Source organism: Oreochromis aureus, linkage group 3 (genome assembly GCF_013358895.1).
Source record: "Oreochromis aureus strain Israel breed Guangdong linkage group 3, ZZ_aureus, whole genome shotgun sequence".
In the NCBI taxonomy this organism is placed as follows: Eukaryota; Metazoa; Chordata; class Actinopteri; order Cichliformes; family Cichlidae; genus Oreochromis; species Oreochromis aureus.
In genome coordinates this window covers 95,620,602-95,764,780 of record NC_052944.1, presented here as the reverse complement: position 1 = coordinate 95,764,780, position 144,179 = coordinate 95,620,602, and the positions used below count along the sequence as shown (strand labels likewise).

Sequence of the window (144,179 nt, the reverse complement as noted above, 5' to 3'; positions counted from 1 at the left end):
GTTTCCTTCACCAACCTCACACACAGATCCAATAAGATCAGGAAGTGGGCAGTATAGTACAATATGTGTTATTTTGTACTGTACTGCCCAAACTAAAGATCTGCTGAAGTGTTGGAAATGATTCAGATGTTTATTTTGGACGATACAGCAGAAGATCAGACATGAAAGTGGAGATAACACAGAAGACCTGCAGCAAAGGGTCAGAGGTCAGACTATTTTTTTGTTTAAAGATTAGGAACTGTTTAAGTTCCTAATCTTTGTTTTCTTTGTGAAGCCGACAACATCTGGAGCTTTTTGACTCATAGAAACATCATTTTGTTCTTTAGATGACAGCAGATTGGGACTAAATAATCAATCACTATCAAACCAATAAAGACAAAAATGCTGATTTTACAGGAACTTTGTTGGAGAAGCTGTAAAGACATGAAACTGGTGGAGATCCCAAACCAGTTGATAGTGCTGATTATTCCAAATAAAGCTGTTTTCCATTTGAGATGAAATGACTTTCTGTCCTGATATATAATAAAGATGTTAGTTGTTTTTGAGCCCCTGTATTAAAAGTAGATCCAGTTTAAAGTCAGCTTGAGTTTGATTTCTTTATGTCAAAGCTGCTCATGATGTTGAGCTGCTGATGGAATAAAGACAGTGAAAAATCTGCCTCAATATAAAAGCATGTAGTCCAGACTTAAATGTAGCCTATTGTTAGCTGAGGTCCACACACAGTGTTTGACAGTGTAAACTGTGTGAAAGGGCTGCTGGTGGAGCTCACTAGGATGAGCAGGTGACCATGTGCCACGAGGTGGAGAGCAGCTGGCCTGGGTTTGATTCTGACCACGTCCCCTTTCTCTCTCCCTCTGCTTTGCTGTCACTTATCTTCACTGCTCTGTCCAATAAAGCTGAAAAAGGCCCCAAATCAAAGAAATCTGCTGCAGCCTCTGAAATGTCTTCTGTTTCCTTCCAGAGGCCGACGGCTTTTTCACCGTCAGCCCATCAGACAGTCCAGCAGCATTTATGATGATGTCATGATGTTGAAGAGACTGCTATGGTGGCCTCCCATGACCCCCAGCCTCATCTACACTGAGATGCAGACATTTGAAAACATTCAGCAGACGACTGAATAATAGTCCAACACAACAGTCTGTGTACAGACACACACTGACCTTTCATAGAGTCAAAGGAGTCAATCAAACACAGCTAGTTGAGTCATTTCTTGTGTGAGTCTAAAGTGAATCTAGTATTTGAAAGTCCACTTCCTGTATTTGTTGTTGAAGACTTCTTCAGCTTCTTCTCAAGGACATCAGCTGCTTGTTTGGCAGCAGAGGCAGTTAAGAAGCTTCCTGAAAAACACTGAACAGTGAGTTCACTGTGGCATATGACAAATTCAGCTTTCTATGTGCAAATGTGTCTGTGTCAACCTTTCAAATGCTGTTGAATCCAAAACATCAGCGGCTCCTTGGCTGCTCACTTCATGCACTTCTGTCTTTGTGACAGTCCAATGACATCACAGCTGTTTCCACCCCAGTGTCTCAGGACTGGACACCTTTAAACATGTGGAGGATCAAACAGCCGTCCAGCTAAACATACATGAAACTATCAAAGCTGACAGTCATTCCAATAACATCTAATGGTACATATATATAGACACAGGACTACAAGGAAATGGCTCTCAGCATCTGGCTGTGGGAACAAATGAGTCCCTGTTTGTCTTCAAATTGTGTGCATGTTTTAGACGTGTGTCACATGTAGAAACACAAAATCCCACAATGACACAAAGATGTGTTTGACACAACTGTGCAGCTGTAAGTTGTTTCTAATGATTCATTGAAGCTCTTCTAACATTCTGGAGACAATCAGTCCATGAATCTGTTCAACACGACAACAATTTGACTTCAATGTGAACGTTTGCCATTAAATAACCTTCTTCATCCAGCTGACAGCATCCTTCATTCTATGATATGAACAGTTCCTCCTGTTGATGACAAACCTCTGACATGATCTGCTTGAGGAGCTTTTTCATGTGAAGCTCTCTGAGCTCAGGGCTAAGTTGCTGTGTTTCATCTTTAAGAGCTGCTGCCTCCTCACGGACTTGTTCTTCTCTTCTTCTCCTAATGACACCATTTCTGCTTCAGATCTTTCACTGGGCCTAAAACAGATGAAGAGTAGATCTACTGCTGTTCACTGTTTGTGTCAATATGGAGAAATATGAAAGACAAACACAGCACATACAGAGAAATGTAGACAGAATGTGCAGCCAGTGCAGTAAATGGTCTAAATATCAGCTCTTTAGAAAATGATCCTGATGAACATGAAACTAACATCCAATGAGAAACACAGCTTCCTTGTTTCATGTCCAATAACAATAAATGAAGAGCTAATAAAGAGCTATTCTATTGTAAAATGCTGAGATGATTATTAGACAGAACCCAGCGGCTCACCAAAAGCCTGCATTGAAAATCTATATGAAAGTAATCTATGCTCATATATGGCAAAATCCTTTAACTGTCACTGTGTTTTTCATCTGTGCTCTTGTTGGTTGGACAAGTTTGTAAATGACAAAGAGCTCAGTGGACTTTGCATCCATCAAATCCTGTTAGATGTTTGTTTTTCCTTCACAGCTTTGTGATGAAGGCTAAAGAACAGAGATATGAACTATTGCCAATATGAATCCTGATGCATGACGTGGGCACAGACCCACCAAAGCAACACTCAGCTCACCTCATTCCAGGCGCTTGTCTGCTGGAGACCATGAGCCTTGTTAGTCACACATTAGCACCGTGGTAGGAAACAGCCTCCATCATTTCATTAGATCTGAATTTGGACTGTTTCCTCTGGATGAGAACCAAGTCTGTCAAATCTATTGATCCAACACAAACTATCAAACACATTGGCTCACAGTCAGATTGGCTTTGTATGGATGGTGTAACAGGGGCTGGGAAAGGATGCTGAAAGCTGAATATAATACAGAACAATAACAGGACATATAATCATGTAGCAAACATGATCTTCAACAGGCACACTTCTATTATTCATGATCACAAACACAAAGAACTTGTGCAGCCCTGATATCAGCCCTAATATATGACTGTGTTTGCCCAAAGATTGAAACAGCATCAACATGACAGCTGTAAGAAATCTTCTCTCAGCCTTGTTTGGCAGAAGATCCCTGCAACAAAGATTGTAGCTGAAAGATGACGTGTGTAAAGTTTGTCTTTGGGAGGGTTGAGGCTGTTTTTAGACCTTTGATAGTTTCCAATCCAGTTCTGAAAGACAGAAATAAACCAAAACAACATCATTAAGATCAGATCAGCTGTTTTCTGCCTTGTTTCTAGCTTCACATTACAAGACTTTACTACAATAAAGATGCTAACATGTATCTGTAGGAACAACATCATTGAATCTATAACAACTGGAGCCAAACCAGTGGCTCTGCTGGGATCACTGGTGAGCCAACACTTGGATGCAGATTTCAGGGCTTCCTGTTGCTCCTCCGTTATAACTGTTCTCTCTTCTCAACACATGATGACACAAAGGAATCAGCAGTGATGAAGATGATGCTGAAGCACACATTTCACACATATAACAGACCAGTCCAGTTACACACACCTCTGCTTGACATTAGGCCTCAAACAAAGACACAAAACACGAACTTGACTCTAAATAGAAGAAACTGGCAGCTTTTTCTGTTCTGTGCTTATTTATATTTGACACACATTGCACTATAAGGGTAACCTAGCACACAATGATTGGACAGCACAGTGATGATGCTGGGAGATCCTATACGAAGCAACACAGAAACACTGAGAACTTTAAACATTGATTATATTGAGATAAGCAGCCGACCCAGTCTAGATAAAGGCGAGCAGCTGGGACCGCTGCTGCACCAAAAACAGGTTTCAGTGTTTCCATGTGTGTGTGTGTGATGTCTTTACTTATACTGGTCAATAGACTTTAGTCAACACATGATTGAAAGGTGTTACACATGAAATAAAAACAGTGTTTCATCTTTATTCCTCTGAAGCAGCTGCATTATAACCAATCTGCTCCTTTGTGGCCTTTAAAACAGCCTTAAATAACTGTTGTTATATTTGTTGCAGTTTCTGCTCCTCTTGGACAGACGACTCTTGAAAAGACATTTTTGAATTTCAATGTGACTTTAACTGGATAAATATGGGATATATAAACGTCCCTCTGCAACAAACTGATTCCAGCTTCGACCTCATGATAGGAATGTTTTGTGGCTCAAGATGACCTGATATCTTTCATGATGGATACATTTGACACATGTTTCACATATTATAGACCAACAAGTTATTCATAGCAGTTTAAATACGGGAGTCACTTTTGGGCCCAGCAGATAAAACAGAGCCAATATTTCCTTCTTTATTTAAGTGACGTGTGTCACAGATGTGACCTAGTAAAGTGTAGCTGAACATTAGTAACGTTATTAACACTCTCAGCTCGTCCTTGTTCCAGACCTGAAGATCCTCTTCTTTCATTCAGCAGCAGCTTCAGGTCTCTGATGGTCCAGGCTTGTTGTTGGGAAACAGCCCTGCTGGGATGATGGTGTCCTCACAGAAACAGTCAGTGATGCTGTTGATCTCCATCACAGAGCACGTCCCAGTCTGCAGTCTCAGTCCTGCAGGGCCTCGCTGGCTTCCTGACTCCACCCAGTCAACAACAGGAAGTGTTTGAAGTGCAGGAACAAACTGAGGCTGTGGTCAAACAGGAGTTTTATCTCCTGGCTCTGACTCTCACTGCGGCCCCGCTGCTGTGTCAACATGTGTTTGTGCTAAACAATGATGGAAAGTGTTATAAATGACTTGTTGGCCTCTGATCTGTCACAAACAGCTGAAACGTGTCTCTCATGAGTCACATGAAGGTTTCTGACAGAAAGGACAAAAAGTAGCTGCAGTCAGTTTGTGTCATTTTTATATTTATTCATCTGGGAGAAAAATCTGAGGGACATTAAAATGTGTTTTCACCAGAGACAAGAACATAAATATAACAGAACAGGTAAATGAACATATTTCAAGTAAACAGCTGGACTGATCAGGTCCAAACACAGAGTGATCAACAAACAGCTGTCATATCTTTATATATAAGCTCTTTATAAATCCTGTTCACTGCAGTCTGTTTACTAATAATGTCAAACTGTTAGAAACACAGAAACATCAGAATTGTCTTTGTTCACATAAACCTGTCTGGGATCCTTTGTTGTTCTTTTGATGCAGAGTTACATTATAAATATAAAGAGTTATTTCAGAGTCTCATCAGTTTTCCTGCATGTCTTTATTGAACACATCAGCAGGGCTGAAGCTCTCATGTTAAACACACACTGATCTATGGACACGTTCATGTGTTTCTAACAGCATCATAACCAGGCTGTTATCAGCCTGCACTAACATGATGTCACACACACTGAATGTAACAGTGACAGTTTACATCATCACACAATCAGCTGTGATTGTTTCACTGTCATCAAACTAGTCAACAGGAAGTAGAATCAATAGAAACCAATCATTTACTGACAGCATGTCTGATTGAAATCAGTGCAGATTATGTATGAAGTATAACTGCACACAGTAACTGTGTTACAATAAGGACTTAACAGCGCCCTCTGCTGGAGTGTTTCAGTACTGCGTTAACTAGAATACACCACCTCCTCCTCCTCCTCACACCACCTGCTACAGCTCTACTGTTACCGTGGTGACAGCTTGGATGTGTTTCAGTCCTGCCTGGTTATCACTGAAGGAATCTTTACTTTCACATTTATTACAGGTAATAACTCTGATTTTTCTGTGTATTATGAACTAAATGTATCCTGATACACACAGAGATGGATGAGCAGAGGTCACATGATGAAAGAAAAAACATGGAGTCTTTGATTTATTTAGATATTTATTGATGAATGCAAACAAACCCTGACACTGAACCATCGTCGAGCTTTCACAGAACAAACCTGATCACATGACCTGCTGACCCAAACAGTGAAAAGCTCCATGGCAACAACAACAAACAGCCTCACATATGTTAACAGAGGCTGTTAGAAGCACAGAGTCTTTACAGTCTTTCTCCTGTTTGTACACAGATCTCTGCACATCTTCATCACAGTTACTCACAGACGTGCAGAGTGTGTGGATATCAAAGCTAAGTTTCCACCATGTTTGTAGTCTGTACTGGGACTCATGGAGCATCTCTCTATGAGCACTCAGTGCTTTAAACAGTGAGTCCCAGTTTAACCAGCAGCCTTCACACCACACATCACACAGACATGGAAACTTCAAACCCTCAGGCTGAAGTCACTGGCAGTCTCTGGCACCAGCGACTGCGCTAACAAACATACAGCAAACAGTGAAGGTTTGTAGAGAAAGCTGGTTGGGTAATACCAAGTATGCAGCGGAGGAGGCGGGGTTACATTACTAGATGATTAAACATGAAACTATTTTGCTGATAATAATTGAAGCGAATAAAGAAAATAAACAAGATATTTAAACACAACATACTGATATTCACTGTGAAGCTTTGAGTGGAAAAAGACAGAAAACAACATGTGGATCCTGGAATAATGGGAGCTTCCATCTTTAAAGGACTGAAGAGGAAGAAGTTTACAAGGAATCATTTAGAAGAGTTTCAAACATCAACTGATTGAATCCATGAATCTGAAAACGTGTTTGTGAGTGAAAGAGACAGACATGTACAGACTGAACTATCTGTTCAACAGTCAGAGTGTTTCTCTAACAGGAGACACTCTTTACACTCAGCACAGGGACACTGAGGAACCAGGACAGAACATAAACCCAGGATAAAGAGTTTGAGTGAATGTGGTGTTGAAGGTGTGGAGGTGGATCAGAGTGTCAGAGGAGACTCTGTAGAAGGACAGAGTGCCAGCAGGACAGTCCACATACACTGCTGCTCTGTTAGAGACGGAGGAGGAGGAGGAGGAGGAGGAGGAGATGAATGTGTATCTCTTATTATGCCAGACATAACGAGGACCATCATCATAGCAGCTCAGACTCCAGGACTGATCATTGTATCCAAACACACAGTCTCTGCGTCCTTTCCTTCTGATGCTTCTGTAACTCACTGATATATAAACGTCTCCTCTCCACTCGACCTCCCAGTAACAGCGACCAGTCAGACTATTTCTACACAGCAGCTGATGAACATCAAATCTGTCTGGATGATCAGGATATGACTGAACCTTCCTCACATGTGTCACCTTCCTGTTGTTGTCAGACAGTTGGAGCTCTGTGTTCACTGTGTTTGTGTCGATTGTGAGTTGACAGGAATCTGATGGAGAGAACAAACACAATCCAGCTGCAGTTATTGATCCATCATCTGATCATTGATTGACACTTTGATGATGACTCCTGACATGATGAAGATGGTTGAATGTGTGCTGCTTTGTTTTCATGAATCCCATTAAAAACACACTTACACTTCCTCAGACCTGGTCTCAACCATCGGACTCCAGCAGGCTCCACCCTGAAAGGAGGAGGGGTCAGAGCAGCACAGTCAGCATGCACACATGGACATTACATGGCTCTCATACACACACTGTTACACACTGAGCTCAAAGCTCGGCTCCACTGTTTTATTCAAAGAAATCTACATTTATTTATCAGCACATTTAAAAACATGAGGGAGAGAACTGTGACAGCGCCGATACTTCGCTTGACCTCAGTCGCTCTCGTCTGCTCCCTCGTAACACTGCTCTTTATTGAGGTTACATGAATATCCATAAGTTCATTAACATATGGCGTCTTACACAGGAACAAAGAGTACCAGTCTGTGCATAGTGTAGGTATGTGTGTGTGTGTGTGTGTTCCAGATGTGACCCTGTGACCCCAAAGCTGGTGCTAAGAGTCCAGCGGTCCCCCTAACAAAGGGCGCTTATACTTAACCAGATACAGAGTAGGTGTCCTCCTATACCATAAATCAGTAAGAGAAGGTACGACCTCTCTCATGACCCCAAGTTATGTGTGCATGCCAGAGCACTCTGGAAGGCACACAGAGTCTTTACAGACTACTAAGGATGAAACCTCTATCATTATGCAATCAATTATAAAACTCCAAGCATATATGAGTAAATATTTCTAAGCATAAATGACAATCAACAATATAAAACTTACAGCTTGTTTTCATAACAGAATTCATTTGTTTCTCTTATTAACTAATGCTAATTTGATGTGAATTAGCATTATGCACTAATGCTAACACTTACTTTTTAACAATGTGAGTAGTTAATGCTAACACTATTTCCCTTAACTTTAAAACAATGTGAACGGCTAATGCTAACACTCTTTTCCCTATCATTACAACAATTTGATCTGCTAATGCTAAGTAGGCCGCCATTAGCACCTACGTCTAATTTAAGGCAAATGCGCATTACAACCTAATGCTCATATCGTTTTCCTTTGCTTTATAGCAATGTGAGCAGCTACTGCTAAATATACTGCTGTTATTAGCTAATGCTAATTTAATGTGAGTTAGCATCATTTGCATTAAACCGATGTGAGGAGTTAATGCTAAGTAGGCTGCCATTAGCGGCTAATTCTAATTAGGGGTGAATAATTATTACCAGCTAATGCTAATATCGTTTTCTCTTTCCTTATAACAATGTGAGCAGCTGAAGCTAATTTGAGGTGAATAAGCATTAGTAGCTAACGCTATTACCCTTTTCTCTTGTGTCATAATGATGAGAGAAGTTAATGGTAAATCTACAACACCTTCCTTTTCAAAAAGTTTACTGACATAGTAAAGAAGTAGCTAGGGAACTCAGTAAGTATGAGCAACAATAGCTTAAGGACACTTTCTCCAATAAAGAGGAATTCATCATGTGCAGTTCGTCAAAAAGTGCCATATTAAAAACAATTCAGCAGACCCTCAGAGTGCGGATACAAACTGTTTTCAGCTGTAGAGGTAGAGGTACAGCTTATGCACTTATCAAACATACAGTTTAGAGGCTTGCATTAGAGTGCTGTGGTGCTTGGGCATCTTTTATTTAGCATGTTTATACCATTGTGAATGTAGCTATATAAATAAATACGCTCAAGAGTCTATCGTATGTTTGTCATGCAACTAAAAATTCGAAAATATATTTTTAAATCAGTAACTTTGCAAATTTAGAGGATTTGTTTTCGGACAACATATGTGTCACATTTTAAACAGGGTTTGTATAATCAGCACTGACATACAGACATTTATGCGCTGGGTATAACAGACATGCTTACCGTGTGAAAGGCCCGCCGATGTCTTGGAGCAGAGAAACACGCTGTATTGTTGTTTTTCTCTATTGTATAAGCAAAGTCAACCGCAAATGACTAAGATGTTGGTGTTAACATGTCTTTTTATTTCATTCACACAGACAATGAATACTGAACAACATACATTAAACCAGGTGTCTCCCAGCCCAGTAGTTACCAATCATGCGAAGCATGGCTGGTTTAACACGACGGGCATAACGACTTGCTTCTAGCAGCTGTGCAATATTGTCGTTAATTGCACATACTATATGTTGTGATGATCTCAGTTCAGTCAGTACGAGTGGTGTCTGGAAAATAACTTGACTCTCAACATCAGCAAAACTAGAGAAATGATAGTGGACTACCGGAAACGACCAGTCAGGGAACACCAGCCCATCCACATCAACGGTGTCAAGGTCGAAAGGGTCAGCAGCTTCAAGTTCCTTGGAGTCAACATCACTGAGGACTTCTCCTGGACCCTTCACACAGACACTGCTATCAGGAAAGCTCGCCAGCGGCTTTACTTCCTGAGGAGGCTGAGGAGGTTTGGCATGAACGCCAGCATCATCTCAAATTTCTACAGGTGTGCAATTGAGAGCTTGCTGACGAGCTGCATCACAGTTTGGTACGGAAGCTGCTCTGCCAGCAGCCGTAAATCACTACAGAGGGTGGTGAAGGCAGCAGAGCACATCACTGGAACGAGGCTTCCTGCCATTCAGGACATTTATCTTCAGCGATGCCTCCGTAAAGCACATAGCATCATCAAGGACCACAGCCACCCAGCACATCAGCTGTTCTCCTTGTTACCATCTGGCAGACGTTACAGGAGTCTGCCTGCTCGGACTACAAGACTTAAAAACAGTTTCTACCATCAAGCCATACGACACCTCAACCACAACACTTAAACACACACAACACAGCACTCAGAAGCTACCCTGCAGCTTCACAAGTACTCTGATTAATCTGCACTGGTCACTTCACTTTATTGTTATTGTAATTTATATTTAAAAAGTGCAATACTGTAAATTTCTGCTGCTCATTCCTGTGCAATATCCCATCTGCCCTCCCGTCATATTTCTTTTCAAGATTTTCTTATTTAATCACTAGTGTACATATATTTATATTTATAGATACATATATATTTAGTCATCTTTTCTCTTTTACCATGTCTCTCTAATATTTTGTTCTTTACTATTTTTCTATTTGTTATTTTATTTTATTATTATATTATATTTTATTATATTTTTTCCTACTGTATCATGCTGCTGAGAGACCGCTGCTCGTCAAACACATTTCATTGCGATGTTGACCCTGTGCTAACTTGCATATGACAAATAAAACTGAAAACTGAAAACTGAAACATGGTGTGTTCTGCAATCCTGCTGAATTGTGTTTTAGTCCCATCGTTTGTGTATGCACGTACAAACGTATGGCAGGGATGAATCGGAATGTCTTGAGCCTCAGCATCACATCGTCGTAGTAGGTGTCAGAGTAATACTCGGGCAGTTCGAGCAAACAGCTGTGTTGCACCTGACTGGGTTGAGCTGTTCGACATCCATAGCATGTTTCCTGTAGAAAGGCGTTTAATGCCAACATCACCAGGTGATGGGTTGCAAGCTTGATGTCGATAATGGTTTCCTCACACAGACCTGATCCTGTAGGATCCTGCAGCATCTGTGGAGAAGGGGGTGGAGTTGATGGGGTCTGGATTAGCAGTGCAGGCGCTGGGGAGTCTGGCGAGTCTGAGAGGTCCCACGCTTGCATGTCTCGCTCTGAAAATGGGAATTAAATTTAATTTCCACTACTGAGCCACTTTAATGGTAACAATCATCAATTCAGTGGAGAACTAATTTAGAATTCATCCAATGTGCACAATTTTCAACAGGCTTGCGCTTACCTATCCTCTTTTAGACCGGTCTGTTGTCCACCTCATATCAGATCGTACCTTAAGGTCCAAATTAGTCCCCTCAGCCGCACAAGAATCTGGGTCACGGCACTAAGTATTAAATCCGGTTCTTTAGATTCTTTACGGCGAAAAAGACACAGGGCTCAAAGTGGTCTTATAACTTTAAAAATGATCTTTATTTTACATATCCGGATATGGAGACCTGAACACACACAGAACCCCAGGTCTAAAAAACAAACAGGAAGCCTAGTTATATTTATATATTCCATCTTGACGTTACACACGTCACCCACAGTTTCATTACAAACAAACTACTTGTACTCAGTTCCTGTTTTCTGTGTCTGGTTTCTTAATATGGCTGTGCACTAAAACTTCCTGTGCAGCTTGCAATAACTTCCCCTTTCTAAGGTCTGTTGCCAGGGCAACCTGTCTGAACTTAGTTTCACTCTGTCTGTTGCCCATACTTCTGCAAAAACCTGTATTTTCCTGTCAGCCTGTGACCTTGTCTCAAAGCTGGCCTTCTTTTATACCTAAAACAATATAATCAGCAAAATAAACATTTAAGATGATACATTTATTACCTAACACAATAAAAAGATTTTATATTTTGTTGCATAGATACACACACACACACACACACACATACATATTTATGCCACTGTATAAAAAAACATAGCCTTAAACCATGTAGTGCGCTCTTCTATGCTCAGAGGGTAAGGATTTAACCTCCAGTTTTCAACCCCTCTGGCACCAACAAGACTTTCCCTGTCATCACATACCCTGAGAAAAATAAAGTCATCGGGTCTATGGTTAAAACGATCAGCCTCGCCCTGTAAAGCTCAGGGCTTGTTGGAGTGTTCCACTGGGAAACATACAGCATCTCTGGGATGTCTACATTGTCCAAGACAGCGCAAACATGACTTGTGACTCCCCCCAAACACTCCCTCACCACAATCTACGCGAAGTATAACTGCTCCGCTGTTATATTTAATGGTATACACATACCTATTACTGCCTTGCTATTCTAACTTAAATTTAGACCCATCTACGACGTTTTTACAGCGTTGCTTTTTACGATGAGGGCATCGGGTACATACACCTGTAGACGTACCTAGAGCTTCTGTGGCTTGGCCGATGTTCTGGCTGTTCGTCATGGTTGATGCCGACGTCATCCTGCACTCCTTAGTTAGAGGTGTCTGTGTTCCTTAGATCACTCTTTTGATGTTCCAAATGATGAAAGAGTCTTTATATGTATAAAGGTTAGACCAGACCACTAGGAGGTGTCATAACTGTAACCCCCCCTCCCCCCCTCTGTCTAACAGTTGCAGAGTTAAGAATCTGAAGTATCAGAGTTTATTTCTAAAGGAATACCTGCTGTTTATGGTATTCTGTTTAAAACTATTAGCCTCTGTGTGTTTCAGAGCACTAAAGAAAAAAGCTAAATACCCCTAAACTAGTTAAATTAAATCATCTATGTCTAAATAACAAGAGATAAAGGTGTGGGGGTGTAAGCAACAGGTGAAAACCTGTTTGGAGGATCGGATGGTCAGTAGAAAGTGTAATGGAAAGATAAAAGGCGGCTCCGCTGGGTCTGGCGCCGCTGGACCTCTGACATGATAAGATCGCTTAACAAAAAGCAAAATGCTCCTAATGCAGTTAAATCATCTATGTGTGTTTGTGCCTAGTAGATAATTAGAGGGCTAGTTGCATTAAAGGAACATTGGGGGTTGTTACAGTGATAGTGTGGCTATGTGTGAATATGTGTTTTTTAGAAGGTGGAAAAACTTTCTGTTTAAAACTATTAGCCTCTGTGTGTTTCAGAGCACTAAAGAAAAAAGCAAAATACCCCTTAAATAGTTAAATTAAATAATCTATGTCTAAATAACAGAACTCTGAGACCTATACAATCCTTTAAAAAAGAGTTTAATTAAAACACATAATGGTTTCATTAAATAAAACGCTATTAAACACATGTAAACACATATGACCTCTGAACTCACAAGTCCGTTCACGCGCACACATGAACGCGGAGGGGGATAGGGGAGGGAGGGGACAATATTGTGTGGGAATGAGAACCTCAGGTGCCGTAATACCTTTTGTTCCTCCTAGAATTAAATCCCAATCACAGAAAATGCGGACATAGAATTTTAGGTGCAAGTTCTCCGACATAGAACTTAGACCGTTAGTTCATCATTTTCACTTAGAATGTGTTTTATGTTACCCAGGGCATTTATGTAGATTTAAGGAACAAGGTCTAAAACAATCTGGTTTTGAAAACAATGTCTGTGAGCGGTGTCTGTTTATGGCTCAAGGCCTCGACCGAATTGTTTGCTGTGCTTCACACAGCCTGATGAGGAGCAGTGGTAGTAATCAATGGGCTTCTTATAAAAATTATGTATTTGGATGTTTGTGTGCAGCATTTTGCGTATCAGCAGAAGCATTTGTTAGCAAAGCATTCTTCATTGCATCAGTGTGTGTGTGTGTATCACTCTTCATTGCACAAGCATGTGCATGTATATGTGTGTGGATCACTTCTCAGTGAATCAGCATTTCGATTTAGGTGTGTGTGTCATTTCTCACTCAATCAACGATTGCACAGGTGTTCAGGTGTGTATTTCACTTAATTCCGAGTCAGTGTGTGTATATTTGTGTGTGTGTGTGTGTGTGTGTGTTCATCACTTTCCTGTTCTGGTGTCCTGGGTAAACCACGGCCTGAAGCGTGCCCTGGGGTCCTGCCCTCCTCCTTTTCAGTCTGTTTGTGACCATTGCTGATGTTCAAAGTTCAGTCCGTCCTGGTTCTGACCCCAGTTGGGGCAGTCCTTTCTCCAGTGTCCATGCAGGTGAAACCTGCATCTTCTTCTGTGTTTTGTCCGTTCTGAGGTGCCTATTGACCTCAGTTGCTCCTTCTGTCTCGGTCACGCCCTTTTCTCTGCTGCCCGATCATGCGTGTTGGTCCGTCACTTTCATGCACAGTGTTAATGCAGAGTTATCAAGGTCAGCATTATGTTGCTCGGCCTCACTTTTCATTCGGGCTTAATGGGCGTCTCGTCACAACTCTGTCAGCTGAAGCTGGCGGGTAATTTTCCCCCATGTAGTGAAACAGGCCTTAGGTTTAGCGCTCTCCGTCTCTGCTGCATGAGATCCCTTTCCTGCAGCACCGTTGACATTTTCAGGTGGTTGTTTTGGGTCCAGCTGCTGCAGCATTTGGTCAGGGTCACGTCAAAGATGGTAGAGGGGAGAGCAGGAGTCCAGGTCAGCCTTGGCTTCCAGGGCCGGCAAAGCAGCCTGTAATTAAACATAAAGAGAAAAAACAAAAACAAAACAAAAACAGACGAACAGGAAAATGATGTTGTTTTGGCTGTGTTATTCAGCGAGGGGAGAAACACCGGGCCAGGCCCTGTGACAGCCTTCTCTCCCCCTTTTGTTTTTTTTTTTTCTCACGATAATCAACTCATAGCCTACCAAGTTGACAGGACAACACAGGTACATGTTGAATTTCTTAAGATCATATTTAAACTCACAAATGCGAATTTTCCTTCCTTCAGTAATCACTTGTGTTGTTCAATCAGCAGAAAGCATCTCACAATTTGACTCTTAACCTCTAAATTTGTTGTTTCCTCACTGGTTGGTCATACCAGTCTCTTAATTTTCTTTTTCTTTGAAGTTAAGTTGTTGTCCTGCAACCCAGAGAGTGTATTTATTAGTAATGGATAAACTTCACCATTTAGCAACAGGTGTATGTCAAGTTTCCCTGTTTCAACCTTGCTGAAAAATCTTCAAATATTCATGAATGTAAGCTGCTTTTTCATTGCGTGTGTGTGCATTTGTAGGCGGTAGTGATGGGTCCTGCAACACTGACGCACCGACACATGTATCAAGCTCACAGAGCGATGCCTGTATCGGTGCGTGCGTCGCTTTAAGAAAAAGTCACGTGATCGATACAGCTGCTGTATCGCTCATTGCCAACGCACCAAACTGTGTTTAAAAGGTACCGCATCCGCATCAGCCAACGGAATGAGTCGCCACCAAAAAACCCCACAAAATTACTCTCGCAAAAATAAAAAAAAAAAAAAAAAAATAAATACACATCTCTCTATAATAAAATGGAGCCTGAAAGAAAAAGAAATGTTTCTGCTGTGTGGGATCATTTTGATCTTTTAACTGCAAATAAGGTAATAGTTTGTCTGTCTTTGTTTCAGTGTAATCTATCAGAATAGGAAAAACAGCAATGTGACTTGAAGTGTAAATTTTTATTTCATTTTATGCAGGTCAAATGTCGCATCTGTTCTGCTTTCTTACACAAACAAAAGCACCTTGAAAAACATGATATAAATTCATTAATTTTTTAATTAATTCCTTAATTCATTATTCACTTGCTTACTACCCACCAGTTTACTGTTGTTTACAGTGCTGTTTAAAAAAAAAAACAGCACTGTTTAAAAAAAAAAAATCCGATAGGAAAGGCTAATTTCTGCTGTTCAACACCGAAGAAATTTAAACGTTTACAAATTATGCCACATTGCTTAAGTCTTAGCTGTGTCTCTAATCAAACCACTGTAACTTTCCTCTGCTTCACTTCAGCAGTATCAGGTAATGTTCGGATGTTGATTCATGGTGTTCTTCAGTTTTTGTTCTACTGCAGAATATTTTTTAGGTTATCTGCTATAAAAATCCAGGCCAAATCTCCTTCATGTTTTTCTGTTTTATCCTCAGTTAGTTTGACACAAAGGCATCTGCTGTGATGCTTACACCTCTGATAAAGTTTCACAAGTGTCAGCTGTCTTATCATGGATATAAAAATATGGATATTGTGATGGCAGATTTCTTTCTCATGTATTAATCACATATTTTAATCATATCACTTCAGTATAGCAAGAGCACTCCTGTCACATAGATGTATGCATGTGAGTGCCAGTGAGGCCATTGTAATGGGAGACATTAAACAGATCCTTATGTGACTGCTAAGCAGAAAACAAGGTCATAATTCTCCCTGTGAGGGAGGGTGTTTTAAGGATGGGGCTGATGAAATTTGGATGTTTTTATCAACAGTAAGTAAATGATTTTAGTGATGATGAAATGTGTTCACAGACAGAGGAAGAGGAAGAGGAGTGGTGTTTGTGAGGAGGAGCAGCTGTCCTGCTGGGCTTTGTGTCAGGACGTCCTGAAGGATCCAGTCTCTACCAGCTGTGGACACTGGTTCTGGAGACAGTGCATCTCCTCATCCTGGGACCAGTCTGCTTTATCAGGAACCAGAGCTGGACTGCAGACAGCCAGTCAGAGCAGCTGTGTGCAAAGTAAGACTGAACATCTGTCTGCTGATGGACTCATTTCTGAAAACAGGGTTCGTACGGGTGCTTGAAATCCTTGAAAATGCTTGCATTTTAATATTGCCTTTTCAAGGTTTGAAAAGTGCTTGAATTTCAGATGTGGTGCTTAAAAGTGCTTGAAAGTGTAACTGTATTTCATTCACCACTAATAACTATCTGATTGAATTGTTTTCTTATCAGATAGAAAAATAAAATGAGCCACAAAATGTAAAAGCAAAATTTCCCTCCCTGGGCTGCCTTGCATCTGTTTCAACGTGTGACCCCGCCCCTCCCTCGGTCAGTCGGGGATGAGTGCGCTAACATACCTGTAGGTTGCTGTTTTAATGAGTGTTTGATAGAAAACAACAATGGCGGAGTTTGCGTTCTCCAGTCGCATGATAGGTGAGTCCTAGTAAATAATTTAACAGTACGCGTGCTATTTTTTTAAATTGTGGTTATTATTTTGCTAGCTATCAAACTCGCTGGAGAAATGATTGAAATGCACTGAGTGTGATGCAGTATGGCAGCGCTATTACGGAATATGCTGTGAACTTAGCTAACATTACTTAGCAGTAATGTGAGTTAATTTACTCAAGTGAAAGCTTTAAACATTAGCCCGATACATAACTAGCTAACTTAAGGCTTTCTGATTAACCCTCTGGGGTCGACGGACCCAGAGTCTCCATTTCAACTTGGGTCGAACGTGCGGACTTCAAGCTATATACCAGTTTTTAAATTGTGTTGATAGGTCACGTAAAACCGATGTTTTTTTTGGGGGGGGGGGTTCTGAATAAAACAGTGGCGTTTACTCCGGGAAGAAACGGTAAAAACTGCGGTTTTTATGGAGAGCGCTAGCAAACACGCTTTGCTTGTGAGTGAAAAAAGAAAAAACACTCCTTCCCTATTGGTGGAAAAATGTACCATGTCGACCAATCAAAAAATGATACGGCAACATGTGGTATTTGGTTGTTGGGAAGAGAGAGAGAGGGAGCGAGTGAGCGAAAAAGAGAGAGAGAGTTTTGATACGTGAGAGATTTGTGATGTTTATCATGTTTGGAGTCTCAAGTTGGTGTGTTTTCTTGTGTAGTTAGATTGTAGTGTAGTTGTTTTGTTTTGTGTGTCAGTTCGACTAGTGAGCGTCACAGTTGCTGCAACTGTGTGCTGGAAAAGCTTAAAAAGGGACCTTGAAAGTGCTTAAAAAGTGCTTGAATTTGACCCTGAAAAAAGCGTACGAACCCTGTCAGAGGTTTGCAGGAATGAACTGATGACCAGAAACAGCTGCAAAGTCCAATAAAATACCAGCTGGAGTTCAGCTGCATTTGAAGAAGTCAAAGAAAAGTAAGGATGGCAAAGGGCGATGTTTTCTTCCAAAGAACTGAAAACATGGTCGACGCCTCATTAGAAGAATAATCTGCACATTTGTGAGGAACTCTAACCAAGAAAGCAACACAAGAAAGCAACGTCACACAGATCCAACAGACAGTTTCCATGACTGGAAGTGTTCAGTGTAAAAATGCTACATTGTATTATTGCATCCTCTCACCACAGGAGGTGCTGTTGGCACCACTGATTGCTGATCAGCTGTTCTCTGATGATCTGATTGATCCTGTGAATAACGGGACTCACTGAACTCTGTGACACAGTGAAGATTACAGAGTTTAACATCTGACTGACGCACACAGACAGAAGGATGAACCAGTGAGGGACAGAACACAGTTACTGGAGATACTGGATCAGCTCCATGTGAACCTCTGATGGAGAAGCTGCTGACCCAGAGAAACATCAGGACATGACAGGCAGCTGCACTGATCTAACAACATGTAGCAGAGCTGATCTATGTTAGAGGATCTATCACAGCAGCTGAAAGTCCAACACTGGATACCAGCTGAGCCTGTGCTGAGTGTTACAGGAAAAGAAACACTGACACTGGTAGACACAGTGATGCTGACTGGGGCACAGAGCTGAATGATGCAGCATCAGGACACTGTTTCAGTCTGACTGACAGAGAAACCTGTAGCTGCATCTACATGTGAGGCAGAGGCCACACAAGCAGGTTTCTATGTTTCACAGTGACTGAGATCTTCAGTGGGGTGGACATGCTCCTGTACAGACCTCTGAGGAGAACCAAGGTGCAGTCAAAGAGTCCAGTCTGTCCTCACAGATGTCAACATGTGGTTTCATCAGGTCTGCTGTCAGCTAGCAGGCTCACATCAGAATCACTGTTCCTGAAAAACACAGTCTGTGTGACATCATCAGTCAGCTGATCGTCCCAGATCTGAATGGTTTCTGTCTCTACTGAGGAAGTCAGAGAATCTCACTGAGGTGTGGATCAGGTCTGAGTGACCTGTGGAGGGACAGCTTTAAACAGTCCACAGGTCTCACGTCCTGCTCAGTCTGGTAGCAGATACCTCGTATTGTTCCAGATGTGCTGACATCACCAGCAGCAGCAGCAGCACAGCTGTGTGATACGATGAATCTCAGTTATTGATCCAACACACAGTAAATACAAAGATCAGGATTTATGAGAGTAATCATTATGAGTCTGAACACATGATCACTGAATGTTAGTCTCCACAATAATAAGCTAACACAAGCAAACACAGCTTTCAGCTCTTATTTTGAAACTTCTTTAGGGAGCTGTGATGTGAGCGTGCCTGGCTCTGAGGCACTTGGGTCAGCCTCTGTTGTTTAGAAGTGTTACAGACTGTGAATGACACAGACCTGTCAGTTTCATGTTTGTCTGTAACACAGCTCAGGGCTCCATGCTGAACGCATCCATCCAGTGTTATTGATCCAGGACTAATACCAGCATTGGGATCAATACTACACAATCACATGTGTCCACGTGATGGATTTGACCAGCTTTATTCATTAACGATCAATCAACTTATTTACTGCATCTGAGTCCAGCTTCATTTAAATGATCCAACCATGAAAATGACACCTGTGTGTAATGATCTTGACTTATATGTAAAATGTATAAAACAACTGTTTCAATCTAACACAACTACTTAAAACTTAATCAAAGATATTAATCAAAGATAAATGCATAAAAGACAATAGCATCATTCAATTCTGCTCCTCAGAATTATTGCACTGAGACTCTGCTTTCGGTTTCACTTCTGCAGAAGCATGTAACTTCAGAAACATATAACTTCCTGTCAGCCTGCAACTCAGTTTCTCACCCACTGAAGACTCCAGTGTAAGAATATAAAAACATTCAAAAGCCTTTAAAATTATTGATCCAACTCAACAGTTTAAAGTGGTTATAACTGGACCTGTAATAAAGACTAATATAATACCAATATGTTTGACCATTTGAATGCAATATCAATACCTCTTGTATCAATACTTCTTGTATACATATGTTTGCTATATGATTATGATGCAACAGTAATGACAGTAATAACAAAATAATAAAAATAGAATTAATAAAAATAAAATAATAAATGGAAATAATAAAAATGACAAAAAATAATACTTCGTTCCCAACAGGCTCCGTCTTGTTTTCTTTTTTTAGAAACTCTAAGCACAACAAGTAAGTCTGCACTCTGGGTATGGCATTAGGATATGTGCTATATGAGGGAATATGGTTGTATAAGACTATATGTTGGAAGAAGGACTTTAGGTTGATTTTCTGGAATTCACAGGGAGCCGATGAAGAGAAAGAAAATTAGATAATTTATGTTTCTCTTCCCTCTCAGTGCTGTTTCTGAGTGAGTCATTTGAATGCCTTTAAGGGAGCTTTCAGAACAAACTCATAATGAATTACAGTAGTGTAGCCTCTAACTACCAAATGCATGACATAGTTTTATGGAATAACTCAGATGTGATGTTACTAATTTTAGTAAACAACAGAGTGTTCTTTACTATGCACAATAAATGACATGTCTTAATCAAACATGACTTCTCAGAGTATTCATAGCCATTCAATATTCCACAAGAAAAATTATTTAAATGTTAGTTGTTTATGCAGTAATATTCAAATTTTAAATGATCATCATTAAAATAAAATCCTGACCTGAGATTTTCCAGTGCACAATACAGACTCTTTAGTCCAACAGACAAAAGCTTCACTCCTGCATCCTTAACTTCATTTTTACTCAGGTCCAGTTCTCTCAGACTACAGGACTGAACGCTGAGAACTGAGGACAAAGCTTCACAGCTTCTCTCCGAGAGATCACAGTCGCTCAGTCTGAAAAATTAGAAACACACATAACTATGAGGCAGCTGTTAAAGTGTATTCATGAAGAACTGAGGACTATTTAGCAATATTTATTCATGTTTATGGTGAGGTTTTCTCAGTAGACAAGAGGGTTTGTTCCCTACACCTGCGAATGACAATTTGGAGTGCGCGGCCTATGGGCTCAAATTGTGGTCATAAATATTTTGTACTTGTAAATCGGTTTTGTACTTGTAAATCAGGATTTGTATGTGTAAAAAGAATGTGTATGCGTAAAAAAGATTTGTATGTGTAAAAAGAATGTGTGGGCGTAAAAAAGATTTGTATGTGGACTTAGCCAAAAAAATACGTGTGAAACTCTGCAAGTTACAAGTACGAATTTTGACCCTATTTTTCTTGCTTTCATCTGATTGGTCAATGCCATGTCAATCACAAATTTAACTATCCAATCAGAGAACAGATGGGTTTGGCTGTCGGAGGGGGGCTTTTTTGAACTGCAGGTCCTTGAAGGGTAATACAGTTTGAAGCTGGAGGCTCTCTATATAAATATCCGATAGAAGCTAGGTCCCCTAACCTTCAGCAGCTGTTGAAAGGATAAAGTTATGTCAGTGGTTAGAAATACCTTGTCGTTTCTATCTCTGACTTTATGTCCTCTACAAGAGTTTGGGTTTTTTTGCTAGTTCTTCAAATGTTCAATAAAAACATGTATGCTAATTCATAACGAAGAAAGCTTTGTAAGTATCCCCACTAGTGAAGACTGTTATTTCCACAACACTGTTGAAAAGGCTGTGGACGTCCCTGTATTAAGCAGGTAAAGCCTGTGACACAAAAATCACCAAACTCTGACAACCACAGACTTTTTCCTTATTGGTAATGAAGGAAAACGCTGGGCTGGCATGTAAAAGGGCATTTATTCCCTTCAAGGACCTGAAGCTTCATAAAGCACCCCTCCAATAGCCAAACCAATCTGTGCTCTGATTGGATAGCTAAATTTGTGATTGACATGACATTGGCCAATCAGATGAAGGGAAGAAAAATAGGGTCAAAATTCATACTTGTAACTTGCAGAGTTTCACATGTATATTTTTTGGCTAAGTCCACACACAAATCTTTTTGACACACACACAAATTTTTTGTACACAAATCTTTTTACACACACAAACACACACAAATTCTTTTAACATACAAAACTGATTTACAAGTACAAAATATTTATGACCACAATTTGAGCCCATACGCGGCCTTCTTGGACGGTGTTCCACCTGGGGACTCTGTCATCCTACTTGGAGACTTCAATGCTCATGTCGGCAACTACATGAGACCTGGAGGGGTGTGATTGGGAGGAACGGCCTGCCACATCTGAACCCGAGTGGTATTCTGTTAATGGACACCTCTGAAAATCGCAGTTTGTCTATAACAAACACCATGTTTGAACATAATGATGTCCATAAGCCCACATGACACCAGGACACCCAGGCCACAAGTCAGTGATTGGCTTTGTAATCATATCATCAGATCTGCAACTGTATTTTCAGAGATTAAGTCTGAATGGACCATGCTCAGGACCTCCATTTAACTTAGCTGGGTGGTGTCTACCACCAGAGGTAGTCCTCCTCTCGCTTGGTTAGCCTGTGGGACTTTGGAGGTAGCCGATTTGTCCTGTGCAATGTGGCTCGGGCGGTGATTGAATCAAAAACAATGATGCCATGGAGAAAGTAACTGGTCCATCACCTGGGGTGTGGTTACTGAGGCCGTTAAGCAACTCCTTGGTGGCAGGCCCCTGGAATGTATAAGAATCACGTTGAGTTCCTAAAGGCTCTGGAAGTTGTCTTGGTCTCTACAATTTCACGTGGAGACCAGGGGCAGTACCTTTAGAATAGCAGACCGAGTTAGTGGTTTCCATCTTTAAGAAGCGGGACCGGAGGGTGTGCTCTAAGTGTAGGGGATCACACTCCTCAGCCTTTTTTGGGAAAGTCTATGTCAGGGTGCCTGAAAGGACAGTCTGTTTGTTAGTTAAACCTTGGTTACAGGAGGAACAATGCATTTTGCGGAACACTGGACTTGCATTTTACACTCTTGAAGACACTAGAGGGTGCATGAGAATTTGCCCAACCAGTCTAATAATAATAATAATAATAATAATAATAACAATGTATACTTTATTGATCCCCATGGGGAAATTACTTGTTTTTCTCTGCATTTGACCCATTCACTCAGTGAAGGAGTGGGCAGCCACTAAGCAGGCGCCCGGGGAGCAGTGTGTAGGGATGGTATCTTGCTCAGGGGTACCTCAGGGTAGCCGTTCAGTGGATTCGAACCCCCGACCTTCCGATCATGGGGCGACCACTCTACCTACTGAGCTATCCTAGACGTGTTTTGTAAACTTGGAGAAGGCATTCGACTGTGTCCCTTGGAGTATTGTGTGAGAGATGCTTTGGGAGAATGAGGTGTTTGGCCCATTTGATCCTTAATGGCCCATTTTGATCCATCAACACAAAACCCCACAGACTCAAAAACAGTTTCTTCCCCAAAGCGATAACCACCCTGAACTCAAACATGCACCGATAACACAGCCCCCCACTTCCCACTTCCTCTATGGTCCACCACTATTTATACCAATTCCATGTGCAATAACTCAACTGTACATACATAACACTATTTATTACATATTACTTACGGCTTGTAAATTGTACATTTTATATATATATACACATCTTCTTCCATATGTTAATACTGTCCATATGTATATAGCGCTGCAGAACTGTACCCCCCCCCCCCAGCATGTTTACACTGAGTAGGAGATGCTCTGTATCTCATTGTACAACTGTATAGTGACAATAAAGGCATTCTATTCTTTTCTATTCTATTCTATTCTATTATAGCCAGCAATAAGGTGGACTCGTTCCCGGTGGGTGTTGATTTCTAAAAGCAACCCCTGCTCTAATGAGGATAAGCAGAAGAAAATTGATGGATGGGTGCTAAATCAACTGTAGTTATTTCAAAGCATTACCAAAATATGGCCATTTAATGTGATGTATAAATATTTTTTTATAGTGCTACAATACAAAGGATGAAGCTGAACTTAGTTGTTGTTAAGGTTCAAAAGTTGGAGAAAAGGAGTACGGAGGGCTCACAAGCAAATAACAACTCTGGTCCGGAAGATGTGGTCAAAGTAAAGATTTATTGATAACACGCGTGGAGTCCGAAGCTGGGCAAAGTCAGCAATCGAACTGAACTCACGATGATTAAACAAAGGTTTTATATGGGTACAATAACAAAGCCCCCCTCTTTTGCAAAAATAGACAAAGTACAGCTTACATCACTTAAACCACAAAATGTTCCTGCTAACTTTAACATAGTTTACAGAACATCACGTCTCATCTCCATCCCGGTGTCGCCCCACGTACGCTTCCTTATCTTCCCGTAGATCAGGTATACTTCCTGTAAGCATCTGACAATCTGCCGGCACAATTTGCAATTGCAGCAAAAACACATCTTGACTTCTTACCTACCAAAATAGATCTGTTATGGTGTGTGTGTGTGTGTGTATGTGAGTGTGTGTATGTGTGGGTGCCTGCCGTGTAGGCTATGTATGTGTCATGACCCCGTCTGCACCTTTGCCTCACACTGCTCGTCTTAGCCAGACATCAGGCCTGTGCACCTACACAGCTGAACTCTGTGTAATTTCTAGGGTAAATGTCACACTCGAACCATGAAGGAAACTTACTCAAACTGAACTGAAACTTAAAACTTACTCAACAGATATAAGGTATAAATGATAAAAACTTAAATCTTAACTCTAAAGAATATAAGTAATAAAAGATAAAAAATCACTCCAGGCGTATGTAAGCAGGTGTGTTGCCATTCCTTTCAGAGCTCCTGTCCTCCTCACCGTGTATTGGCTGATCCTTAATGCCTGCCAAGAGTTTCTGACCTTCACTTGACCAGGAGCCACAGCTCTTTAATAAGCTCAAATGCAATCATGTGTAAAAGATTAAAATCATTTTCATAACAAAAGTTCTCTCTTCTCAGATCTACCAATATGTTTGCTCGTCTCTCTACTACAGTTCAATCATTGAAAATTACACTGATCAGCATACTTTGTGGAAATTACAGATTACATCATGGCAAAAGCACTTTTCAGACCCCTCATTCCCCCTTTTGACCTCTGACTGACCAGAGGTCACCATACTTTCAGGTGCTTCACTCCTCGTCCCACACAGCGACTCCCATGTCCATCAAGGGCATCATGGGTATGTGGGCTTCTGCTCCTGGATCCACTGCCTTCGTGATCACCTTTTCTAACAGAGCTCGGGCACAAGGAATGAGACAACAGCCACAGGTCACCAAAATACCCACCAACACAGCTAATGAAAGCATAATGGGAAGTACAAACCCTTTCCACTGTCCGAAGACCGAGGTCATCCAGCCCTCCAGCGGATTCTCAATTCCCGAATGTTCGTGCATGGTCTTAGAGAGCGCCAGCCCCTCTAAAGCTCGAGTGACTGACCCGTCTGGAGCCGTATTATTAGGAATAAAAGTACAGCATTGATCACCGAACATCGCACATACACCGCCTCGTTCTGCTAACAGCATGTCTAAAGCCATTCTATTCTGCACCCCCATCAACGAGGTCGGACCCACTTGCTCCACTAGCCCTTCCATCCCATCTCGAGTAAGGTTAGAGAGTCTCAGCAGATTATAGTGAACATAATTAATTCTATCCACATTCTTGTTAGGGGTCACAGGAAAGAGAGCAGCGATTATTGGAATATTTTCAAACCCGCAGCTATTTGATCTGCAAGCTTATACTCATTTGGAACTCCCTGGGCACTCCTATTGAGTCTATCCAGGTCGGCGAGTCCATCCTAGGATCATAAGCATGTGTTCCTCAGCCCCTCTTTTTCCCAGAACGTGTCTCTTGCGCCTAGCTGTCAGTGTGCGTGTGTCGTGCTTTGGGAATGCCTTCACCCGTTTCCTATTAACATAAGTGGCGCACCTAGCCTCACCATTGCGCACGTCCCCACGCTTCCCAGAGGAACACGAGCCAAGAGAGTTTTATGTCCGCAATAATAATAAAGCCCACTTCTAGCCCAGGTCCCAATCAAAGTGTTTGCATGACTTACATTGTTTGTGGTTCTCCCCGTTTTGGTAACCGAACACCAACTTGGGTCAATTTCTCCCACCTCATATTTCACGTGATCTGTGGAGAACTTAAAACACGTATAATTATCTTTTTTCGGCATAAATGGTCCCGCCTTCGTATGTTTATCGGTTGGGGGAAATAAACTGGACAACACCGTGCAGTTTCCAGTGCTCACCACTCCTCTAGTCAGTTGCAGCATACAGTCATAGCCCCACTGATCCTCTGGATGTAGTGGTGCTGGTTCTGTGAACAAACGTGGTCTAGCCGACGCACAAGCCACACAATTTGACACCTGCTGCTCCTCGGCATTTAATGCCATCCAGTCCAGCCACAGGTTGCTGTCACTGAACCCGTGGCGCGTTCTATCAAATCCTTTGGTTTTAACCTCAGTATAATCTACCGTGAGGACTCGCCTGGCTTTTGGTTCCCGTTCCTCTGGTGCTGCGGTGGACGACTCGTTTCCTACTGGCTTGGGTTTTGGGTTGAAAAGATTTATCCTAATTACCCCTGTCGGATCTGTTCCCACCATATCTATCCCGATTACCAGGTAAAACACACCTCCCGGACTTTCTGACCTAGGGAGAGCATTCCAAGGACCCAGGAAAAGGTGATGGGGTTCTGAGAAGTGGAAAAATCCCTCTGTATTGCTATCCCTTTTAACCCTTCAGGCACTTGCGGCTGCCACCCCACTCCGCTCCATCCTACCACATTCCCCCAACCAGGAATACACCACTGGCCTGCAGTATAAGACCACAGGACAGCGTGACTCCCCCGACTGGAGTGAGGGCTCCCTCCCTGTGTGCATATGGCAGGGTGACTACAAATCCACACATCATATCCCCTCCAGCTGCTATTTACCCCTTCGCAATCTATCACTTCACATAAGTCAAACGTATACGCACTTGTGGACCCTTTAACGTAGTCCAGCTCTAGCCCCTTATATCTGCTGAGACACCCATCCTTTATACCCGAGATTTCACGCTTTGTTCTCACCCTCGGCCCGCTTTGTGAACGATCCCTCTTGTGGTGCTGGAGTGGGCTGGCCTCCGGTCCGGACAGTTCGCTTGGGTTTTTCTGCAGAGTATAAACGAGCAAACATACGGCCATAATTAATATCATCACAGACATCAAACTCACAATAACAAGTAATATTTTAATTTGTGCCCTCTCTTCATGAGGGTCTAATTCACGGCGTGGCATTTTTCAGCGTGTATTTAATGATTAAAAATAAAAGAATACAAAGCGTGGTTTTTCTGTGTCTCTTTGCTGCTTGCTTTTTCTCTTTCTCAGCTTTTTCCGGCCACTCAGTTTGTGGTTGCTCCTTTCTGCAGGCGCGGCGACCTCCTCCTCTGCGGTTCTTCTTGCTGCAGCCTTTCGGGTAGACTACCGATCGGCCCGTTGCACGGGGGAGAGGATTTATTTTGCCTCTTAGATTTGTTGCTCCCGTGTCCGGTGGGCGCCGGGTCCTCGTCCACTAGGCTCTCGTCTGCTGCCGCACACTGCGTCCAATGGAACCAGGTGTCGCCTTTCCCTTTCAGCTGGACCGCTGTAGCCGTTCGCCCTGTCACCTCGTATGGACCTGTCCACCTGGGTTCCTTCCACTTGCGTTTGATGACCTTTAGCCACACCGCCTTGGCGTCAGGGACCTCTCCTTTCTCTCTGGGGTTCTCACACGTCACCTGTTTTGTGAAACTGGACACAAGGGCTTTCAACTCGTTAAAATATTCAGCATGAGACCTGTTCCTTTTCTGGGGCTGCTCCGCCGAGACCACTGTCCAAGGGGCTGGAAACTGTCTCCGGTCAGCAGCTCGTGACGGGTAAAGCCTGTTGACTGATTCACAGAACATCGTATGGTCATCAAAGCAATGGGGAGTGCAGCTACCCAACTTAACCCTGTTTGTGCGCATATTTTAGCCATCTTATTTTTTAAGTTCAGATTCATTCTTTCTACTTTTCCCTGAGACTGGGGATGATACACTGTCCCAAATTTATGCTGCACTCCCAACATTCTCTCTACTTCTTGCAGATCCTGGTTTTTAAAGTGTGTGCCATTATCTGATCTAATCCTTCGGGAAACCCGTGTCGCGAATGTAATGGTTAATCAAACACTTTATTACACTCTTTGCGTCTTCCTTCCGGGTGGGCCAAGCCTCGGGCCAGCCGGTCAAGGCATCAACACACACCAACAAATACCTCACACCACCGGGCCTGTCTCAATCATGTCAGTGAAATCAATAACAATCTCTTCTCCTGGTCTCTCAGGGATCAAAAACTTACCCGGCTCTGGTTTCACTGCTGGTTTGGGATTGTGTGCTCCACAGATTAGACATGTTCTGGCCTTTTCCTGTACCATGTTCCTTAATTCCGGTGCCACCATCGACACAAGTTTTTCTCCATTTGTTTTATACCCACGTGGCCCAGTCCATGAGCTTCACTTACCTTCTGCTTTGCCATTTTAGTCGTCAAAACTAGACGCCCGTCCGGGCTCCTCCACAGGCCTTCCTCCTGCCAGGCTCCTCTGGCCTGCCACACCCCTTTTCCTCTGGGGATGCTTCCTTCTGAGCCTGTCTGACCTCCTCCAAGGTGTTGGTGCTCCCTCCTCTTCTGCCGTTACCTGCACCATCTGTCTCTGTCCTTTGTAGCCTCGGCCTTTTTGCAGCTTCATCCGCTGTCCGGTTTCCTCTTGCCACCGGATTGTCTCCCTGTGAATGTCCTTTGCATTTTACAATACTCACCTCATCTGGATCCTCTAGGGCTTTCTCCAGTTCCTCCATTTCCTTCTTGTGGCAGATCGGTGCGTTGGTTGCAGTTCTGTATCCAGCTCTCTTCCACTGAGCCAGCTCCACCTGTGCGGCTCCAAACGCATATGCTGAGTCAGTGTAAATGTTCACTTTCAGGTTCTTGGCCAACCGCAGCGCTCGGATCAGGGCTATCACTTCAGCTCTCTGGGCTGACTGCTGTCCCTCAATCCTTCCTGCCTCTATTACCTGATACTCCTGTCCTACTCTGCGAACTACAGCATACCCTGCTTTAAGTCCTTCTTCATCTCTGTGGCAGCATCCATCTGTGAACCACTCCTCTGCTCCTGCTATGGGTTCCGCTTTTAGATCCTTTCTCACTTTCTCTTCAACCTGGGCTTTCTTCACGCAATCATGTGGTTCCCCTGACCCCATTAAATCTGCCATATTAATGCCTTCATGTGTGAATGTCAGGTTAGGTGCATCTAGAACTTTGCTCAACCTCTGTTGTTTCAGTGGGGTCATTGTGAACGCCTGTGAGTTCACATAAGCCACTACACTGTGTGTGGTGAGCACTTTCAGTGGGTGTTCCCTTACTATGTGTGCTGTTTTCTGGATGATTTTTGCGACCCCTGCTGCGTGTCGTGTGCATGTTGGGTGTCTTGCTTCTATTGGGCCCAGTTTTATGCTAACATACATGAGCACATCTCTACTCCCCTTTTTCTGAAACAATACACCATTTACAATGTCATTTGTTTCAGAAACATCCAGGTAGAATGGTTCATCGTAATTTGGCGTGGCCAAGTCAGTGGCCCTCGACAAATCCTGCTTCAATGAAATGAACGCGGACTCTGTGGCGGTGTCCAAGACAACTCAGCCCTCAGATTTCGAGCGCCGACTTTCTTAATCAGGTCCCTTAAAGGCGGTTTTACCTCGTAGTTCGGAATGAACTGTCTGCTGTAACCTGTCAACCCTAGAAAAGAAAGCAATTCTTTCACCGTTCGTGGTTTGGGATGTGTGAGAATTTGGTCTCTGTGTGTGCTCATTAACCCCACAGATTTGTGTGCAATCACCCGGCCCAGAAAAGTTACCTCCGGTCGGACCAGCTGCAGTTTTTCTTTACTGACCTTGAAGCCGCATTCTGCCAGTCGATTCAACACTGCGAGTGAGGCTGCCGTACACGCCGCCACGGAAGGAGCTGCAATTAGGAGGTCATCAACATACTGGATTAGTGTGCAGCCCTCAGGCAGTTGACATGGTGACAGGGCTTCTTTCAGCACCTGATTGAAAATGCCTGGGGACAGTGCAAAGCCCTGTGGCAACCGTGTATATCTGAACTGTCTGCCTCTGTATGTAAATGAAAAAATGTCTCTGAGTGACTCGTGCAGTGGAAGACAAAAGAAGGCATTAGCCAAATCAATAGAAGTGAACCATTTCTGGTCCCATGTAATTGCAGTGAGAGCTGTGTATGGGTTAGGCACAGGAACAGTTTCAGTGCGTAATATGGCATTAATAGCTCTCAAATCATGTGCCATTCTGTATTTCCCGTGCCCTGTTTTTTTCAACTGGTAAAATAGGCGTGTTCCAGTATGAGTGTGATGGTTCTAACACCCCTACCTGCAACAGCCCTTCAATGGTTTCTGCAATACCTCGTCAGCCTCTGGTTTGTGCCTGTACTGTGGTTTATTGATGGGTGCATCCGACTTCAGCTCGAAAAGAACAGGTGAACAGGAAGCTAAACCCACATCAGTTGGCCCTCTGGACCACAATGTGTCAGGCAGTTTGGGAGTTCAGCCACCGCGTCTGGATGATCTGTTTTCTCTCTGCCATGTGTTCTGGAAATTTCTTTGTGTTCTAAAATCACAGCATCGTTAGACCAACAAAGTATACGATAGATTTTACATTTAGGAGCATACCAAACATTTGGAATTTGCGTACCTTGCCACCAAGAGTTGTCCAGCGCCCACTTGACCATTGGCCCTAGTTCTCGTGCCTCATGACCAACATGGACCGCCAAAGTAATGTGAGGGGCTGAATCCTCTCCCACATTGTACCAGGGCAATTGTTCATCCGTTAATTTGACAGCCACAAGCGACACCTTCTGGTCCAATGTAAATATTGTGTGTTTTACGTTCCAAGTTTCTCCCTCTAGATCACTCTCAAATTGTTCCCTATAGGTGTCGTCTTCTTCCTTATCATAAAAAGGGTGACGTGGTAAGGATCTCTAGGCTCAGAGTAGACGGCCAAGCTCATTATCCAGGGTCTCCATTGCTGGTATGTTCTCAGAATGCCTTCCTCCACCAGCCGTCCCCAGTATATTTCTGCTGTGGACTGCTCAGGGTCTCTGACCAGATATTGAGTCTTTGAAGGCGATCCCAGGCACGGGAATTCTTTTCCTCCTGGCAGAGAGACCGTCAGGCCGTCTGCCGAACACATAATAGTTGCTCCCAGTTTCACAAGCAGATCCCTGCCCATGAGATTTACAGGCACCTGTGGTGACACCACATATTGGTGTTTCAAAGTCTGTTTTCCCAGCTGCGTCAAAGCTGGATCAGTCAGTGGCAGAGTCATCGAATCCCGGAGAAACCCACAACACTGACTGTGCTATTTGAAAGCGTTGCACAGTTAGGTGTGTCTCTCAATGTGGAATAAGTTGCTCCAGTGTCCACCAGGAAGGGTAGTTCTGTACCTTCCACGGTCATTGACAGCATGGGTTCTGCCGCACCCACACTGTTCGGTCTCTCCGGGCGGCGTCAGTATTGCTCCCGTCCCAGCCCCAGTCAGCGACTGGATACTGGGCGACAGGCGCTGCACTGGGATTCGGAGCTTGGTGCGCCCCCCTGTACGCAGCTCCTCCTCTGATGTTTCCGCGTGCCTGGGGTTGATAGCCCCGCCGTGGATAGTTACGGGTCGCCTCAGGGCACCTTTTAGCCCAGTGCCCCTCCGCTCCACATATGAAGCACCAGTTCCAACTGTCGTTGTTACGTGGAAACCCCGAATTCTGAGCTCTCAGTCCACTCCTGCCGGATCCACCACGCCCCTTTGCGAACCACCGTCCCCAATTCCCCAGCGGGTCTACGTTGCCCTGGTGCATTGACGGGCCAGCGGTCATCAGGATAGAGATTCGGATCCAAATCCGGCCAGTCAGGCTCCGGATCAGCCCCGGGCCTTGCCACCATTACCGTTTTGCTTGGTTCTTTCAGCTCCTTTTTCTTATTGTTAAGTTTGTCGCGAGCCTCCCCCAACTGCAACTTGACAAGCAGAGCCTGGGCTTCCTCGAGCTCTTTCTTTTGTTTATTCACCGAATCCTGTTCCTGCTGGAGGCGATGCGCCACATGCCTCTCCCACTGCACAGAGTCTGCTACTGCAAAGTCTGGATTCTTCTCTAAGTCTGCTGTGACCTGTTTTGGCAGTCCTGCTAGAACGGCGGAACGGAACCACGCCCGACTTTCGCCCTCCTTACCTGGATGAATGCCTGTCTCCATCAACCACTGCTCCTTAGCTTTAGCTAAGAACTCCCCTGGTGTGTCTTTAGGGTCCCAAATTATCTTAGGAATCGTGCCGGTGTTGCGTGTTGGATACTTTTCACGAACAGCATCAAACAGGGCACTTTGGACCTCAGCAAGAGGGAGGTCATTAGCATACGTAGTGGTGCAAGCTAGCCCCTCTACATCAGCTAATCCCCCACCCAAAAGGCAGCGTCCAGCGACCCCGCGGAAATCACCGAGAGCAAGCTCCTCTGCTTCGGTCAGTGTGGTCAGTTTCCTCAGCCAACTAGCCCCTCCTTCTGTAATGGGCGGAAGTTGTTTAACCAATGCTTCCAAATCTCTGATTTTATATGCTCTATACACTGGTTCACCACATGAACCAGACATCAGAGGCATATTCAGTTGTCCCTCCTGTACTCCTCTATCAAAAATTACTCTTCTATTTTTCTTCACCTGTGTCTTTCCCTTTGATGGCCCAAACATTGATCTTCTCCGACCTGCAATGACCTGCTTCTGTTTTCCGCCTTCATCCTTTTTTACTTCGCGGTTTCTCAGCCTTATGCTTGGACCTGGGTCTGACTCAACTTCTCCCTCTTCGGCTGCTTCCTCTTCATCGCCATCCTCCTCTTCATCACTCCAGGAGACCCCATCCTCTATTTTATCCTTTGACACGTCCTTAAGCATTTTCCTCTTTGCCAGTTCCAATGCTTTGAACACCTTCAGCAATGCCTCCGGCTCCTCATACATAGGACCATGCACTTCTCCTTCCCAGCGTTCCCGGTCGGGCATTTTTTCTGCTTCACCTGATCTTCTCATCTGGGCCTGTCCTTCCTTCTGCGGACCTGGCGATCCCTTGTGCTTGGGCCGGGCTCCCAGCTCCATCGTGGGCCGCCCCTCCTCTCGGATGTGTATCCCCTCCTCCTGTCTGTCCTGTCTTGGTTGTTCCAGCAGGTATTCCTCGTACGGCGTCAGCTTATCACTCCTAATCCCCCTTTGTGGCAAGGTTGGGCCTTCATCTGCAGCTGAGGCCTCCAGTCTCCCACCTTCACTACAGGGCTGACGCCCCCCTGCTCTTACTTCTTCCTCTTGTCTCCTTATGTGTCCACCAGTGTATTCAACATTCACCACTCCTCCCAGGACTGTTCCTATTTGTCCTTTAGGCCCACGCACCTGTCCTCCATCCAAAGTCATCACCGGCATGACATAGGGTGGGGGTGGGGCACTTGGCATTAAATTAGCCCATGGGTATATTTTGGGTGTTGAGGGTCTAGCAGTTTCCTCTGTTTTTGTGGTCAAGTTCCTCATTTGCTCCTCCAACTTCTTATTTTCCTCTTTCAGTTGTTTTACTGAGGCCATTATACTCACCATATCCCCTGCTCTGTCCGTGTCATCCTCCTTCATCCAAGATTTTGCGGCATTCCACAAAAACAACCACTTAGAGCACTTGTCATGCACTTCTCTGAGGTCCTTCATTTCTGCCTTGGTCTTTCTATTCACTGAATGACCCACAGACTCCTCTTCCAGTTTCTTCAGTTGTTCTTCACATCTTTTCCCTTCAGCTTGAAACACCAAGCTCAGAGCTATTTCATCACTCAATTTCTTTTGTTGAGTTGTGATGAGCTTACTTACCTCAAGCTCCATAACCTGACATTCTTTTTCAGCCGCTTTTAATGTTCCAGCATTAGCCAGTCGAACAGCTTTCTTCAGCTGTTCAAGCTGAGCCTTCAAGGGCTTATACCCTTTTACTTCACCAGAGGTCGCCCTGTCACCCATTCTGCCACACACTCACTTACCTCCTCCAATGACGTTTTCTGGCTCCTCCTGCTGAATTACTCTGTTGTACTTCACTTTCGGTTTCCACAACCCGTCTCACCACTCTGACAGCCGCTTCCTCGTCTTCTCCTGCTTGGTGACACACAGAGTTTAACCCAACTTATCATAAGCCATCCGTGACTTGACCACCCGTTCATCACAACACACTTCATTTGTTCTGACCCGGGTTCCACCTTTACACGCCCTCATCCAAGCATGTCAAACTCGGCACCCATCTCTGCCGCTTCCACCAGGGAGACAAGAAACTCCGCCGCGTTAGATGGCACCCACCCCGGGTTATTTTCATTGTCCGCCAATTCCATTAATCCCGTAAACAATAGCAAACATTTATTTACATACTCATCCAAATCATCTAACTCAACTGTTGCGGATATGGACACTTCATACGGGCATTCTCCGCTTTCTCCATGGCAAACACAGTTAATTTCAAACACCCTTCCACGAGTGAAATATCCACTTTACAGAACGCCTCCAACAGCATTTCGGTTATTTTCCAGCTGATTGTTCCCTATATAAACCTCAAGTCCAGATTAACACTCTTCAATTTTAAACCTTATTATTTCAACCAACCAACCCGTTTTTATTTTATTTTATTTTTCGTTTTTTGCTTTTACTGGTAAATCAACACCAACTCCCCTCTATTGTATAACTCTTCTACTCCTAATAAGTCCACTTTATTGCGTGCTCATTTCACTGTGATTTTTTTTTTTTTTTTTTTTTTTAACACTCAATTCTGTAATTTTATATCTATTAACCTGTCACGCTTATTAGTGGCTCATGATTGCTTAAGGCTTATGTCTGAACTTGACCACCGAGCCGGAGTATCATTCGATCCTAACAGGACGACCACTCCATTTTCTCTGGGTCAAGACAGCTCATTCGTCTTTAACAATTCTCTACTGATATGTCAGCATGCTACAGCTCAACATTATTATATGGCCATGTGCTTAACAAACTCAAATCATCCGATTAAACTTTGTGTACTTATCTTATCTTCACAATTTAATCTCAAAAGGTCATCAATTTTTTATAATCAGTCCTATCACTACAGCATAGGCCGCAGTGAGTTATACTTAAATGCACCATGTGTTATTATGCACAGTAAAATTTTACCGGGTTTCTCAAAGGTACTTATTTGTTTATTTAAGCCTCAGGTAAAAACACAAAAAACTCAAACGTCAATATCACCCGTTATGTATTGCCTAAATTAAAACAGCTTTAACTTCAAAACATCCAGCTTTGCATCACAAGAACAATATTCTGAACCCAGCTCATCAATAACATCATTGCAGCAATGAAACAAAGCCCCATGTATATCCCCATAGCAAACAAAGCAACGTAATATTTACAGTCAGTTAACATTATGTATAAATCATGCTTATGACCTCAAAAACACTTTAAACCAAAACAGAGATCCTTGTGCGTTTCACAGCAGCCAGTTCATTTACATATGTTCGTACTTTCACCGTCCGTTACCCGGTCCAGTGGTACTCTATGTCAAAGGGACTAAAGGCATGTTGGCAGAACGATAAAAACGCAGTGGCAGCTTCACCTGGGTCTCTTTCGTGTGTCTCAATGTATTTTTCCAAGCACCGGAATATCAGGAAACTACGAAACAGAAAGCTAAATAACTCTAACTCTGACCGCCTTATATCTGCGGACACTGTAAAACCATAATGGTTCTCCGGCGTTTCAGCCCAACAAATGCATCTCATATGAATAACACTCCCCGTGCGTGAATATTCAATCTGACAAGATCCAGAAACAAACATCCTTTTTATCTTAAGAAAATCAAATCACAGTTCATATATTCTATCTCAAAACTCAGCAAAACAGTCATACACTCATGTCAAAAATTAAGACTTTACTCACAAAATGGTAATAAACAAAACCAGCATTTTAAATACACGCATTCAGCAATACATAACAATTTCTATAAACTTCCCAAAACTCTAGGGATTTCGCAGCCACGTTCTTTATTAAACAGCTGTTCAAACTCCTTCGTGCACTCACGTTAGCAGCCGTTTCATTTACATAGACACAGGTTATCTGAAAATAACTCACAGAGCTGCAGCATTCTCTCCCTCAGTCAAACTCATCACGCACTCACACACTTAAACGGTGACCCTTAAGCTCGGTCACTGATCACACATTCACCACATTTAATTCGACTCTATTTATCTTCTCATAATATGCAAAACCAACCTCTCAGTTACAGACATTTTAGCAAAATTTTTCAAACAATAGTTACACATTCAATCCACTCGAAACCGAAAGCGATAGTCACTATGAGCGTCACCGCTCCTCATACATGAACACACACCATCTAAAAATAGAAGTCAGCAGGCAGTGTTTCTGATACAGAGACTCCCTTCAGCCGAGGATTTCTTATTCTTATTATTATATTACAGAGAGACGTCCTTATTTTTACAACTGCACAGATTTTTTAGGCCTCTTAGCTCCTACCAATTTCGAAAAATATAACATAACGGCTCCAACCGATAAGTCTCAGACTTTTTGTGGCCAATTCACCAGAGCGGCTCCGACCGTTCCGTCCACATGTCTAGTCCTAAGTTAATTTACAGGTAGCCAAATAAGCGCAAGAATAGGGGACTTGAACCCCTAGCAATTTTGGAAATTCCCCAGTTTTCCCCGGTTTGTCGTACCGTACTATCCCATTAGTCGCCGCTAGGTCAAGGATAAACGTCTTTATCCAGGAGGGAGCGTTACCTCCGAGAAAATGCGCTTCTTAACAGACGCCGCTGTCGTTCTAGAAAAATTTACAATAATTTGAACCCACAATCTACACTCCCAACCAGGAGTAAGAATCAGGCAGACCTATTCTTATGGACATAGGGGCTCCAACCCACAAAATGACCAACACAAAATAGAATCAATGACCAATAAGGGTCCAACCCACAAAATGACCAAATTCCCTACCAAACTAAATTAGCAGCTTCAACTGCTTTTAATTCTCTCAGTACTGCACTTTATTAGTTTCATTATCCTTATTTCAACCAATATGCTCATGAGATTACACTCAGAATCAAATCAAAACAGACATTCATCAGTAACTTTCAGTGAGTAGACTTTCTAATTTTGTCGTATTCAATCTGACACTTTTTGGAAATTCACTTCAACAGGTAGTGTCTTACCTTTTTTTTTTAATTCGCCGGCGAATGTCCCCTCACTTCCACCACTGATTTCCGTCTGTCCGCCTGACCACCTCGGACCCTGTCCAGCGCCTCCCTGGTCTTCTCCTGTCTCCAACCACCGGAACGAGCCCCCAAATGTTAAGGTTCAAAAGTTGGAGAAAAGGAGTACGGAGGGCTCACAAGCAAATAATAACTCTGGTCCGGAAGATGTGGTCAAAGCAAAGATTTATTGATAACACGCGTGGAGTCCGAAGCTGGGCAAAGTCAGCAATCGAACTGAACTCACGATGATTAAACAAAGGTTTTATATGGGTACAATAACAAAGCCCCCCTCTTTTGCAAAAATAGACAAAGTACAGCTTACATCACTTAAACCACAAAATGTTCCTGCTAACTTTAACATAGTTTACAGAACATCACGTCTCATCTCCATCCCGGTGTCGCCCCACGTACGCTTCCTTATCTTCCCGTAGATCAGGTATACTTCCTGTAAGCATCTGACAATCTGCCGGCACAATTTGCAATTGCAGCAAAAACACATCTTGACTTCTTACCTACCAAAATAGATCTGTTATTGTGTGTGTGTGTGTGTGTATGTGAGTGTGTGTATGTGTGGGTGCCTGCCGTGTAGGCTATGTATGTGTCATGACCCCGTCTGCACCTTTGCCTCACACTGCTCGTCTTAGCCAGACATCAGGCCTGTGCACCTACACAGCTGAACTCTGTGTAATTTCTAGGGTAAATGTCACACTCGAACCATGAAGGAAACTTACTCAAACTGAACTGAAACTTAAAACTTACTCAACAGATATAAGGTATAAATGATAAAAACTTAAATCTTAACTCTAAAGAATATAAGTAATAAAAGATAAAAAATCACTCCAGGCGTATGTAAGCAGGTGTGTTGCCATTCCTTTCAGAGCTCCTGTCCTTCTCACCATGTATTGGCTGATCCTTAACGCCTGCCAAGAGTTTCTGACCTTCACTTGACCAGGAGCCACAGCTCTTTAATAAGCTCAAATGCAATCATGTGTAAAAGATTAAAATCATTTTCATAACAAAAGTTCTCTCTTCTCAGATCTACCAATATGTTTGCTCGTCTCTACTACAGTTCAATCATTGAAAATTACACTGATCAGCATACTTTGTGGAAATTACAGATTACATCATGGCAAAAGCACTTTTCAGACCCCTCATTGTGTAAAATATTCAATTTGCTAATTTTGTCATTACACAAAAAAAGGAAGTCACTTGATCCAACCTGAGAGTTTCCAGTTTACAATATGGACTCTCCACTGCAACGGACAGCTTCTTTATTCCTGAATCCTGCAAGCCATTGGTACTCAGGTCCAGCTCTTTCAGACTAGAGGACTGGAAGATGAGAATGGAGGACAGAGCTTCACAACTTCTCTGTGAGAGGTTACAGCCATTCAGTCTGAAAAAAAAAAAAAAAAGAAGAATACATGGCACATACATGCTAGAGCTGGGCGATATGACCCAAAATTCATATCGAGATATTTTTTAGCTGGATGGCGATATAAGATATATATCTCGATATTTTTTTAAAGCCATAAAGTAAGAACAAAAAGAGAGTTCTTAGTCAAAGCTGTGTCCCAGCCGTGTCCCAGATGTCACACAGGCACTTTTATTAACATACAGCATAAATGTATATGAAAAAAACTACTCAAAAATAAATTATGAGCATTTATTAAATAATGATGCTCTATAAATAAAAGAAAACTATGTTGTTTTGTGCATAAAAAAGAGCTCACAATTGTGCAGTTAAAATGTAAACTAAAAGACACTGAGCATAATAACATAGAGAGATTTCACAGCTGCTCTGTTCCCAAGTTCTACTGCGTGACTGCCAGCCTGGAGTTTGAAGTCCTCTTTGTAACCATGTCTCTGAACAGGTGCCATTTATGGTCCTTATACACACACAGTACCGTAATATTACGTTGAAGCACAGTACATATTACTCCGCGAGGCTCCTCGGTAGCCGTAATGCTCCGACAATCCATCAAGCGGTGCAGCTCCGTAGCTTACCAAAGTCGAACTAAAACATTTTTTGACAGATTGCTGAGCGCCGTGTACCACATAAAATCGGTTCGCGGTCATCAAGCACAACCAGAATTCATACAAAAGGCGCGCAGTCAACTTTTGAGAAAATGAAAGGATTTCAGGCTGTGCATGGCGTTAGCGTGGCTAGCTCGTTAGCGTGGTTAGCTCGTTAACACATTGACGCCGTCCAGTCCCACGCACGGGGCGATGCGCAGTAAGTCGTTTACGGAGATTTGCTGTGTCCATCTTGTCGCTGCCTGCAGGTGAAGCGATGGGGGAGGAGGGGGAGTTGTGTTCAGTGAAGGAGAGGCAGGTCGAGTAACGTTGCATAGAGACAAAAGTGGACGAAACAGAGGCAAACTTGTGGCTCCACAAGTATAATTATAACGTAACATAGACTATATCGATATAGACGATATTGTCACATCTTATATCTCGTATAAAAATATATCGATATTTTTAAAAATCTCAATATATCGCCCAGCTCTAATACATGCATTCATGACGCAATGACAACTTACAATATGAAGCTTTGGAACAGACTTTGATCCCTTCTGTTAAACATGTATAACAATTTAAAAAGAAAAGTGTCAACATTTATAGGTAAAAGGTTTATTTTTTCAACACACACACACACGTACACAAAAAGAAAGGCACTTGATCTAACCTTAGAGTTTCCAGTTTAAAATGTGGACTCTTCAACCCAGCAGACAAACGCTTCACTCCTGAATCTTTCAGCTTGTTGTTACTCAGGTCCAGCTCTCTCAGACTAGAGGACTGGGAGCTGAGAACTGAAGACAGAGGTTCACAGCTTCTCTCGGAGAGGTTACAGAAACTGAGTCTGAAAAATATATTTGCGATAAATAGTTTTATAGCGACGGCACTCCGGCTCTATTTCACTCTTCTGTACCAAGCATGTGAAACGAGAGCAAAACTAGGCACTTTTCTTTCAAAAGAGATCTTTAATGAAACTTAAAATTAACATAGCCAGACTCTGTCAAAAAACAGTGTTGACTCCAGCTTTAGTACCTTTTTAGTACCTTTTTGGACGGGCTCAACGTGGCACGACTCCTTTTCCATTATAATCAAATTCCACCTAATGTGAGGTTGTCACAGCAATGCAGCCAAATATCTCAAGACGTAATATAATAATAATAATAATAATAATAATAATAATAATAATAATAATAAGAAGAAGAAGAAGAAGAAGAAGAAGAATAATGTGTATGTGTTTCACTGTAGGGAAATATCGCGATAGAATATGGGTAAAAGGCACATGCGCAGTGCTTTTGTTTTCATACAAACATGGTGGAAAAAGAATGGCGGGGACGGAGAATGAGAAGGGCGAAAGCGGATCGTTGAATGAAACGGATGAACCAGAATTGGTTTGTAAAAATGCTGCAACTTCAGTGGTGTGGAATTGATTTAGCTTTCGTCCATCAGATACACAACAAAGCACTATTTTTGGTAGAGCATGCTAGCGGGCCGTCATTATTACCGTGTTTTTTGGAAAATACGGGACACTTAAAATCAATCCTTTGATTTTTCTGAAAATTGACAGTGTCCCTTATAATCCCGTGTGCCTGATGTATGAATTCTGGTTGTGTTTACTGACCTCGAAAAGATTTTCTGTGGTACACGGCGCTCGAAAATCTGTCAAATGTTTCAGTACGACTTTGCTAAGCTACAAATCCAGCCTCGCGGAGTGATACGTACTGTGCTTCAACATAATATTACCATATTGCATGTGTATAACCTCATTTTAAGTTTTGTGGATATTATACATGGTTATCCTGAGGATATGTCGGCCAATTTCCACTGGAAACTGTCAGCAAGGAATTTGCATTTGCACTGCTAAATTTTTATATAACTTTAATGCATATAAAAAACAGCTGCCTGTTTAAGTGAAAATGCATTGATGTTTTGGGGGTTTTTTTTGCACTAATAAACCCTGACATAGTGGAGTTGTAAAGTATTTTGTCTAGTGTCAATTATATCGTCAGTTATATCGTTATCACAAATTTTCAAATGTATATCGTGATAAATATTTTTGGTCATATCGCCCTGCTCCACTACTAACAGCCTTTGATTAGGCTGTGAGAGGGAGTGTGAGGTTCTAAGAGATCAGAAATATAGGCAAGAGCGTCATGATTCAAAGCTTTAAAAAGTCAGTACTAAGATTTTAAAATGAATTCTAAAATGTACTGGAAGCCAGTGTAATCAGTGTAAAACTGGTGTAATGTGCTCTCTTTTTCATGTCTTTGTTAAAAGCTTTGCCGCAGCATTCTGGACTGACTGGAGACGGTCAAGATTCTTTGTGCTCAAACAAAGAAAAAGACTGTTACAATAATCTAAGCGAGAAGAAATAAAAGGATAGTATTTTTTAAAAGCTAGACATTTTAAATGAGAACTAGAAAGCGAAAATTTCTGAAGAAATTTTAAGTGTGCCTATGCCGCTGCTAATCAGTGTAGTTTGCCATTCATACGGCTACAGACAGCAAAACTCAGAAGAGCAGCCATTCTCCACCATGAACTATGGTAAAAACAAACACCGCTCACGCTTCACAGATGACAGCTTACAGTTTTGTGTAAAGATGAGGTGACTTCGTACAGCGCCGATTTGCAGACGCTGTGCACACAGGGTCATGAGCAGACGTCCCATTGTACCATGGCAGACCCCGACAATGTTTGCATGAACACGCTTTGAAGCATTACGTTATGGACCACTTTTCACACATGGTTGGTTTACCCACACAGCTGGCTGTAGCTTTTCAACTCACAGCCCAACACACACCCAAAAAACAGCCGAGAGAGCACAGACTACGCCCGAGAGGCGTGATTGCAGATGCCCCTCAGGTGGGTCCACCTCCCCTGCAGCGGCACTGCAGACCACGCCCCGCCACACACATCAAACACGTAAAATAAATATTTATGCACTTTTGCATTCACTTTTTGTTTTTTGTTATTTTTACACAGTGTTCTGAATGATGAACAATGGTCTACAGCCAATCTTGTGTATTATTATACAAACTTTGGTTGTAAGATTCAGATAACTATTTAATTAAAGCTAAATATTTTATATGAGAGTAAGAAAGAAAAGTATATCTTTGTGTCCACCTTTCTCTGTTAATGCCCTACCTGGCCCCCTGGCAAAAGCTTTGCTAGATCCGCCCCTGCACAGTTACCAGCTATCAGCTACACAAAAAAGGAGCTTGGTGTTTATTTGTCTCTCAGAAACAGTTCATAACTTCCCTTCAACTCATTCATGTCACCTAAAGGGTAAACCTGTTTCTCCATCACCTGTTCAGCTCTGATGATTCAGTAAGGACATCTGGTTTGAAACAGCCGTTTTTACAGCTGTGGCTCCAGCAAACATCAGCTGATACTAGAAATTAAAATCAAATGAATTCTAACAACAGCTGATCAAGCTTAAACGTGCTGCTGTTGTTTAGCCGATAAACAAACAAAAGAGAAAAGCCGATCATTGATCAGTTTCATGATTGAAGTTGCAACAGGCAGAGAATGACAGGGGAGGCTTCGTAACCACAGAACAAATCGTAATATCTTCTCTGAATGTGGGACGATTCTGTTTGTACGGCAGCTCTACGAACTAACCCTTATGAATAAAATAAAGTTAAACGTCAGTAACTTAGCGCACACAGCTGTATAGAAACTCCGTCGTGCTAGCTAGCACGCAGTACAATTGTAAAATGTCAGCACAACGAAAATAAACTATACCTAAACTCGGTTTATATCTGACCCAAATAGAGTGCAGTTGATAACTTCTTACCTGAAATTCAGTTCACCTCACGCTCCTGCCTTCGGTTTCCCTGATCCACGATTGAGCTCCGCGTTAGCAAACACCAGTCGATCAGCGGTTGCCTCTCGTTCGCAGCATGTCCTTTCTGTCACACACCGGTGGATAGCTGCCCTCTGTTGTAGCTCCACCACCAAACAACTCAGTTATTTTTTCCACATCAACCAGCATCATCGGCCCATATAAACGAAAAATAAGTCCAGCTAAAACACAGACCCTTGGCGAGCGATCGGGTGGTGAAACAAGAGTCAGCGGCCTGACTGTAAGGCAAGCCTGGGTGCTTTTTCATGAAGGGTCGCTAGCGGCGCTAGCTAGCTAGCCGGCTATCAGCAACACGTAAGAGAAGTGTTGCTAATATAGGATATCTTGATAAAACGAGCAGATATTTGAAGTTTACACACCTACATTCTCGCCTGAAAATATCTTAAAAGTTGATTTTGTGACCTAGAGATACTAATAAAAGACATATAAAACGAAGTGGTGGCCGCCATTGTTTACTCTGTAGAGGCGTGCTATGAATTGTGGGATATGGAGTTTCCCCCCAAGCATACACTTTTTTGGCTGTACTACTCCGGGTATACCACTAGAGAGAGCCAACACACCACAAATGAAGTCTGTTTCTATGGGGCCAAAAGTAGAATCTTTCTCAGGAGCCTAGAAATTGGCCCAAATTTGCACTAAAAGAGTTTCGCTGCAAAATTTCAGGCGGAAACTGAATAATAATAATAATAATAATAACAATAAATCCGACGAATAGTAATAAGTGTGCGTCTTGGCATAGGCACACTTAATAAGAAAGAAAAGTATTTCTCTGTGTCTCCCTTTCTCTGTTAATGCCCTACCTGCCCCCCTGGCAAAACTTTGCTAGATCCGCCCCTGCACAGTTACCAGCTGTCAGCTACGTAGAAAAGGATCCTGGTGTTATTTGTCTCTCAGAAACAGTTCATAACTTCCCTTCAACTAATTCATGTCACCTAAATGTAAACCTGTTTCTCCCTCACCTGTTCAGCTCTGATGATTCAGTAAGGACATCTCCTGGTTTCATCTGCATGTTTTCCTCGCACTAGGATATCCAAACTGACACATGACCAGCAGCTTTTACAGCTGTGGCTCCAGCAAATATCAGCTGATGCTAGAAATTAATATTAAATAAATTCTAACAACAGCTGATCAAGCTTAAAGGCGCTGCTGTTGTTTAACGCAACATCCGCTGGTTTCCTCTTTCTGGCGCAAAGTGGGCGATAAACAAACGAGAGACGGGACTTGCGTCAGAAATACCGATCAGCTGATCATTGATCAGTTTCATGATTGAATGAGAGAAGAAGAGGCAGCTGACAGCATAAAGACGCAGAATAACTCCAGCTTTGTGTCTTTTTCATTGTAGCTGAAGTACGGGACAAACTGTGTTCCTTTTCAGCTCAATACGAAACGCATGATATTTTCTCTGAATGCGGGACGATTCTGTTTTTTACTGGACGGTTGGCAACTCTACTAACTAACCTTATGAATAAAATAAAGTTCACTATCAGTAACATCATAGCACCCACCCAGCTGTATAGAAACTCCGTCATGCTAGCTAGTACCCAGTACGAAAAAGTCAGCATAACGAAAATAAAGTCAAACATGGTAAATGGTAAATGGCCTGTATTTGTATAGCGCTTTACTAGTCCCTAAGGACCCCAAAGCGCTTTACACATTCAGTCATCCACCCATTCACACAGGTGATGGCAAGCTACATTGTAACCACAGACACCCTGGGGCGCACTGACAGAGGCGAGGCTGCCGAACACTGGCGCCACCGGGCCCTCTGATCACCACCAGTAGGCAACGGGTGAAGTGTCTTGCCCAAGGACACAACAACCGAGACTGTCCAAGCCGCGGCTCGAACCGGCAACCTTCCGATTACAAGGCGAACTCCCAACTCTTGAGCCACGATTGCAAAACATGACTTTTAAAAACACCAGTATAGGCTTATAAGGCCCCGAAGGTAAAACACTACATTTCCCGCGGTAATTACGTCACTTCCGGTTTCGGGCAAGTAATGGCGGACATGCGATAGTTCGCTCTGACGTCTATTCCAACGTAGGAAGTGTTTTGAACAGCTGATCGGATCAGCAAAGCGTGTTTCGGGAATATCATGTTTTTGTTGCTGCCAGTACTTTTAATGCAATTTTTGCAAAGCTTTATGTGGAAGGAAACCTTGACCTAGGGCAAGCTGATGGGATAAGATGAAAGTACAACTCCTCCGGTTTCATATGCAGAAAAAAATCATTGTGCTAGCTTACGTGGTTCTGGTTCTACAGGGATTTAAAAATAGTTACGCAAAACAGAGCTTGCCTGCTCCGACTGGTTTTAAAGGGTTAAAGAGGACAGTTTATGGACTTCCATCAGCTTAAAAGAGCAGAGAGGTCATAAGACACATCAGGGAACTGCCTAATTATAAGCCCTACGGGTAACATGTACAGGAGAAAAATAATCTGTCACAGAACTGAACCCTGTGGGACCCCACATATCAGGTCCTTAGAGTGTGACATAAACTGATTTGCAAAGACAATAAAAGATCTGTTGGAAAGGTATGACTGAAACCATTCCAGAGCCAGACCGGACACACCGACTATGTGCCGACTATAAGATATATATCTCGATATTTTTTTAAACCATAAAGTAAGAACAAAACAAAAAGTGTTCTTAGTCAAAGCTGTGTCCCAGATGTCACACAGGCACTTTTATTAACATACAGCTTAGATGTACATGAAAAAATTACTCAAAATTATTAGCATTTATTAAATAATGCTCCATAAATAAAATAAAATGTTGCTTTTGTGCATCATAAAAAGCTCACAATTGTGCAGTCAAAATGTAAACTAAAAGATGCTGAGCATAATAACATAGACAGATTTCACAGCTGCTCTATTCCTAAGTTCTACTGCGTGACTGACAGCCTGGAGTTTGAAATCTGCTTTGTAACCATGTCTCTTAACATAATAGGAAGAAGTTTACAAGGAATCATTCAGAAGAGTTTCAAACATCAACTGATTGAATCCATGAATCTGAAAACGTGTTTGTGAGTGAAAGAGACAGACATGTACAGACTGAACTATCTGTTCAACAGTCAGAGTGTTTCTCTAACAGGAGACACTCTTTACACTCCACTCAGCACAGGGACACTGAGGAACCAGGAGACCAGAGTCTAAACCCAGGATAAAGAGTTTGAGTGAATGTGGTGTTGAAGGTGTGGAGGTGGATCAGAGTGTCAGAGGAGACTCTGTAGAAGGACAGAGTGCCAGCAGGACAGTCCACATACACTGCTGCTCTGTTAGAGACAGAGGAGGAGGAGGATGAGGAGGAGGAGGAGGAGGAGGAGGAGATGGATGTTTGTCTGTTATTGTGCCTGACATGACGAGGACCATCTTTAGAGCAGCTCAGACTCCAGGACTGATCATTGAGTCCAAACACACAGACATCACTGCGTCCTTTCCTTCTGATGCTTCTGTAACTCACTGATATATCAACGTATCCTCTCCACTCGACCTCCCAGTAACAGCGACCAGTCAGACCATTTCTACACAGCAGCTGTTCATAAACATCAAATCTGTCTGGATGATCAGGATATGACTGAACCTTCTTCACATGTGTCACCTTCCTGTTGTTGTCAGACAGTTTGAGGTTTGTGTTCACTGTGTTTGTGTCGATTGTGAGTTGACAGGAATCTGATGGAGAGAACAAACACAATCCAGCTGCAGTTATTGATCCATCATCTGTTCATTGATTGACACTTTGATGATGACTCCTGACATGATGAAGATGGTTGAATGTGTGCTGCTTTGTTTTCATGAATCCCATTAAAAACACACTTACACTTCCTCAGACCTGGTCTCAACCATCGGACTCCAGCAGGCTCCACCCTGAAAGGAGGAGGGGTCAGAGCAGCACAGTCAGCATGCACACATGGACATTACATGGCTCTCATACACACACTGTTACACACTGATAAAGGAACAGTCCAACATTTTCACAAATACACTTCAATCCATCCGTGGATCAAACTGCTGGTGATTGGACTGATCCTGGATCAGTACATCACTGTGTTGAATGAAATATGACTGATTCAAACTGTGACCTTCATTATCTTTATATTCCTCTCCTGTTTAGGTGGAAAGAACACCTCCCTGCCTTTTCTGCCAGCTGGTTTTCTCCTCTTGGAAACACATTTAACATGGCTGACACTTTATTAGGTACACAGTGGCCACTGTCTCAGGTACAGTACACCTGTGACCTAATAAAGTGGCGGTCACTTGTTTATGAGCCATCTCCCTTCAGCTTTTTTAGCCGACCTGTTTACCTCCAACTTTGTATCAGCAGCAGCGACACAGACTGAGACCAGCAGGAGCAACAATCCCACCACAATTTCTCCAGAAATGACCTCGTCTGGTTTCATTGAGTTATTTTATTTCCACACAGAACAGACTGGATGTTATCAGCACACAGAAATCACATGAACTTGTGCATTAAAACGTGTTAGTGGATTATCCACCAATAAATGAGGAGATGTTGGACGTGTTAACAGATGACAGATTAGGCCTGGGTCTGTAATACTGTTAGCAAACACAGAATATTAACCAGGAACAGCTCATTCATTTCCATCATTTAAGATGGCTAATACAAACCACACCTCATCTCCTAATGCACTCAGCTTTCCTTATCTCTGACTCTAACTGACTGCTGGGTCCATGGTGTTCCTCCCCCTGCTGAGAAGGTGCAAACAGCTGCCTTCTTTGCGTCACATACATCAGTCTGTCCACTGTCATTCTTTCCATGACTTTCCCTGGATGAGATGTTAGAGCTGTAGGCCTATAACCTGTGGTCCTATAACCTGTGGTCTTAGTGGGGTCTTTCCCTGGTTTCACAGTTCTTCACAGCTTCCTGATATATTCTATTATAGAAGAGCAGCAGAGCATCCTCTACCTGCTTCATCATGATGTAACACACCTGATCCTTCCCAGGTGAAGTCATTTTTATGCATTTCAGAGCTGCTTTGAATTCAAACATTACAAACTGAACATTAGAACTATCCTCTTCTCCAGGATTTTCCTGATTTAACATTTCAATATGATTCATTTTTGTTCTCTCACATCTGCCGTCATCACTTCAATTATTCCCACTGTGGATTTGATCAAATTGTTTGCCCAGCATCTCTACATTTTCCCATCCACACTACCTGTAGCTCATTAATACTATTAATACTGGCAACTGTCATTGAAGCCTGATGGTGACACTTTATGGTGAAAAAGTTAATTGCAGTTGAAATAATAATGATACTGTTAGCTTCAACAACAACTCCTCTCGACACACATTAACAGGCCATACAATAAACTAATAACCACAAAGGTCCTGACAGGTAATAAACCTGTTATTACTTACAGTGGCTTCATAAACGCACTGATGGAAATGTCCAGTGTATCATAAGCCAGCCAGTCCTGTTACTGTTTAATAGGTATTATGTAAACTACATTTATATTTCACTCATTGTGGGAGAATCAAAGCTCTTTGTTTCCTCTGCTCACAGACAACACAGATACACACTTGTATATACAGCCCATGTCCAGCTCTGCATGTACTCCTTCTGCTCCATTTCTATAGAGAATAAACAACTTAACAGAATCATTCTCCATTGTTTTCAACTCAACCAGCTGCATTTAATGAAGGAGTTTGAATTTACTTTAGGACAACTGCTGTTTCCTGTCTGCGTTCATGTTCTTAACTGTACTCCACACATTCTGAATTGGTGTAGTTCTTCCTAAAGTACTGCAGTATTCCTGCCAGTACATCCTTTTAGTTTTCTGTTTCCTCACCTCTGATGCTCATTGATATTTTTTCCTCAATGCAAATTCATGCTAAGCTCCTTCATATCCATCCCTGTTTCTAAACCTGTAATAATTCCTTTAATGTGTCTTTGGCCTAATTATGAGTCTGTCCACATGTTTTTAGTTCCCCACTTGCTTTTGATTCTCTCAAATTTATCCTTGAAATCATTTACTGGCATCTCTCCCTCCCACTATCCCCAGAATACCAGAGTATTCATCTCCTGGTTTATCATATGGCCTCTTTACATTTGTTCCAATCATCCTGCTTCTAGAGTCTTGCCCCATCTGCAGCCAGTCCAAAAGAAACTGCCTCTGCCATTTTCTTCTTCTTAATCTTTGATTTTTCTCTTCACTTTCTCCATTGGGTCTTCTGGAAAGCAGTTGCTGCTTTCCAGAAAGCAGCAACATTTTTTGAGCCCCATTTTTCAAATTGTGCATCTTAGTTCAGCTTAATGTGTTTACTGTTTTCTTTTTACACAGGTCATGTAAAAAAAAGTGTCTGACATTCAAAAATCCTACCAGAGGCTCGACAAAGCTGAACTGAAAGACAGCACGGGCAATAAATCAGAGCAGCACAGAACTTAAGCACACGGTCCATAGAAGCTGGGGTCTACAGGTGTACCAGGACCAGCTTAGTGGAAAGTTCCCCGAAAAAGTTTCACTTGTGCTGTTTCTGTGTAAATCACTGGTTTGTTTGAACAATTTCATCAGCTGAACCATAAATACTCCAAATTTCTTTGTGACTCAGTGTGATTTTGCATTTTGTAATATTAGCATGTCAAACTCTACATTCTCTACACGGATGAGAAATGAAGTGTATTTAATAATAAAAGTTATCTCTCAGAGACAAAGTTAGTGTCTCATTCAGGTCTGTATCTGTGTAGTCTCAGACACATGCAGTGCTCATATTTGCTGTTTTGTTTGTCACTCAGACCTCTTCCTGACAGGGGCAGCAATTTCATTTAAAGTCACATTCACTAATACAGGCTGCTAGAGCTTCAACCAGGAGGGTGCACACATGGTAAATGGTAAATGGCCTGTATAGCGCTTTTACTAGTCCCTAAGGACCCCAAAGTGCTTTACACATCCAGTCATCCATCTTTTCACACACACTCACACACTGGTGATGGCAAGCTACATTGTAGCCACAGCTGCCCTGGGGCGCACTGACAGAGGCGAGGCTGCCGAGCACTGGCGCCACCGGGCCCTCTAACCACCACCAGTAGGCAACGGGTGAAGTGTCTTGCCCAAGGACTTAACTACGGAGACTGTTCAAGCCGGGGCTCGAACCGGCAACCGAACGATGGCCCCAGATGATCCAGGGAAAAAATCTGATTAATATTTTTGTGCTGAAACTTGAACGTATTTGTTCTCTTAGATAAATATTAAGAGGTCCTGTGTTTTACTACAAAATCAATGGGTTAGATATAAGGTGATTTGACAAATCATGTGTGTTGTAAATGAGTAAGAAATTTATCGATGTGACTCAGGTTTTAAATCATCATCAGAAAAGACTGAATCCTGACCTGAGAATTGTACACTTTGGACTATCCACTGCAGAAAATAGAAGCTTCAGTCCCGAATCCTGCAGGTTGTTGTTACCCAGGTCCAACTCTCTCAGACTAGAGGACTGGGAGCTCAGGACTGAGGACAGCGTTTCACAGCTTCTGTCTGACAGGTTACAGCCACTCAGCCTGAAAAAATGATGACAAGAAGACATGAAACACTTGTGTTAAAGTATATTCATGGTGCCATGAGGAGCTACTACATTTACAATATTTCAACACTGTTTCAGGACATGCTGGAATCCTTATTGCCTCGTGTTACAAAAGACAAATGTGGCAGTTTACTGTGACTTGGATGGATTCATTAAAAAAAAAAAAAAAAACATACACACAATGTTAATTTTTTCCAAATGAAATTGATTAAATGACGTTAATTGATGAAAAAAAAATCGATATTGCTTGATCTGACCTCAGCGTTTCCAGTTTGTAGTATTGACTCTTCATCCCAGCAGACAGAAGCTTCACTCCTGGATCCTGCAGGTTGTTGTTATCCAGGTCCAACTCTCTCAGACGGGAGGATTGGGAGCTCAGGACTGAGGACAGAGCTTCACAGCTTCTGTCTGACAGCTTACAGCCACTCAGCCTGAAAAAATGATGACAAGAAGACATAAAACACTTGTGTTTAAGTATATTCATGGTGCCATGAGGAGCTACTACATTTACAATATTTCAACACTTTCAGGACATGCTGGAATCCTTATTGCCTCGTGTTACAAAAGACAAATGTGGCAGTTTACTGTGACTTGGATGGATTCATTTAAAAAATAAAAGATGGCTCTCCGTCTCAGTACTCCTTTTTATTGTTTAGTTTGCTTAGTTTGTATGTCTTTCTTATTTTTTTCTGCGCTATCGGCTCTACTTTCAAAGTTTGCTACACCCACCAGAGCCTCATAGACATCGGTGACCAGCATCAAACATCTGTTTCACTGGACTTTCTTCGCACGCACAACATCCCAGATCACATAGCGAGACCACCGGGCTCCCCGTGGATTGTTATCGGGACTATGCAGAGGCGCAGACGGAGGGAGAGGAAGCAAAAGTGGGGCCGTAGGTCCGGCATTATGCTGAGGCTAAAAAACAACCACACAAGCCATCTCTGCCGAGCCTCTATCTCTCCAACGCTAGATCCCTCGTGCAAAAAACGGACGACCTGGAATTACAACTAGTGGGAAATCGCTATGTTCGTGACTGCTGTGCCCTGATCATCACTGAAACCTGGCTTCACCCGGGAATACCCGATGCTAGCGTGCAGCTAGCAGGCCGCACTCTGCTCCGCTGGGACAGGACAAAGGACTCCGGTAAGAGCGGGGGGGGGGGCTCTGTATTCACGTGCATGAAAGCTGGTGAAACAACGGGACAATTATAAACAGTCACTGCTCCCCGAACCTCGAGTACATGTCAGTAAGATGCCGGCCTTTTTTTCTACCGAGAGAGCTAACAGTAGTGATCATCACGGCTGTGTACATTCCACCCGATGCCAACGTAAACACGGCGCTCTCTATCCTGCTAAACACCATTAACGAACAGCAGCGGGTCCACCCGGACGGTGTTCACATTATTGCAGGTGACTTTAATAAGGCCAACATAAAGACTGTACTCCCAAAGTTCTATCAGCATGTCAAATGTCCCACCAGAGGAGAAAACACTCTAGATCATCTTTACTCCAACATCAAGCATGCATATAGAGCCATACCCCTCCCCCACCTCGGTCAGTCCGACCACCTCTCCCTCCTGCTCTCCCCAGCCTACACCCCCCTCAGGCGCAGTGCCAGGCCCACCACAAAGACTGTTACAACCTGGCCGGAGAATGCTCTCTCCAAACTACAGGACTGCTTCACAGAGACAGACTGGGACATATTTGAACACCAGGACCTAGAAACTTTCACAGGATCAGTACTGGACTACATCAAGTTCTGTACTGCAAATGTGACAGTGGACAAAAGCATTCGGGTTTTCCCAAATCAAAAACCCTGGATGGCCAGCGAGGTCCGCTCACTCCTCAAAGCCCGTGATGCCGCCTTCAGGTCAGGTGACAGAGCTCTGTACAGGGCTGCTCGAGCTGATCTGAAAAGGGGGATTGAAAAGCCAAGTCAGACCACAAAAGGAACATCGAGTCCCACCTGTCCAGCAACAACACATGGGAGGTGTGGCAGGAATACAAGACATCATCAACCACAGAGGCAGCACTGTGAAAACAGAAAACCTGAGTGTGCAGCTGGCAGAGGAAATAAACAGCTTCTTCGCCTGCTTTGAAACACCACAACAGCAACACTCATCTGCTTCAGCCCTGCTCCCATCCTCATCCTCACCTGGTTCCTGCACCGCTCCACTCACTGTAACGGAGCACGATGTCAGACGTGTGCTCCTAGCAGTGAACCCCAGGAAGGCGGCCGGTCCAGACGGAGGACCTGGCAAGGTACTAAGAGCATGCGCACACCAGCTCACCCTCGTCTTCACCAGACTCTTCAACCTCTCACTGGATCAGGCAGCCATCCCATCCTGTCTAAAATCAGCCACAATCATCCCAGTGCCGAAGAAGTCTCCCATCTCCAGCCTGAATGATTACCGCCCTGTGGCCCTCACACCGGTAATCATGAAATGCTTTGAGAGACTAGTCCTTCAGCACATCAAGGATTACCTCCCCCCCAGAATTCGACCCCCACCAGTTTGCATACCATGCAAACAGATCCACAGAAGACGCCATCGCCACAGCCCTCCACGCTGTGCTGAGTCACCTAGAGCAGCGGCAGAGCTACGTCCGAATGCTCTTTGTGGACTACAGCTCAGCCTTTAATACTATCATCCCGGACATCCTCATCACCAAACTGGTCACTCTTGGCCTCCCTCCTCTCACATGTGCCTGGATAAAGGAGTTCCTCACAAACCGGCCCCAGACTGTAAGACTCGGCCCTCATCTCTACTCCACTCACACACTGAGCACCGGCTCCCCACAGGGCTGTGTGCTGAGCCCCCTCCTGTATTCTCTCTACACCCACGACTGCAGTTCGACCCACAACAACACTCTCATCATCAAGTTTGCTGATGACACCACAGTAGTCGGACTCATCTCAAAGGGAGACGAGGCAGAGTACAGAGAGGAAGTCCTGAAGTTGGCAGCATAGTGTTCAGAAAACAACCTGGCACTGAACACTAAGAAAACCAAAGAGCTCATTGTTGACTTCAGGAGACACAGCACTGACTTGCCCCCCTTCTACATCAACGGGGAGTGTGTGGAGAGGGTCCACACTTTCCGTTCCTTGGTGTCCTCATCTCTGCTGACATCTCCTGGACAGAAAACATCTCAGCGGTCATCAAGAAGGCCCAACAGCGGCTGCACTTCCTGAGAGTCCTCAGGAAGTACAAGCTGAACTCCAACCTGCTGCTGACCTTCTACCGCTCGTCCATTGAGAGCCTGCTAACCTACCTACTGCATCACGGTATGGTACGGCAGCTGCACCAAGGCAGATAGAGTGAGGCTTCAGAGTGTGGTCAAGACAGCACAAAAGATCATCGGCTGCCCTCTCCCCTCCCTGATGGACATTTATTCCTCCCGCTGCCTCACCAGAGCAGCAAACATTATCAAGGACAGCTCCCACCCTGGCTTCAACATGTTCAGCCTGCTTCCCTCAGGGAAGCGCTACAGGTGCATCAACACAAAAACCCACAGACTCAAAAACAGTTTCTTCCCCAAAGCGATAACCACCCTGAACTCACACATGCACCGATAACACAGCCCCCCACTTCCCACTTCCTCTATGGACCACCACTATTTATACCAATTCTATGTGCAATAACTCAACTGTATATACATAACACTATTTATACAGATTCTATGTGCAATTACTCAACTGTATATAACTCAACTGTATATAACACTATTTATTACATATTACTTACGGCTTGTATATTGGACATTTTATATATATATATATCTTTTTCCCTATGTTAATATTGTCCATATGTACATAGCGCTGCAGAACTGTACCCCCCCCCCCAGCATGTTTACACTGGGTAGGAGATGCTCTGTATCTCATTGTACAACTGTATAGTGACAATAAAGGCATTCTATTCTGTTCTATTCTATTCTATTCTAATTGATGAAAAAAAAAATCGATATTGCTTGATCTGACCTCAGTGTTTCCAGTTTGCAGTATTGACTTTTCATCCCAGCAGACAGAAGCTTCACTCCTGGATCCTGCAGGTTGTTGTTACCCAGGTCCAACTCTCTCAGACTAGAAGACTGGGAGCTCAGGACTGAGGACAGCGTTTCACAGCTTCTTTCTGACAGGTTACAGCCACTCAGTCTGAAAAAATGATGACAAGAAGACATGAAACACTTGTGTTAAAGTACATGGTGGTCCATTTATATGGATACACTGTAATAAAATGGGAATGGCTGGTGATATTAAAGTCCTGTTTGTGGCACATTAGTATATGTGAGGGGACAAACTCCTCAAGATGGGTGGTGACCATGGTGGCCATTTAGAAGTCGGCCATCTTGGATACAACTTTTGTTTTTTCAATAGGAAGAGGGCCATGTGACACATCAAACTTATTGGTAATGTCACAAGAAAAACAATGGTGTGCTTGGTTTCAACGTAAGTTTATTCTTTCATGAGTTATTTACAAGTTTCTGACCACTTATAAAATGTTTTCAATGTGCTGCCCATTGTGTTGGAATGTAAATGCAACCCTCTTCTCCCACTCTTCACACACTGATAGCAACACCGCAGGAGAAATGCCAGCACAGACATCCAGTATCCGTAGTTTCAGGTACTGCACATCTCGTATCTTCACACCATAGACAATTGCCTTCAGATGACCACAAAGATAAAAGTCTAAGGGGGTCAGATTAGGAGACCTTGGGGGCCATTCAACTGGCCCACGACGACCAATCCACTTTCCAGGAAACTGTTCATCTAGGAATGCTCGGACCTGGCACCCATAATGTGGTGGTGCACCATCTTGCTGGAAAAACTCAGGGAACGTGCCAGCTTCAGTGCATAAAGAGGAAAACACATCATCATGTAGCAATTTCAAATATCCAGTGGCCTTGAGGTTTCCACTGATGAAGAATAGACCCACTATCGTTGTTGCATTGACAATCCAACACAATGGGCAGCACATTGAACACATTTTATAAGTGGTCAGAAACTTGTAAATAACTCATGAAAGAATAAAGTTACGTTGAAACCAAGCACACCATTGTTTTTCTTGTGACATTACCAATAAGTTTGATGTGTCACATGGCCCTATTGAAAAAACAAAAGTTGTATCCAAGATGGCCGACTTCTAAATGGCCACCATGGTCACCACCCATCTTGAGGAGTTTGTCCCCTCACATATACTAATGTGCCACAAACAGGACTTTAATATCACCAACCATTCCCATTTTATTACGGTGTATCCATATAAATGTTCCACCCTGTACAGGTCCTTCTCAAAAAATTAGCATATCGTGATAAAGTTCATTATTTCCTGTAATGTACTGATAAACATTAGACTTTCATATATTTTAGATTCATTACACACAACTGAAGTAGTTCAAGCCTTTCATTGTTTTAATATTGATGATTTTCATGAGTTATGTATGCCAAAATCATCAATATTAAAACAATGAAAGGCTTGAACTACTTCAGTTGTGTGTAATGAATCTAAAATATATGAAAGTCTAATGTTTATCAGTACATTACAGGAAATAATGAACTTTATCACAATATGCTAATTTTTTGAGAAGGACCTGTATATTCATGGTGCCACGAGGAGCTACTACATTTACAATATTTCAACACTGTTTCAGGACATGCTGGAATCCTTATTGCCTCGTGTTACAAAAGACAAATGTGGCAGCTTACTGTGACTTGGATGGATTCATTAAAAAAAAAAAAAAAAACATACACACAATGTTAACTTTTTCCAAATGAAATTGATTAAATGACGTTAATTGATGAAAAAAAAAAAAATCGATATTGCTTGATCTGACCTCAGCGTTTCCAGTTTGCAGTATTGACTCTTCATCCCAGCAGACAGAAGCTTCACTCCTGAATTCTGCAGGTTGTTGTTACCCAGATCCAGCTCTGTCAGACGGGAGGATTGGGAGCTCAGCACTGAGGACAGCGTTTCACAGCTTCTGTCTGACAGGTTACAGCCACTCAGTCTGAAAAAAATGATGACAAGAAGACATGAAACACTTGTGTTAAAGTATATTCATGGTGCCACGAGGAGCTACTACATTTACAATATTTCAACACTGTTTCAGGACATGCTGGAATCCTTATTGCCTCATGTTACAAAAGACAAATGTGGCAGTTTACTGTGACTTGGATGGATTCATTTAAAAAACAAAAAAACATACACACAATGTTAACTTTTTCCAAATGAAATTGATTAAATGACGTTAATTGATGAAAAAAAAAAAATCGATATTGCTTGATCTGACCTCAGCGTTTCCAGTTTGCAGTATTGACTCTTCATCCCAGCAGACAGAAGCTTCACTCCTGGATCCTGCAGGTTGTTGTTACCCAGATCCAGCTCTGTCAGACGGGAGGATTGGGAGCTCAGGACTGAGGACAGAGCTTCACAGCTTCTGTCTGACAGGTTACAACCACTCAGTCTGAAATCAAGCGGGAAGGGAGACGAGATCAACAAAACAAATCAGAGCTTTATTGCTTTTTTTGTTGTTTTTAAGCAGAAATCAGTGAGGAGCTGGTAGATTCTGTTCTTTTGGTTTATTACCCAATAACACACACATACACTAATATTTGTGACTTTTGTAATAGTAGCATTTACAATGCAAAGCAACAGCGATCACAGATTGAAGGGGCCTGAATAAAACTACAATGCAGTGATTTTTAAGATGATCTGTTCTTCCAATTTCCAACAACAGATTTCTCCATTAACCTTACAGTTAAAAATAATTCTTTATCTCATACTGAATCTTGGTGCACCTCCCCCCAGTTTATTAAAATGAAGTGGTACTGAAGTTGCTGTAAGTGATGTGTGATGCCACTGATTTCCTTTCTGATCCAATACAAAGTAAAATTCAGGCTGGTATCTGCGATACTGATGAAAACTATTCCTTCAGAAACAATACAAGCCATCATAAGAAAATATGATGTTTTGTATAACATAAAAAGCCTGAATTTTAAAATATTCAATTAATAATCAAAAACAGAAAAACAGAAAATAATAAAACTGAGAAACATTTTATGGCCATTGCTACGGGCCATTCGATCCTTTTACAACCATTGCAAGAGCTTGGTTGGCATAGCCGGCAATAAGTTGGATAGTAATAAGTCCGGTGGGTGAAGGGCTCCACCAGGGCTGCCCTTTGTCACCGATTCTGTTCATAATTTTTATGGACAGAATTTCTAGGCGTAGCCAAGTGGCGGAAGGCTTTCACCTGGGGGGTCTCAGAATCTCATCTCTGCTTTTCGCGGATGATGTGATTCTGTTGGCTTCATCGGGTGATGGAACGGTTTGCAGCCAAGTGTGAGGCAGCGGGAATGAGGATCAGCACCTCCAAATCTGAGGCCATGATCCTTAGGGTGGAGTGCCCACTCTGGGTCAGGGACAAGTTCCTGCCCCAAGTGGATGAGTTTAAGTATCTCGGGGTCTTGTTCATGAGCGATGGGAGAAGGAGGTGGCAGAACAATAGGTGGATTGGTGCTGTGGCTGCAGTGATGCAGACCATGTACCGATCCATCATGGTGAAGAGAGAGCTGAGCGTAAAAGCGAAGCTCTCAATTTACCCATCGATCTATGTCCCTACCCTCACCTATGGTCGCGAGCTGTGTGGGTAGTGACCGAAAGAACAAGATCATGGATACAAGCGATGGAAATGGGCTTCCTCCAAAGGGTGGCTGGCCTCTCCCTTAGAGATAGGGAGAGGAGTTCAGCCATCCGGAAAGGCCATTGAAAGGAGTCAGTTGAGGTGGTTTGGGCATCTGACAAGGATGCCTCCTGGGCAAGGTGTTCTGGGCATGTCCCATCGGGAGGAGGCCCCAGGGCAGACCCAGGACACACTGGAGAGATTATATCTTTCAGCTGGCCTGGGAATGCCTTGGTGTTCCCCCGGACAAGCTGGAGGAGGTGGCTGGGGAGAGGCAGGTCTGGGCTTCTCTGCTTGGGCTGTTGCCCCCACAACCCGGCCCTGGATAAGCGGAAGAAAATGGATGGATGGATGGATGGTGTTTTTTTCTCTCTCTTTCCTATATTAAATATTTTGAATTGTATTTTTGTTGCTTAAAGCCAACAGCTGCTGTTTTACTCCCAGTGTATATTTTTAAAATAGCTAGTCTATAGTCAACTTTAAATGCTCTACAATTTGAACAAATGGGATTTGTAGTTTGAAAGATGCAGTGAATTCCCATCATGTAAACATAGACAGAAAAACCCGGAGCCTGGATTTTAGTCACTTTACAAAGTTTACCAACAGTGCTATACAACACTGCCAGCTCCATATTTCCCCCCTCTATACAGGGATAGTACCTGCCTGCAGCAATACTCTGTGTTAAGATTTACTTTTATTTGTGTTGGATAAGGTTTTCACCCCTGTCACATTTCTCACAACTAGCATCTTGGCAGTTTGTGGAGCTGAAATATCTTCACACATGACTCGCTTATGATCATCACCTGAGTGAGCGAGCACACGTCAGCTGTGAAGCATTTTTACAGCTGAATTTCACACATTATTGTGACAAGTGGAAGAAGTAGTTCCTACTAATCATTTAGACAATCCCAACAATACAGTTACTTTCAACTGTGTTCCTGTTAATAATAAACACAAAAATACCCCAAATTACTAAAATGTTGATATTTTAATAAATTCTAGAACAGAAATAATATATATCAATAAATAACAATCAACACACCACACCCAGCAGCCTGGACACCCCTGATTCAGGTGAACCAGTCCAAGGCTACATACCGAGAGAAACGACAAAAGAACCAAATTCTCAAAAATCCAAACAAAGAAACATTAGCACACATGTGATTCTGCACATGGGTCCATCCTACCAACCAACCTCAGATCTCCACTCATGCTCACATCAATGCACATACATTTGCAGACATACAGATTTTAATGTTCTGTTTTTACAGTTTAACTAGAGTGTTTAATGTGGGTTCATAGATCAAAACATTTTAAGCTCCTTAAGTGTTTAAAGGCTGTAACAAAAGTTCGTTCAACTTACAATATTGTGGTCAAAAGTTCTCCTTTTTTCTTTTATACTATACAACTATGTGGGCTCATGGTTTTAGGACATGGATCTGCCATGGAAGAAATCTATGACAACTTTTAATCAACTTTTTAAAAATAAACATGATCACATATTTACTTACAGAGCTTTATTGGAGGCTTTGACCACTGGCAGCAGCCTCAGAAGAGCCTCCTCTGAAGCAGAGTATTTCTGCAGGTCAAACTCATCCAGATCTTTTTCTGATGACAGTAAGATGAAGACCAGAGCTGACCACTGAGCAGGAGACAGTTTATCTGTAGAGAGACTTCCTGATCTCAGGGACTGTTGGATCTCCTCCACTAGAGAACGATCATTCAGTTCATTCAGACAGTGGAACAGATTGATGCTTTTCTCTGCAGACAGATTCTCACTGAGCTTCTTCTTGATGTACTGGACTGTTTCCTGATTGGTCAGTGAGCTACTTCCTGTCTGTGTCAGCAGGCCTCGTAGGAGAGTCTGATTGGTCTGCAGTGAAAGACCCAGGAGGAAGCGGAGGAACAAGTCCAGGTGGCCATTTGGACTCGTTAAGGCCTTGTTCACAGCACTCTGGTAAAGATTTATTTTCTCCGGAAATGGTTTAAACCACAGCATAAACTGGAAAGGCCACCAAAAGCCTGTTGTTTGTTGTTCTTCCAGCAGATTGAGTCCAGAGTTGATGAAGGTCAGATGGACATGAAGAGCAGCCAGAAACTCCTGAACACTCAGATGGATGAAGCAGAACACCTTGTCCTGGTACAGTCCTCTCTCCTCTTTAAAGATCTGTGTGAACACTCCTGAGTACACTGAGGCTGCTCTGATATCGATGCCACACTCTGTCAGGTCTGATTCATAGAAGATCAGGTTTCCTTTCTGCAGCTGATCAAAAGCCAGTTTTCCCAGAGACTCCATCATCTTCCTGCTCTCTGGACTCCAGTGTGGATCTGTCTCAGCTCCTCCATCATACTTGACCTTCTTCACTTTGGCCTGAACCACCAGGAAGTGGATGTACATCTCAGTCAGGGTCTTGGGCAGCTGTCCTCCCTCTCTGGTTTCCAGCACATCCTCCAGAACTGTAGCAGTGATCCAGCAGAAGACTGGGATGTGGCACATGATGTGGAGGCTTCGTGATGTCTTGATGTGGGAGATGATCCTGCTGGCCTGCTCCTCATCTCTGAATCTCTTCCTGAAGTACTCCTCCTTCTGTGGGTCAGTGAACCCTCTGACCTCTGTCACCATGCCAACACAGTCAGGAGGGATCTGATTGGCTGCTGCAGGTCGTGTGGTTATCCAGAGGCGAGCAGAGGGAAGCAGTTTCCCCCTGATGAGGTTTATCAGCAGCACATCCACTGAGGTGGACTTTCTAGGGTCAGTTAGGATTGTAGTTTTGTGGAAGTCCAGAGGAAGTCGACACTCATCCAGACCATCAAAAATGAACACAACCTGGAAGTCTTCAAAGCTGCAGATTCCTGCTTCTTTGGTTTCAGTAAAGAAGTGATGAACAAGTTCCACCAAGCTGAACTTTTCCTTTCAGCACATTCAGCTCTCTGAAAGTGAATGGAAATATGAACTGGATGTCCTGGTTGACTTTGTCTTCAGCCCAGTCCAGGGTGTATTTCTGTGTTAAGACTGTTTTCCCAATGCCAGCCACTCCCTTTGTCAGCACTGTTCTCATTGGTTCATCTCTTCCAGGTGAGGCTTTAAAGATGTCTTCTTGTCTGATGGTCGTTTCTGGTCTGTCTGGTTTCCTGGATGCTGTTTCAATCTGTCTGACCTCATGTTCATCATTGACCTCTGCAGTCCCTCCCTCTGTGATGTAGAGCTCTGTGTAGATCTGTTTCAGAAGGATTGGGTTTCCTGCTTTAGCGATGCCCTCAAACACACACTGGAACTTCCCCATCAAAGTAGATTTAAGGTTACAATGACAAACTGCAGCTTGAAGTTCTGAATAAAGGAAGAATATCATTTTCTTTTTATAAATGCCATACAAAAACTTATTTGAATACATGTTGATACATTTCTTCACAGAGTAATAAGTGTTCCACTTATTACCAACATCTTAAATCTTTAGATAAATCCTCTTACTGCTCTGCAGACGGTCAGCCAGCTCCTCCTGCTTCATTCTCCTCATGAAGTCCACTGTGATCTTCACAAATGCCTCTCTGCTGCTGCTCCTCTGACTCTCTAAGCATTCTGGGTAATCTGGACTCAGAACCTTCTGGATCTTCTTCAGCTCGTTCTTCACAAAAGTGATGATGTTGTCCTCCAGCAGCTGGAACAGAATACTTCATGAATGAGCCAATCAGACTGAAATCATGGAGCCAAACATCAGATCCATGTTGGACACACTGACAATCCACTGGTCTACAAAGAGCAGCATGGAGATGACTGTGAACAGAATAGATGTAACAGTAGTTGTTGTACATGTACAGACCATAAATATGGAGTCCAGCTGTGTTTGATGCTGCTGGGCAGACTGACCACTGGGAACCTCTGAGCTCTGCTGGTCCACTCTGTGGAGGAACCATGAACAATTAGATCAACACAGGATTAAGAACCAAATAACTTCATCTGAATCAAGTCTGTCAAGTTTTAAACTCTCAGATTGTGAACATATCAGTAATTTTCAGTCTGTTTTCATAGACGTCCTTTCAGTGGTGATGTCAGGGATGATTTTGAAGAAGCTCATTAAACTGAACCATCAGCAGATCACTGCTCCAAAACCAGAACATGATCCGAGGTCTCTCCACCACCAGAACACCAGCTTTACTAACGTGGTAGATCAGTGTAGTACAGATCAATAACTGATGAGTCATTTGATCAAAATCACTGAGTGCTTCACATCTGACCCTCTGATGTTTCTGTGGACATTTTGCATATTTAATGAATGTCTGACAGTTTTACATTCATTCTATGAATACAGTGGAAATGTTGTGTTATAGTCTCCATGTTTTTTCCAGCATCATAAATTCTTAAGTTCAGAAAATTAGATTCTTTTTTCACAGCTGGAAAACAACAACATTTATTCTCTATTGAAATCTGCATCGTCCACTCCAAAGGTCACAATCTGAAGGTAACATCTGGTTTTGTTCCCCGTGAATAAATCTGAGCATCAGTATGGTGGGATTATCCACTACATCCACACCACTGTGGTTCAGTGTTGTCCTGATGGAGTCTGATTAACAGCAGCCAGTATGATCCAGGCTTTAGCTGCTGGGTCTCTGTGTGACCTCTCAGACTGTTTAACAGATCAGACACAAAGATAATCAGAGCAGCTCTGTTCTTTAAAGACAAACATGAACCCACTCAGGTCACACTTTCCCCACAGATATCAGCATCACTGTCCTCAAACAGCAAATGACCAAGTCTAACATTTTGATCTTTTCTCTTTCATTGTTTTCTTTTTAATGAATCTTTGTAACAATCTGAGGATGTTTCAGGTCAGATTTATCCAGGAAACACAAACATGTAAAGGAGTCATCACAGCTCTCTGACCTCGTTGGTCCAGGTTCACCACTGAAGTTTAGAGGTAGATCTTTGGACCGGTCACTCCTCACAGACGGACAGCTGGATCCTGCAGACTGTGACCTCTGACCTCTGCAGACACAAACATGATTGAAGCAGCTGTGATCACACAGACTGCAGATAATGCAGCTGTTTCCTGTTAGTAACATCCTCTTAGATTAGAGTTCAGCTTTTACAGGAAAACAAATCTCCCTGAATGCAACAGTGAGAAACAGTCTGCCTGTGTGGCTGTGATAGCTGCCGTTAGGAGCGCTCATGTGTTTGCAGTTAGACGAGGAGATGTTACCATCATGGACATGTTAACAAATCCTGCAGCATCACGTGGCACAAACACTTTGTGTTCCTGTCATCTGCAAGCAACAGAAAGTTCATTAATAAAGGCGGGATGGAGACGTGAATGTGATGGTTCTCCTTCATCCAGCTGTTACACACATCTGCGCTCACACGACGAGCTTTTGTCTAATAAAGCAGCTACTCTCTGAACACTTTTTTGAAGAGGAGCTGCACAAACCTTTGTTTGCTTTCTAGAGCAGCATATCATCCTCACAGAGCACAGCTGGCACGCTTGTTTCTGTTAGCTTAGCCACCAGGCTAAAGTCAATCTACCCACTGCTAGCAGCTGTTTCTATCATAGTTTAGGATCCAGATGTGTGAGGTCTAAATTTACACCTGTGATTAAAATAAATAGTTAAAAACAGACAATTGTGTCCAAAAGTGTCTTAAAACAGATAAAATGACAGTTACAGCTGAGCCTGTTTTTCCTTTGAGACACTGCTCTCCTATAGAGATGCATTTTAGAGACCAGGAAACATCAAAATAACTTTAAATCAGAGAGTTCATGTTACTAACAGCTCACCTCTCTGCAGCAGAGACTTTAAGATCAATGGAGGAAGTTCTAGACCGGCAACTCTTGAAGGACACACAGCTGGAATCTGAATCTGAATCTGAATCAGGTGGAGGTCCAGGTGGGTTCCTGTGAATAATGATGGAGCAATGATGTGAGTGCTGAGCTGTGACATGGAGAAGAGTCATGGACAGTTAGAGATGGTCATCTCACCTCTGAGCTTTGGTCTGGCTCTCATGTTCCCCACACAGAGTGCTTTTAGAGGGAGGGACTCCCTCCTCTCTGTCCTCACACTGATCCATGCTGCTCAATTCAGCTCACACACACTTTCTAACTTCACCTGCAGAGGAAACACAAATCATTCATGTGCACATCAACTGAAATCCTCCTTTCCATCATGTGTGCTGTCCAAATATCAGCTGCTTCTTTCCTGCCTCATCTCAGTGTCAGCTGAATGCAGTCAGACAGCAGTGTGAGGCAGAGGAAGCTGCCATCAGCTGCTCTACTATCAGTCCACTAGATGGAGCCTGAAGCATACACGATGCATTCACTGACACACACTGATTCACTGTGACTGGAAGCTTCAGTCAGTCCAACACGTGAAAAACATTTTAAACATTTCAGCTGATCCATGATTCAAAGAGGATCAGCAGAGTTAAAGCTTCACACTAATTATTCCTGCTGAGTTTGCAGAGAACTGCACACACACTGATTCACTGCTAATGAGAAGCTTCTTCCATCCAGTGATGATGTTTCAGGATTAATGTGGACAGACCATAGAGCTAAACATTGCTTTCCATTTTTGTGTGGAATTTATCTTCTAGACTGTTTTTTCCATCAAATATCAGTTAGATGTTAAATGCATATTAAAGAGCTAATATTTGTGTGTGAATGTGTTCAGCAGCTGAATACACTCAGTTTAGTGTCATGAACAAGAAAAATTCATTAAACTGTCAAAGCAGAAATGATTTTACTAAAGAACAAAAGAACTTCACCGACTGATTTTTGACCTGCTTCTGCGTCTAAGGGTTAATGGAGGTTAATGGAAATACAAAGACACACAGTTTGTTGTGTGAAGAAATCAAACATGAGCTGAACAAACAGTAAAGTTCCTAAAGACAAACTGTTAAAGGAGGAAACAAAGCAAACTTACAGTTTCTTCACACCAACAACAAGCTCCACTCCACACCTGGACACTAAACACAGACACACAGGTGAGCTGCTTCCTGGAAGGAGGCGGGACTCCACCTGAAGGAGGACAGGTGGGAGGGCAGAGGAAGGGCAGCAGTTATGTTCATTTAACAACATCGTTCAAAAATTGTCCCAATTCGAAGGCTGCTCGAAATGCGGCCCTCAAATGCGTCCTTCATTTCCCTGAATTTTAAGGATGTGGCGGTATAGACTTTGTGGCCCAACATATCCCACAATTCATAGCGCGGCGGTGGGTGTGGATAATTTTGCCGGAAAAAAAATGGCGGAAGTGGAGCGGCGAAGAGTAAACTTTTAAAAGTAAGTACTGAATATGATGTCACTTATTTATGTGCAAATGTTTAATAATGAAGAACATTAAAACATTACTGTTGGCCACATGGGTGGAGGGGCTATGGTCTTTTAGGGTGGAGATGGTAGTTCTACCAAAATAATTGCACTTGAGCCAAAAATATTGCACAGATCATGGAAAGACTGAGATATTGCACATAGATGATCAACAGCAGTGTCAGAGTGGATGTGTTGGGGAAGTCTGTTCACACTCTTAGTTAATTAAGAGTCCTGACAGCCCACGGGAAGAAGCTGTTCTTTAGTCTGTTGGTTTTGCACCTGATGGATCTGAGCCTTTTTCCAGAGGGCAGGATGTTGAAGAGGTGGTGGTTAGGATGGAGGTGGTCCTTTATAATTGCCCTGGCTCTGGATAGACATCCCGAGCAGGCAATTAAGTCCAGGGAGGGGAGTGGACAGCCGATCACCTTCTCTGCAGTTCTGATGACCCCCTATAGTCTTTATAAAGAGGGTCACTTTTCACTGATGTACATCACCATGGTAACCTACGTTGCAGACTGTGAATGATTGAGGAGTAAAAGCATGAGCATGTCCTTTTAACCCTGTTGTCCTTCAGCTGTGCTGTGAAAACAAAGAAACTGAAATGACCTGTGAGCTTGTTTCTGGTACAGCTCTGAGATCTGACTGTAAACACTGAAACCTGATGTTCCAGTTTGAGGATCATGAACCCTGAAGGTGATTGTTTTTCTTACTTTTTCACTGCCAGATACAAAGAATCACCTATGTGCCTACTACAACTTTAACACTTCAATTCTGAAGTGAGTGAGTCACTCTTATAAGCTTCTTCCTGCTCCTCCTGCTGTGTGATCTACTTGTTCATGCCCCCTCAGTTTAATTCCATATTGCAGTTTGTCTCAGGTCCCTGAAGCATATACTCAGTCTTTATTACAAACATGTTCACTGACATAACCAACCGAAGTGTGATGAACACCTACTCTGCCTGTTTGGTCCTTCTTTCTGGTTTTGTGTAAAGCTGTTTAAACAGGACCCGTTAACATTTTCTCTCTTTTCTACTGAGCAGACAAACATGATGTGTTTTGGGTTTAATTCTGGATGAACTCCTTCTTTAATCTGACTTTTAGACATTTCACAGATTCTTTTCTTGCTCACAAATGAAAAAGAAATGACAGAGATCGTCTGTACTCCTGCCCACGATTAAAAACACACTATATTATGTTTTGACTATTAATCATTTTCTCTAAAAAATAATAAATCATATCACAAGACTACACAAGAAAAGTAAAAAACATTTAAAGACACAAATAAAATTAGTCTGATATAATGGATCCTGATCATGTACAGACTTTACTGTGTAGAAGCTGTGTGCAGCTTCTGACCTTCATCAGTGTGTTTGATTTCAGACGAGTTCAGGGTAAAGTTCACTCTTTAACATGATACCTTGTACCTTCAGCCGTGTTGTGTAAACAAGCAGAGAAACTGAACTCTCAGTTTGTTTCTGGTACAGCTCCAATATTTGACTGTAAACACTGAAACCTGATCTTCCAGTTTGAGGATCACGAACCCTGAAGATGATTCTGACTTTTTTCTGTCAGATACAAAGACAACAAACTAACAGTCTTCTACAGTTATCAATAGTGTTTTTTAACAGAAGAATATAGTTAGTCACTCAGATATGTTTCTTCCTTTTCCTGCTCTCAGCTCAAAGGCACAGTGGGATCAACTCATTGATGTCCCCTGAGTTTAATTCTATATTGCAGTTTTTCTCAGGTCCCTGCTGCAGACACTCAGTCTGTATTAGAGACATGTTTTCAAAGTTAACCCACCAGAGTGCAGCCATGATGAATCTACTCTGCTACCTTACTCCTTCTTTCTCAGTGGTTGCAGCTCAAGTGGTTGAGCAGGTCAGCTGCTAATCAGAGTGTTGGTGGTTCAATCCTCGTCTGTTTCAGTCTTAAATGGTAAATGGCCTGCATTTGTTTAGCGCTTTACTCAGTCCCTAAGGACCCCAAAGCGCTTTACACTACATTCAGTCATTCACCCATTCACACACACATTCACACACTGGTGATGGCAGCTACGTTGTAGCCACAGCTGCAATGATCAATAAATGTGCTGATTGGAATCAAAGGAATGACTCAGACTGAAGCTGTTTCTGCTTTTCTGTTATGTGGATCCGATCCAGACCTCCAGCGTCTGCCCTCCGCCTCACATTAGTCACCCAGCACAGCAGCTTGCCCATTAAAGCTCACACACTCTGAATGTAAGCGGTGTGTAAACAGTGGAGGGCAAAGTGTTGCTCTGACCTTTTCGGTTCACACAGTCATATCAGCCTGTTTGAGCTCTTGAGGTGAGACAGGATGACATCTAACAGCAGCTTCTTGCAGTGTTTTTTTATTGAATGAGAGGGTGAGATGTTATCAGAACAAGTAATGAGCCCAAACTCTCTGTCCTCAGACTCTTCATCAGTCCTTAAGTTGAGTGTTACTTACTGCTCCTCAGTAATGCTGGATTAGACTGAAACACAGCATAATCAGCTGAACTCGGCTGCTTTCTCTCAGCAGTGCGCACACAGAGAGAGACTTCGTTCTGCTGAATCTGTGACCAATGAAAGCTCATGAATCTGTTAGTGTGTTAGATTCATGCCTGTATACTTCTGGATGTGCTGAAAACAAAGAACAAACATGTAATCAGGCAGCTCTCCTCTGATAAATCCTGAGCTCCACCCGAGTCTCAGTCCTCAGGACCTCACACAGTCCCAGCAGTTTCTATCAGCAGGAACACACTGATCCTCCTTCAGGCTCCTCTCATTGATGTGAACTGTTGCTGATTTCACAGAAAAGCACAGTCAGAGCTGCCCTTACTATGATTATTGTGGTTAGTACGAGACTCACTGGCTGTGTCTTTGGATGGAAGTTAGCACGCCGTTAGTCCATCAGCCTGCATTGTGTTCATTGGCCAATGAAATGACAGCAGTGTGATTTTGTTCTCTGTTCCTGCTGCACACATGATCCAAAGGAACTCCTTTCCTCCTCCTTGTTTAGGACGACTGCAGTAAAATTCCCTCCATCCATCACTGATCCCAGCTGAGCCAAAGTCAACAAGAATCCATGAGAATCCTCCAACAGCAGACATTCCTGATGCACACTGACTCTACTCACTCTGATCACTTCATCTGGAACATCTGGAGTTTCCTCACAGCTGCTGACATTATTTACTATGAAGTCATCTTCATCACTTCAGCTTTTGATTCCAGGAAACAACAGCTGATCTGTGTCACTCTTTTTTTCAGCATCAGACATGTTCAGCTCACCTACAGCTGCTCAGTGTCTGAATATGAAGCCTTATGGAGAAATTCATGCTAACTGCTGTTTCCTTTGACAGACTCCATGTTTCTGTGCCGTTCACTCACTGAATCATCAGGTTGGAACCGACCAGACAGAGTTTACCTGTTTGATCAGCTGTTTGATCATCATAGTATCATCATAGAGTGTGGGCTCAGACTGGTTCTGTATTTGCAGTCTTGTCTCTGTGCTGAAGGACATCCTGAGTGGCCTCTTTATGGCCTCTGATCAGACTGACTGGAGCATGTGGAGCTCAGCTGCTCTGTTTTTGTTGTTTGGTTTGAAATATCAAGAAAAGAACATTTTGATGGAGGTGTCATTTTCAGGACAGCATGCTGACAGTAGTTGGTTGAGTTTTGAAACCTTAGCAGCACTGCTCTCATAACTGGTGCCATGATGGTCCTTTTAAACTGTGAGCCCTCTTCTAGGATTTTGGATGCTCACCTCTTCTTGATTGAATTTTAGTTTTAAAGTAGCTACGTTCCAATGTTCCTTTTTAAAGTATTTTCTATACTGATTTTTGGCCTTTTAATAGATTGATTCATAATTAAAAATGAGTAAGGTTATTCATGTAGTCCAACCAATTCCACTTTGTGATTTTGGGTCATATAGTTAATACTGAAGTCAGCTGGATAAATGTAACATTCATATTTGACTTATATTGCTTTAACCTGTGTAAATGTGTGGCTGGAACTGCTACAAATGTAACGTGACACGTATTTGACCAAAGATTAATGACATAAATGAAGATAGTGTTCTTCTATTTCAGTATTTCTCCACAATTTCATGGTAAATGGCCTGTATTTGTATAATACAGGCCTAAGGACCCCAAAGCACTTTACACATCCAGTCATCCACCCATTCACACACAGGTGATGGCAGCTACATTGTAGCCACAGCTGCCCTGGGGCGCACTGACAGAGGCGAGGCTGCCGGACACTGGCGCCACCGGGCCCTCTGACCACCACCAGTAGGCAACAGGTGAAGTGTCTTGCCCAAGGACACAACGACCAAGACTGTCCAAGCCAGGGCTCGAACCGACAACCTTACGATTACAAGACAAACTGACTACTCTTGAGCCACGATCAACATTCATGTTAAAATTGCTGCTGTACAGTTGGCTGTAACTAGGAAAGCATGTACTGTATAGAACTAGTGGATCTCTCCTGACGTTTGACACTTTCCATCCCAAAGGTCTCTTGGTTTAGTCATTAGACTTTTTGTCTGTCTGCATGTTTGTCCAGTTAATCCAGTTCACATCTACCAATGAAGTCCTCACCTCCCAGCTTCAGTCAGACTGGTTTACCTGTCCCCACACCAGTCACACCACTGGCTGAGAACATGGATAATGTGACCTGCAGCACTTTTGGTTCAGAGACAGCAAACAGTAAGGCAAAGAGAGAAGAACTCAGCCTGTGGGATTCACTGAAATATCACATTTTGCAAGTGTGATATAAATCCTCAGCACCATCCACAAACATTTGCATCATTTGCAGAGAACGTGGAGAATATTGGTGTATGAACGCAGCAGTACTCATGTGTTCTGCAGAACCTGCATTAGGAAAACACACAAAAATTCTCTCCACCTTCCAGAGAATTGGACTGTAAGTAGCTAATCATTATTTATATTCATAAATGTTGGGATTTCAGATTTCTTTTAAATAAGTTCATAATTGCTCTAAAATAGATATTTTCTTTGCTTGTTTTCTTTTTTTTTCCCATAATGCTCGTCTCTCTATAGGAAACCTACTATGAAACGGCTTGGCTTGAGTCAGAGCTACATTTACCAAAGAATCACAGACCCACGCGGTAAACACAAGAGAGATAAACATGTTTGTGAACAACATATGGAGACGTGAACCACCATGTCTCCATATGAGGGCAGTGGGTCTCAGGATAAAAACAAATGTTTAATGACTTCTTATCTTTGCCTCTTGTTGGTAGGTCAGCTCTGCAACTGCAGAGTTGCTTTTTGTGTCTGTGAACCCGAAGCTTGTATGGGCTTTGGCCTGCTACAGTGATAAAGCCTCAGACGGCCTTTCAGCAGCTCTCCTTGAGCTGTTTCACCATCTCTCTTTAGAGTGCAGGTTTCTGCTGAAGGAGTTTGCAACACTTTACGGTGGAAACACTGTCTGATGTTTCTGGAGGTCATTTAATACTTTAAGTTCAACATTTTCCAACCTGATATCTTAACGATATCAGAAATAAGTCATTCTGTTATGCTGCTGTATCAGGGATTGATATAAATTCATGTTTCTGTAGCTGATCAATAAAAATCATTGTTGTCTTCATTCATGTACAATAATTCTTTAGTCATAAAGCTTCAAACGAGCAGGTTCATATCTCAGTATTTCATCAACAACTGAGGACACTAGACTGTCATTCCTCAGTGTAACACAATACAGATCATACAGTTTAACAGCATTTGACATATTTCTGTATATAAAAATGTTTCAGGCTGAACAGTCCTTCAATGTTGACACTAGATCATATTTTCTCCTCTTATGTCCACTGGAGTCTGTTGGTGATCAGTCTCTGAGGTGTTATCTAATGATCTCCATCATTAATACACATTAAACACAAGTATGAAGCTGATAAGATGGTTCAAGATGCTGAGCTTTTAAAATGCTCTTAAACAGTCTCCTGCTGAGTTGCTTGGATTTCACTTGTAAATGTACCTCAGTGTTTGATAAATAAACCATTTTAAATTTACTTTGGTCACAAAAGCAGCAGAAAAATTAGATGTAACTGGTGTTACTGGCATATTTGGAGCCTCCTGTTGTCATGAAATTCCCTTCATGGTTTTGAACATGACTCACGGAGAACGCTGAGTTGTTAATCAATGCTTAAGTCATTAACCTACAGTCAAAAATGTCACCAAATGTTTCCCAAAAGTATTATTTCTCTTATGTGTGTTTTGTCAGGTTTGTTTCATGAATATTTGTCAGACAGAAGAAGGTGATATTCCAACGGAGCTGAAAGGAGAGCCGTTGATGCCTTACATTTGAAGAGCAGAGCAGCTGAAGAAAAGCTGTGACTCCATCGTGAGATGGACGATGTGATTCATCAGCTCCACCAGCAACACACTGACCTGCATTCATCCATAGATGACACTCAGGACCCTGGTTCCACAGCTGTTCCTGTTCACAGCTGCATCCAGTTAGAGAGGAAACTGTATAATGCAATGATGATGTTCCAGCGTCATGTTGTTGCTCCTCCTCCACATGCTTACCTGCCACAGTTTAACTCCGCCTCTCAGACAGTCATGTCACCTGATCTGCATGTTTTGCTGTACGATGACGTCATCTTGACGTTGACGAGGAGAAAAACTAGTTTTGTCCTGCAGATGGCGATCTTGCACCGTGTTCAGAGAGCCGACACTTTGATGTCGCTGCTCTACTCAACTTACTTTAGCCTGGGTTGGACTCTATATGAGCAGCTTCCACTCTGGTTTCACTGTAAATACACTTGTTTGATTTCACTTTTAAAAGTTGAAAAATAAATATTTTATTGCAAAAATGTTTGTTGGTACATTTTTTGAGGGTCAAATATCCTGTTTGATTTGAGGAATGAACTGTTAAGGTGGAAACAGTGAATCAGGTTAAAATACTTTAAATCAGTGCAGATGTATAATGTAATTTAACATGCTGATAATGGTTGTAGTGGGCTTGTAATGTAAATGTGTCTGATTAAATGTGACATTAATGGTGACGCTGCATAAACCTGATAAAACAGTTCTATTAGTGGGTCTGTGTGATCAGCATCAGTGGGTTAAGGTGAGGCCTTGACTAGTAGAACGTCATGTTGGTGTCTGACAACACATGAGCCAACATCAGACTCGAGCGCTACGATGCTAAAGATCAGAAGATCCAGTGTGACATCATAGTTACCTGGCAACAGCAGCCCTCATCTGACTTTATTGGAGGATATTTACAGCAGCAACACTGTTTAGTTTGATATGACGGATTAACAACATGCTGTGATATCCAGTTCATCTGTAATAGATACTGGATCTAATCAGTCAGCAGATATTTGATCAGCTTACTTATAACTATACTAGAAACAAACACAACTGTGTTGGTGATTCATGCAAACTTGCATATCAGCCTTTGAAGGTTTTGTAGTATTGAGAACAAAGAGGTTGTGTTAGGGCTGAAAAGCCCGACTTGTTCTCCTCTGCAGGTCATCAAATGCACCACAGAAGTTTGTATTTGCACAGCCTGTATATGTTTGATGGCTTTATTATTCTCTGTTCAAAGACAATAAATGTGGAAAATGTCTCATGTAGTATCAGCTTCATTTAAAATGACTGCAAACATTTAGAGAACATGTGCTGCTGTTTGTCCTACATTTCAACACTGAATGAACCCTGAAAACGTGATGGCAGGTGGCAGATTGGAGTCCACATGAAATATCGGCTGTATGAAGACTGGAAAATATAGATGATACAAATATGCAGCCAAACATTTGTGGACATGGATAAACTATCTGATTCAAAAAGCAGGAAGTGACACAGCTAGAAAATGAAAGTGTGTAACAGCTGAAGTCAAATGTAATGCAGAGTTGAATCTGCACTTGGATCCATGTGTGAAAGGTCCACATGTAGGGATCACATGAGTCCTGATGTTTGTCAGTGCAGCTTGATAACTCCATCTACTGTGGGCTACATATACTGGGCTGGTAGCTCCATAGTGTTGGAAAGAAACTATTCAATGTACAAAGTTTAAAATCAGAGGCTCTTCTAACACAGGAGCCATGTTGAGTTTAGATCACAGCGACCACCGGCAGTCTGAAATGGAATGAAGCCCATTGACAGCCAGCAGGTCTAAACAGGAACGCAGCCATTTGTATGCATGGCAATGATGTGGCTGCAGCTGACACAGGATTGGTTCAAACTAAACATCAGACGCATTTCACAGAGTTCACAAATAAACTCACGTTTTTATCTTTGAAGATCATCATAAAGTAGAATTGATGGTCCAGCAGACAACAGCAGGAGGTTTGAGCCCTTCTGATGCAGCAGAAACAGGATTTGGAGGAAGATGTTAATAGATTAGAAAGAATTGTACACTGTGAATCAATGCAAGTCTTTCTAGATAGACAGATCTTTAATAATCCTCAGGTAGGTTCCTCTGGGACAGTCACAGATAGAGACACCAATTCTGACATCCTTTGAAAGTTTTCATCACTCGTCATGTACACAGATGTTAATTCTACATATTCCTAGTACTGAACTCTAAATCAATATGAAGAAAATGCTCCTACTAATCTGCATATATGTTGATATCAAATCCTTTTCCAGCACATGGATAAATCTCTATAAATCTTTCAGTCTGATCAGAATGGGCACAGTGTTGTTATTGCAGCACTCCCTGATGTTTGAAAAGCTAAATGTCCATTTTAAAGTGGTCGTGTGTAGGATTGTGTTTCCTTCCTTTGTGCAGTTCTTACAGTAAACATGTTTGAATGTTTCCTGTTCCCCTGATGCTTCTTCCTGTTGGATAAAGTTGGTTTGAATAACATGTTCTTATAGGTTTCAATGAACTTCAAACTGTGATCCACTTACAAAACTGTCTCATTTTATTGGAACGATCCACATTTGCATCCATTCACGGTACATTTGACATCTGAACACGTTTGTACACATGATGAAAGGACAGATGGTGTTTGTGTGTCCTTCTTAAACTTAGTGTGAATGTTTCATGATAGGTTTGTAGCTTGAACCTATTCGCTGGAACGTTGAAGGCAATGTAATCACACAACAAGCAAGACCCAAGTAGGCAACATTCTTTATGTTTCACGTGCACGGGAGAGAACTGGACAGGCGCCGTTCCTTCGCTTGACCCCAGTTGCTCTCGTCCGTTCCCCCGTAACACTGCTCTTTTATTGTGGTTACATGAATATGCATAGGTTCATTAACATATGACATAGGTATACATGTGAACAAAGAATACCTTGTGTGTGGGGGTCAAACTGTGACCCCAGGAAGACTCCCCAGAGCCGTCCATCTAAACAAAAGGCACTTAGACTAAAACAGACATAGATACGTTTATCCTACCATAAAACAATAAGACAAGGTACGACCTCTCCCATGCTCCTAAAATGTGGGTGTGAAAGTCAGAGAGCTCTGGAATGCACACAAAGCTTGCAGACTATTAAGGATCAAACCTCTACCAATCTACACCTAATTATAAAACTCTAAGCATATATGAGTAAATATTTCTAAGCATAAATGACAATCACAATACAAATCTAACATTTCCCCCCTTTTGGCAATTATGCTAGAAAAGTCCCCAGTTATGATCACGTCATGTCTGACAGTGTCAATGCAAACATTTTTATACTCAGCATATGTAAACGTACACAGTTTGACAAATATATTAGCAGTTATCCAAGTTCTCATTGATCTCATCCAATGGTAAACTGCATCCTACAAGCAAACAAATGAATCGTTAATGGTCAAAAGAGAAATTAACATTTTCAAGATCACTCCAGCTTGGTTGTGCTCCTCTGCAAGACATGTAAATCACACGTCTCTCTACAGGGTGGTTTAAGTTCTGCAGGACATCATAAATGTCTCTTCCAGTTGTTTCCATCACTGTTCATAGGACCAGAGTCCAAATGTATGTAGAATAGACATTCAAACATACATTGAGTTTGTTGTTTGTCAACATCATGAAAGCTGCAGACCTCTTCAGCACTCTAGTTTTATGGCCTCTGCCAACCCCCATCACCTCACTTCAGGCCTCCTTGTCCTGTGGGGGATATTTATGACTCCTCCATTGTCCATCCTCTGCAGGAAAACCCTCTGTGGAAAGGGTGCTGGATTCAGTTATCTTACTGCTGTTATGATCCCAGCAGTCTTCAGAGTGCCATCGTGTGCACAGTACAGTGACACAGCATTAGGTGATGTTCATAGGAAACTGCTGTCATCACCACCATAGCTTCTGGTTCCTGTGCTTCTCACAGAATCATGATGCCATCCTTGAACTCCCCCTGCTCTGTCGGTGGAGCTTGGCACGCTCCCCTCATCCTTCAGGTGCCCGTCTGTCATCCACAATCTCCTCTGTTGGCCTCTGGAAAGCCCCCTTGGCACAGCTCTCATTCCAATGCAGCTTCATGGTTCTTGCTGTGGCTCCAAAGTCTGATCTCATGATGGGCCCCAAACAGCTCGACCTTTGGCCTCAACCACTGCCCGGACTGTCAGCTATGCCTGGAATGGGTTGCTTCTCACTGGGCCTCAGAAGATTTCTCAGGAGATTCCTTTCAGCAATACTTTAACTGCTGCACCTGTATTTCCTTGCTAGGAGGAAAAACTTCTATTTGGAGAGCATGTAAAGCATCATCAAACCACATTCTTTAGTTCAGTGAGCTTCATTTATGGACCATCAAAGCCTCATCTGAACACAGATGCACCACTTGCATAGGTTTAATACCTGTTGACTAACTGTTAATCACACAAAAATCATAAAAACATAGTTTAGAAAACATAGAAAACATAGTTTCATGTAACTCTGTAATTCTGGACCCCTCCTCTTGACGCATGGACACTCCCATGAGTCAACTCATCAAACCTAGATTCCTGTCTGAAAGAAAAAGGTTAGCTAGATCATGTCCCAGGCAACATCAGGGTGTCTCCCCCCTCTGGAGTAGCTCTGTAACCCTGCAATAAAAGCTGTTAGTGTGTTTTGCATAATAAGTTTGCTTCACATCTGGCTCTGCCTGGAGCCATCATACACACCATCATGGCCTGGAAAACAAGATCTGGAAGTAAAATCAAACTTCACACTTATAAACAATTGTATCATAAGTAGCAATAAAGCATTCAGCATCAGCAGGACAAGTACCACGTGCAGGTTTTCTCAAATCAGTAAACTACAATTATTGGCATAATTTGCCTCAGACATGGATCATCCCATGTACTCAGTTAACATTAATGTAATCGGTGACTTCCCTTAAGCAAAGTCACTCCATGTATTTAACACTAGGAGCTCAGTAGTGGCCAGCTAATGAGCCCCATATCAAACTATTCCACAAACACTGCATCTCTTATTTGCTTTCTCATGTTACTTGTCCGTCTCTGCTGAATCCTCTACATGCACTCTTAGACAAACAAACATCAGCAACACACATGGACAATCCTGGAGGTCAGGCAGAAGTTGACAGGGTCCAGAGGTGCTATAAAACGACCATAAAGACCATAGCTGTGGACAGAAGTGACACTAGTTTCAACACAGGGAATGTTTTACATGTTATTCACATCATCAAAGTAACCTTTAACATTTTCCCAAAAACACAGTGTAACAGCATCACCAACTCATAACCTGTAAACACAGTTTTCTTCACACATGAACCCAGAAATCCTGTAGTAGGAAAACATCAACCAGCTGTCCTGGTATAAATCACATGATCAAATCACATGAAGAACTGTAATGCTGTAGAAATGTTAGCGCTGCGCAGGTGTATACACACTTTCTCACAGTCACCTCTGTGAGCAACACAAAGTAGTGAATGACACCCCTGGTAGATGCACAGACACAGAAAGTGACATTTAAAAGGTTAAATCATCACGCAACCTCGATGTTGTTGTCATCTTTCTGCTCCTGTAAAAAGAAACACACATAGATTCATCTGCACCTTTGTCAGGTGGGGGTTAACTTCACACAGTGATGTCAGTCAGTCTGTCAGCTTCTGTCTGCTTTTACCAGTCAGTCAGTTTTATTTTCTCTCACTCATTCATTCATGCATTCATTCATTCGTTCTTTGCTGATAGTGGAAATTATTGTCGCATTTTCATTTCCACTTCTCAGCAAAATGACATCATTTCAAAAAGAAAAGAATTTAGACTGGATTTCCTCGTTGAATCCTTTTGGACAGGAACTTATTTTCTAATTGTCCCAGATAAGTGACTTTCTCCTGAGCCCATTTTAATGTGGAGAAACTCACTTGCAACAATTTTCTCGACGACGTGTCGTATAGCGCTTCGGTTCTAATCGTGCAGATCTGCTTCAAACGAGGTCATCAAACAAAACTTTCAGTGCACTGTGAAAGTATCAAAATAAAAAGGCCTCGTTAAGTCATGACACATGCTCCTCATCTCAGGAGGGTAAATCATACCATTAGCATGGTTTATCATACCATCATATTAATTGGCAGGCGCAACTTCACAACAAAAGAGAAATCATCAGCTAGATAAACTCCAAACCAACCATCAGCCACACAACACACAACATAAGCCTCATGTCTCATTAGCTATGAATTTTAATCCCCAGGACTGTACTTTTTACTCATTTAGGCCACAGATTTTATTTAGTTTTCCTTTTTCCCCGTCATCATAAAACATGTGACGTCATCAGGTATTTTACAAAAAACGTTTGTTCTTACGTATTCAGAGTTGTGTATCTGGGTGCAGGATTCACTCACACATCAAAACAGGAAATTCAGTGTTTTAGAGTCTCCACTCTAACAAACTCCAACACATCCCATTCACTCGTGCTAGAATTCAGTCACCTTTCATTAATCTAAGAACCATCACCTAATTTGCATATCAGCTATTAACCCACTAAGTTGACAGGACAACAGAAATGCATGTTCAAAATATTATCACAAAAATAGAATTTCCCTCATACAGTAAATTACTTGTGCTGCATCAATCAGGCAGAAAGCATCTCCCAATTTACTATATTAACAACTAAATTTATTGTCCGATCACTGGTTGGTCAAACCAGAATCTTTCCTTTTTTCCCACAAAAATTAAACTGTTGTCCTGCAACCCAGAGAGTTAACTGTCAGCATTGGGTAAATTCAGCATTTGATAACAAGTCTCTGTTAAATTTACACTATTTTAACACTGATGAGAGATAACAAGCCTATTTTCATTGCATGTGTGTTTCTGTTATTAGGCAGGTTTAATCAATGTGTCTGGAGTCGCATCTCCAGCAGGGCATGTTCTTAAAGCTGCCTTTCCTACACACTTCTCTGCTATTATTTGATCATTTTGTAACCAATGTGCTATGAGTCCACTGATCTTTGCATCACTTCTCATCACACTAAGTGACTTGGACAAGATGATAAACAGGCTCACATGCTTAAGATGGTGTCTAATCTTCATGAGCTCTCTTGTTTGTGTTAGTAGGGTTAATGCATGTTCTGCTTGTGTGTGTGATTTTGTATATGTTTCTTTTTGCAGTGTTTCAGATTCCTTCACAATTTTCCAACTTAAGCAGTCAGTTTTCTTTTCCCCAGGTTTGCTAACCCAAATTTTGATTTCCCACATTAAACAACAGCATTCCTCTGTGTTCTCACCTACTGCTCTCACTCTGTTGTCCTCTCCCACTTCAACAGTCCAACAGCCGGCAGTTCTTCTTCAGCTTTGTCCTGTGTTCCACTGTCTTTTCTTGCCATCTTGCTCCGAAAGTGGCAAATGTCAAACTCCAACAGTCTCCTCAGTTTTCCTCAAAAGTCCTTTTCACAAGCACAGTGACTTTGCAGCTTGTTGGAAACACAGTGTCATTCATCCAATCAGTCAGGATGATGGGTTTGCTTTTCTTCTCCGATGCTGTTTGTCCACACTGCTGCTGCTTGCTGGGACTCTTTGCTCAGGACTTTGCTGCTGCCTCTTATCTGCCATGTTATTGCTCTTTGGAACTGCATTCCTTGTCTTCAGGGAGGAGTGAGAGCTCACTTGTGAGGATGAGGGACACATGGAGTTGTAAATAAGTTAGCCAAAAACTTGGCCCGAATGTTTCCAATGATGTTAAACTATAATTTCCTTCCGACTGCTGCATATGGGAAATTGATCCAGGTCTGCGTTTCATCTGAAAGTGACAAAACTAAGACATTTCCATTATTATCACTGCTTAACCAACACACAGAACTCTCCTTTCTTAAAAGCAGAAAATGAGATTATAGTTGTTCTTGGCTAATAAACACAAAACCTTTTTCCTATTATTTTTCATCTATAATGTAGATTTTGTCTCTTTTTTACTCTTTTTTTTTCTTATAACTGGTGACCTGCAGAATCACCGCCCTCACAATTTGTGACAATTACATTTACACAGCGCACACACACACTGCGACTTCAGGCACATTCACACTCACTTTTTTTTCCATCTGCATAAATAAAACATATGGCTGATGATATGTGCCATGGTGATCCATAAGTATGATCACAAGTTTATTTAATTATTTTTCAACCCAACAAAGCAAATAAACAAAAACATGATGCTGATGCTATGAACACTCTACACACATGAATCAAGATCCAGGAAAACTGCTGCGCATCTGAAAGAAGAAGCTGAACTCACGGATACGCTACATACTCGAGTTATCATAGTTCTCTTCCCCTTTCTTTGATGAGTTCTCAGCCAGCTCCTGATCTGATAATGTGTAGCTTGCTCATCAGCTCAGAAGAGACAGCAACACAACCTCACACAGTGGTTGCGTGCTTTGCCCACAGTGGCAAAGACTTACACTTTCATATTCACTCAGCTTCTCCATCATGTAGTTTTCAACTGCTTCATATAGGGTTCAGCATAATAGTTGTTTTCAGAGGTGTGCTCTATATCTCAACAATGGCTCATATTAGGATGGCAGTTTTCAAACACGTCAAGTGCCTCTATGCACGTCATTAGGTAAAATATTTATCTATTTTACTTCATCTCATATGTCATTGTACTGAATTTGAGCAACCTTAAGCTTAATGCAGATTACTTTTAACAACTGGTTAAAGTAATGGTCTGGAGCACAGGCTGTTGTTGATCAGGGCAATCTAAAGAATCATCTAAAACATTTTGTGTCAGCACGGGGTGGGGGAAGCCATTCACCAGAGCATATCTTAACTGCTGCTGATGTGGGCTGGCCTACTCCACACGCTCTTCAAGGCTGCTGTTTTCCTGAAAACTTCTAACATTTGAGATTCTCCTGTGACTAGTTTACGCTCATAACAGTTATGAGAATACAAATACCTCGCACTGTTGGGAGTAAATTCTTGCAAAAATGTGTTGTCTCCCTGTGAGGCAGTCTCACTTGCTCGGGAACCCATGATAACAACAACCGTGTCACAGACCATGCCTGCTCCGCAGCATTCACACAACAACAACACAAAATAGGCCTATTGTCCAGCACAGTCTGGACTCCGCGGAACTTCTCAACGCCTCACAAAGTGGCGGAGAACTCAACGCCTCACAAAGTGGCGGAGGACTCACTACAGTACCTCACAAAGTGGTCTGTACCTATCGCTAGCGAACTTCTCAACGCCTCACAAAGTGGCGGAGAACAACACAACCACACGGTTATAGAGTCGGGCTCTTTGAACTTACTCGGTGTTGCTTAGCGTGTAATATCAGCCTCGGATCCCGCCGATCGTCATTCGTCAAGGAGAGAAAACGGACAGCTCATCCACCGGCCCGATGACAAATTCTCACGTCTCGCTGACGTCAGGGTTCTCTCCTCGGTGAATGCCGACTCCAGGGATCCGGCTCGAAGGACCAATTAATGATAGGTTTGTAGCTTGAACCTATTCGCTGGAACGTTGAAGGCAATGTAATCACACAACAAGCAAGACCCGAGTAGGCAACATTCTTTATGTTTCACGTGCACGGGAGAGAACTGGACAGGCGCCGTTCCTTCGCTTGACCCCAGTTGCTCTCGTCCATTCCCCCGTAACACTGCTCTTTTATTGTGGTTACATGAATATGCATAGGTTCATTAACATATGACATAGGTATACATGTGAACAAAGAATACCTTGTGTGTGGGGGTCAAACTGTGACCCCAGGAAGACTCCCCAGAGCCGTCCATCTAAACAAAAGGCACTTAGACTAAAACAGACATAGATACGTTTATCCTACCATAAAACAATAAGACAAGGTACGACCTCTCCCATGCTCCTAAAATGTGGGTGTGAAAGTCAGAGAGCTCTGGAATGCACACAAAGCTTGCAGACTATTAAGGATCAAACCTCTACCAATCTACACCTAATTATAAAACTCTAAGAATATATAAGTAGATATTTCTAAGCATAAATGACAATCACAATACAAATCTAACATTCATCATGTAGAACTACTTAGAACAAAGTCTTTGGGAACATTTGGAGAACACGTTTAGGAAAGTAACATCCTGGTAGAACATTTTCTTAAAGCAAAGCAGAGCTGCAACATGACTGTGAGGATTCACAATAATAAAGTCACAATACTTTATTATTATGAAGACTAAAGTGCACCTTAATGCTGCCAATGAATACACATGTTCTTTGTGAAAGCATGAGCACAGCTGACATGCACCACACTGACCCCACTCGCCCCATTTCTTCATCCACTTCTTGCTCTTGTGCTTGAAATGAGACGCAGACGCAGCAAAAGTCAGAGGCTCTAAAATCCACAAAAAGGGGGCTTGTTAGATCAGGATATTGGATGTGATCCATAGAAAACATGGATAATACACCACTTTATTTGAAGACATCTGTAGCACTGCCTCAGTTCTGGATGTTTCCACAGACTCCTCTGTGCACCTAAAGAAAAGGTCAAAGGTCAGCAGCACATGTAGTTGGGACAATTCTTCATTTACAAACAACAGTCGCACAAACTACACAATTATTTTCCTCCAATGACGACTTTTCACTTGCAGAAATGGTCCTGTGTGATTTCTAGGCTGTGATATAAAAACTAGTTCCTAATGGCAGCGATTCACTCAGTAAACATGTGTTTCCTTCACCAACCTCACACACAGATCCAATAAGATCAGGAAGTGGGCAGTATAGTACAATATGTGTTACTTTGTACTGTACTGCCCAAACTAAAGATCTGCTGAAGTGTTGGAAATGATTCAGATGTTTATTTTGGACGATACAGCAGAAGATCAGACATGAAAGTGGAGATAACACAGAAGACCTGCAGCAAAGGGTCAGAGGTCAGACTGGGCCACTGGATTCAACAATGAGCCAATGATCATCAAGTAGTGACTAAAGCAGAGCCCTGACGTTCTGACATTTATCACACAGTTAGAACAAATGTCTGCTGATGACTTCATCTCATGAAATGACTGATAGATGTCAATTCATTGATCAGCTGAGCTGCTGCTGCTGATCTTCATCGTGCACAGAAACATTCAGCTTGTTTCAATCAGTAAATAACTCCCACTACTCTCAGTTTGAACTGTTCCCACTCAAAATGCTGTCAGAACAATGATCATTGTAGAACTTCACAAACATCACGTGTTGTTTTCCACATGTAAGATCAGCAAACATACAGAAACTTCCTGTTGCCACACACGGCCTCTAAAATCTCTTCCACGGTTTCTGTCTGAAGTCCACTCTCTGTGTCGGATCCACAGGAAACAACAAGATCTTATTAACATGGTTTTCAATGTGTCTCCTTCCAAAAGTCCAACCAATGAACAAATGTGTATATTTGTGGAGGCCGAACAAAAGCATGACACATTTGTCTGTTTCTATAAACTGGTGTCAAACACAAATATGAAGAGTTTCATTGACAGACTCCAAAATGCCCCCGCAGTGAATCACAGGGAAATCCTACAGTGTGGCCAGAGAATCTTAATGGCTCCAACATCAACACATCCACAATGTTGGATCCAGTTCTACCTCACAGAGTTACTAAGACACACCCTCTGCCAGCATTACAACAGCTCCACCTGCTTCACCTGCCTCCTCAGCCTCTGTACACCTGAAGAGAAAAGAAAGGCTCCAAAAGCTCAAATCTACAAAGGATTCATGAAGTTTCATCCAACAATAACATGTTTGCCTTCCACAGTGTGCTGTTAGACACCACTGTACCTCTGCCATTTCAAAAAGAGCAGCTTGGGAACATTTTGGCTCCAAACACTTTGTGTTTAAGTTCCTAATCTTTGTTTTCTTTGTGAAGCCGACAACATCTGGAGCTTTTTGACTCATAGAAACATCATTTTGTTCTTTAGATGACAGCAGATTGGGACTGAATAATCAATTACTATCAAACCAATAAAGACAAAATGCTGATTTTACAGGAACTTTGTTGGAGAAGCTGTAAAGACATGAAACTGGTGGAGATCCCAAACCAGTTGATAGTGCTGATTATTCCAAATAAAGCTGTTTTCCATTTGAGATGAAATGACTTTCTGTCCTGATATATAATAAAGATGTTAGTTGTTTTTGAGCCCCTGTATTAAAAGTAGATCCAGTTTAAAGTCAGCTTGAGTTTGATGTCTTTATGTCAAAGCTGCTCATGATGTTGAGCTGCTGATGGAATAAAAACAGTGAAAAATCTGCCTCAATATAAAAGCATGTAGTCCAGACTTAAATGTAGCCTATTGTTAGCTGAGGTCCACACACAGTGGGTTTTTTTTTACACTTTATTTTTTATTGACAGTTTTGTATAATTTTTTACAAAACACTCAGACCCCCAACATTCACAGAGCATCCAGGCTAGCAAACAAAAACAAAAAGAAAAAAAAAAAAGAACAAAAAAAAAAAAAAAGGACATATCCCTTTATGGTACAATCAGATCAAATAGCTGAACAACAGCATTGAAACATGGTATCAGAAATTATAATATTTTTCCATTTAAGTAAAGGTCTCATTTTTTCCAGTATTTCTCAAATTTATCCGCAGCCAGTCTTAGTGAAAAAGTCAGTCTCTCCATTGTGTAAATTTCCTTGATAATACCTATCCAGTCCAAGGATGACGGTGGATCCACGTTTAGCCATTTGCGAGTTATGGCTTTCTTTGCACCAGCCAATAATATCAATAAAAGATATTTGTCTGAATTCCTCAGTCCTTGTGGCAAATCACATAGATAAAACACAGTGAAATCAGGGGCCAAGTTCAAGCCCATCATGGTATTGATTTCTGTGATCACTACCAGCCAATAGGGGACAATCTTGGCACATTCCCAAAAAATATGAAAATGTCCTGCAGATACACATCCACAGTTCCTCCAACACTGAGCCTTGTCGGGGTCTTTACTTTGTTTACTCTTAGCATTCGTGTGACAAAAACGCACTGTGTTTTTCCATGCAAATTCCCTCCATAGGCCTGAGCTCGAGGTCATTACCACAGCCTTACACATATTGAACCAGTTGTCGTCATGTATTGTTGTTTCAGCCTCTTTTTCCCATCTAGTTTTAATATATATTGTGTCATTATTCCTACTTGTTTGTAAACATTTGTATAATCTGGATATCTGTTTCTTTGGTGCATTCCCCTTACAAGAGTCAAGGAAGATTTTAACCAAGCCCGTGTCCTCCTCTTCTAGGAATTTTATGTTTCTGTCGTAATGGTGCCTCAGCTGGAGGTATCTAAAGAAATCCTGTCTTTCCAAGTAAAAACTTCTCTGGAGTTGCTGGTAGTCTTTTAGTACATTTTTATCTGTAATCTTCCAGTAGCCTGTTATACCCTTATGTAACCACTGTATAAATCTCTTATCTTTATTTGCAGGTGCAAAATCCGAATCATAAGCAGGCCATCTTAAAGTCCGGGCACTTTTTTCAGTTTTCTCATATTTGAGTATCCTATGCCATATCTCTATGGGCACTTTCATTAGCGCCGGGAGCAAGTCTGCATATATATGTCTTTTAATGAGCGGTTGATCTCCAAGCAGTGATTGGAGCGGTATCTCACAGTAGGATTGATCTATCTCCTTCCATTTAGCCTCACACATTGGATCACACCACCCAATCATCACTCGCAACTGTGCAGCCCTATAATAGTCCTCAAGACACGGCAGAGCAAGTCCACCTTTGTCCCTTTGCAGTTGTAACATCTGAAATTTTATCCTTGGTTTTTGTTTGGCCCAAATAAAGTTAGAGATCATCCTATTCCAATCGTTAAATTGTTTGGAGGGTACTTGTATAGGCAACGCCTGGAACAAATAGAGAAGCTTTGGCAAAAGATTCATTTTTATTATATCTATCCGGTTATGCATATTCATTGGCAATAATGACCAACGCTGTAGGTCTGCCTTAATTTCTGATGTTAGTGGGACATAATTGCATTCATAGAGGTCGGATAGATCTGTGGGTATATGGATTCCTAGATATTTTATAGAGGAGTTACTCCAGTTAAACTTGGCTATCTTTTGAACATCTTGTGATGGGCGATAGTTATATAAGAGAATCTGAGTTTTCTGTAAATTTAATTTATATCCGGAATACATGCCAAATGTTTTCAATAATGAAAAAAGATTAGGCAGACTGATTTCCGGGTTAGTTAACGTTATGAGAACATCGTCAGCATACAGACCAACTTTATACATTATATAATTAATTAGTACACCTCTAATGTCTTTAGATTCCCTGATAGCTTGCGCCAGGGGTTCAATAAATAGCGCAAAGAGAGTGGGACTCAGGGGGCATCCCTGACGGCAGCCTCTCTCCAGTTGTAGTGTATCTGTTAAATCACCATTAATTTTAATCCTGGCAGTGGGTGAGTTATATAGAGACTGTAAACATCTGATGATTTGGCTGTTAAAACCAAATCTTTCTAAGGCCAAATAAAGATAATTCCAGCAGACAGAGTTAAATGCCTTTTCGGCATCAAGACTAACAGCTACTGATTCAATATTTTTCATTTTGTTTATTAGATGGAGAGCCCGCCTCACATTATCATGAGTTTGCCTATTTCGCACAAAACCTGTTTGATCTGTATCCGTTAGTTCTGAGGTTATAAATTCCAACCGTTTAGCTAATATTGTTGCAAATATCCTATAGTCAATATTCAAGACAGAGACAGGTCTATAGGAACCACATTCTGTTCTATTTTTACCTGTTTTGGGAATTACTGAAATAACTGCTCGTTTCCAGGATGGTGGTATCTCACCCCCTGTAAGCACATGGTTAAAGCAATCCCTCAGCAGAGGGGTTACTAGATGTCTGAAGTGTTTGTACCAGTCTGCTGGGTAGCCATCCTCACCGGCCATCTTATTACCTTTCAATTTTGAGATGGCCTTGTTAATCTCCTCCGCAGTTATTGTTTGTGTTAATCTTTTATTTTGTTCTGTTCCTATCGATGGTAAATCAAGTGAGGAAAGAAATGCCTTAACAGAGGGCACATCTATCCTGTGTGGTTCTGCGTACAGTTGGGTATAATAGGTTACAAAAGATTCTTTTATGCTTTTCATGTCATGACATATCTTATCATTTGCTGGGTTTTTAATTTTCTGAATGAATCTGTCAGCCTGCTGTTTCCGTATCCTCCAAGCAAGGAGTCTCTTGGATTTAGGACCATTTTCATAATAATTCTGCTTAATAAATTTAGCCCTTTTCTCTATTTGATCTTCGTATAACATATTTAATATCTGTTGTGTTTTTTTAATTTGTGATAAGGTATTATCATTGTTACTTTTCACATGTTCTGATTCTAGGTGTTTCAGTCTCGTAGTAAGGTCTTTTAAATACTTCTCTTTTTCTTTTTTTTATATGAGGACCACCAAATTAGTTTCCCTCTGAGAACTGCCTTCGCTGCGTCCCATAAAATACTAGTGGAAACATCACCATTGTTATTGTAGTCCATATATTCCTTAAATTCTTTTTTAACAAACCTTTCGAATTCTACATCATTTAGTAGACTAGTATTAAGCCTCCATAAAGACTCTTTCCGATCTGAATCCAAATGGAGTGTCAAGTACACCCCTGCATGGTCTGAAATATCAAAAACCAACCGAAGTGTACGAACAGGAAAATGATGTTGTGTTGGCTGTGTTACAACGAGAGGGGAGAAACACCGGGCCAGGCCCTGTGTCAGCCTTCTCTCCCCCCCCTTTTTTTTTTTTTCTCACGATATAATCAACTCATAACCCACCAAGTTGACAGGACAACCTGCACATTTTCAAATTCTTAAGATCATGTTTAAACTCACAAAAGAGAATTTTCTTTCCGTCAGTAATCACTTGTGTTGTTCAATCATCAGAAAACGTCTCACAATTTGACTCTTAACCACTAAATTTGTTATTTCATCACTGGTTGGTCATACCAGTCTCTTTATTTTCTTTTTTCTTTGAAGCTAAATTGTTGTCCTGCAACCCAGAGGGTTTATTTGTTAGTAATGGATAAACTTTATCATTAAAAGAAAACAAAAAAAAAAGTATGTTAATTTTTGCTGCTTTAACCTTGCTGGAAAATCTTCACATGTTCATGAGTGTAAGCTGTTTTTTCATTGCATGTGTGTGCATTTGTAGGCAGGTTAATTTTAACTTTTTCTCAAACTAGGCGTTACCTTAAAAGGAGCCTTTCTCTCACACTTCTCTGCTTGTGTGTGTTTTTGTTGCACCTTTTGTTGTGATGCTCCGGACGCCTTCCCAACCTCCACAAGTCTGTTGACCCCAATTTTGTGTTAAAACTTCTCTTAATTTCTCCTCTAATTCTCTCCTCGCTGCTGTCTGTTTCACAGCTGCTGATTCGTGCTGGGTGTGGTTCCCATTACTATAATTTTGCTTCGGCCGCTGTGCTTGTGGGGGCAGTTGGTCCAGGTCCGTAGCTTCCTGTATTAACACACTAAGAGATTTATTTAATATCATTTTCATCACTGTTAAACAGATAAGCAGGCAACACGCCCACCTTGACAGCGCAAACTGCACGCCAGTCTCCCAACACATTCCTCTTTCTGCTTCTCAATAATTCTCCACTACTCACCTCTTACTCTCTCTCTCTCCTCTTTTATTATTTTTTATTACCCCACAGAGTAATACACCCAATTATGCCCGTCTATCTCTATGTGGCTCCAAATTCCCTCTTTATTTAATTTCACACTCATCAGGGGACAGGCACACAACAATTTCAACCACTGAAACGAGGAATTCAACCTTTTTATATTTCACCTATGATAGAACTCAACCTTAGATGTGAAAGCATTCTCTTGTTCTATTCCAGAATAAATGTGAACCCGTGATTACACGGCCATTCCAGTGTTATTCTGTTATCGTTTGAGGGCCCTCAGCTCTCAGGTGATAAACCTGGACCTCCAGACGCCGCTGGTCCGTACGCCGCGTCCAACGTACGGTGGGGGAGCCAACCCCAGGGCAAAATTAATTTCCACAGGTACACTAGGCGTCAACCTTTGATCTTAAAGCATTCTCTTCGCACTAATGTCCTCCTATTCACACATCAACCGTCACTGTCACTGTGTTCACGCTTCACACACAGAACAGCACCCAGAGCGCGCCTCACACACACAGCGCGTTTCACCAGCAGTGAGACCCACAGAGAGCGCTTTTCATCAGCGGAAATTTACACAGAAACCTCTGAGCTCAACTGTTAGAACTCTTCCGAAGCACAACTGCACCATATACCAGGTACCCCTTTCACTGCGCTTATGGCCGCCACCACGGGGCAAAATCGCATCATAAAACAGAAGTGATGCACGTCCCCGAGGCTCAAAACCGACACCATAAACCAGGGTCTACTTTACCTTTAATCGGGGTGAAGTAAATATTTTACTTATAATTTTATGACCGCAGCCCTCGAGGCTCAAAACCGACACCATAAACCACCGTCTAACCTCTTTTCAATGTGCTGAAACCAGCAACCCCTCACTACTGCACTTACGGCCGCATCACCAGAACACGGCCGCATCATAAACCAAAACCTACGGACGTGTTTTTCGCATTACAGCGTTGCTGGCGCTCAACCGCACCGTAAGCCAGTATCTGCTTAACCTTAATTTTATACTAATTTCATGGCCGCATCAACGAGGACTCAACCAACACCATAAACCAACTTCAAAACCTCTATTCAATGTACTGGACTTATGGCCGCGTCTCCAAAGATTCTAATGTATTATTGCTACAGAAGCCAGTCTTAGACAAAGTTAAATGTGGAAGGTAAAGTGGGCTGCAACTAGCTCAACGTAGTATATTATTAGTTTCTTGGTAGAAGCAGTTTATCTAACACACTGGAATTCAGCCTCAACTTATGTTGTTAGTATCTCGTGCCAAAAACCAGACACCGACAAATTTAATGTGAAAATACGTGTAACTCAGCGAACAGATTAATTTGGAAAGCCCAATATGCACATTTGGTATTTATAATACAACAGGCTGTGCTTACCTTTCTGTTTAGGCCGGCCCTCTGTTCGCCTCGCCCCACGATCTCACCACAGGCCAAATCTGCCCCTCCTCAGCACACCAAAGATCCGGGTCACCAGGCACTAAGTTGTTAAAATCTCCCAATTCTTTTAATCTTTGGGCTGAAGGAAGGACAATACTCGGTGTATAAATGCTCAATCAACAATCATTTATTTCCATACAATTCAACACTTAAGAGCATAAGAACCATCATGATGGGGAGACCTGCCTGCAGAGGGTCACAGCAAGTCTCAAAATGGTGACGGGTTACTCAGCCTTTTATAGCCTCTAGTAGCCCCCACCTAGTCGTAAAAGCCTAAACATTCACATTCTTTCTCTCACAGGTCAAGTTATGACCTCGGCTCCTTGTTTTTATGCTCTCTGTAAAGGTGGGGGTATGGAATGTGGTCTGTTTCTTCTATTATAGGCACAAGGTCTTCTGCACACAACATTCTCTTCATGATTCAGCAGTATGAAATGTCAAGAAACAGTGTAACACGTTCAACAGTGTCGAGTAATACAGGTCAATCCAATAGATCTAATGATTTTCACACTCTTTTAAGTCAGAAGTATAATGCAAACTAAAACTACATACTGATCACACCCTCTATATTAAGGGGTATAATATGATCTACAGCAGTATCATAATTCAACTACTTTGATTACAGATATAAGGTAACATATGATAACATATCTGTACATCTGTACAAAACAGGCAAACAAACTACTGCGATCATTCTGTCTCTACACAGCCATCTCCTCAGAATCTGTTTTACTCTCAACTTCCTGCAACAACGCGTCGGGTTTGCCTTGCTTTGACCCCACAACAGAGGCTATAATGTTTTCTAGGTGAGGATTTCCCTTTGCTTCCTCCTCAACTCTTTCCAACACCTCCCCATACCCATCTTTCTTCAGATTATCCACAAAGTTTTCAAATATAGTGAGCAGAGGAAAGGCGTACTCAATCACATTCTCGCTAAGGTTCGGAAACCCGTAGAAAAACCCTCCACTGTGCAAACCAAACACTCGTCCCTCTGCATCGAAAACCGGGGAGCCGGAAGAGCCGTGGTACATGAGGGTGTTGTAGGTGACGTAGATATTTTCATACGGGTCGTTTTTGATCTGCTGATTGATTTCGCAAAGACTGCAAAATTCCTCGCAGTCTTCTAAATTGTCATTATTCTCAGCATGCTCTCGCCTCTCTTTCTCCACGACCCACGTAGGACTCATTTTTTTCACTCCTCCTCCTGGGTGTCTGACGACACAGGCCTCGCCGTCTGAAGGTACAGGCCCAAATCTCTTAAGGAGCCCCGGCGGTACTTTCTCTGTTTCCAGCTTAAGTATGACATAATCTAACTTATCGTCGCCGATGAACACCTTAGCGCCGAGGTTGTTCCTTTCTGATTCTTGGTCTTCAAAGTTAAAGACCACGGTAACGTTTACAAATTCACGCCAGTTAGGTGTGTTTGATTTAACCCAGTAGTCGAATAAGCGGGCGTTGGTCAAGACAAAGTTGTCAAATAGCACAAAGCCTGTGCCTTGCTTTATGAAGGAACCGGTTATGAGACAAACTGACTCGCTCAATTCGAGCAGCAACATAACACTGCGAATTTCAGTAAAAGACTGTCGGCTCTTTCCAAAGCACTCCTTCCTGTACTTCAGTGCTTCCAGAAAAGAGTTTTTAGGGAATCTACTCTCCATCCATCGTTTCAGACGCGGATACTGCTGACAAAGTAGACCGTAAACCTCCTTACGGTCAATGCTGCTGCCCGTTTCTTTGATTGACGTTTTTAGACTCAATCCGTTCTGTCGTGCTACATCTAAGACCGATGTCATTCCACCACTGCGCTTTGCATTATTTGATGCTTGTGGAGGTTTCTGCTGCCCTGGGATGGCTACATCCGTATCTGCTCCCTGTGGAAAACATATCTGGAATTTCTTATTGTCCAGACAATCAATTATGTCTGTGCACTCAGTCTTACGTTCGTCGTCGATGTTAACCAGCTCAAAGTAGCCCAGGTCATCGGTGAAGCAACCGTCTCTTTTCAGAGCCTCGGCCGCAGTTATTCCCTTCTCCCCGTAAACACAAAGATACTTGAACTGTTTTAAAGCGTCATTTTTTAAAAAACTTTTCTCTTTTTTGGCATTTAGTCCTCCCTTTGTACCGATGTAAAAGACAGAATAGCAATCTCTCGCTTTAACCATTTTCTTATATTTATTGAAAGGCCTCCGTGCAAGCTTGAACATGTTACGTGTGTCGTCTGAACTGGATTTCAGTCTGGAGCGATGTCCGTGTGGGTCCTGCAGGAAATCAGAGTTGGAAAAGTTGTTAATGTAGCAAAAAACAAAATGTATTGCATTTTGTTCATAATCTCATTAAAGCCGTGATCTTTTTTTTTAATCGCTTTCACTGTAAATGAGTCTGCAAAGTTAAAAAAAAACTGATTTACATTTATCCTTTATTACTTTTATCGGACATCATCCGATCTCATTTATACACATTTAAGAAATAACGTGGAAAATATCCTTTTGTTTGCATTTGGAGACTCGGCATTTGAACCGTCCCCAAATATCTGGACCAGGGAACCAACTCCTCAAACCGGTAAAAAGGTCAAGGACACAGTTACATGATCGCTAAACTAACCTGTTTTTGAACCATATAAGCATGAGCCCTGGAATCTTGGCTTTTAAAAAAAGAAGCATTTCACATTACTTTTCTTATGTTCAGTATACAGGAGTTGCTGCTCACACTCTGAGTTGCACTAATGTGTCTGTCAGCTGTCCCAATTGGAATGTCAGGCCGCACTCACGCCTGACACCTCAGAGACCTTATTTCCACGAGCCCTCGACTCAGCTGCAAAGTGCTTACGGGGTCAGTTTCCTTTTCATCAGAATTATCTGCCGTCATTCAGACATAAGTTGAGCAACGGTTTAACCAATTTTCCATCAAAGGGATTAAACAGAACATAGGATGTAAGTTAAGGAAATATAAGTTTGACTATGGAGCCTTCAGCGTTCACAATAATGGATTGCATTTCTCTCAGTCAACTGACTGTTTAGGGGGTAAAAGCGGCTAATAGTTAGTGGGCTCTGTGGTTGTTGTTTGTTAATCACACTAGGAGTGAACAAAAGCAGAAAAAAACCCTGTAAAGATGCAGACTGTGAAAGTCTGGTTTATACCATAAATCTTACCAGCTGTATCTGTTTTTGTTTTTTGTGTTTTAAGTTATAAGCACGTGTCAAGACTTCTGTCTCCCATTGCTGATGTGATCCTCCTTTTTTGTTCCCTATTAATGATCTACGGTGATTTGTCCCCATAAAATAATAAGGCTTTAATGAAATCATTGTGATACAGAGATTTGGATTCTTGTGCATGCTTTGGATAAAAAAGTAATTTTGTCTACACTGAATGTAGTTTACCGACTGCTCCTCAGTCCAAACTGACTTTATGGTTCATACGTGTCAACTCAGGGAACTCCTGCCGTGACCTCCGCTCTGTGAGCACACACACACATACACACACACACACACACACACACACACACACACACACACAAGGAGAGAAACAGAAAGATCATTAATGCAGCAGCTCTTGGATTTTCACTCTCTGTCGGATTTCGGAAGAACGGTCACATAAATTTCATTACAAATTTTTTACTTTTGTGTCTTTAAATCCTTTCTCGTTCAAATTGTTTATTCACATAGTAAAGAAGTAGCTCAGTAAGTAGGAACAGCGTTAGTTTAAAGACATTTTCTACAATAATTTCATCATCCGCAGTTTGTGAAAACTGCGGGTAAAAAAATAAATCTGCAAATTCACAAATGATGGACTCTTTTCAGAGGTACGCTTCATGTACCTTAAACATACACTTAAAAGATGTGCATTAGGCTGCACACTGGTTATGCCATTACGGATTTTGCTCAAGAGTCTGTTTAAGCTAAAAACTTGAAATATATATGTATGTATATTTTAACATAGATAAAATGTTTTTGGAGTCACAATTTAAACACTGTTTGAATAATCAAAGAGATATTTATAAAGGACAGGCTTACCGTGAGCTGTATTGTCTCTTTTGCATAAGCCACACCAGAAAAGCTCTGTGCGGATAGCAAAGTCTGCGCTGTGGGAGTGTCTGGACCCTCCACGCCACACAACCTCGCACTGGTCCCCAGGGGCACGGCAAACTTGTAAGCCCTAGTTCCGGCTCCCGGAAAATATGCTTGAGTTGTTCTTGTGTCCAACAAAAATGAGTTCTGCTATGTTTTATTTTTAATGTTACTGCGTTAGCACAATTTAAAATCAAAAAATGATTAGTCTCCTAAATGAATGGCATCTTGTTAGACCGGGGACGGGGGCTTAAAAAACTAATATATTGTTTTTACATCTTGTACACAGTTCAATGAAACTCGAAAAGTGGGACACACAATATGGAGATGATGACTCGCCATTTGTTAGGGAGGAGTAGAGAGTAGAGAGTGTAGAGAGGAGGAATTCCCATTCATGTACTCTGCAATGTGCATTGTGTCCTTGTTTTACTTTTTTCTAAATAAATAGCTGTGAAAAAACCCATCAAAGTTGAGGTAAGTATTCACCACAGTATCGTGTTTTTTATTATTAGGGTCAAATTTCTCTTTGTGTAAAAAGTTAGGCCAACATCCAAGTGTCAAAGGTCGGTTCTAAAAAACAAGTCAGTCCCTTTTCACTGCTATGCAGATGACACGCAGCTCTATCTATCCATGAAGCCAGGTAACACACACCAATTAGTTAAACTGCAGGAATGCCTTAAAGACATAAAGACCTGGATGGCCGCTAACTTTCTGCTTCTTAATTCAGATAAAACTGAGGTTATTGTACTTGGCCCTGAAAATCTTAGAAATATGGTATCTAACCAGATTCTTACTCTGGATGGCATTACCTTGGCCTCCAGTAATGCTGTGAGGAACCTTGAGTCATTTTTTGACCAGGACATGTCCTTCAATGCACATATTAAACAAATATGTAAGACTGCTTTCTTCCATTTGCGCAACATCTCTAAAATTAGAAATATCCTGTCTCAGAGTGATGCTGAAAACTAGTTCATGCATTTATTACTTCCAGGCTGGACTACTGTAATTCATTATTATCAGGATGTCCTAAAAACTCGCTGAAAAGCCTTCAGCTGATCCAAAATGCTGCAGCAAGAGTACTGACAGGGACTAGAAAGAGAGAGCATATTTCTCCTGTTTTGGCTTCCCTTCATTGGCTTCCTGTTAAATCCAGAATTGAATTCAAAATCCTGCTCCTCACATACAAGGTCTTAAATAATCAGGCCCCATCTTATCTTAATGACCTTGTAGTACCATATCACCCCATTAGAGCACTTCGCTCTCCTCTGCAGGCCTACTTGTTGTTCCTAGAGTATTTAAAAGTAGAGTGGGAGGAGAGCCTTCAGTTTTCAGGCCCCTCTTCTGTGGAACCAGCTTCCAGTTTGGATTCGGAGACAGACACTATCTCTACTTTCAAGATTAGGCTTAAAACTTTCCTTTTTGCTAAAGCATATAGTTAGGGCTGGACCAGGTGACCCTGAATCCTCCCTTAGTTATGCTGCAATAGACGTAGGCTGCCGGGGATTCCCATGATGCATTGAGTTTTTCCCTTCCAGTCACCTTTCTCACTCACTATGTGTTAATAGACCTCTCTGCATCGAATCATATCTGTTATTAATCTCTGTCTCTCTTCCACAGCATGTCTTTATCTTGCTTTTCTTCTTTCACCCCAACCGGTCGCAGCAGATGGCCGCCCCTCCCTGAGCCTGGTTCTGCCAGAGGTTTCTTCCTGTTAAAAGGGAGTTTTTCCTTCCCACTGTCGCCAAAGTGCTTGCTCATAGGGGGTCATATGATTGTTGGGTTTTTCTCTGTATCTATTATTATAGGATATACTGTAACATATAAAGCGCCTTGAGGCGACTTTTGTTGTGATTTGGCGCTATATAAATAAAATTGAATTGAATTGAATTGAATTGAATCCCTGAAGCTTATTTGTGCCACAGATGCTAATTCAGTGACTGTGTGTGAATACGGGCGCGACGCTTTTTTCCCCACTAAGGCTTACTTTACACATACGAGGTGGGCGGTCTGTAGGTTATAAGCATTAAGAAATACTGATATTGATTAGAGAGGGGTTGTTGACTCCTCCTTGGTGTGTGTAAAACAAGACCATTTTCTTTTTAGGGATTCCGTCTATTTTCTGCTAATGAGAAAACCTGATGTAAAAGGAGCTCAAACATGAAGAAAAACTCTTTACTTTGGTCTGAGAAGGAGTGGCTGCACAAAACCAAAATACCTCATCCGAGGGTGTTTTAATTGTAAAAGTAAGTATCCTAAGTATTCACTAAGGGATATTCATTTTTTACACAAATGAGGTGGGCGGCCTGTAGGTTACAAGCGGATAGAAAGTTCTTCTTTTCATTACAAGCGATGGTGTAGTCTGCCTCCACCCCGCTCTATAAAAATGCAATTTGTTGCTAGGCTGATAATCTTAAAGGTTTTTCATTGCGTCTGTAATATAAGAAAATAAAATACTATTGAAAGAAATGGTTCTCTACAGACAATAGGAAGTCACTCTTTTTTTTCCCATTACAAGCGCTGGTGTAGCTTACCTCCACCCGGCACTATATATGTGTAAATATATATATATATATATATATATATATATATATATATATATATATGTAATCCGTTACTAGTCAGATAATCTTAAAGTTTTTTTATTTTACTGTGCCTGTCATATAAGAAAGTAAAATTACATCCGCTATTGAAAAAAGAAATACTGAGAAAATTGTCATGATATTTAAACATTCAAACTATGAGTTTGTCTGTGGAAAACTAACTGCTGCTCTGTCTCTCTATACAGCACTGACTCAACAGCTGTGTCACCCCTATGCTTCAGGAACCCCCTCCCTCTAAAAACTTTTTTTAATTTTTTTTCTCACAACAGGTGGCGCGATTATGGATCATATTACACACTTCCGGAATTCCCCCCCCTCCCCTCTCCGGATGCAATTCGTCACGCTTAGGGATCAAATTACACACTTCCGGTGGGGGAGGGGAGGGGTCAAAAGGTCAAGGCTAGGGTCATCAATCAAATTTTGACACAAGCCGTATGGTTATTTTTTTGCTATAGTACTTTTTTCTTTGAGAAGGTACCATCTGTGAATTCTGCAATTCTGTTGAAGAAAGATGTTGAATCTATTTAATTATTCTTGAAAAATAATTGATTTCTGTGCATTTTTTTTTTCACCCTGCATCAAATTAAAGTTGATTACATCGATTAAGCATCATCAGGTGGAGGGTGGGGGGTGGTTCCCTATTTTTTTTTGCTGGAAGTTTGCAACCCTATTAGGTTGCTTAATATTTCTGCTAAGTACTCTTTAAAATACCAGAATAGGGAGGATTAAGTTTATTAGATTGATCAGTGTTCCTGAACTATGAAATATTTTGGGTGCAGTGTATTTTTTACATACAGGTATAACAGAATAGCTTTAGTGTTATTGTTTATTTAAACTTGAGTATGAACTTATACAAAATGCAGCAAGATATTAAAAAAACAGTTTTATTGATTAAAAAACACACTATATCGGATTCATATCGGTATCGGCAGATATCCAAATTTATGATATCGGTATCGGTATCGGACATAAAAAAGTGGTATCGTGCCATCTCTAATCCAAATACGGCATTTTAAGCATCCTTCCCATTAATTCGGACACAGCTACTGTGGTGGTTACGGTGACATCATGCAGTTTGTGTTTTGACCTCCAGAGGGCGACAAATCAGCACAGACAGAGAGCTCCATTCAAACTTTGCTGCTATCAGTAATAATTCTTCAAATATAATCATCAATTTTTGAGCAGTTATGAACAATCTACACATGTGCGACAATACTGAACATGTCACATGACATACCTTAAACATCATGTGATCCACTCTTAGTCTGCACTTTCATTCATGACTTCAACAGGTTGAAATGAGCTTTGAAGAAACATTCAGTGAAATAAAGCTTTCATCACAGGATTCATGTGAGTACCAGATGAACTTTGTACTAACAACATCTTCAATAACAGAGTCTGTTGATGCTGCTCACTGATTGGACGGTTGGTTTTAGCTCTGCTCTCAGTCTTTACTGCACAGGTGAAGGTAGAAAGTGTGAATGGATCTATAGTCTGGAAACAGAGAAACATGCTGAACATTTGAAGCTTTGCAGCAAAAATGTTCATGTTACAAATACAGCAGAGCGTGTTCACACCTGCAGCTACAACAAGGTTGCATGTCTTCACACGTCAGCATGTGAACTTTACTCAGACTTAGACTCAGTCTGAGCAGTCGGATGGCATATTTCTGGAGTGAACACATGAAGGCGTGGCCCTCTCACACTCTTCAGACAAACTCCCGCCTCCTTCCAGGAAGCAGCTCACCTGTGTGTCCGTGTTTAGTTTCCAGGAGTGGAGTGGTGCTTGTTGTTGGTGTCTGTGAAGAAACTGTAAGTTTGCTTTGTTTCCTCCTTTAACAGTTTGTCAGCCTATGTTTGATTTCTTCACACAACAAACTGTGTGTTTTTATTTCCGGTCTCTCCATTAAAGTCAGTGTGTAATGTTTTCCTGGCTAACATCAGCTGTGTGCAGCTTAGTTCCAGCACAAACAGCACAAATCTGCCGCTCCATAGTTCACGGTAACAGACTCACAGCTGGACCAACGAGGCCAAGTGTGTCCGCCATTCTGAGCTACGTTCTTGTTTGTGTACTTATAGTTTGTACTTTGTGAGTTCATTTAGATGATGAGCAGTCACTCAATTCAATCTTATTTATACTGCACCAAATCACAACAACAGTCGCTTCAAGGCATTTTATATTGTAAAGTAGACCCTACAATAATACATACAGAGAGCAATCCAGCAATCATATGACCCTCTTTAAGCAAGCACTTTCCTCACATTGGGAAGGAAAACTCCCTTTGAAGAGGGAGAAACCTCAGTCAGAACCAGGCCTAGGGAGTGGCGAGCATCTGCCGCAACCGGTTGGGGTTTCTAGGGAACCGTAGAAGAAATTCATCATGTGACCGCATATTTTCGAAGAGTCAACCACTTTACTCATCCTGCAAAGAAGAGAGCCTCATTGCATGAGAGTTAAGTACATTTAAGTTCAAAATCTGTTGAACATCAAGGGATCAAAAACAAGGTGTTTTGATTGTTTTGTCTGAACAGTTATAGACAAGCTTGAAAACATTTCACAAATGTTTCAGTACTTTGGTAAGCTATGCTATTAGCCTATGCACCTAGCATGATGTTAGCTAAAAAATTGCTGGATGATGATTTTTTTTATTTTTTTTTCAAAATGGTGGGGTTGGAGTGACTTGTGCCAAGGGGCCTATGTTAAGTTGTGCCAGTGGCACAACTCACCCCAACCTATGAATATTTTAAACATATTTTTATTGTAATCTTTGGCAAACATAAGGAGAAACAGCTGGCAGATCATTTAAAGGCACTAGCAGACTTTGTGTATTCATTTCTTTGCGCATGCTCAAAAGCCAGTTAACGGTATTTCAGTGTGCACAAAGAAATGACATTTTGATCCAGCTGAGTACAAAAACCTCAGTTTTATCTGAATTAAGAAGCAGAAAGTTAGCAGCCATCTAGGTCTTTATCTCTATAAGACATTCCTGCAGTTTAACTAATTGGTTTGTGTTACCTGGCTTCATGGATAGATAGAGCTGCCTGTCATCTGCATAGCAGTGAAAATGTATGCTATGTCTTCTAATGATGCTGCCTAGGGGAAGCATGTATAATGTAAACAGAATTGGTCCTAGCACCGAACCCTGTGGAACACCATAACTGACCTCAGTGTGTGAGGACTCTCCATTTACATGCACAAATTGGAGTCTATTAGATAGATATGATACAAACCACTGCAGTGCAGTACCTGTAATACCTACAGCATGTTCTAATTGCTCTAATAGGATATTATGGTCAACAGTATCGAACGCTGCACTGAGGTCTAGCAGGACAAACACAGAGATGAGTCTACTGTCAGATGCCAGAAGAAGATCATTTGTAACCTTCACTAAAGCTGTTTCTGTGCTGTGATGAGCTCTGAAACCTGACTGAAACTCTTCAAATAAGCCATTCCTCTGCAGATGATCTGTTAGCTGTTTGACAACTACTCTTTCAAGGATGTTTGATATGAAAGGAAGGTTGGAGATTGGCCTATAATTAGCTAAGACTGCTGGGTCTAGAGATGGCTTTTTGAGTAAAGGTTTAACTACAGCCACCTTGAAGGCCTGTGGTACATAGCCGATTATTAGAGATAAGTTGATCATATTTAGGATCGAAGAATTAATTAATGGCAGGACTTCTTGGAGCAGTTTTGTAGGAATGGGGTCTAAAAGACACGTTGATGGTTTGGAGGAAGTAATTATTGAAGTTAACTCAGAAAGATCAATTGGAGAAAAAGAGTCTATCTTAACATCAATGGTACTAAGAGTTAGAGATGGACCGAGCCGATATTACGTATCGGTATCGGTCCGATACTGACCTAAATTACTGGATCGGATATCGGCCAGAAATAAAAAATGTAATCCAATCCATTAAATATCAAAAAAGCACCTCACAAAACTTGCCACACGGTGTAACTGGGCTCATAACCGTAGCAGGTCGGAGCAGTGTGCCTCACGTGATAGAGGGGCTGTGTGTATTTGTAGCCTCATTACCAAACCAGCATTTCATCTCCGAGGAAGTTATCCCAGAGAGAAGTAAAGCAAGTGTGTAAGTTCATCTCTGAATGTTTGTAAAGCGTTCCCATGTTAAGCTTAACAACCGATATATGGAGCGACTGCCTCTCTCCCTCCCCTTCCTGCTGCTCCTTCAATCATGAAACTGCTTAATGATCAGCTGATCGTCTGTGAAGGTTCTCAGTCATCCAGGTCATCGTAGTCAAAGGAGTTTGCAAAGAAAAGCGTCTGGACTTCTTTAAGTTGCTTGAAGACGTTTCACCTCTCATCCGAGAAGCTTCTTCAGTTCTAAGGTCAAATGGCCGAGAGTCCCAGATTTAAACTCCTCTTTCAAACCATCTGTCCTCTCTGTCCAAAATGTGAACTCTTAAGAGCCACCTCCACAGGACAAGACTCAGCAGTCCATCTGCATCTTAAGGATAAAGGACACTCTTTCAAGGATGCCAATGTTCACATTTTGGACAGAGAGGACAGATGGTTTGAAAGAGGAGTGAAAGAGGCCATCTATGTCCACTGTGAGCGACCATCTTTGAACAGAGGCGGTGGTTTACGACACCAACTGTCTGCCATCTATAATCCAGTTTTGAGTTCCCTCCCCAGACGCCTTAACGCCCACTCACATCCTGGGCCATCTGACCTCAGGAATTCACATGACAAGGTGGGGCCAGGTTTCACAATGAGCTCACCCGAAACCCTGGCTGATTAGGTCCCACACCCGCTTTCACACCTTGGCGCATGTGCTTAGAGGATCACCAGGGGGTCCTTTGTCCCTCCTTGGGGGGATACTCCCACTGGGTTTAAATCTGGGACTCTCGGCCATTTGACCTTAGAACTGAAGAAGCTTCTCGGATGAGAGGTGAAACGTCTTCAAGCAACTTAAAGAAGTCCAGACGCTTTTCTTTGCAAACTCCTTTGACGATCAGCTGATTGGCTTTTTGTGTCGCGAGTCCGTCTCTCTTCTTTGTTTTTGGCCCACTTTGCACCAGAAAGAGGAAACCAGCGGCTGAACAACAGCAGCACGTTTAAGCTTGATAAGCTGTTGTTAGAATTTATTTAATATTACTTTCTACACCAGGATCCTTTTCTCGTAGCTGACGGCTGGTAACTGTGCAGGGGCGGATCTAGCAAAGTTTAGCCAGGGGGCCGATAGGGCATGAACAGGGAAAAGGGGCACAAAGACATACTTTTCTTTCTTATTCTCATTTAAAATGTCTAGCTTTTAATAAATAATTATCTGAATCTTACACCCAAAGTTTTAATCTGATGTAAAATGTATAGAAGTCCATTACTGTATATAGTAACTGTTAAGTCTAATATACCATAGTAAGCTATAGTACTTTTTCCTTTGGGAAAGTACCATCTGTGAATTCTGCAATTCTTTTGAAGAAAGATGTTGAATCTATTTAATTATTCTTGAAAAATAATTTATTTCTGTGCATTTTTTTTTTACACTGCATCAAATTAAAGTTGATTACATCGATTAAGCATCATCAGGTGGAGGGTGGGGGGTGGTTCCCTTTTTTTTTTTTTTTTGCTGGGAGTTTGCAACCCTATTAGTTAGGTTGCTTAATATTTCTGCTAAGTACTCTTTAAAATACCAGAATAGGGAGGATGGAGTAGGTTAAAGTTTATTAGATTGATCAGTGTTGCTGAACTATGAAATATTTTGGCTGCAGTGTATTTTTTACATACAGGTATAACAGAATAGCTTTAGTGTTGTTGTTTATTTAAACTTGAGTATGAACTTATACAAAATGCAGCAAGATATTTAAAAAACAGTTTTATTGATTAAAAAACACTATATCGGATTCATATCGGTATCGGCAGATATTCAGATTTATGATGTCGGTATCGGTATCGGACATAAAAAAGTGGTATCGTGCCATCTCTACTAAGAGTAGCTGTAGACGATATTACATCTGTGGGATGATTATTGGTAATTTTTTCTCTAATGATAAAAATTTGATTTGTGAAGAAGTTCATGAAGTCATTACTAGTTAACGTTAAAGGGATGGTTGGCTCAAAAGAGCTCTGACTTTTTGTCAGCCTGGCTACAGTGCTGAAGAGAAACCTGGGGTTGTTCTTATTTTCTTCAATCAGTGACAAATAGTAAGATGTTCTGGCTTTGCGGAGGGCTTTCTTATAAAGCAGCAAACTATTTCTCCAGGCTAAATGATGATCCTCTAAATTTGGAAGCATCACTGTCATGGCCTCGCTTTAAAGGCACTTTAACCCTTTAAAGTCGGTCAGAGCGACCATGCTCCATTTTATGTAACGATTTTTAAAATCCCGTCAGAGAACCGAACCACGTAAGCTAGTGCAATAATTTTCTTTGCATATGAAACCAGAGGAGTTGTACTTACATCTTATGCCATCATCTTGTCCTAGGTCACGGTTTCCTTTCCACATATAGCTTTGCAAAAATTGCATAAAAAGTGCTTATTGCATATTGCATGTCCGCCATTACCCACCCGAAACCGGAAGTGACATCATTTTCGCAGTGTATAACTATACTGGTGTTTTTAAAAGTCATGTTTGACTTTATGCTTTTATGAATAGTTTCTGGGATTCTTAGAACTCAAATTGCACTGCTTCAAATAGTTTAATTTGATGCACATGCTGTTTTCTTTCCAAATTTGCATTACATTTTTCGTTTTTGTTTCTTCTGCAGTTTATAAAAATTGGTGTATTTCAAAATAAAACTATGAATACACTCAAAATAAATTTCCTGTTGTTGTAAACTATTTTTTGCAACTTTTTTGTATTTAAAGTTTTGAGGGATAAACCTCTTAAATTTCTCTAAGTAGAAATATATGTAAAAAACCCCAAAACGATTTTCAACTTTTTGTAGTTTATTGCACTTTTTGCAATTTATGTAGTTACTATGGACTTAATGCATACATATTATTAAAATTTGGGCTATAACAGTTGTATTGATGTATAGCAACTTGAAATGTTCCCAAAAATGGCACTACAGCATGTAAAAATATAAAGTAAGCTCTGGCGGACTTGGTTCTATGGTACGTCTTAAAGGGTTAAGTAAAAACTGGCACAACGCACCCTACTCTCCCCTAATCAGAACTTAAGCTTCACTAGTCTAGCTTTAGCTTATTGTTGTTTTGACTGCACGAACGCAACTCGGCACTTTTCATTAATTATAACAAAACAAACAAAGTGACTAACTCACCGTTGAGTGGATTGTGTGAGGATTGTGTGTGCTTAATCAATTGCCAGGGTTATTTTACACTGTCAAGTAATATTGTGTCACTCCCGCCACAATAACCGGATTTCCGTAAGTGGGGTCTGATTTCACCTTGGTTACACATGTGACTCATCACATGATCAATAGTGGGTCAGCGATCCTCTTTCTTTCCTCTTTTGGTTTTAGAGCTGAAGAAGCTTCTCGGATGAAACGTCTTTAAGAAACTTAAAGACCTCTCTTTTCTTTCCAAGCTCCTTAGATCACCATGACCTGGATGATTTAGAACCTACAGACATATTGACCTGGTTTCTAGATTACGAGAAGCAGTTCCACCCCGTTGTTTTTTTTTCTTTTTATTCCTCGGGAATATTCCTCCACTGGACTCAGTAGTCATTTTCACAAAACCTTTATTCATCTTCAGTTACGCATGCATCTTCTAGAAGGGGAGACGTTCCAGGCAGGTGTTCCTCTGCAGATCTCCACTTCTTTGTTCGTTACAACCAGTTTTATAGAAGCGACCCCATCATAAAACCCCCCATCGTGTGTTGCAAACTCTGTGTTTGTGTATGTATGTGCAAGCACGTGAGTGCCTGTGTGCGCGTACCCGTGTGTCTATGTGAGTGCACGTGAGTGAGTGTGTGCGCGTACCTGTGTGTATGTGTGAGTGCACGTGAGTGAGTGTGCATGTGGGTGTGTGAGTGTAACAGTCAAAGCACTGTGTGTGTCTCTGTGTACGTGACTTCCTGCCGGTCATAAAAGTATTCTCCTCTCTCCCCTCTCTGCTACACAACACAAAAAAACAGAGTTAACATATTACAAACACTGAGACCCCCAGTCTGCATCCATTGGGACATTGGCTTCTTGTTGTCTTACATTTACAGATAAGCATGTGGAGAGTCTCCTGCAAACCTGCTTTTAAGTTATGACAATTATGAGCTTTTATTAAATTCAGGTAAAAACATCAGCATCCCCCGACTGTAGCTTCCTGTCTCCTTTTATGACAGGCAGAACTCCAGTGTCAATAAATTCCTTTCCCTCTAAACAATTACACACACTCTCAAGCCTACAGCTAAGCCAAACTAAAACACACAGACAAATCCTTCCCTATTCCTCTGATCTACTGCTGGACCCTCTCATCTAAGCAAATTTAACACATTATATTCTAATAATTGTTTTCTTGTACTCACAAATGACAGGTCAGAGGTCAGCGACTGTAACTCAGTTACTCCTGTTACTGTGAACTCACTGAATGTTTGTGGTTTACCTCTCAGACTGACTGAAGTCCACAAGAAGAAAATGATGGAGGAAGCGGAGGACAGAGCAGAGTCTGCAGGATCCAGCTGTCCGTCTGTGACCAGTGAACAGTCCAAAGGTCGACCTCCAGTCTTCAGTGGTGAACCTGGACCAACGAGGTCAGAGAGCTGAACTCAGTTGACAGAAATAATTCTGCACTGACTTTATAATTAGTGTTGATTCTGGTTGATTGTATGACTGTGTTTGTGAGCTGAGAGGAAATGAAAATGAATTTCTAACAAAAATCAGTTTTGTCCAGTTTTCCTGTAAAAAGCTGAACTCTAATCTAAGAGGATGTTACTGACAGGAAACAGCTGCATTATCTGCAGTCTGTGTGATCACAGCTGCTTCAATCACTTTCATTATGTTTGTGTCTGCAGAGGTCAGAGGTCACAGTCTGCAGGATCCAGCTGCCCATCTGTTAGGAGTGACCAGTCCAAAGATAGCAATCCAAACTTCAGTGCTGAACCTGGACCAACGAGGTCAGAGAGCTGTGATGACTCCTTTACATGTTTGTGTTTTCCTGGATAAATATGACCTGAAACATCCTCAGATTGTTACAAAGATTCATTAAAAAGAAAACAATGAAAGAGAAAAGATAAAAATGTTAGACTTGGTCATTTGCTGTTTGAGGACAGTGATGTTGATATCTGTGGGGAAAGTGTGAACTGAGTGGGTTCATGTTTGTCTTTAAAGAACAGAGCTGCTCTGATTCTGTTCCTGATTACCCCAAGTTTGTGTTCCAGAGGGTGATGGGAGTCAAAGAGGAGGTACTGGTCCGTGTGTGTGGGCTTCCGGTAAACTTCAATGTTGAGGTTGCCATTCTCTTCAATGTGCACAGCGCAGTCTAGGAAAGGCAAACAGTTGTCCTTTGTGTCTTCCCTGGTGGACTTGATGTTTTTATCCACGGCGTTAATGTGCGCAGTAAAGGATTCCACTTCTTGTGTTTTGATTTTGACCCCAGTGTCGTCTACATATCTGTACCAGTGGCTGGGTACTCTCCCTTTAAAAGAGCCAAGAGCCTTTCTTTCTACTTCTTCCATGTAAAGGTTGGCTACAATAGGTGACATGGGGGAGCCCATGGCGCAGCCATGTTGTTGTCTGTAGAAACCCTCGTTGGATTTGAAATATTTAGTGGTGAGGCAGAGGTCTAACAGTGTGCAAATCTGATCGGGTGTGAAGTTGGTCCTGTCTTCCAAGGAGCTGTCTTCTTGTAGTCGTTTTCTGACAGTCTCCACTGCTTCCGTGGTGGGTATGCAAGTGAAGAGAGAGACTACATCAAAGGACACCATGGTTTCATCTGGATCCAGGGTAAGTTTCTGGACCTTGTCAGTGAAGTCGGGGAAGTTCTTGATGTGATGTGGGGTGTTCCCTACAAGAGGTGCTAGGACGGTAGCAAGGTGTTTCGAGGTGTTGTAAGTGGCTGAGTTTATGCTACTGACTATGGGTCTGAGTGGGACCCCTTCCTTGGTGATTTTAGGAAGTCCCTAAATGCAGGGTATGGCATCCCCTGGATAAAGGCGGTGATATGTAAGGCGGTCAATGATTTTGTCCCTTTCAAGGTCTTGAAGGCAAGCTATAACTTTCTTTTTGTAGCTGCTTGTGGGGTCTCGCTTTAAGGCTTTATAGGTATTGTTGTCACTGAGGAGAGTAGTGATCTTTGTGTGGTAATCTGTTGTGTTTAGGACCACAGTGCACCTTCCCTTATCAGCTGATAATATAGTGATGTTGTGGTCTTTGCTCAGGGAAGTGACGGCCTTCTTTTCTTGTAGTGTAAGGTTAGACGGAGGGACTTTGGCACTGGAGAGGGTGTCTGAGACTTTCATCCAGATTTGCTCTGCTTCTGTCTGTGATAATTTATTAATCCGTATGGCGGTTTCTGTGGCTGTGATGAGGTCCACTATGGGCAACTGTTGCGGAGAAATGGCAAAATTGAGTCCTTTGGCTTGTACTTTCTTTTCAGGTTCAGTGAGATTCCGGTCTGAAAAGTTCTTCACCCATTTTTCCTGACTGTCCTCAGGTGTGTGTTCTTCTCTGAGTTGTGTAGATTCAGACTGAGGAGTGAGTGTTTTTGAAAGCAAGGTGTGGAATTTCCTGCGTTGTCTTTCTTTTCCTTTAGAGTGTTGGGCCCGCTGAGCCTTGTCCACAAACTTGTAAACCTCTTCTACGATTGGAGAGGGTAGAAGGGTTTCCAGGTCCTGCAGAGTCTGGCTAATCTTGCTCTGGAGGGCATCTATAGTGAAATGGACCTGTCTTATCCTTTCACTTAGAAGCTGATTTTGTGCTCTCTGTAGAATCAAGTCTGCTCTGTGTCCCCTGACAGTGGATCCAAGGCGCAAGCTCTTAGGAAGAACTCTGCTTTGTCTGCATCTCAGGTTGAAATGAAGATGGTTCCTATAATCCGCTAGTTTTCTTGATTCCCTTTCATACTCCAGCACCAGTTGAAGGGTGTTCCTCCCAAATTGGCAATATGTCTGTGAAGGTTCTTAGTCATCCAGGTCATCGTAGTCTAAGGAGCCAGGTTTCACAATGAGCTCACCCGAAACCCTGGCTGATTGTGACCCACACCCGCTTTCACACCTGGGCGCATGTGATTAGAGGATCACCAGGGGGTCCTTTGTCCCTCCTTGGGGGGATACTCCCACTGGGTTTAAATCTGGGACTCTCGGCCATTTGACCTTAGAACTGAAGAAGCTTCTCGGATGAGAGGTGAAACGTCTTCAAGCAACTTAAAGAAGTCCAGACGCTTTTCTTTGCAAACTCCTTTGACTACGATGACCTGGATGACTGAGAACCTTCACAGACATACAGCGAAGCTCTCAATTTCCCGGTCATCAATGTCCCTACCCTCACCTATGGTCACGAGCTGTGGGTAGTGACCGAAAGATCACGGATACAAGCAGCGGAAATGAGCTTCCTCCAAAGGGTGGCTGGCCTCTGCCTCAGAGATAGGGTGAGGAGTTCAGAGTAGAGCCGCTGCTCCTCCACATCGAAAGGAGCCAGTTGAGGTGTTCGGGCATCTGGTAGGATGCCTCGTGGGCACCTCCTGAGTGAGGTGTTCCGGGCATGTCCCACCAGGAGGAGGCCCCGGGGCAGACCCAGGACACGCTGGAGAGATTATATCTCTCGGCTGGCCTGAGAACGCCTTGGTGTCCCCCCGAACAAGCTGGAGGAGGTGGCTGGGGAGAGCTGGGGTGCTTAGGCTGCCGCCCCCGTGACCCGGACCCGGATAAAGCGGAAGAAGATGGATGGATGGATGGATATTTACTTTGAATTTTCACTTTATACACAAATTGAAAGGGAATCCCAGTAAGGCTCCGTGTTATGTCATTTCAAATTGACAATGACATTTTGACGTGCTGCTGTGTCCGTCGATCCTGGAGGGTTAATGAAGTCTGAAAATTATCACAGCTGGAAGAGAGTTAACAAAAAAACAGACTAAAAATGGAAAATTATTTTCAAAATCTGAGATACAGATTAAAGCTTGACAAACTTGATTTAGATTACATTATCTGAGCAGACACTACTGGATCTTTACCCTGTGCTTGAACGAATTTTTCATGATTCCTCCACAGAGATGACCAGGAGAGCTCAGAGGTTTCCAGTGGTCAGTCTACCCAGCAGCATCAAACACACCTGGACTCCGTATTTACGGTCTGTACGTGTGCAACAACTACTTTTACATCTATTCTGTTTACAGTCATCTCCATGCAGTTCTTTGTAGACCAGTGGATTGTCAATGTGTCCAACATGGATTGATGTTTGGCTCCATGATTTCAGTCTGATTGGCTCATTCATAAAATATTCTGTTGCAGCTGCTGGAGGACAACATCATCACTTTTGTGAAGAACGAGTTAAAGAAGATTCAGAATGTTCTGCGTCCAGATTACCCAGAATGCTTAGACAGTCAGAGGGAGGGTGATGAACAGAAGGGAAGAAGCAGAGAGGCATTTGTGAAAATCACACTGGACTTCCTGAGGAGAATGAAGCAGGAGGAGCTGGCTGACCGTCTGCAGAGCAGTAAGAGGATTTCTATGAAGATTTAAGCTGCTGGATGAATGAAATCATTATACAAATGTCACAAGCCATCAATTAAATTCTACATATCTCCAAAAGTTGATTCTGTTCATCTGGACGTAGCGTTTTCAGTGGGAGAAAGGTTTCGTCACTCATCCAAGTCACTTCTTCAGTCTCAGCTGACTGCCGGTTTCCCCAGTCTTATAAACAGTGCATTTGCATAATGACTGAAACCGCTTCGCTAGTTACCTAAACATGATATAGCATGTTCTGACTGCTATATCATGTCATTATGCAAATGTACTGTTTATAAGATTGGGGAAACCTGCAGTCAGCTGAGACTGAAGAAGTTACTTGGATGAGTGACGAAACGTTTCTCCCACAAAACGCTACGTCCAAATGAACAGAACCAACTTTTGGAAATTTACTTACCTGGATAATTGAGCATGCATCAAGACATAAATTCTACATAGTCATTTTTTAACAGGATTGAAATTTTCATGTGATTGTTGATGTTGTATTTTTATCATTGTTATTCAGAACTTCAAGCTGCCATTTGTCATCGTAAACTTAAATCTGCACTGAAGAAGAAGTTTGAGTGTGTGTTTGAGGGCATCGCTAAAGCAGGAAACCCAACCCTTCTGAATCAGATCTACACAGAGCTCTACATCACAGAGGGAGGGACTGCAGAGGTCAATGATGAACATGAGGTCAGACAGATTGAAACAGCATCCAGGAAACCAGACAGACCAGAAACAACCATCAGACAAGAAGACATTTTTAAAGCTTTACCTGGAAGAGATGAACCAATCAGAACTGTGCTGACAAAGGGAGTGGCTGGCATTGGGAAAACAGTCTTAACACAGAAATACACCCTGGACTGGGCTGAAGACAAAGCCAACCTGGACATCCAGTTCATATTTCCATTCACTTTCAGAGAGCTGAATGTGCTGAAAGAGGAAAAGTTCAGCTTGGTGGAACTTGTTCATCACTTCTTTACTGAAACCAAAGAAGCAGGAATCTGCAGCTTTGAAGACTTCCAGGTTGTGTTCATCTTTGATGGTCTGGATGAGTGTCGACTTCCTCTGGACTTCCATAAAACTAAAATCCTAACTGACCCTAGAAAGTCCACCTCAGTGGATGTGCTGCTGATAAACCTCATCAGGGGGAAACTGCTTCCCTCTGCTCGCCTCTGGATAACCACACGACCTGCAGCAGCCAATCAGATCCCTCCTGACTGTGTTGGCATGGTGACAGAGGTCAGAGGGTTCACTGACCCACAGAAGGAGGAGTACTTCAGGAAGAGATTCAGAGATGAGGAGCAGGCCAGCAGGATCATCTCCCACATCAAGAAAGCTCGAAGCCTCCACATCATGTGCCACATCCCAGTCTTCTGCTGGATCACTGCTACAGTTCTGGAGGATGTGCTGGAAACCAGAGAGGGAGGACTGCTGCCCAAGACCCTGACTGAGATGTACATCCACTTCCTGGTGGTTCAGGCCAAAGTGAAGAAGGTCAAGTATGATGGAGGAGCTGAGACAGATCCACACTGGAGTCCAGAGAGCAGGAAGATGATGGAGTCTCTGGGAAAACTGGCTTTTGATCAGCTGCAGAAAGGAAACCTGATCTTCTATGAATCAGACCTGACAGAGTGTGGCATCGATATCAGAGCAGCCTTAGTGTACTCAGGAGTGTTCACACAGATCTTTAGAGAGGAGAGAGGACTGTACCAGGACAAGGTGTTCTGCTTCATCCATCTGAGTGTTCAGGAGTTTCTGGCTGCTCTTCATGTCCATCTGAACTTCATCAACTCTGGACTCAATATGCTAGAAGAAAAAAGAACTTCCATATTCTCAAAATTATTTAACAAAGCAAAACTACAATCTCTCCACCAGAGTGCTGTGAACAAGGCCTTAGAGAGTCCAAATGGACACCTAGACTTGTTCCTCCGCTTCCTCCTGGGTCTTTCACTGCAGACCAATCAGACTCTCCTACGAGGTCTGCTGACACAGACAGGAAGCAGCTCACAGACCAATCAGGAAACAGTCCAGAACATCAAGAAGAAGCTCAGTGAGAATCTGTCTGCAGAGAAAAGCATCAATCTGTTCCACTGTCTGAATGAACTGAATGATCATTCTCTAGTGGAGGAGATCCAACAGTCCCTGAGATCAGGAAGTCTCTCCACAGATAAACTGTCTCCTGCTCAGTGGTCAGCTCTGGTCTTCATCTTACTGTCATCAGAAAAAGATCTGGATGTGTTTGACCTGAAGGAATACTCTGCTTCAGAGGAGGCTCTTCTGAGGCTGCTGCCAGTGGTCAAAGCCTCCAACAAAGCTCTGTAAGTGTGCTCATTTCAGCCATGACAGATTTATTTCCTGTGACATTGCAATATGATTTCATTAAATCTTATACAAATGAACCTAGAAGGTTTTAGACCGCAATACTGAAACTTGGATTAATGTGACAAAATGTGGAAAAGTTCAACGGGGCCGAATACTTTTGCAAGCCATTGTAGTAGTGAATCAAAACAAAATTTCCTGCTCAATCCTCAACCCGATGGTAGGCAGCTCTGATCTAGAGTTGGATGTCTCAAGACCGGTCTTGGTCTCGAGACCACTTTTACATGGTCTTGGTCTTGTCTTGGTCTCGACGGACTTTTGTCGTCATCTTGTCTTGGTCTTAACGGACTTTGGTCTCGGTCTTGTCTTGGTCTCGCTGTCTCGGTCTTGCTTTCTCAAGTCGACATAGTGGTCGGGAGATTTGGAGTCAACCATCGGCGGAACGGGGGGCTGGCTTACTGGGCTTAAGCCCAGGTCATTTTGTCAGAAGCCCGGGGTCTTTTGGAGTGTAATTTGTTTCATAGTTAGATGCCTGACTGACAACTGTATAAAACAAAAACAACACACAATATTCGAAGCACATAGCGATAATTGTGGGAATTTAGGACTGTGCATAAATTCCCCCTAATTTTGGTACGATCCGAGCTCAGCTACCAGGCAACTGAGCACAGCACTTACGCATGTGAATGAGGGGAGAGAAGCTGCTGCCTGCGAGTTTGCTGCAGACAGAGGAAAGCTTAAGTTTGACCAGGTACTGAAGCAAATCGGTGCATCACAAAAGATTGATATCAAACCGATCACTCGACCCATATTACGTTACTTGTTCTTCGAGTGAATCAACAAATGGCGAAATGAAAAGCCGAATAACAATGCTGGTTTTTTTTAGAGAGTCTTAGCTTACATGTGTGTTTATTTCATATTTTCAGTTGTTACCCTCCACAGCTAAACAAAGCACTCTTAATCGGTTTCAGTTATGTACTGATGTACACAATAATGGACACAAGGGGCTTCTTTCAAAGAAAAAACTCAGGTAGATGTTATTTTATATATTATGCTTTGTATGTTGTTCAGTATATTTCTATGCAAAACAAGAGGAATTTCAATACACAGCAGTATATTCACAGTTGAAACCAGATATTTACATACACTTTAGGGAGAAAACATAAAAACATTTTTTTTTTACTGTTAAACATCAATTTAGAGTGAACCTGTTTTGTTTTAGATAAATAGATATTTAAATATCTTTTGAATGAGTTAAATGTCAGAATAACAAGAGAAAGGTGTCTTTTTTTTATCACTTTCAGCAAATTTAGGAGTACATATACATTAAGTTTATTGTTAATTAATAAGAAAACTCCAGACGATTCCATTCTGAGCTTAAGAAGCTCTACTCTTCTAGTAGAGTCCATGGTAAAGACACCTTTTTAGATACCATTTGTTACTTTTCAAATTCTATATTTATTAAGTTATGCAGGCTTGTTTGCACAACAAGGCTAAATAGTTATATAAACTTTTCTGAATCTAAATAATGTACTTTGGTAGAATTAAAAAATAAGTGTAGTGCAGGTATATGATGATTTTTAGTGCTACTATCATCTAGTTTTGAATCTGGTTCTGTTTTGGTTAAGTCCTAAGTAGTCCTGATTTTGAACTGTTGTAGTCCTGTTTTAATTCTGGATCAGTTCTGGGTCTGGTTGAATTTGGGTTTAGTCCCTGTGTCTTGATACAGCCCCGACTTTGTTCTGCCTTGCTGCTTAATTAAAAACTAGTTTAAGGTGTCCTGCATATGTGAGATATATATTTTTCCTATATGAAGTCATTCTTTTTGAACAAAACTCAAAACAGAGCCTATTAATCTTTCAGTCATTTCTACCCTCACTTAATTTCCTTTCACTGCTCAGATCTCACACAGTGGCTCAGCTATGCTCCAATCCCTCCATATTGTGGCCAATCACATGCGAGGATATAGGATAATATCATTGTGTGAAAAACAGAGAGCATGAGAGACGCGACAGTCAAGTGGAGCGTGCGCCTGTCCTCTCAGTAAGTGACTGAAATAGTAGACAGCGGTGAGCAGGGCTGTGCGAAAGTAAAAACACATAAATATGCCTGACACCCGTAAACGAAGCAGCATCTGGCTACAGTTTCAAGACTTTTTTGTGTCGGTCTTGGTCTTGGTCCCGTCTCGACTTGGTCTCGTCTCGACTTGGTCTTCGTCTTGGTCTTGTCTCGGTCTCGATACCCTCTGGTCTTGGTCTGGTCTTGGTCTCGGTTTAGGCGGTCTTGACTACAAGTCTACTCTGATCACATCCAGAAGACTTTGGACTTTGTTGAGATTTCGTTGACTCGGTGGACCAACACATCAAATTCACCAGGAAGCATATGAAAAGGGGCAGGTTAGCCTTCTTAGACTGTGAGATTTCTATCAGTAATGGGGACATTTAAAAGCTGATGTGTACCGTAAACCTGCGCATATGGATCAGTATTTACGGTTTGACTCTCATCATCCACTGGAGCAAAAACTTGGAGTTATCAGGACGCTACAACATAGAGTGAAAACCATCCCCACAGATGCAGCAGCCAGGGAAGCAGAAGAACATCACATCAAGAAGGCACTGAGTAAGTGTGGTTATCCTAGCTGGACTTTTGTCAAACTGGGAAGCCGCCAAAAGAAAGCTCCAGCCGACCCAGGAGAGAAGGACAACCACTGCCTAAGTGAAAAGCCTTAGTGATCCCTTATGTCTCATGAGTATCAGAACAGTTGAGGCACATTTTCTCTGAACACCGTGTCTCTGTGACTTTGAACCCCAAAACATGCTGTGCTAAAATTGGTCCATCCCAAGGATCGGGTCCTCCGACACAAACAGAGTAGTGTACACTGTTAAGTGCCAGGAGGATTGCCATGCCATTATACATTGGGGAAACCAAACAACCTCTAGCTAAGTGGATGGCACAGCACAGAAGAGCTAACTCGTCAGGTCAGGGCTCTGCAGTCTATTTGCACCTACAGGTCAGTGGACACTCTTTCAATGATGAGGATGTACACATCCTGGACAGGGAGGAATGATCGTTTGAGTGGGAAGTCAAAGAGGCTATTTACATGAAAAGGAAAAGACCATCTCTTAATCGAGGAGGGGGCCTAACGGAGGATGTCACTTTAAGAGAGAAGAACTTGACCTCCGGAAGTCTGAATGACAAAATGATATGGTGTTGACAGGGTTGCTACATTAAGAACAGATGGGTTATCGAAAAGAATTCACGTCCAGTCTTATATCTGTCATTCCCTCATTTATTGAACAAGAAGCCGGGTTACACAACCATAATGTTACAACCTCATGGAAATGCAAATGTACTCTTTATAAAGTTAGCTAAACGTGTAGTCAGCTAAAACTGAAGTCGCTTGGATGAGTGATGAAATGTTTCTCCCACTGAAAAGGCTGTGTCCAGATGAACAGTATCAACTTTTTGGTATAAGGTACTGATGCCATCACCAGTGTGTGAATGAATGTGTGACTGGGTGGATGACTGGATGTGTAAAGTGCTTTGGGGTCCTTAGGGACTAGTAAAGCGCTACACAAATACTGACCATTTACCATAAGGCACCATGGTATTTATAAAACTGTGAGTTATGTTGTTCTTGTAACAATTCAACATTCTTTTATCTGATCTAAATTATTATTTTTCATTATTAAAGATTAAGTTCCTGTAAACTGTCACAGAGAAGCTGTGAAGCTCTGTCCTCACTTCTCAGCTCACAGTCCTCTATTCTGAGAGACCTAGACCTGAGTAACAACAACCTGCAGGATGCAGGCGTGAAGATTCTGTTTGCTGAAGTGAAGAGTCCACACTGGAAACTGGAAACTCTCAGGTCAGATCAAGTAATAAACTGTTTTTCATAACCAATAAGAATCCTACCTGTTAAATCAATTTTATCAAAGTTTATCAATGTGTGTTTGTATTTTGTTATTTTTAGTCTGAAAGACATTTTTGACAGTAAAGTATTTGCATGGATTTTTCACGTTTGGTGTGTAAATGCTTTAAGATAATATGGATTCCCAGATGCCAGTCCAGAAAAAGATAAATATTACTAATATTCTCCCACTCATCATGAATACACTTCAACATCAGTGTTATTTTTATTGTTCATTATTTTTCAGACTAAGTGGCTGTAACCTCTCAGAGAGAAGCTGTGAAGCTGTGTCCTCAGCTCTGAGCTCTCAGTACTCCAGTCTGAGAGTGTTGGACCTGAGTAACAACAACATTCAGGATGCAGGCGTGAAGATTCTGTCTGTTGGAGTAAAGAGTCCTTACTGTAAACTCGAAACTCTCAGGTCAGATTAAGTGATATTATGTTTTCCAACAATTAATAAAAATGAACAAGAAAAATGGTAACTATTTAAGTAAACTTCATTCGTATGTGTTTGTATTTTTTGTATTTCAGTCCAGGTCACAGTATACTGTCATAGTTTTGAATTAACATAAGGCAATAAGGTTTCCATCCAATCCTGAAACAAGATTCAATGGTGCTGAGTCTAGTAGCCAAGAATATACTTTAACATCAGTGTTTTTTATCTTGTTTATTATTTTTTCAGACTAAGTGTTTGTAACCTGTCAGAAAGATGCTGTGAAGCTCTGTCCTCAGTTCTCAGCTCTCAGTCCTCAAGCCTGAGAGAGCTGGATCTGAATAACAATGACCTGGAGGATTCAGGAGTGAAGCTTCTGTCTGCTGGAGTTGAAAGTCCACACTGTACATTGGGAATTCTACGGTCAGGATTCATTCTTTTCAAAAGTTGACCAATTAAAAACTGAATTATCTCAATGGATAAAACGTATCTTCAGACTTTGACTCATACTAATGTTAATCTAAAACCAAAAAACAGAGCCATGATGTTTAAATTTTAGCCCAAAGTGAGAAACTAAAAAAGTAACTTATTTCTAACACCTATTTTTGTTCAAAGCTAACTGAACCTTGTGCTATATTAATATAGTAATATAATCTCAGTAGATGGGAATACAAATTTTAGTCTAAATTTTAATTCTAATTGTTAGGTCTGCACTCGCAGGGCTCGCTGGTTCAGATACTTATCACCATGAACAAAGCAAACACTCAGAGATCAACCGGTTTTAACTTGGGCGCAAGGAAGCCTGGTCAGAATCAGGCCCTTGGAGCTGAAAGCTCCTCACCTAATGCCAGACAACTTCAAAAACCAGCATCCCTCACAGCCTTTATTCAGTGCAGTTACACAAGCACCCCTCCCCGATTGTAAAACAAATGATGTGTAAGGCACTGTGTGTGTATGTGCACATGCGAGCATGTGAGTGAGTGTGTGTGTGTGTATGTGTCTCTGTATACGTGACTTCCTGGCTACAATTGTTTTAACAGCATCCCTTATTATAAAAGGGTCATCTGACCTCACCCGTATATGGCTCAACTCCTTTAACGGTCCACCATATGCAAGCCTAGGTGAGCCCATAATGAACAGGAAGTAAACATTACTTACCAAATAGGGAAACCAGAACCTTTAGATGGAATGTACCTGCAGTTAAACACTTATAGGTATAGCATCCCACCTAAATGTAGGGGAGGAAGACAAAAAAAATCCAAACATGCAGTTCAAGACAAGGCTTACAATTTTAAGCACAACAATGACAACTTTTAACCAAATCAATTTAACACTAATTGTACTCAGCTTGAATCAGAAGAAAAAGATGGAAAATAAAAGACATTTCTATTTTCTGTTGCTACATTATAGAGGGTGACTTTGCCTCTAAACAGGAAAATGTGCACAGTCAGGGGTTAAAGTGGATTCAACAGGCTAAGATTGGTTGTAGTGGCTCAGTGTGAGGAAAAGAATCATAGGTCACAATAATTTGTATTGAGAGCTCCAGTAGATTTTCATAGTGTGCAGGCTGTGATCAGCTGACCTGCTGCTTTCTGTGGATGTAGACCCCATTCCTACAAAACTGCTCAAATTCTTCAGTGTTAAATATGATCAACCTATCTCTGATAATCAGCTATGTACCACAGGCCTTCAAGCTGGCTGTAGTTAAACCTTTACTAAAAAGCTATCCCTAGACCCGTCTTCGCTAATTATAGGCCAATCTCCAACCTTCCTTTCATATCAAAAATCCTTGATAGAGTAGTTGTCAAACAGCTAACAGATCATCTGCAGAGGAATGGCTTATTTGAAGAGTTTCTGTCAGGTTTCAGAGCTCATCACAGCACAGAAACGGCTTTAGTGAAGGTTACAAATGATCTTCATATGGCCTCTGACAGAGCAATTAGAACATGTTGTAGGTATTACAGGTACTGCGCTGCAGTGGTTTGTATCATATCTATCTAATAGACTCCAATTTGTACATGTAAATGGAGAGTCCTCTTCACACACTGAGGTCAGTTATGGAGGTCCACAGGGCTCAGTGCTAGGACCAATTCTATTTACATTATACATGCTTCCCTTAGGCAGCATCATTAGAAGACATAGCATACATTTTAACTGCTATGCAGATAACACCCAACTCTATCTATCCATGAAGCCAGATAACACACACCAATTAGTTAAACTGCAGGAATGTCTTAAAGACATAAAGAGCTGGATGGCCGCTAACTTTCTGCTTCTTAATTCAGATAAAACTGAGGTTATTGTACTCGGCCCTGAAAATCTTAGAAATATGGTATCTAAGCAGATTCTTACTCTGGATGGCATTACCTTGGCCTCCAGTAACCCTGTGAGGAACGTTGGAGTCATTTTTGACCAGGATATGTCCTTCAGCGCACATATTAAACAAATATGTAAGACTGCTTTCTTCCATTTGGGCAAAATCTCTAAAGTTTGAATTGTCCTGTCTCATAGTGACGCTGAAAAACTAGTTCATGCATTTATTACTTCAAGGCTGGACTACTGTAATTCATTATTATCAGGATGTCCTAAAAACTCGCTGAAAAGCCTTCAGCTGATCCAAAATGCTGCAGCAAGGGTACTGACAGGGACTAGAAAGAGAGAGCATATTTCTCCTGTTTTGGCTTCCCTTCATTGGCTTTCTGTTAAATCCAGAATCGAATTCAAAATCCTGCTCCTCACATACAAGGTCTTAAATAATCAGGCCCCATCTTATCTTAATGGCCTTGTAGTGCCATATCACCCTATTACAGCACTTTGCTCTCGCTCTGCAGGCCTACTTGCTGTCCCTAGAGTATTTAAAAGTAGAATGGGAGGGAGAGCCTTCAGTTTTCAGGCCCCTCTTCTGTGGAACCAGCTTCCAGTTTGGATTCGGGAGACAGACACTATCTCTACTTTCAAGATTATGCTTAAAACGTTCCTATTTACTAAAGCATATAGTTAGGGCTGGATCAGGTGACCCTGAATCCTCCCTTAGTTATGCTGCAATAGGTGTAGGCTGCCGAGGGATTCCCATGATGCATTGAGTTTTTCCTTTCCAGTCACCTTTCTCACTCACTATGTCTTAATAGACCTCTCTGCATTGAATCATATCTGTTGTCTGTGAAGGTTCTCAGTCATCCAGGTCATTGTTAATACAATGAAGGCTTCTACAGACAAAAACATGGCTGTGCCATGGGCTCCCCCGTGTCACCTATTGTAGCCAACCTTTACATGGAGGAAGTGGAAAGGAACGCTCTTGACTCTTTCAAAGGAAGAGTACCCAGCCACTGGTACAGATATGTAGACGACACCTGGGTCAAAATCAAGACACAAGAAGTGGAATCCTTCTCTGCGCACATTAACGCTGTGGATAAAAACATCAAGTTCACCAGGGAAGACACAAAGGATAACTGTTTGCCTTTCCTGGACAGCGCCAGCACATTGAAGAGAATGGCAACCTCAGCATCGAGGTTTACCGGAAGCCCACACACACGGACCAGTACCTCCTCTTTGACTCCCACCACCCTCTGGAACACAAACTTGGAGTAATTAGGACCCTACACCACCGGGCAGAACATGTTCCCTCTAAGCCTGAAGGGAAAAAGAAGGAACACACACATGTAAAGGAAGCACTCAAAACATGCGGTTATCCTAATTGGGCGTTTATAAAGTCAGCAAAGAGTCGCAAAAAAGAAGATCAGACATCAGCAAGGGAGGATAAGAAGGACAGACGCAACAACATTGTCATCCCCTATGTAGCCGGTGTATCAGAGAAACTCATGAGAGTTTTCTCCAAGCACGACATCCCGGTGCATTTCAGACCCAGCAACACGCTCAGACAAAAACTGGTTCACCTGAAAGACAAAACTCCTAAACACAAACTTAACAACGTGGTGTATGCAGTACAGTGCAGCGAGGAATGCCCAGACCTCTACATTGGCGAGACCAAACAGCCACTTCACAAGCGTATGGCACAACATAGAAGAGCCACCTCCACAGGACAAGACTCAGCAGTCCATCTGCATCTTAAGGATAAAGGTCACTCTTTCGAGGATGCCAATGTTCACATTTTGGACAGAGAGGACAGATGGTTTGAAAGAGGAGTGAAAGAAGCCATCTATGTCCACTGTGAGCGACCATCTTTGAACAGAGGCGGGGGTTTACGACACCAACTGTCTGCCATCTATAATCCAGCTTTGAGTTCCCTCCCCAGACGCCTTAACGCCTACTCACATCCTGGGCCATCTGACCTCAGGAATTCACATGACAAGGTGGGGCCAGGTTTCACAATGAGCTCACATGAAACCCTGGCTGATTGGGACCCACACCCAATTTCACACCTTGGCTCAGGCGATTAGAGGATCATCAGGGGGTCCTTTGTCCCTCTTTGGGGGGAAACTCCCACTAGGTTTAAATCTGGGACTCCCCACCATTGGACCTTAGAACTGAAGAAGCTTCTCGGATGAGAGGTGAAACGTCTTCAAGCAACTTAAAGAAGTCCAGACGCTTTTCTTTGCAAGCTCTTTTGACTAATCATATCTGTTATTAATCTCTTTCTCTCTTCCACAGCATGTCTTTCATCCTGTTTTCCTTCTCTCACCCCAACCGGTCGCAGCAGATGACCGCCCTTCCCTGAGCCTGGTTCTGCCGGAGGTTTCTTCCTGTTAAAAGGAAGTTTTTCCTTCCCACTGTCGCCAAAGTGCTTGCTCATAGGGGGTCATATGATTGTTGGGTTTTTCTCTGTATCTATTATTATAGGATATACTGTAACATATAAAGCGCCTTGAGGCGACTTTTGTTGTGATTTGGTGCTATATAAATAAAATTGAATTGAATTGAGTTGTACTGAATTCAACCAGATGTGAGCAGATGGTTGATGAGTTGTCCTGGCTGATTTCCATCATGTACACTGACAGTACACTGTTTATGCTGTCTATTTTCTAGATGGTATAAAGTTGGTATGAATGTGGAATTCAGTAAATGAATCTCAGCATCATCAGCTAAAACTCATATGAATCTCTGCTACACTTGATGTAAGCTAACTGTAACCATGAAACCACAGCCACTGTGCACCAGTCACACACTATTCTTTACTTTAAATCCATCATAATACAGCAAACTAACCTGTTTATCCTGCACTAACCTGCAGAGGATTTTCATGCAGCCTGTCTTATTTTGTGTTGTAAACTACTGCTGGTATGCACAAAGGGTCCTAGCGTAGTTGTATCTTTTATTAATAACCCTGCTATGACTACAGCAAGCTCTTCAACACTGTCTAGCTTCCTGCAAGACATATCCCATAATGCACTGGGGTGAGGTCACGAAAACCATAAAGGACCAATCTGACTCCAACACTGACTTATAGAAATGAGCTGTGTTAAACATGTTAAACATACTGCAGAATGCAGAATATTACACAACCTTTAAATATTGCACTTAGTCTAGATTAGTTTGTTTTGCAACATTTTTTACAATATGTACTCAATATGTCTAGCCTCAAATCGGTTTGATGTGTAAAGGCTCGCAGTGACGTGAAATAAAATAAAAGCAACTAGCCTGTTCTAAAAATGTAAGGAGTATAGATATTTGTTTGAAATGTACGGAGTAAAAGTAAATGCCGAAGTAGATGTCTGAAATGTCTACTGAAGTATAGTAAGAAAGTGTTTGTACTTCATTACTTCAGGAGCAGCTAACATTTGGAAATGGCAGCTTAAATACTGGAAACACTGATAAGCTAATGCTGCTGAGATCATGCTGTTTATAGGTCATCTTAAAATTAATATTTCATCCTCTTTTCATCCTTGTCCTGTTGTTATTGGCTGTGTCAGAGGAGCTGTTGAGTTACCATGGTTACATGAGCTAAGAAAGCAGAGCCATTGTATGGAGAGTTGTGTCAACAGAGGATCGTGAAGTGCTGATTGGAATATGTGAAAATCTGGTGACGTGATGACGTACCTGAACCCTGCTTCCAGGCCCAAACTACTCTGCATTTATTAAAGCTTTTGTCTTTTTAACATGTTATGAGGCTTTATATCTTGTTCTATTTAATCTGAACAAAATAATGCCCCTAAAATAGGCAGTGACCACTGTCGGCCTCTCCCGGTTTTTATTACCACTAATAATCTGCAGTACACTTTAGCTCACTTTTAAACCGTACGATGTAACTACAGCTCAGCCCATGCAGCAGTATATTAGATTTTAAACTTAATTGTTACACCTGGTAGAGCAGCCACATTGATCATTTTATTAAAGATGAAAGAATTTAGACAGTTTGTAACTCTCAGTGATCCTGCAGTGTTCGTTTGAATGTGGAACTTGAAGCTGAGTTTGGGCCTGGAAACGGCTGATTATTTTTAACATTGTATGCTAACCAACAGCAGTCACAGTTTATTATTTATTGTTGTATTTTGATTGAATAGAATAAGTAAAAGGATTTTCTACTTCCCAGTTTGTCTTCATTGAGTTGTCAGTAATGTGACAATAACTCAGACTGGAAGTAATCTTAATGACAAATGAATTTTCAGACTTTCAGAGGACAGAAGGTGACTGAGAGGTGAATCTCAGTGACGCCAGCTGACAGCAGAACGATTCAGTGCACTAACATGAGGATCAGAGTGTTTGCTGAGGAAATAAACTGGTCCCTTAATAGTTTCAAAATGTAATACACAAATATATGGCGCACTGTTTATGTGACAGTGGCAAAATGTCTCTATGTGCAAGTGAAGAAATCTGTTGTTAAATCAGAACATGAACAGGTCATGTCTGTCGCGTCCTGTAACAACTGAAAATAAAATAAAATAAATAATAACAACAAAGGTGGATCAAATGGACCAATACAGCAATGCCATGATGATCCATTTGGCAAAATAAATCCATTGGGTATCCTTGTTGGTCTTCAGACAACAATTCTGACGGCTAAAGAACCAAATGGGACAGGCAAAAAAAGAAAAAAGAAAAAAGAACATGAACAGGTTTCAGGTGGCATTAAAATGCTGCACCCACTTAGAAGTCAGGGTTCATGTACAGTAACCACACTATTACACACTATTTGTGAAAATGTTGGACTGTTCCTTTACCAGTGTCTGACAGTATGTGTATGAAAGCCATGTAATGTCCATGTGTGCATGCTGAAAGAGACTGTGCTGCTCTGACCCCCCTCCTCTTTTCAGGGTGGAGCCTGCTGGAGTCCGATGGTTGAGACCAGGTCTGAGGAAGTGTAAGTGTGTTTTTAATGTGATTCATTCAACCATCCTCAAACTGTCACATGATTGAAGTGCTCTATAAACTATACACTATAAGCTATATACTAAACACCCCGGTCTAGGGGAAACTGGAGCAAAACACAAAAAACAAAAAAAAGGAAAGATAACCCCCCCCCGCTCCCAAGGAAAGACCAAAACAGAGCCACTCATGCTCTGATATTCTTGAGACATTCTAACAATTCATTGTGTTTTAGGGGTAGATAAATCTGACAGTCATCTGCATAGAAACGAAACGAGACATTACTTTTTAAAAAAAAAATAATATAGCCAAGGGGAAGTAAAGAAATGGTAAAAAGAAGGGGCCAAAGGATGGATCCTTGTGGTACACCACATTGGAGGAAGACGGAGGATGAACAAAATTTACCAAGTAAGACAGAAAAACTTCTGTCAGACAGATATGACTTGAACCACTTCGAGGCAGTGCCTTTAATTCCAACATGATGTTCCAGGCGAGAAATTAAAATGTTGTAATCTACTGTGTGAAAAGCTGCTATAAGATCCAAAAGCACAAGTAAGACAGAGTCCCCAGAGTCAGTGGTTAATAAAATATTAAAAACTCTCAAAAGTGCAGACTCTGTGCTGTAAAAGTGCTTTAAAACCCAATTGAAATACCTCAAAAATGTTTTGAGTGTTTAAAAAAGCCTGCAGCTGTGAATATATTACTTTTTTCCAAAATTTTAGAAACAAAAGGAAGCTTTGAAATAGGTTTGAAATTACACAATGAAGAGGCATCCAGGCCAGGGCTTTTCAGCAATGGCTGAGGCACTGCCTGTTTAAAAGTTACAGGTACATCGCCTAAAGTCAGGCTGCTGTTTAAAAGCCTTTGAATATAAGGTCCAATAGTGCCCCAAACTTCTTTAAAAAAGCGAGGGGGAAGGACATCACTGGAAGAGCCAGACTTGATTTGAGTAACAATTTTCCCAGATAAGACAGAGACACAGGTTCAAAGTGGCTAAAAACTGCCAAAGGCATAATGATAACAGGAGGTAAGCTAGTCCTGTCACAGTCTGGCGAGGCCAGACTGTATGTATTGTGAAGAGTGGACCCAAAATGCAGACACGAAGGAACTTGGACCAAAGCTTGAGTATTAACAAAAAGTGAGCCATTTAATATGGCTGATAAAAAAGGTACAAACAAAGGGCAAGACAAACTGAAGTAAAACTAACATTAACCTAAACTGGGAGAACTAAACAAACAAGAAAAACCTAGACATGAAACTTGGAAACATGGCGTGGACAACAGACGACCTGACAAGGAATGAACAGAAACACACAGACTAAATACACTCAAGGGTGATTAGGGGAAGTGGAAACACATGGGGAAACAGCTGACACTGATCTGACATAAAGAGACAAAGGAAGCAAAGCTGACTACACTGACATAGGACATAGACCTTCAAAATAAAACAGGAAACATGAGACGCAGACAAGACAATATAACCTTGACAACATAAGACACGCAGCGTGAAACACATAAAGGGCAAAAGGAGACTAAAACACAGGGGTAGAAGACACAAGGGGAATCTAAATGAGCTTAGATAACCTAATGAAGTTAAAAATAAACCATAAACATCAAAATAATCTAAAACTTAAAACGCTGGGTCAACAGACCCAGGAATGTGACAAGTCCAGGGTATAACTGGCTGTTTTTGGCTACTTTTGATTTTAACTTTGTATTTCACCTTTAAAAACTGTTTATCTTGCTTTGTTTGGTATCATTCTTTTCAGCATGAACTCACATGTCTGAATCTACAGTTGTGTTTCCATTTTGATATACTATATTAACACAACTAATCTAAAATGAGACAAAAAATATAAAATCTGCGTACAAAAAAATTAGATTTCTTACTGTAACAACCACAAACACATTAAAAAATAATTTTCATAACTTGAAATGAAAATAGAAATTGTACATTTTAAAAATCTACGCACAAGTATTGCAAGAGTTACATGTAGCTATTTACCTAAAAATGCAGCCTAGGTGTTTTTTTTAAATAAACATTTCAATATACTTACAGAACAATAAGGTGTTCTGAATCAAATAAGAAGTCACACGAAATTATTTCTGCCACTCCAAAAAATCATTTCTGTCCATTATAAGACAGAGGAGCCCATCACAAGCCTGATATCTGCACGCCTGACTGCCGAGATGTATCACTCCATTTTCCACCTGGAGACAGCTTTTGCATTGCAGTCTGCCTTTGGTGGCTTTTTGGCAAAACTGTGACATTCAGCAGTCACCTCATTGTTCTGACACACAAAACAAAACTATCCACTACACAAAACACTAACTACACCCTCCAAATACGCTAAATGTCACAAATCTCTCAAAACTCGCTCTCTCTCTGTCTTTCGTTCTCCCACCACCGTCACTGCTAAAACTTCCCAATCTTTCTAAACAACCAAATGCCATGTTGCCATAAACACTTTTACTGGTTAACACGGTACATTCTTCCACCAATAGGAAAGGGGCGTTTTTTGTTTTGTTTCCTTTTTTTGGTCATAAGCAAAGAGTGCTTGCTAGTGCTGTCCTTAGACAGTAAACGTGACAGTATTAAAAAAAAAAACACGGAGTATATTTTTTTTTATCATGACTCTGGTTGTACATGGCCTATCAACACAATTTAAACACTGGTATATAGCATCTTGTTTCTGTGTTATCTCATCTGTAGCACTCGTGATTGTTCTTCCCCCCCAGCTCCCCGCAAGCTGAAGACAACTTCAACTGTCTTTTGCTGAAAAAAGTAGCGAATCTGCACCGCATTTTCTTCTTAGTAATGGTAACACCATTGTAACGATAGAACAGTTTTCTGATATTTACGCCAGCTATCTTTTAAGGTATCATAGGAGTGTTGTCACTCAGCCACCTTCCAAATTCCATTTATGCCGCCTGACCTTCAGGGGACCACCAGTATCTGGAATGTTTTGACAAGTGGAGATAAATTCAGCATTAAGCTCCTCAGTGTCAGCAGAAGGTGAGAGCTCTGAATCAACATTAAAGGCAATAGAAAACTGAGTGGCACCTGATGGTTTAAATATATGATAAGTCAAAGCGGAACCAGCGATATGAAAAGGAAAAGAAGTTTCAACCAAAACAGGCATATCATCAGAAAGGACAGCTTCATAAATTTTAGGGTTAAAAACAGGTAAACCATGTGACAAAACCAGATCCAGAGAGTGTCCATGTTTATGTGTGGGACCAGACTGCAAAACATTAAAAGCATCAAGTAGGTTTACAAGTCTTTTGACAGTGGTTCGTAAACTATGCTAAGCCCCCGTTTGCTTTACAAAAAAATCTTCACACTGTAACTTTAAGGTATAAAGAGGTAACATCTACAAAATTTCAGGAATAGTTAGTCAGTATAAGAAGTGTTTGTGAAATAAAAATTAATAATGTGGGATACTGTTTGTCAATGATATGGACAGTGCAGTCCGTTGTTTCCGAAGCAAGGGAAAAAATTCTGTCTGGGATACCTACCTTGGCACTAGGACTGGGTATCGTCACAGATTTTTATAATCGATTGGATTCTGATTCGATTCGATTCAATTTTAATGTATTAGATTAGAAATATTATAATTCTGATAATTTATCAGTACTGACTGTTGTGAGACTTCATCAGAGGTGTGAGCAACACAGCAGATGCCTTTGTGTCAAAGTAACTGAGGATAAAACACAGAAAAACATAAAGGGGATTTTCCTGGTCTGGCTCTTTATACCAGATAACTGCCCTAAAAATATTCTGCAGCAGATTAAAAACTGAAGAAAACCATGAATTAACATATGAACATTACCTGATGGTGCTGAAGGGAAGCAGAGCAACGTCACAGAGGTTTCATTAGTGACACAGCTAAGCGTTTTTGCAATTGGGTATAATTTTCAAAAGTTTATATTTCTTCGATTCTGAACAGCAGAAATGAGTCGAATGTCATTTTTGAACAAAAAAAAAAAAAAAACTGCAGCGACAGCACTGTACACAACGGTGGACTGGTGTGTAATAAGCAAGTCAATAATGCAAAAAACAGAGATGTTTAGATAATAACAATAATAATAATAATAATACATTTTATTCGAGGGTGCCTTTCTAAAACCCAAAGTCACCTTACAGAGAGAGAAAAAATAAATAAATAAAACAGTTAGGGTCATAGGGTCCATTCGGGCAAAACTGTAGGATGCTCTCAGACTCTGGGGTCCACAGTTTAACTGGTTTGATGATAGGGTTTGATTGTTTCAGTTTCTGCCTGTAACCTGGGTACATGAACAGAGAGATGTGGTCAGACTGTCCAAAGTTGGGATGTGGTGCAGCCCTATATGCACCATGTATGTTGCTGTAAACATGATCCAGGGTATTCTTGTCACAGGTAGGAATGGTCACATGTTGGTGGTATTTTAGGAGTACAGTCGGTACGTTGCAGCTATTAAAGTCACTGGCGACGATAAAAACAGCGTCTAAATGAGTTGTCTCTAATGCGCTGACTATGCCATGGAGTTTGCCGAGCGCTGCCATGGAGTCAGCTCGCGGCTGGATGTAAACAATGGCCAAAAACACAGCTGGAGGGCACAGACCCTGCAATGGCTCTGCGCCTCCTAGCACTACATTTACTAACCCTGCACAAATTTATGTAAATCTCCTGTACCTAAAACCTCCTAGAATTACTGACTTTTTTTATTTTCTGGCGCAAGCCCCAAGGTGTTATTCACCCCTGCTGAGATTTTCACAGGTCGTCAGCTCGATTCTCCTCCTGCTTTTGTTGTGCAAACCACCCATTGCACATTTGCATTTGTTCACTCAGAGTAGCTCAGATCCAAGGCAGGAGAAAAACCTGTGTTACAACCCTCAAAAATGCCTGCCGTATCTATACAAAATATCCCACACATTGACTGACCTGCAAATATGAAAGACACACATTCACAATATATGGAAACACAAGTCTGTTTAATTTATAAAAAATTGTGTGAAAACAGAATGAAAAGTTGCTACTACAATGACATCAGTGATCTCTCCAGCTTTGCATGTTCTCTCCTCTGCCTGTTCATATAAAAATAGCTAAAATTATAAAAGCGTGGGTAGAGGAGGACGTGGGTAGAGGAGGACATTGGAATGCCCAGTGCAGTAGCAAATCGCTCGTGCTTCACTGCTCAAGCTCGACCCACTGAGTCTGCTAATGTTTGTCATTGCCATAGTACATATTATATTTATATAAACCCATTTAGAGTGAGGTAAATGTAAATTTATCATTCTCTATTTATTTATTTACTCCCCATCAGGGAGTGTGCGGTCCATCAAGCCCGCAAAACACAGCAGGACTGGAATATGTCTGTGAAGGTTCTCAGTCATCCAGGTCATCGTAGTCAAACGAGTTTGCAAAGAAAAGCATCTGGACTTCTTTGAGTTGCTTGACTGGAATTCATGATTCATTTCAATTCTGTTTGTAAAAGCAATCATGTGTCCCGTTGGTGCCATTGTGGATTGCTGGTCAGAAAGATTTCTGGTGCCAGTAATCAAAGAGACAATGCCCCAAGATGGATTCATTTCAATTACGCAACACCTTCGAATTGATGAGAAGGACACATGGGCAGAATGGGTGAAAACAGACAAATTTGCAGCGATCTCCGACATCTGGACATGCTTCATCGAGAACTGTGCTGAGAGTTTCACTCCAGGAGAACACGGCCATAGATGAATAACTGCTTCCTACCAAGGTTTGGTGTCTATTCACACAGTATATCGCAACCAATCCAGACAAATTTGGGATCAAGTTCTGGATGGCCACGGATTTGGAGACCAAATATGTCTCTAATGCATCTCCTTACTTGGGAAAGGACCCCCTTGGGATGAGAGGCTGGCAGAGAACGTGGTCATGAAACTGATGGAGCCGTTTTTGAATGCTGGGAGAAATGTTACAATGGACAATTTCTTGATTTCACTGTCACTGTTGCACAGACTACTGCAGCACAAACAATGTTACTGGGCATGGTGAATAAAGTCCAGCAAGAACTTCCTCAACTTGCAAAAGACACTGCACAGCGAGAGGTCCGCTTCAGTGCTTAGAAGTGGCAGTGTCTCGTGCCAGGCCGTGACAGGTGCAAGACAGTTGCAACAGGAATCGCAGCAGGTTTACCTGTGTCAGAAATTCGCCTGTGCCAAATGATGGGATGATGGATACTGGGTCTGCAAACACTGTAAAGTTTGAAACACTTTAAAATAAAACAGACTTGTGTATCAATATATTTTGAATGTGTGTCTTTTGTATAGAGATTGACAGACCACGTGACTTTCGCGCATTGCATGCCGGGTACTCGTGGCAAAACAATCAAAGCAATGCATCAAACGCAAGCATTTGCAGCACCGCAAAACGTTCATTCTCCGGTTCCAATACCTTCTTGCTTTTTCTTTGCCCCCCAAAAAAGTTATGTACAAAACGAAGGAGAACAATGCCGGACCGTACAAAGACAGACTTGATGAAAAGTCAAAGAAAAGGTACGAGGAAAAAAATCAAAGGAGTGAAAGGGTCAGACCCTTACGAGCACACAGAGTGGACAAAAGACGTTAGCGTGCTGCCCAACTTTCACCACGCTCAGATTTATAATTATACGGTTCTTGGAGTGAGTGCGTACACTCATGAAGTTTTTAGTAACTTCAGGTCACTGCAACAAGCCCAGGTACAGTTTACCGACGGATGCACCGTGAAATGCACCGTGTAGAACGAAAGACTGTCGTACATATCGTAAGTTTACCAGTCTCACAAATCGTCTTCATAAATACACATTCGTTAACCGTTTATTAATATAACCTTTGAGCTCAACGGTAATTAATTAGTAGTGGAAATAATTTCTGGTACGCATTACAGAAATGTAGCAGTGACAATAATATTGTATGCTGTAATCGCACTGGGCAATTAGTGATACAAAACAACTGTTTTATCCTGTGAATAAAAGTATATGTTTTTGTCAATGTACCATGGTAATAACAGAAGCGAAACGCAATATTGTGTCAGGACAATTCACTATTTATGCACATTAAACAAAGAAGCATAGCGCTACAATTTCTGTTCAGCGCCAGACTTGCTTGTAACCTATATCACCAATTATGTTAAGAAAAATGACGTATTAACTACTACAAAACACTGACCTTTGTGGGAATGCTTGGAGCAGACTAACATGTGAGCTGGAGTGTTCTGAGACGTTATATTTGGTCTTTGAATGGCTGCAATCCAGGCCATCCGTCGGCTCTTTGTTACTTCGGAAACATGGCTTGAACAATTTCTCTTCAACGACCTAATCCGATAACAACCGATCTCTTTGCCCGTCGGCTTCCCGTGGCTGTCATGCGACCGGCTATTGCAGTTAATAATACAACAGCTTCTTGCCATTTTTTGTGTTTCTTTTTATCGCTGTGTGACTGCTTTCAATTGAAAGCCTGCGTGCGCTAGTACCTCTTGCCATGAATTCCCAGAATCCTTTGCGGTTTTACCCCTGAATGACGTCACATTTTCAATCTCTATAGATATCACAGGCATTTCTGAAGGTTGTAACACAGACGGTTGGCCTGCCTTGGATCTGAGCTACTCAGAGTAAACAAATGCAAATGTTGCACACACACACACACACACACACACACACACACACACACACACAAATGCTGCAAATCTGTCTTTATTAGTCCCACAAGTGGAAAATCTGCATTGTCATTGCAGAAGAGTGGACAGTGCAAGACAAAAGGAGCAAAAATAAAAACTGTACCAAGAGTACAGTATAAAAAGTGCACTATACAAACAATCTGGACACATAAATATGGACATGTATGTATGAATATACTGTATGTATATTATGTACAGAGTGGATATATAATTTTATGTACAACACTGTGTATATATCATTATGGACAGGGACGGAATGTAGGGATTGACAAGAAGTAATATTGTATATCAGAAATATTGCACATAGAAACTACCGTGGTGTATTGTAGGCTGCGGGTACTTGTTGTAGAGTCTTGAAATGATTGGAAGGAAAGACCTTCTCAATCTCTCCTGGTTGGGGGTTGGTGGCGGGTGTGTTTGCACAATAAAAGCAGGAGAACAATGGAGCTGAAGGCCTGTGAAAATCTCAGCAGGGTGCTTGGAGGTGTTAGGTTCAGGGAATTTACGCAAATTTGCGCAGGGTTAGTAAATCTAGTAGTAGGGACTTGCACCAGAGAAAAAAAAGGGTCAGTAATTCTAGTGCTAGGGGGGACGCAACCCCCCCCCCACACACACACACACACACCCAAACACACACACACACTACACAGACACACACACTTTGGGAACCACTGGTTTAGTATGACAACACACATGAATATTTATATCACCAAGAATTAAATCCATGTCATACCTTGGCATTATTTCAGGTAAGAACTCAGAGAAGTCATTAACCCTTTAAGACCTACCATAGAACCAAGTCCGCCAGAGCTTTCTTTATATTTTTACATGTTGTAGTGCCATTTTTGGGAGCATTTCAAGCTAATATACATCAATACAACCATTATAGCCCAAATTTTAATAATATGTATGCATTAAGTGCATAGTAATTACATAAATTGCAAAAAAGTGCAATAAACTACAAAAAATTGAAAATCGTTTTTGTTTTTTTTAACATATATTTCTAGTTAGAGAAATTTAAGAGGCTTATCCCTCAAAACTGTAAATACAAAAAAGTTGCACAAAATGGTTTCCCACCACAGGCAATTTATTTTAAGTGTCTTCATAGTTTTATTTTTGAAATACACCAATTTTTATATACTGCAGGAAAAACGAAAATAAATATTATAATGCAAATTTGCAAAAAAACAGCATATGCATCAAAATAAACTATTTCCAGCAGTGCAATATGAGTCCTCAGCATCCCAGAAACGACACAGAAAGTCATAAAGTCAAACATAACTTCTAAAAACACAAGAATAGACTCATAAGACCCTGATCATAAAAAACTACATTTCCGCAAAATGACGTCACTTCCGGTTTCGGGCAGGTCATTGCGGACATGCGATAGTTCGCGCTGATGTACGTAAGAAGTGTTACAAACAGCTGATCGGCAAAGCGCGTTTCTGGAATATTATGTTTTTGTTGCTGCAAGTGCTTTTTATGCAGTTTTTGCAAAGCTTTATGTGGAAGGAAACTGTGACCTAGGACAAGCTGATGGCATAAGATGTAAGTACAACTCCTCCGGTTTCTAAAATTGCTAATAGAGATTGAAAATGTGACGTCATTCAGGGGTAAAACTGCAAAGGATTCTGGTAAGTAGTGGCAAGAGGTACTAGCGGGCACAGGCTTTCAATAGAAATCAGTTACACAGCGATAAAAAGAAACCAAAAAATGGCAAGAAGCTGTTGTATTATTAACTGCACAAGCCGGGCGAACGACAGCTGCGTGAAGTCGACGGGAAATGCGATTGGTTTTTATCGGATTCCGGCGTGGAAGAGAAATTGTCCAAGCCATGTCTCCGAAGTCACAAAGAGGCGACGGATGGCCTGGATTGCCGCTATCAGAAGACCTAATATAACGTTCGAAAACACTCCACCTCACATGTTAGTCTGCTCCAAGCATTTCCACAAAGGTAAGTGTTTTGTGGTAGTTAATACGTCTTAATTGGCGCTGAACAGAAATCATCGCGCTATGCTGCTGTGTGTAATGTTCGCTGTATTTTGTTGGCAAACCAGCCTACGAAATGCTGGAATGCGATCCAGACTGGGCATATAATATAATATATTATATATAATAATTGCCACGTTTATGAAGACGATTTGTGAGACTGGTAAACTTACCTTTGTTCGTACGATGGTCTTGTGTTCTACACGGTGCATTTCAAGGTCCTGTACCCATCCGTCGGTAAACTGTACCTGGGCTTGTTGCATTGACCTGAAGTTACTAAAAACGTCATGAGTGTATGCACTCACTCCAAGAACCGTATAATTATAAATCTGAGCGTGGTGAAAGTTGGGCAGTACGCTGACGTCTTTTGTCCACTCTGTGTGCTGATAAGGGTCTGACCCTTTCACTCCTTTAATATTTTCCTCGTACCTTTTCTTTGCCTTTTCCTCAAGTCTGTCTCTGTACGGACCGGCATTGTTCTCCTTCGTTTTGTACGTTTTTTTTTGGTGAGGAAAGAAAAAGCAAGAAGGTAATGGAACCGGAGAATAAACGTTTTGCGGTGCTGCAAATGCTTGCATTTAATGCGGTACTTTGAATGTTTTTCCACCACCTCCCGGCATGCAATGCGCGAAAGTCACGTGGTCTGTCAATCTCTGGTCGTGTCCAAATTCATGGGCTGCATGCTCCTGAGGACGCATTTGTAGACCGATTACGTCACAGCGACGCGCCGAAGGCTGTCCAAATTCGTAGACTCCTCCGAATGCAGCCAACAAATGCGTCCTCCTTTTCCCCGAATTTGAAGGATGGGTCGGGTGTGTGCTTCGTGGCCCACCATATCCCAGAATTCAGAGCGCGGCCCAGCCAAACTCCAGTTTCCGGCAATGGCGGCCGCTACTAAGTTTTAAAATTACTCTTATTACTCTTTCTCGGTCACAAAATAAACTTTTAACATATTTTCAGGCGAGAATGTGGGTGTGTAAACTTCAAATATCTGCTCGGTTTATCAAGATATCGCATATTTGCAAAAGTGGTTCGATGTTTTCGGAGACGTCTGTTACCCATCAGCTCGATAGCTAGCCCAGAGCTCGAGAGTCACTGAAGCCGCCGAGAACGGCACAACTCCCGGCACATCATTTTCAGATCACCGCGGACTTTCGCTACTCAGGTTAAACGTAATATATAAGTCACTTAGACAACCTAAAAATGCTATTGTTTGGCTTTTTTCAGTGTTTTATTTGTTCGTGAGTAAATCGGTTTGGCTGAGATTAAAATTATTAGATTAGATTAGATAAAATAAAACTTTATTAATCCCCCGGGTGGTTTTCACACAGGTGAATAAACGTCAAACAGAAAACTGATTAAACAGAAGTGTGAGATGGTCGAGAATTTACGCCAGTGTCCTGTTATATTTTAGATAGCAAGGAGCAGACGGCCGAGTTTATTAAACTCCACCGAGACAGCGGTGACGCTAATCAGAAGGCTAGACCGTCCAATTCCACGGCTGTTTACTTCCGGCCTACCCGACCTTCTGAGGACCCGGCCCACGTAGACCGCGAAGGCCAGGTCCTCAGGAGGATGCAGCCCATGAATTTGGACACGACCTCTATAATACTTCGGTTCTTTGCAAGCATCACTTCCGCTTCTGGGTCCCTCGTGGTGGCCGCCTCGTGCTCTCGCTACAGTATGCCACCCAAGAAAGGCCCAACACCAGAGGAGGTCGAGGACATTAAAACCTCCCTCGGAGCGCTGTGCGGAGACGTGGCTGCAGTCAGGGCGTAGCAGGAGCTGCTTCTGGGGCTTCTGGAGGAGGTAAAACAGCTACGCCTCCAAAATGCTGAGAAGGACAGACGGATCATGGATCTCGTGCGGCGGGTGGATGAGCTGGAGCAGTACACCCGTACGAACGACGTGGTCATCAGCGGTATTAAAATCAAGCCGCGCGTACGGCCGGGAACGTCGGGGAGCCCAGCGACGAGGAGACCCGCTCGGTGGAGCAACAGGTGGCGTCCTTCCTCCAAAGCAAGGGGATAGAGATGGACCTGGCGCATGTAGAAGCATGTCACTCACTGCCCAGGAGGAGCGACAGACCGCCGGCCGTCGTTATGAGATTTGTCAGTCGGAAGAACAAGGTCGCACTGCTGAAACAAGGACGCAAACTGAGAGGCACGGACGTTTTCATTAATGAGCATCTGACACGGAAAAATGCAGACATCGCGAGGAAGGCAAGGCAACTGAAGAAGAACGGTAAAATACAACATACATGGGTAACAAACTATAAGATTTTCATTAAGCTAAACGGGACACCAGAAGAGGCAAAAGTACTGATAGTGAGGAACATGGAGGATCTGGACAAGTACAACTGACACTATGTATCAAGGTAATATATAACTCTAATGACAATCAAAATGATAAATACACCAACATCTCTAATTACACCAGGAAATGACATGGACACGTTGAAATCAATTCTTCAACAGAAAGTTATTGATCTAGATTGTGAATATAAGGAGCATAATATAATAGATCCAGAAATAGACTCTGAAAGTAATTTTCTCTCTTCTTTTGTTAAAAATTGTAATTATTTCACACAGGAACAATATGAAAAAAAAAAATCAATCTAGCTCTCATTAATTCACTTTAACAGCAGAAGTATGTACTGTATTTCATTAAGGACTACTTGCAACAATTTTCTCGCTCCTTTAGTGTTATAGCCATCACTGAAACTTGGTTCAATGTCGATAAAGGAATAGATTTCTGTTTGAATGGATATGATTTAAAATACATGAATAGATCAAATAAGGTGGGCGGCGGGGTTGCTATATATGTTCATAACTCTATAAAATATAATGTTGTAACAACTATGTCTATGGCTATTGATGGAATTTTGGAATGTTTGACTATTGAGATCATGAATGAAAAAAAGAGAAATGTTATAAGTTGCATATATCGGACACCCAGTTCAAGTATTGACACTTTTAATGAATGGATAGAAAAAACGTATGTTTCGGTGAACCAAAAATTACTATTCATCTGTGGTGATTTTAATATTGATTTGCTAAACCCAACAAGGTTAAATGCCATTGATGACTTTACTGACACGATGTACAGCTTATCACTATATCCAACAATAACAAAGCCAAGCAGAATAACATCACATAGCGCCACTATTATTGACAATATTTTTACTAATACCATGGATTTCCAAATTAATAGTGGCCTGCTTGTCTGTGATATAACTGACCACTTACCAGTTTTTACTTTGTGTGACTGTGATTTAAAAAAAATAGATACCAAGATCATGATAGCAAAGCGAATAATAAATGAAGAAGCAATTCATGCCTTCAATTTGGATTTAGCACAACAAGATTGGAGTTCGGTGTATGAAGAGTCAGATGTGGACAAGGCTTATGATAATTTTCTAGATATTTTTACTATGTTGTACAATAAACATTGTCCTGTAAACGAACACAGGACAAAGAAAAAAAAGATAAAAAGTCCTTGGCTCACAAAAGGAATTATCAATGCTTGCAAAAAGAAAAACAATCTGTATAAACAGTTCATCAAAGTAAAAACAAAAGAAGTGGAACAAAGATATAAAGCATATAGAAATAAATTGACTGATATTATAAGAACGAGTAAACAACTTTATTATAGAAGAAGATTACATGAAAATAAAAACAATATAAAAGGAACTTGGGATGTGTTAAACAACTTAACCCTTTAAGACCTACCATAGAACAGGTCCGCCAGACCTTATGTTTACATTTTTACATACTGTAGGCCCATTTTTTTTGAGTATTTTAACTTACTATACATCAATAGAACCCTTATATCCCAGATTTTAATAATATGTGTGTAACAAATCCACAGTAACTATAGAAATTGCTAAAAAAAATTAACTTGCAATTAACCACAAAAAAATTTAAAATCGTTTTTTGTTTTTCACATATTTTTGTTGATACAAAAATATCAAAGCTATATGGCTCAAAATTGTAAATGAAAAAAGTTGCACAAAGTCCTTTCAAACTAAACAAAATTTATTTGGAGTTTTTTCATCAATTCATTTTTGAGATACAATCATTTTTATAAACAGTAGTAAAAAACGAAAATCAATAAAATGCATATGGGGCACAATTTAACAACATGACAATAAAAATACAACATCAAAATGAACTATTTATAATAGTACAATACAATAACAGTATTTATAAGTGTCACAGGAATTTATATACAGAAAGGCACAGTCAAATATTGCTGTTCAGTAGCCCCGGTGGAGCATAACCAAAAAATAAATAAATTCATATTTTGCACAATTTGGCAACATGACAATAATTTAAAAAAAAAGTTTATAATAGTGCAGTAAAGGTTCTAAGTGTCACATTACTTTTAGAGAGAGAAAAACAGTCTAATATCATTCTTCAGCAGCAGTAGTGGAGGTGTGATAGGCCCTATGACAGTTCCTGTCCACAATGACGCACAGAGCCACTTTGCAAGCCTCACACTTGAAGGGTGTGCACTTCCCACACAGCCTGCACTTCCGGCACCCCTTTGTGGCTTTGTTTTGACCAGATGCCCCTTCAACAATAGCAACTGGGATGTATTGGTAGCTCTTCGTTCCTGATTGTGAGGACACCCCACAGAGTTCAGCGATCAACTGCTCCTGGAAATCCTGGTGCGTCATTGGCTGCTGCTCCAGTCTGCCACAGAGCTCCTTGCTGACCAAATAGCTGTTTGTGACAGCAATGTCTATAAAGTGGTGCAGCACTGTCACATACCACTTCCTGCTCTTTCTCCATGAAGAATAGGAGCCAATCAGCTGGTCTGACAGATCAACTCCTCCCATAAAGGGGTTGTAGTCCTTTACAGCTGATGGCACTGGCACATCAATTGCTCTGTGTTGTCCTTCAGCCTTGCACATCCTTTTCACAGTGTCCCCTGAGAAGGCACTGTGCAGAGTTGAGCACACACTCACCTCCCTTGTGTACATCCACTTGATAAAAATGAGAGGGCCCTCTCTGAGCCACCTCATTGTCCCTCGTGGAGATTTTTTTGTCAGGGCGTTAAGTTTGGTTTTTGGGACTCCAACTCTAGTGTCCCGAAATGTCCCACATGCTCCAAACCCCAGATCATGAAGGTGGTGAAAAAGTGCTGGGCTTGTATAAAAGTTATCACAATAAATGTGATATCCTGTTCCCAGGTAGTTTTTGTTTATGAGTGCCATCACAGCATCAAATGACAGCCCCTTCCCAGTTACCAGAGTTGACCTCCCTGTATAAATGTTAAAATCCACTGTGTAGCCTGTGTTGTCAGATAGCACAAAAAGTTTTATCCCCCACTTTGTTGGCTTGCTTTTTATATATTGCTTCAGGGAAACTCTGGCTTTAGTGGAAACCATGCGCTCATCCACAGAGAGGTTTTGCTGTGGGTGGTATGCAGCTTTGCAGGCTACACGTAAACTGTCATACAGGGGACGTAGTCTGTGCAGGCAGTCATAATCTGTAGTTCCCTTTTTTCTGTCATTGAGAGTGTCTTCTGCAGGGTCACTCATATGAATATTCCAAGTGATGGTGAGGAACCGGTCTCTGGTCATGACCTCAGAGGGATATTGCACATGAAAAATCAAATTCACACGCCAAAAATCTCTCATTTTAGGCAGCTTTAGAACCCCCATGTAGAGTGTTATGCCAATGTAATGGTACAGTTCAGCCTCTGTGAGATCAGTCCATGTGAATTTTTTGCCTGCAGCAATATTTTTAGCTGCATTTTTGTTTGTGTTGACACACAGTGTTTTTATAGCAGCACGGTCAAAGTATATCTTGAATAGTTCAGATGGCGATGGACGGTCCACACATTCTGAAAACGGCAGCTGCACACCTGGCTTTCTTTTTGGACAGAAATTCGGTAGAGGATGAGGCAAGCTGTCAGCGTCCTTTTCACTCATCCAGGCAGCTGCATCACCGGAGAGTGACCTGGAGCGCTTGCCTCTTTTTGCCGGAGGACAAGTCATCCGACTCCTTCCCCTCCCTCTGCTTCCCTCCGGAGTATGGGCTGCTTCAGTTGAGCGGGAGACTTCAGTTCCCTCCTCTTCAACATTATCAACACTATACACAAAAGAAATTATACCGTCTGTTCAATTTGTATTGCACGAGAGTAATATAATGGTGCGTAATTTGGGCAAAATTGTGTTGCGGTGCGAAATTTCTCTTTTGCACCGCAAACGTAATTTTTCCTACGTTTCTCTATCATAAAAAACATTATTTTATTTCAAACAATATACATACTTGTCTTGGCAAGGGTCAATCCCTTCAACGAAGTCAGCCTCATCCTCACTGTCGGCAGAATCAGGATCCGACAAATGGCCAGAAGCACCGTATTCACAAGGGGCGGTAATCAGATCCAAAGCTTCGCGCAATGTGAAGTATTTGGTGTGTCTGGATTGTCGCTGCATAATAATGTGGATGGATGTGTTTGAGTGTGTAAAACGTGTGTGTTGTGTGTTTTGTACAAGTGTATGTTTCTAGAAAAAACGACAGTATGCGCGAGCGAGAGAAAAAACTAAATTTCCCGGGGAAATGACGTCACTTCCTGTTGTTGTTGGACAGGCCCACGTGATAGGTCACAGTGACAACGTGACCTATCACGTTAATCAAAAGTAGGAAGTGATGTGAACAGCTGATCAGATCGATAAAGAGTCTCGGGCTCGGGATTATGTTTTTTTTTATTTGGTCGCTTTTTACATGATTTCTGCAAACATGTTAGAGGAAGGAAACATCTCTCTGGGAAAAGCTGCATGTGTGATATGTAAGTACAACTTCTCCAGTTTCATATGCAAAAAAAATTATTGCGCTAGCTTACGTGGTTGCAGTGCTACCGGGATTTAAAAATAGTTACGCAAATCGGAGCGGGGCCGCTCCGCTCGGCTCTAAAGGGTTAATTAAACAAGGATCTTCTGGAACATCATATCCTGAATATTTCATTGATGCAAATGGTGAAAATCACAACATGAGTAACATTGTCGATGGGTTCAATAAATTCTTCATAAATGTTGGCCCTGAACTAGCAGCGGACATCCCGTGTCAAAAAAATGAAAATATCAGTAATATAAAATCAAATCCCTCTTCACTGTTCCTCTCAGCTACAAATGAGCAAGAAGTAATAAATATCACATTAAAATGTAAAAGTAAGTCTTCAATGGATTATCATGACATAAATATGTCTGTAGTTAAACAGGTTATTCTGAATATTGCTAGTCCCTTAACATATATCTGTAATTTATCATTTCAGTCCGGTTGTTTTCCAAAAAAAATGAAAATTGCGAAAGTAATACCACTATATAAAAGTAATGACAAACACAGTTTTACCAATTGTAGGCCTATTTCTCTACTGCCTCAATTCTCAAAAATTCTAGAAAAACTTTTTAATTCAAGATTAGAAAAATTCCTTGAAAAACATCAAATAATTAATGTTGGTCAGTATGGTTTCAGAACGCAAAGAACCACTTCAATGGCGATAATTGAGGCAGTAGAAGAAATTACTGATACATTGGATAAAAATAAATATGCAGTTGGTATTTTTGTTGATCTCAAAAAGGCCTTCGACACAATCAATCACTCAATTTTATTGGATAAATTGGAAAGATATGGTATTCGAGGGAAAGCTGGTAACTGGTTAAAAAGTTACCTAACGGGTCGGGAACAATATGTTAGCATAGGGCATTACCATTCAGAGAAACTTGGTATTACATGTGGTGTTCCCCAAGGGTCAGTGTTGGGACCAAAACTTTTCAATGTATACATAAATGATATTTTTGATGTTTCTCAAGTACTTAAACTCATACTGTTCGCAGATGACACCAACATATTTTTCAGTAGCGATGATTATACTGATCTTGTAATAACCGTAAACAGGGAGCTAAAATTAATTTAAAAAAAATGGATGGACATAAATAAATTATCATTAAATATAAATAAAACTAAAGCAATGTTTTTTGGTAATTTAAAATATAATATAGAATTACCAATTACCATTGAAGGTGTACCAATTGATAATGTGAGTGAAAACAAATTTTTGGGAGTCGTAATTGATAACAAAATTTCATGGAAACCCCACGTCAGACACATAAAAACCAAAATTTCCAGAAGCCTCGCAGTTTTGAACAAAGTGAAACCATACCTTGATAAAGATGTACTTCGTACTCTGTACTGTACCCTGGTTCTTCCATATCTTCCATATTGTGTGGAAGTGTGGGGAAACACATATAAAAATACAACTAATCCATTAGTTACAGTACAGAAACGAGCACTGCGTATTATTCATAAGGCTGGTTATCTAGATCATACTCACAAATTCTTTCTTCAGGCAAAGTTACTTAAATTCCAGGATCTGGTTAATTACAATACATCCATAATTTTGTATAAAGCCTTTACTAAACTTCTACTGGCAAATTTACAATCTAGATTTGAAATTCGAGAAAAGGTTTATAATGTGAGAGGATTTGGGGAATTCAAATTACCTAGAACTCGAACAACCCGTAAAGGTTTTTGTGTGTCTGTATGTGGTGTGAAAATCTGGAACAGTTTGAGTTTACAATTGAAACAATGCAAAAATATTCATAGATTTAAATTCCTCTACAAACAGTTGGTCTGGTCACAGTATACTCAATGATGGTTTTAGTGTGCTCTGTAATGTCTGTTCTCTTACCATTGCTGGTATGGATTCTAAGAAAAAAAATAAAATAAAATAAAGAAGAGTGTGCGTATGTATGTATATATATATATATATATATGTGCATGTGTGTGTAGATGTATATGTATGTGTGTTTGTTACTTGTAATTATTATTGCCTGTTACCTGTGGTAACGTAATTTATAATTAATATATTTTGTATTCAGTTATGAAGGCTCTAATTGTTGTTTGCGAGCTGCCGTTGAGATGCTTGTATGTGCGCGGGGCTATTGATAGGTCTGTATGGTTTGCAATGATGGGCGTAGCTGCGGGAAGCTTATTGTTTTTTTGTTGATGAGTGAGGATAGGGGTGGGATTTAATAAGTTTTCTTCGTCCCACTCCCTTTTCAGGCAAATTTTGTTTTTTGTTTGTGCACTTTATGTTCAATATAGGTATTTTGTTGTGCCTGAAATGAACAAATAAATAAATTAAAAAAAAAAATAAATAAAATATGCATAAAAAATTATTGCGCTAGCTTACGTGGTTGCAGTGCTACCGGGATTTAAAAATAGTTACGCAAAACGGAGCGTGACCGCTCCGACCGGCTTTAAAGGGTTAATAAAGTTCCTGTTATATTTAGGTAGACCATGGGTCTGCAACCTTTAACACCCAAAGAGCCACTTGGACCCGGTTTCCACGCAAAAGAAAACACTGGGAGCCGCAAATACTTTTTGAAATCTAAAATGAAGATAACACTGTATATATTGTTTTTTTTTTTTTTTACCTTTATGCTCTGTGTGAACAACTAAAGTAAGTAAGTAAAGTTTATTTATTAAGCGCTTTTCACAGACAGGCAGTCACAAAGCACTGTACACAAATATTAAAATAAACAATACAATCAATAGACATTATACACAATGTAAAAGATCAAATGTAAATAGTGTAAAGAATATAAAATACGTAGATCAACAAAAGGCTTGTTTGAACAGAAAAGTTAACTGCTTTTTAAAAGAATCCACAGAGCAACTAAGGTGTGTTGCTTATGAAATCCATGAAGTGCTACAGAGAAAATTACATTTTATTTATGTAATTAAAACATTGTGAACTCTTAAAGAAATATAACAAAAGGAAAGACACCCAGCTGAACTAAAATGATCCATGTAGCAAACAAAAACTGTTGTGAGCCGCCACCCTTATATCGCCTTTGGGCTTTTGGAGCCTTGACCTGACTTTTAAAAAATAATTGGTAAAAAAGCACTATGCTGCTGAAAAAAATAGATATTTGCAAAATTCTGCCTAAATATGTATTTTACCACGTTAATGTGTGTGGCGGGGTGTGGTCTGCAGTGCCGCTGCAGGGGAGGCGGAGGCACCTGAGCGACACCTGCAATCACGCCTCGCCGCCTTAAAGTCTGTGCTCTCTCTGCTGTTGTGTTGTCGGGCTGTGAGCTGAAAAGCTACAGCCGGCTGTATGCGTACAGCAACCGTGTGTGAAAAGCGGTCAATAAAGAGATGTTGAAAAGCGTGTTCATGCAAACATCGTCGGGTCTGCCGTGATATGTTTACAATGAGACTTCTGCTCCTGAACCTCTGCGCACAGCGTCTGCAAATCGGGGCTATACGAAGTCACTTTCATCTTTATACAGGACTGTAAGCTGTCATCTGTGAGGCGTGAGCGGTGTTTGTTTTTAACATAGTTCATGGTGGAGAACAGCTGCCAACATAAAGTAGATCCGAAGATCCATAATTGGCCTACCTGGGGTCGAAAGTCTCCATAAATGCACGGCGTTTCGGCGGGTATACCGGCTTCCGCGAGTGTGACGCTTATTTTGAGCGATGAAAAAAATAATAAGATATAATTTTATTTTTATATTTCAATATCACAATAATCTTCCAATTTAGAACTACAAGTTAAAAAAAGAACTAAACACAAATAAAATACACTTCAGCGAAATACTTCTAATTTATTTTCCCAAACCACCCGGAGCCGCAAAATAAAGACTAAAGAACCGCATGCGGCTCCGGAGCCGCGGGTTGCCGACCCCTGAGGTAGACGCTAAATCACCACACAGAGAACAGGATGACTGCTACCAAGCTCAAACATATTCAGTTCAAATTTAGGTAAAGAGACAGATGACATATGACGACAGTGAAAAGTATTTTTATGAACTGGCCACTCCCCTACCTCAACCAGTAGTCTTTGGTGAGTTAAAATATGAACTGTGGGTTCTGTGGATTCATTCCACTGCTGCGAAGATGAGTTAAGAGAACGCGGGGAAGCTGGGTCTCCTCAACCAAGCTGACAACAGGTACCAGGGACAACGGGAGACAAAGCGCTGGTGTGAAGGTCTGAATTTAGCCTAAACACATTGGGAAAGTGTTCTGATACTCAAAGATGACATAGCCAAATATGATTTCAGTTTCACTAACAGCCCACTGTTCTTACCCCAAAGTTTAAAGCCCACCTCTTCTTGTGAGATGGGGGTAGGGGTGTAGCCCAGGTAAGCGGAGCGGTAGCAGAGGTGAAAAAAGACCCTTTCCACCAGTGCTACTCCTTACCAGTTTCTCTGTGGCAAGTTGAATATTTAAGCGTCTCACGATCATGGGGCAGTAGAGAGTCAGCAAGGTTCAGTAAAAGTGAAAAAAACAATATTAACACACAGAGCATAAATGGATCTGATCACCCTGGACGGTGAGCAACACATACCAGTGCCATCTTGACATAGTGTTTTTCAATCAATGAGCAGATGATTTTTATTTACTTTTATTTTATTTTAAATAGTCCCACACGTGGGAAATTTTGTAGTCCTCTGCATTTTAACCTATTCAC

The 144,179-nt window shown here is 41.7% G+C and overlaps 1 protein-coding gene and 1 long non-coding RNA gene across 2 annotated transcripts; one reads left to right on the top strand and one right to left on the bottom strand.

Annotated features, from left to right (window-relative positions):
• Positions 1-37,416: 37,416 nt before the first annotated feature.
• On the bottom strand, positions 37,417-84,452 carry LOC116333456 (ribonuclease inhibitor-like). Its single transcript, XM_039603084.1, has 8 exons — positions 84,412-84,452; positions 56,747-56,920; positions 56,291-56,464; positions 54,438-54,611; positions 50,717-50,890; positions 50,269-50,436; positions 38,281-38,435; positions 37,417-37,505 (listed from the first exon to the last, which is right to left on the bottom strand). The coding sequence occupies exons 1-8, from the start codon at positions 84,450-84,452 to the stop codon at positions 37,417-37,419; spliced, it is 1,149 nt and encodes a 382-aa protein (XP_039459018.1).
• A 26,905-nt stretch (positions 84,453-111,357) lies between these two features.
• LOC120438491 lies at positions 111,358-123,014 on the top strand. The gene is made up of 5 exons (XR_005611941.1): positions 111,358-111,414; positions 115,110-115,283; positions 115,573-115,746; positions 116,008-116,181; positions 122,967-123,014. It is a non-coding gene; the product is annotated as an uncharacterized LOC120438491 (long non-coding RNA).
• Positions 123,015-144,179: the final 21,165 nt, after the last annotated feature.

Bases quoted from the DNA above. Each gene is read 5' to 3' on its own strand.
- LOC116333456 (XM_039603084.1), bottom strand. From the start codon at position 84,452: ATGGCTAAACGTGGATCCACCGTCATCCTTGGACTGGATAG. The intron at 56,465-56,746 runs GTCAGATCAAGC...CATTTTTTTCAG, and splicing joins TGCAAACTGGAAACGCTGAG to ACTGAGTGGCTGTAACCTGT. The intron at 50,437-50,716 runs GTCAGATCAAGC...TCATTTTTTCAG, and splicing joins TACAAACTGGAAACGCTGAG to GCTGAGTGGCTGTAACCTGT.